General features: G+C 44.9%; 1 protein-coding gene across 1 annotated transcript; it reads right to left on the bottom strand.

The window, feature by feature from the left end:
• Window positions 1-28,948: 28,948 nt before the first annotated feature.
• On the bottom strand, window positions 28,949-129,151 carry LOC147624418 (uncharacterized). Its single transcript, XM_086819411.1, has 12 exons — window positions 127,422-129,151; window positions 126,423-126,593; window positions 125,121-125,418; window positions 91,195-91,310; window positions 90,831-91,114; window positions 67,595-67,661; window positions 42,621-42,854; window positions 42,389-42,529; window positions 31,625-31,750; window positions 30,515-30,703; window positions 30,305-30,424; window positions 28,949-29,446 (listed from the first exon to the last, which is right to left on the bottom strand). The coding sequence occupies exons 1-12, from the start codon at window positions 128,823-128,825 to the stop codon at window positions 29,228-29,230; spliced, it is 3,369 nt and encodes a 1,122-aa protein (XP_086675537.1). The 5' UTR covers window positions 128,826-129,151; the 3' UTR covers window positions 28,949-29,227.
• Window positions 129,152-144,179: the final 15,028 nt, after the last annotated feature.

The following is a 144,179-nucleotide window of genomic DNA, read 5'->3' as shown; positions in this document are numbered from 1 at the left end:
TTTCAGGTTCATGTGGTATCTTTGGTGGTTCTATCAAGTCCACCAAAATCTCTGGAGAAACTGTGTTCTCTAACCCGTGAACTGATTTCTTCAGTTTACTGACATGGAAGACAGGATGGACTTGAGAACTCTCCGGTAACTCAAGTTTATATGCTACGTCCCCAATCTTCTTAAGGATTTTAAAAGGACCACAATATCTCGGAGAAAGTTTATCACACTTTCCCGTTTTCATGGTTTCTGACTGCGCAGGAACCTTGAGGAATACAAAGTCACCTTCTGCAAAGGTCACCTTTCTTCGTCCTTTATCCGCATAAGTTTTAGCGCGATCCTGAGCGCTACGAATGCTCTCACGTGCGGCTCTGAGCATATCATTCATATCTTCAAGGAAATCCTTGATAGATTGAATCTTCTCCTTTTCTAGGCCTACAGCCATTGGAGATCTCGGCTGGAATCCATACATTAACATGAATGGTGTAAATCCAGTTGCTGAGTGTTTGGAGCTATTATAGGCAAACTCCAGTAAGGGTAAGTACTCTTCCCAATTAGATTGCTTCTTACTAACATAAGAACGCAACATATCCTCTAGAATTTGGTTAACTCTTTCAGTTTGACCATCAGACTCCAGATGATCTGCCGTACTCATACTCAGAGTAGTATCCAACTTTTTGAAGACTTCCCTCCAAAAATGACTGTTGAACTTTCTATCTCTATCCGACACTATATCTGCGGGCAGGCCATATAGCTTGTAGAGATGTTCAATAAAGAGTTTTGCCAACTCTGGCGTTTTAACAGTTTTCTTCGTGGCAATAAACTTTGCCATTTTAGTTAACCTGTCCACTACCACCCACACCGAGTCATTCCCTCGACTCGTCTTGGGTAAACCGGTAATGAAATCCATGGAAATGCTTTCCCATTTCCCTTGAGGAATCTCCAGCGGATGGAGTAGTCCTCCAACCTTAAGACGTTCATGTTTATTGACCTGGCACTTATTGCATTTCAGCACATAAGTCTGGACGTCCTTAAACAAACTAGGCCAATAAAACTGTCTTTTTACTAGTGCATAGGTCTTCTGAATCCCGGGATGACCCGCACTTGGACTATCATGACTTTCTTTAAGAATTTGGGCCCGAAAGTCACCAATAGTTGGTACACATATTCTACCCTTGTAGAGTAAGTACCCGTCGTCAATGGAGTAATTAGCATATTTCTCCCCCCGACGAAGTTTATCACTCCCCTTTGAAGCCGTGGCAGTCAAAGGTGATGAAGGGCCTACGTCAGAACTCTCCGGTTCCAAACTATACCCAGAAGACACGGCTAGTCTCTCCGGACTAACTCTCGCTTCCCTTCCCGTTGCACCTTCGGCCAGTCTCTCCGGACTAGCAATACGTGCCAACGAGGGAGGTGGTCGCGTCTGTGAAGAAATGCGTACGCGTACAGTGCGCCAGACCTCTGTAAAAGATGGATCATGCTCACATAAACCACGTAGGGACTCCAAGAAATCATTCTTGAAGACTGTGAAACTAAGTTCATTAATCTGTGGCATGCGACTAAGTGCATCTGCCACCACCACGTTATACTTACCTTTCTGGTAACGTATCTGAAGGTCAAACTCTTGTAGAATCTCCGCCCACCGAGCTTTTCTACCCTTCAGTTCATTTTGACTTGAAAGCCATTTCAGACTTTCATGGTCCGTCCGGACCTCAAAAGTGGCACCATATAAATAGTGTCTCCACTTTTTCAGTGCATGAACTATCGCTAGTAACTCTCGCTCGTAAGCCGAGTAGTTACGTTGTGCACGATCTAACTTTTTACTTTCAAATGCAATTGGGCGTCTCCTTTGCATAAGTACGGCCCCAATGGCCTCATTACTAGCGTCTATTTCCAAAACAAACGGCTCATTTGGATCGACAATTGTCAAAACAGGTGCAGCTGCTACGGTCACCTTGAGCTTATCAAAGCTTTTCTGTTGGGCGTCCCCCCAACTAATGTTCTTTGTTTTTGACCATAACTGGTCCGTCAACGGGACTGCGATCTTCGCGTAGTCCTTCACATACTGTCGGTAGAACCCCGACATGCCAAGAAAAATCTGCAGTTCCTCGAGATTCTTCGGCGCTGGCCATTTAAGAATAGCCTCTACTTTTTCTGGCTCCATCCGCGTACCATCGGCGGATATAATATGGCCAAGGTAATGAATTTCTGTTTCAAAAAATTCACATTTGCTTTTCTTTGCAAATAATTTGTGCTCTCGCAACAACTTGAACACTAGACGCAAATGCTCTATGTGTTCTTTCTGTGTCTTACTGTACACAAGAATATCATCTAGGAAAACTACTACGAATTTTCCCAGATATGGACGTAAAATACTGTCCATCAGCGTCATAAACGTCGCTGGAGCATTGGTTAGCCCAAATGGCATAACCAAAAACTCAAAATGCCCGAAACGGGTCCTAAATGCTGTCTTCGCAACATCTTCTTGTTTAATTCTAACCTGATGATACACAGATCTCAGGTCTATTTTTGTGAAGTATCTCGATCCATAGAGTTGATCAAACAACTCATCCATGCGTGGCATCGGATACTTGTTCTTAATCGTTATCTGATTAAGAGCCCTATAGTCTATGCACATCCGCATAGATTCGTCTTTCTTCTTTACCAGAAGAATAGGCGATCCCCACGGACTTGAACTAGGCCGAATAAAGCCTTTGTTCAAATATTTCGTTAATTGTTTTTCCACCTCCTGTGCCTCGGAGTGGCTTAATCTATAAGCAGGTTTGCTTATAGGTTTTGATCCTGGCATAACGTCGATGCCATGGTCTACTTCCCTAGATGGTGGTAAACCATCTGGTAAATCATCAGGAAAAACATCCTGAAATTCCTCTAATAAATTCGTTAAAGTATCTACGTACTTTTTCTTTAATGTCTCATTCACCTTGGATTTTTTCTTGTTTGAATCACATGCATGCCAAACAGGGTTTTCAAACAGTGGGTCTCATCCAAGGTTATTTTGTTTTTCTTGTTTGTCTACGCAAACATCATTTATCGTTTCATCTACGGAAACAGAATTCAAAAGAGGGTAACAAGCATATACCTCTGCTATCTGGTCTCTGCGGACCGCTGTACACAACTCCATGGAGGAAATAAGTAGTGTGGCAGGGACAGTACGGTCGCCCTGCAGGGTGATGACTCTACCTCCATGCTCAAAACATAGCGTGTTATGTAAGTAATTCCGAGCTAGACTAGGGCCCAAGCCATACAGCCACTCCCTGCCTAGATATACGTCTGCTCTGGCTAAGTGCATGACCTGAAAGTCAAGCGGAGCCTTGTAGTCCTGCATAGATAATGGGACCCCCAATACTACGGTATTCCATACCGTTTTGTCATATCCGTTGGCTAGGCCAACAGTATATTCATGATCACTCCGGGTCTTAGTCAATCCCAATTTCTTGACTAACGAGTAGTTCAAGAAGTTGTGACTAGCTCCATCATCAATAAAAACTGTGACTCTACGGCCACCTATGGTGCCATACATGCGCACCATGTCATGCGGACCTACAGTAGGCTGCCACATCGCTGGTGTCACTGAACAAACGTGATGCTCATCACAATGACACACTGTCACCTCTCTGAACTCTGCGGAACTGAGAGGGAGTCTCTGCACTGTATGCAACTGCCTAGAAGATTTACCATCTTTTTTGGGCTCGTTGCCACTCGTGCTGGCTTTAGGCTTTGGACACTCAGCCTTCGTGTGTCCTACTTCATTGCAATTAAAGCAGCGATTTTCCTTTCGCGCTTTAATATATTGCTCTTTCTTTTGGTTTTCGGTGTCTCTTTTTTTTCTGGATGGTCACGGTTTTTTAGACCAATGACCACCCTGTCCTTCCTGGTCCGTCCTATCCCCTTGTTTGTCATTGCGGAACCCTTCTCTTTTGAGGCCTGACCTCCTCTTTTCACTACCCTCGGCCCTGCTAGAACCACCACGCGCACTACGGCGCTTGATGTCATTGAATATCTGTGCATATTGAATTGCCTCTGCTAAGTCTTTAGGCTGTAGGGGTTCTACGTACTCAAGGTAATCATCTTTGAGGCCTCTCTTAAAGCCCCGCAATGTTTGGAATGCATCGATTCCTTTTAACTTGAGTACTATCTCCCTGTAGTTTGAGATGTATTGAGTTAGGGATTTGTTCTCCATCGAGCACTTGTCCCATAACTCCCAGCTTCTCTCTGCCTCATTAACAGGCAAAAATTCTTTTCGAAACATTGTTTCAAATTTCGTCCAAGTGGCAGGGCGAGTTGTCAGACTCATCCACCACTTGTACGCTTTGCCGGTTAAAGAGAGGCTAGCCTCTACGGGCTGTATACGGCTAGGCTGCTGTCGCAGCGCGTGCAAATCTGACCACTTCGCTAGAAACATATTGACTGAGTCCTTGTTTCTCTCCTTTTCCTCGCCACCAAAACTAGGCGGCTTTAAGTCTTTTAACAACGACGAAGCTGTCGCTATACGGACGACCCCGCAGGCGCATCGGCCTGTACTCCTGCAACCACTGGCGAGGCTACGCTCACCCGTGCTGTAGGAGCTCGGCTACCACGAGTAGTCGGAGTACTAGCCGAGGCGGCTGTCAGTGCATCTAACCGTGTGGAGATGCTCTGTAGCATCGTGACTAAATCAGCCTGGACTTTACCCATAGTGTTCGATTTGGCATTAAGATATTTAAACAGTCCACTAGAGAGCTCCGTCTCTGTCAGGACATCAGCAGGGTCCAGTAGGTCATAGTCATCGTCATCATAATCCAAGAGGTCCTCCTCGGTCCCCTCGGCGACATCAGTGTTCATGTCCTTTGGCTCATCGGCCAGAAAGGGGTCATCAGCCAATGCGGCCGCTCTGCGGGCTCGTTGGGTCCTAAGGCAGGGTCAATAGACGAGGAGGGCGCTGGCGGATCACGAGTGATCGATAAGCGCGCTCCGGACCGAACAACGGTCGGGCGTGTACGGCCTGACAATTCGGTCGGGGTCAAACCCGCGACCGAGGATAAGAGACTGGAAAAACCTAGAGAAGTAGAAGGCGGTGGAGACACACTACGCCTAGCAGACATTTTTAATTCTTGCAAAAAATAATGCGAGAACTCGAAAATTACTAAAAAAAAAACGCTAATAAAAATGAGCAATGGTGGAGAGAGAATAATAGTCACCCCCCTTTACGGTCGCCTGTCGATTTGTTGCGTTGCGAGCCTCTACAAGGACGCTTCCGGGATGCTCCGATCCACGAGAAAATGCCTGCAACTCATAACAAAAATTAACTCCGGAAACACTTATCCCTTGCCGAGATTATTTCTTGCGGGAATGATTCTCCTCCCCAGCCGAGAGAGAGGGTTCGTTGAATTTTTCATTTTTAATTTTTTCAAATTGAATAATGAAAAAAATATATATATATCAAAAAAGAAATTGTTTTTTCTTTTCTTTTTTTTTCTTTTCCTTTTTTTTTTTGGATTGTCTCTGGCCGCTGGTGGGCGTCTGGCGTGTGTTGGGCGTTGTGGCTTGGTGGCCGCCACCCCTGGCTGGCCGCCGCTTGGCTGGCCGACGCCGCCGCTGCCCATGGCTGGCCACCGCTGGCTGGCCGCCTGGCCTGGTTGGCCTGGGTGCTTGGGCTGGCCGCCTAAGCCACTGCGTGGAGGAGCTGCAGCCATTCGCTTCTGCGCCTCCCTTACGCATTATGCGACATTACAGCCTACGTGCTGTGGCGGCCTGCGCCTTACCCCCCTCTACACACGTCGTGGGGAATGCCCTCTAGATATGTGTTTCGCCGCTTCTACGCCTCCCTTACGCATTATGCGACATTACAGCCTACGTGCTATGGCGGCCTGCGCCTTACCCCCCTCTACACACGTCGTGGGGAAAGCTCTTTGTCCCACACACACAGTATTCCACTTCGACTAGCTATGTCTTTCGCCGTGGGTTTCGCCGCCTCACACACGCACACAGGGCTGGTCGTGGGGGTGGTCTGCGCCCCCCCGCCGCTTCAACAGGGACTGGTTGGGCTGGTTTTGCCACCATTTACCCACGCTTAGTCGTGGGGGGCCCCCCACCTTAACACAGGTGGTTTACCCAAGCTTAGTCGTGGGGGGTTGGTCTGCGCCCTCCCCACCTCAACACACAGGCGTTTTTTTTTAAAACCTTCAACGCAGAATATTGCGAAGCGATTCAACGCAGAAAAACACAAGAAAAATGAAAACAAAACAAATTTTGCTTACCTCGATGCTGTGTGTGACGGGGAGAGAGAATGAGAGAGAGAGAGAAAGAGTTCTTCCCTTCAAGAGTCTTAGCCCTCCTTCCTCCACACATTTCCTTGTGGAGATAAGGGTGAGGAGATTGTGGATGAAAACCATCGAGTGGGCTCCGGTCCCCCGTTCGTGCGCAGACTCTCACGATCCCTTCGAACCATGCTCTGATACCAGTGTTAGATATCCGTAACGCCGCTACGGGCGTTACCATGAGAGGGGACGGCCTCTGGCTCACCACCCAGCCATAGAGGAAGAATGAGGATTGCCCCTCATCCCCCAGGCTATATAGTGTGTGGCCTGCCGTCCACACTAGCCTGGCCGCCCATGACTCCGCATGGGCGTCCTCTCCCACTGAACCCCGGATATGGCCATCCGGTCTGCCGTCGGTCAAGGCATTACAGCCTACGTGACATCTTTGTTAGCTCTCAGCAACTCAGAGAACATCACATATGAAGCTTCAAAGAATGGATTGTCTAGGCTAGGCCACAGAGCTGCTGAGCTGTTGACTAATTGGTCTTTCAAGTGTTCATTTTCTTTGTGCAGGGCATGGTTGGTGTCATGCAACTTCCAGACCTCAACCAATAGCTCTGTGTGCTCCTTTCTGGGTACTCCGGGTGATAGCATTTTCGTTCTTTCTGTGGCTAGCTTAGCATCGGCCTTAACCTTTGCGAGTTCTGTTTGGATTTTGGCCATTTCTTCCTTTGCTTCCCTTAACTCTAACTTCCATTGTAACCTTGTCTTTTGGGTCTACTATACACTTTCTGTCACTTGCTTTTCCTCCTCTATCTGCATCTAGAGGGCGGCTTTGTAGTTTTCCCAGTCTCTTGGCCCTTCTTTTCTGAGGAGCTGATTTTCATTCTCCATGAAGTGCTGCATTTCCAACTCCAGTACGTTCAGCTCATTGATGGTGTTTATTTCAAATTTTGTGCTCCTTTTAAGCTTTTGTTTGTACTCCTTTACCTACTCTTTGGCCTTGTCTCTGTCTTGGAGAGCTTCTCTCAATATATTTGTGTATTCCTTGGAGGGTGTGGCATCCTACATCCTGTTGCAACGCCTTATTTCTTTCAGTTAACTTCTTCGCCTCCTTTTCCCAGTGTTCTACTTTCCAAGTAATGGCCTTCAGTGCTTATGCCAGATTTTGGTCTTCATTTTCTACTTGTTTTCCCTTTCCTAAAGCACTTGTTTTGGGGGACTCCTGGCCTACTGGCTATGGCTGTTGTTGCTGTTGTTGTGGCTGTTTTGTTGGCTGCTCTACAACTCCTTGTCTACATCATCATCTTCCTCTAGGTCATGAATAACCTGTTACGGTTTGCAAGACATTTGTTCTTAAATTTCTATCAGGGCTTGTTATGGTTTGCAAGACATCTGTTCTTGCAGCACCTGATCCCAGACCTTTGCTGTTTTTATCACTACTGCTTTGGCATCCAGTGGTAGGCACATAACTTCTTCTTCTTCTTCTTCTTGGTTTTTTAGAGCTTGGGCTTCTGACTGGGCGACCGCTAATGCCGTTGTGATGTCCAGCACTTCATCCTTCAGTCCTTGGATGGTGTCAGCCCAAACCTTTGCTGGCTTTTTTTCTTCTGCTAATTCTGCATGGAGCCCTTCCACCTGAGCTTGGAGCAGGTGCCTTTTGCTGGCTTTTTTTCTTCTGCTAATTCTGCATGGAGCCCTTCCACCTGAGCTTGGAGCAGGTGCCTTTTGCTGATGAGGGCTCTAATCTTCCCCTCACTCAGCTCTTCCACCTGAGCTTGGAGCAGGTGCCTTTTGCTGATGAGGGCTCTAATCTTCCCCTCACTCACTCAGCTCCTTTTGCATTAGGAATTTTTTGGACCCTTAACTTTTGATTAGGAATGGACCAATGGGTGCACATTTTTTACTTCTTTGATCCTAGGGGGCCTAGGCTTTGGTTTGCTAATGGGGCCTAATTACTACTCTTGTCCCCCTACCTCTTGGGCCCAAACTTAGAGGTCCCCCCCCACCTAGAATCACGTAAATTAAAAACCCTAAAAATTAAAATTTTTTAATTTTTTCCCAAAAGTGTGTTTTCCCTCTCAAACTTCCCCCCAACATACTCTAGGTTTGGAAAGCTCATTTTGAACCTCTTTCTTCCTCTTCTAAGCTCTTTCTTCCTCTTCTAAGCTCTCCATTGCTCTGCAGAAACTCCATACCTCTCAAGATCTCCCTCCTTGTCAAGCTCCCTCAGTCTCAAGCTCCCTCTCCCTCTTTCTTCCTTTTCTAAGCTCTCCATTGTTGCGAAAATTCCATCCCTCTCAAGCTCTCCCTCCTTCTCAAGTTCCATCCCCTCTCAATCTCCCTCTCCCTCTCTCTCTCTCTCAAGCTCCCTCCCTCTCCATTGCTGCAGAAACTCTATCCCTCTTTAGTCTACTCTAGGTTCAGGAAGCCTATTCTCAAACTCTAACCCTCTTTTAAGCTTTCCATTGCTGCACTGAAAACCTTGAACTTTCTCTCCTCTCCACTCCTCCGTTTGTAAAACAAGCTTTTCTTTTCCCTTCTTCTCTTTTCTTACCACCATGGCCTCTTCCAGTAATGTGAGAAGAACTAGGGAGAAGGTGGAAGAGCTTGTGCTGCATAACACAAGAGATGAGAATGGAGTTTGGGCTCCAACAAGATTCAGGGTTGGGGCTTGGGTCTACATGCAGCCAAGCTCTAAGGGACCACATCGAGTGCGTCAACTGGGGAATATGCTACATCATTGTTGGAAGAGGGGCGGCTACAATGCTTCAAGCATACTAAGAAGGAAGGGCTGGTTGCCATAGTGCAACATGTGTATACCCTTGAAGACATGTACATTCAAGGCCAACGACCAAGGTTTCCTTCAAATTGTCAGTGTGGCATAAACACAGCTTTAACAACATGCTAATATTGGATTTTTTGTTTTAAATTTTCTTATGATTCTCCATTTTCTTATGTCTCTGCAGATATTTTCCCCTCTAATTATGTTGAGGAACAACCACAACAAAGCCTCACTGGAGTTTTCTATACTATGCATGCATCCATTATTAGAGAGGCAATGTTTGTATCTCAAAGCCCAAGTGATCTTGTACAGAACAATATCTTTTTCTTTTCTCACTCATATTTTATAGATAAAAAACAACGTTTATCTGGCAAGCTAGAAGAGATCCCCAACCCCCCTCTTTACAATCCTGAATGGCCCAAACCTGATGCTTGGACCATCTTATGCTTAAAGTTTAAGATGGTAAGTGATATCAAGAAATCACTCAAGTTTTCAAAGGCATCTAGGTCAGTAGAGCTAAATTGGTTTTGTCCTTAACATGTTTTTGTGCACATGTTCAATTCCATGCCAATGCACCAAACAAAAACAATGTATATTTGTAAGGAGGTACGGTCTGACCTCATTCATGGATTACTAGGAGAGGGTTGGGAGGTTAATGAGGGGTCACATCAAGGTGATGTGTAAAAGTGCAATGTAGTAGATTCTACAGTGTCTTTCAGGTTCTTGAAGGCACGCTCTATTTTATACATGCGTCTGCACTACCAAAGATGGATGCAAAAGCACGGGACATGGATCCCAGTTCAAGCCTCAGAAGAAGAAATTATGCCTATTGAGGTAGCTGTGATGATGCAAAATGGATGGATTGAGTGAGTGGCACAGCAAGCAAGCATTGGAGCCTAGCAAACGTGTGTCAAAACTTTAGCATCATGGGCTTTGACAATGTGGAAGAGTTAAGTTTCAAGTTGATGAGAAGAAAGGTATATGTGATTCCACTACATGTCTAGAATTAACCCTTACACTTTCTGGTTATTGTGCCACTTTCTTTATTTTTACAGATTGGGAAGCATAAGGAGGGGACAACCATGGTCTCAGAATCATGGCAAATGGGGGACCTTGAATTTTCAGTAGCAAGGTGCATAGCCCTACCAACACATAGTAGGCATGTGGAAGAGCTTGAAGATGAATTGGGTATATGGGAAAATAGCTTCTGTTTTGATGCACGTGAGGGGCAAGAGTTTCAGGATCGAGGTGAAGGCAATGACAAGCTTTCAAGTCAACAAGGAGATGGAGATCAACATGAAGTAAATCTCACAAGAGGGGCAAAAAATGAAGACATTATAACAATTTTAGATTAGATGACATGCTTGTAATTTTGTAGCAGACTCTTTTTTAACCAATCTTTATTTAATTGAAATCTTAATATTTTTGCAAATTGTAATTTTTTTGTCTAGCGGTCTAGTGTGAAAAGGCCAAACTTTAAATTTTAACTATAAATAGCAAAAGGTGCCTTCTTTCTCATTTTCACACGATAGAAACCAAGCACGAGCTCACACTATCTCTTTGCATCCACATGGCTACCCACTTTGACAACTTCTGTGAGTTCCTCTCCACCACCCCGTGGGTAGGCAAGAGTGAGCTCTTTGTCATGCTCTCTCGTGAAGTCAACTTTGAAAAGTCACTCGCCCTTGCATCCCAACATTATGAGATGCAGATTGCATACATGGAGCAATACTTGGCTCCCCACTCCATCTCCTTTCCCCATTGCCCCAATGATTGATGGGTGCCTATTGAGCTGCTTAAGTACATTCAACAATATGCCCGCCCTTACATTCAGCGCCTTGAACGCTTCATCGACATCTACATCCCCGCAAGAGCTTACTGTACCTTCAATAAGTAGGAGGTGAAGAGGTTGGGGAAGGGCAATTTAGGAACTAGGTTCCTCTCGTGGCTTGCCACTTTTACGTTCCTCATCACAGTGATGATGAGGATTCGGATGAGGAGGTAGAGATGCCTGCATTGGAAGAGCAGCTTGCATCAGAGCACTTTCCAGAGGGTGCACAATCTGTAGTAGCTGAACAGCCCACTGTAGTAGAAGATGCAGGGCCATCTTCCCCACACGAGGAGAGCAAGGTGTTGCCAGAGCTTGAGATCAATCTCTTGAGCACCATTGTGGTGGAAGGTAAAGAATACTTATTTCTTCATGACCTTGAAAAGGCAGCTGGCTTAAGAATGGATGAACGCTTGGGCATTATATGCACGCGATGTGAGGTGGACCTTGATACGTCCAACCTCGGTCCTCACCTAGATAGTGTTATATTACCCCTTGGAGAATCTATCGCAGAGACAGTTGCTTTGGTCAAGGAAACTATGGTTGAGACCGTGGAGCAAGCCCTAGTTCCAGAGGAGGAATTCACAACCTTACAAGACAAGCTAGAGACTGAAAAGGATACCCTTGCTGCTGGAGTGATGGAGGAGACCAAAGCACCTAAAAAGGATGAGGCTAAGTCCTTGATTGACCTCTCCGCCCCCACCAGCACTTTGGCAAAAGAAGACATTAAGCAAGAGGTAATAATCGACCTTTTACAACTTAGAAACATTTGTAATTATGTATAGGAAAATATTTTGATTTTTCCTTTGATTGCAGAGGGTGGTTGAAATTGAAGCATTTGCTTCTGGAAGAGGCGGCGACAGCAGAGACCAGGCCAAGGTCCATGGACATGATGCTGCGTTGGCGCACTATCTTGGTCGGCTTCCTATGGTGGATGGCATCACCATTATCCACAGGGACTACACCTCTCAATCTGCCTTCACTTTCTTCTTTTTGAAAGCCCTCTCTAAGGTGCTCTGTGTAGCCTTTATGGCACAAAGCACCAAATGTATAGTTCTGATTAAAAAATCCCTTGCCTTCGATGTTTTTGGTTCTAGATTTAGGGGTAAGCTTCTTGCTCGTATAGGTATAGCCAAAAGCATAGGCATAGAAGATCCTCAAGAAATAGCCCAATCACTCCTTGAGCACACTCTGCCCAATAACAAGAGAAGGAAGCTCAATATTGTAAGAAAGCTTTTGTAGAGATGATGTATCACTTCTTATTTATGAATACAATACAGTTTTTATAAACTTATTTTTATCAAGTATATCATTGTTTTTTCTAGTTTATACCATCAATGTTTTTGTGAATGCATCAAAAATGACCCTAGGAGCGTGGGAGAGTAGTGCCAGAACAGTGCGAATTTTGAGCCCCCACCGCTGCTGTAGAGCCCAAATTCATACTGTTTTGGCATAGCTTCCCCAGCCCTTCAAGAGCAATTCTGATGCATTGGATAATAAATAATGTATTTTTACACATGATTAAAGGTATTTTTATCTTGTAAATTACCGTTTTTCATAATCAATGTACTCAACTTCATTATAAATGCATCAAAAATGATTCTGAGTGGCTGGGGGAGCAGTGCCAGAACAATGCGAATTTTGAGCCTGCACCGCTGCTATAGAGCCCAAATTTGCACTGTTCTGGCATAGCTTCCCTAGCCCTCTAGGAGCGATTCTGATGCATTGGATGACAAATAATGTATTTTTACACATGATTAAAAGTATTTTTATCTTGTAAATTACTATTTTTTATAATTAATATACTCAACTTCATAAATACATCAGAAATGATCCTGAGTGTCTGGGAGAGCAGTGCCAGAATAGTGCGAATTTTGAGCCTGCACCGCTGCTGTAGAGCCTAAATTCGCACTCTTCTGGCATAGCTTCCCCAGTCCTCCAGGAGCAATTCTAATGCATTGAATGACAAACAATGTAATTTTACACATGATTAAAGTTGTTTTTATCTTATAAACTATTGTTTCTCACAATTAGTGTGCTCAACTTCATTATAAATGCATCAGAAATGATCCTAAGTGGCTAGGGGAGAAGTGCCAGAATAGTGCAAATTTTGAGCTTGCATCGCCGTTTGCAGAGGCCAAATTCGCACTGTTCTGGCACAGCTTCCTCAGTCCTCTAGGAGCATTTCTGATGCCTTGGGTGACAAACTGACACATGATAGACACTCTATGTTAAACAAACATGATGACACCGAGACATTGTAAGAGAAACTTAAAATTTTAATTATCAGAAGGTTACAAATGAAAGCCAGATAGGCTTGTTACAAAGGGGGATTTGAAACAAAAGAGTTGCTTCAAAAAAAAAGGTTAACATCTAAGATCTCTAGATCGTGTCTCACTCGCCTCGAATGCGCCGAGCTAGTTGCATGTCCTTGGCAGATATGGTAATCCTCTTTGCATGTATGATTGGTGTCTTCAAAAAGCCCGACAAGGTAAGCCTCGGAGGCTTCTTGCAATGCTTCAAGGGCAATCCCCTACACACGGAACTCTATTCTATATCGTTGGAGAATCTCCTTCACTGTGCGAGTGAAAGGGGCTCTTCATCAGCAACTCAATGTTCCTTTGATAAAACTTGATTTCTTGTAGAGCCCTATGCCGTTGGCGCATCCTTCTCCTTGGAGCTCTCTGTGTTGTGTTGGTGCGTTGGCGAGGTTGGGACTTCCTTGCCTTGAAGAGCTTGGCCTTTCTACGCTTGCGCGCACTTGCAGGAACCTCCTCTTGGTCTCTCTCATAGTCTGAATCCTCCTCCTCCTGTTGCTGTGGTACTTGTATATCATGTTCCTCTCGGGTAGGTAGGGGACCCTGTCCTGGTAGTAGGGTCTTGCCACCTATGGTGCTGCGCAATGTAGGAATGTTTTCACCAACCCAGTTGAAGTGCTCATCATCGGCCTCTCTGTCTTGATCTCTGGGGTGACTGCATTGTGGGGTGGCTGTCTTGATCTCTGGGGTGGCTGCATTGTGGGGTCTTCTTCACACACTTGCTCCCACTAGAAGGGCATGCATGTGTGTGCGTTGGTGTTGCTGGCCTTGCACTGTGTTTTGTGAAGGCATGGTAACATGTGCAGTGTTCTTGATGCGTGCCATATCCATGTACGACTATGCTAACGTGGTGATGTGCTGTGTCCTTACGTGGGTGCCTACGTAGATCTTGAGCTCAAGCTCTCTAAAAAAGTGAAATGAAAATGAAGTGAGAAGGAACTATTAATAGTTCCTTTTAAGGGCAAAAAAAACCTAACTAAACTTATTTTCTTAGCCTTATTACATCTAGATTTATGCTGGTGCGTGCATAACCCAATGCCTCCCTTGTCTCCTCATTTGTGCATGCCAAGCACCATGCTTATGGGGAGCATTTGTCTGCAACCATTCAAGAGCCGAGCATGACTTTTTGCAGCCTTGCGTGCCTTTTGCGCAAGCTTAGATTGTTGGACCTGCTCCCTAACCAATACCCTTCCAAAGGTTGTGTGATAAAACCAATTGAACATCTCTTGTAGATAGTTTGTACGTGTTCCTCCTGCAGAAGCTCTACCTCCATGTCTTGTATTTTTGAAATAAACCCCTCTTGATTTATAATGTGATTTCTCCATCTCTTGGGTACTCCACATGTGGAGCGATCCATACTTGTTCATGAAATATGCACCACGCACATAAACTATGTGTTGTACACATTAATTAGAAAAAGTCAAACACCAGTTTATTTTTTTACTATACAACTTACCATATAGTGTGTTACTTTACTCTCTCCCCAAGCACCTAGCACACTTTTGGTGAATTCTATGATATGTTGTTGAAATGATGCTCGTTCTTGGGCAGTTGTGCTACTTTGATTCATAATGCGAACCATGTTATTGAAATTTATCAAAAACTGTTTGCACATATTTACAAGAGCTGGCATTGGACAATCTACATTTGTGGTGATTGCACACAGGTCTCTCCAGAGTCCCCAAGTCTTCTTTGAATTCTCTATGTTTGTTGGCTTTTCCAAAAATCTCCTTGCAGTCATGGAGACCTTTTGATGAGCAACCTCGTATGACATACCAAAGGCCTGCGTATTCACTTCAATTTTCACGTTTCTGCCATGGCAACCCAGAGAATTCAAAAGATGCTCTAATTTACCAAGGGCTGCAACTTTCCTCTCTTGTGTAGGCATTGTGAATGCATAATTGATATGGCACTTAAGCAATCGATCAAAGATTCTCGTGAATGCATGAAGTGTGCAAAAGTGAATATTCTTTAGTGGAAAATTATTTTATCTGATGATGTTTTAAGTCCTTCTTGACATTGTAAAAGGCTGGATTGTAATGCTTGCAATTGAGATTGGACAATATGGGTTTGCCAAGCTCCACTTGTAGTCAATCTTCTGCAGTATCCTAACAAGCCAAGCTCTCCTTCACCAACAAATTGCATAAAAGATGATAAATCGCAGAGGGTTTGCTCTTAATGGAGGGTCAATTGGATAGAGATGCCCATCAACCCAAAGATCTACATTTTTCTCCTTAGCTATCTCACGAGCTTGGACAGATTGTGCAAGCATCAGTAGGATGGGTTTTTTTAGAGCTGCCATACTCTTCAGGAATACGAATGTGTAAATCAACCTTCTGTTTTCTAGCTTCACAAGGGGCTACACACACAGCTTGCAAAGGCTCCATAGCTAAGCAAAGGAAGAAGCTAAAGCAGAGAGATCCTCAAAGGGGGGGGGGGGGAGAGAGAGAGAGAGAGAGAGAGAGAGAGAGAGAGAGAGAGAGAGTGAGAGAGACTGTTAAAACTTTGTTGTTGGAGGTTTAACACAAATCTATTTTTCTAAGTAAAAAATGATATTTTTGATATACAAATATACTATGGAGTTTTTCATCAATAAATTACATTTATGAGAAAATTTAAATAATAATAATTTTTGGGGTTCCCACACTTTGGGGATCTCATGGATGTAGTGGTTCTTGACAGTTAGTTATGTTTATGGGGCTGTGGGGACCTGACAGCTAGTTATGGATGTACTAGCTCCTGACAGGCTTCTGACGTGACCCTTGAATTATAAGCTTTTTGGAGGGAAAAAATTATTTTCATCATACATATTGGTTGGGTGGTGTTTTTTCCACCTCAAAATGTAAAAAACTAAAAAATAAAAAAATTTCACTTTTTGGGGTCCACCTAATTTGAGGATGACATAGATGATGAGGAAGAATGGCAGAAGATTTCCCAGAAAGCCAGCAAGAAGAGAAAATACATAATAGATGAAGGGATACTGCTTGAGGTCAAGAAACAGAAAGCAGACGAAGAAGAGAGCCAGAGGAGAGATAGAAGCAGGAAGCCGCTGTGGAAGCTAAAAGGAAGAAGAAGCTTGAAGAAGAGGAAAATAAAAAGGAGGAAGAAGAAAAGAGAAGGACGGAGGAAGAAGAGAAAAAGAGGAGAGAAGGAGGATAGCAGAAAAAGAGAGAAGTCGCAGCTCAAAAAGGGAAGCTGCCCACAAGAACAAAAGTGGTCATTCCAGCGAAATTACGGCCTTGGGTGGCGACTCTAGCATAGAAGGTGCAAGAAGGTCCAAACTACCCGGAGAGTTGGAGGTGGAACTCCCCAGCTAGCAACTGCATACAAACAAAGGGATGATGTCGGTGGCATAGAACATCCTCTCGTAGGCTCTCACTTTGATGGAGGAGTATGAGACGAAGGCCCGGATCACAATCAATCAAATGTGTGCCCGGAATCATAAACAGCATGGAATGCTAATGAATGCCACAACTAAAGCCAAAGAGTTAGAGAGCAAATCACGAGATGATGTCACAGCAAAACAAGGAGATGCAGAAAAAGATCGCCATGGCGGACAGGGCCTTGGTACAACCATTAGGAATTTTTTGGACCCGAAAAGGGCCTCCTAATAAGGATTCCTAATTTTAAGGGATTAGAGCTTTAAAAGCTGGGCTTAAGGGAGACAAAGGCTATGATGACCCCTATTTTTTGCCTTGCCATATCAGCCATACCCCCCTAGTTTCACTTTTTAAAGGGAATATTCTCATACTCTCTCTCTTACTTTTTGACTTTTCTCATACTTTTTGAATTTTTTATCTTCACTCTCTACAAATTGAATCTTTCTTGCCAGTTTGAAATCTCCTTTCTCATTAACTCCCACTATATCTCCCTTCCACATCAGCAAAACATTCTCGTATTTAGGTGGACCCCAAAAAGTGATTTTTTTTATTTTTTTACATTTTAAACACCACCCAACCAATATGTATGAATTTTTTATCTTCACTCTCTATACAAATTGAATCTTTCTTGTCAGTTTAAAATCTCCTTTCTCATTAACTCCCACCATATGTCCCTTCCACATCAGCAAAACATTCACCTTGGTAGCGTTTGAGGATCCTTTGGCTACCTTATGTTGCTGTTTGATATAGACATCTCCTGTTCGGCGATCCATCGACTTGGCAGCTTGAGCAATCGCCTTTAGGTGCGCATGTACTACTGTGGGCTATTTCTCCTTAGCCTAGGTGGCTACCATGTTTGCTAGTTTTTCTTTATAAATGGCAGCCCTGTTTATTTTTCTCTTGCTTCTATTACTTTGAGTAGTCTGTAGTTTTTATTGGACATATCCTCCGTTTTTTCCATGAACATGGCATTTTGCAAGAAAAAGATGAACTGTTCCCGCTGGATTTCATCTGCCACATCCTTCACATGGTGCATGTTTCCAGTCTTTGGAATTTCTTCCATCCTTGGCTTCTTCAAGTTTGTGTCCATTGCACCATCCATTAACAATCCTAGTGCATGATGTACTGTGAGCTCTGAAACTTTTATGGGCTCCTTCCCCTTTACGTGCACTGTGTTGGTCTCCAGAAATTGATTTATTAATTTCCCCCCATCCTCGGGGTCATGCAGCTCCTCCCACTGGTGTTAACCCAATTATAGGGTTAACAAGATCTACCGCCATTATCTTACATCAACGAGTCACGATAGATACACCAAAGGGTCATACATTCAAGATATGAAGCAATAGTATCCAAAGCTACAACTTGGATGGGCGCCCGTAATGGTGTGACGGAGTATTTATGACGATTCCTGCTTCAAGAGAATGTGGTAGCAAGTTAGGATGAAGTCCTAAGTGATGTACTTCATGGATATATTATGAGAGTAGTCATTGTAATAGCATTAGGCCTCTTATGAGCCTAAAGTGCCCAGCCGGCCACAGTTTAAGTGAGTGTGAACACTTATGGCCATGTATATAAGTGAATATCTCTCATAATACAATATATACATGGCCATAAGTGTGAACACTTATGGCCATGTATATAAGTGAGTGTGAACACTTATGGCCATGTATATAAGTGAATATCTCTCATAATACAATATACTCTCCCATTGTGCAATTGAGACTTGCTCTTGCTAATCTCTCTCCTTAATGCATGCTAGTGAGTGTGTGTGAGTGAAGTGAGGTGAGAGGAGGGACAAGTGCCCGTAGTGCAACGTGGGGGTGTGACAACTCGCGGGAGGAGGCTCAGTGGAATTGCTTCTCAAGGAGTTATAGAGCTTGGAGACCACAAGGGTTACGAGCTCGGCCATTGGAAAGATCCTCACGACAGTTGCGGTTCACCAGGTAATCTCTTATTGGATGTGTTTCAAGGAGGGTTAGGGTGAGCCATAACAACTGGTGCTCCAAGAATTTTTCAAACCCAAGCTTCTTTGCCCACTTTTGATGTTCTTTCTTCCTCATGTCAGGGATTACCATGGGCATGTAGAGGCTTTTCTCAGGCCTTTTGTCTAGCCTTAGAGACTTGTTGATCTTCGGCATGGCGCTGTCTTCTGAGAGAGTGCTCCAGATGGGTGAGAGAGCTATAAGCAAGAGGGCAAATTGTGAATGTGCATGTTTAGACTCCTTGTGTTCTTTTTTGTGATGTTTTCTTCTTTTCACTTCCTTTTTTGGGGTGTTATTGTCTTTGGCTTCCCAATTTTTGATGTGATGTGACCCTTGATTCATATCATGCCCGCCTTCTCAGTTTAATGGTATTAATGCTTTAATGGTATTAAAGCATTATTGCTGTCTTCCCATATTACTATTACAAGTGGGTTTTAATGATGTTGTGACACATGTCCTCCATGCAGTTTCTTATGATGTTGTGACACATGTCCTCCATGCAGTTTCTTATGCCAACATCATGGCCTTTTTGAGTTGTTGATGTGGATTGGGCTCGTGCACACTTGGTCACTTGATTTTTTATTGTCCTGGATTTGATTGGTTACGGAGATCTAAGCTTTGGCCACTCTTCCGCGACTTTGTGGTTTTTTGAATTTTCCACATCCACCTCCACTAGTGAGATCATGCCACGTCCACATCCCGAGGTCTAGCCACTTTCCAGTATTACTCAAACCTCCTCACATGGATCTGCATCTTCCCCTTTATCTCGTGAGAACATCGAGAAATTTCTGCCTAATGATGCCATGGCTCTCTTGACCCTTCTCCAAGGGTTTTGTTGTAGTTGTTCTTCTTGGTTTTGTTGGACCACCCTTTTTGGGCTTTCCGGACGGACCTAGACTCTGTGCCCAACTTCTCACCTAGAAGGGGGAGAAGGAGATAGAGGAGAGAAAGATAAGGGTGAGAAGGAGAAGACATAGGGGAGAGACAAAAAGATAAGGGGGAAAAGGAGAAAGATAAGAGGGAGAAGGAGAAGACATAGGGGGGGGGGAGAGAGAGAGAGAGAGAGAGAGAGAGAGAGAGAGAGAGATAGAGGAGAGAAAGCAAAAAGGAGCATACTTGGGTTCAAAATCTTTCTCTTGTTCAAAGTAAAGAAGAGAGAAGAAGCATGAATAAATATATATAATTATGAATTATAATTTATATTTTTTGAAATCCATAATTAAAATATAATTTATATTTTTTAACTTCCATATTTTAGATATATACATATATAAGAAATATAGGGCTATCTAATATGGATAGCGTGGACTATATTAGGGCTTAACCTCAAAATAAACATCTTTTAATTGTGTCTTTTTTAATGTATATATATTTATTTATATATTTAAAAACAATTAGCATTTTTATAATATAAGTTATATTTTGATTTCGTTATGAAGAATGTGAGAAGAGGACTTAATTGATCCATTTATTTTTAATGTTTTTATTTAAATATAATATCTATAAAAGTGTAAAATAGTTAGATGTAAAATTATTTATAATAGATTAATAATATAAAATTTAATGTTACATTAAATGTTACTTTAAAATTGAATTTGACATATTTATGATGATGATGTCAACACTGTTGATTAATATGACATTTAATTCTATTATAGTTATAGTCTAACCACTTGAAGATTCAAAATCTGTATATATTGTTCTTGTAATGGCATTCATTCTTCTAATTTACAAGCTATATTTTCACAATACTTGCTCCTCTATTTGCTTCACTTTTGTTGTCCTCGATTCATGCACTTCCTGCACTCTTCACACCATTTAACTAGAGAGCTCCATATTTTGCATCTATGTAGGTGGATTAGAAGGTAATCCTATTGTTAAAATCGATCAAGGTCCATTATACATTGCCAAACCTTATGATTTCAATTTTCACTCCACAAGAAATTTGAGAGTTTTTGCAATCAAGCGTGTTCCTGCCAAAATTTGTTCCTTTTTATGTGGACACCTTAAAAATTTTTCATCAAAACATGTGTGTGAACACTTTATAATTTGTCCACCCAAATTTAAGTGTATGTGAACACCTGCACTCAAAAACCTTAGTATAGTAAAACATAAGCTGTAAATTGAGTTGGGGTCACTTACCACTTGTAAAACACATAAGACCACCGCCTTAGTCCCAAACAGGTGTGCACACCTTCTCATTTACATATCAGCATGCATACAATAATAAACAAAAGCATCATAAAGATCTCTGTATACACAAGCTTTTAATCTTGTAGTAGAAGCAAGCTAGAGTTCCGTATGCTTTCATTGTTATAAATTGATATGTTTCAACATTAAATTGATAACATGTATATGCTTCCTTTGCATTGAATGGAGGATGTACTTATTCCAAGAAACCATATGGCTTATGTTTGATCCTAAAGACACATGCTTTCTAATAACAACATCCATGACTAATTGCTTTGTGACATCCATTAAAATTTTCCTTGGACCAGTTGTAGTGATTTCAAAAATTGCATTTTTTGCAAGTTGCCAAATATTTTGAAGCGCACTTATAGAGGTGCCTCTTTGCACATCATGGTGGAGATGAACACCCTGATGAATCATTATCCTTCTCATTTGCATATCATCATGCATACAATAATAAACAAAAGCATCACAAAGACCTCTATATACACAAGCTTTTAATCTTGCAGTAGAAGCAAGGTAGAGTTTCGTATCCTTTCATTGTTATACCAATGGAAGAAACCTTTTATGTGACCTTTCCTATGACAAATAAATGAAGTAAAATATCAAAATTTAGGAAGTAACCTAATGCATAAACAATGTTTAAATAGCTTAGATTAATGCATTAGGCCACTTACTAACTTGTCAATGAGGTGTCATTTGGTGTACCATTTATGGTCCTACCTTTCACACAAGGCAAATGTGCACTGAAAAGCATCTCCATAGGCACTCTTTCGTACAATTCTCGAAAACTTCACATGACTCAAGTGTGGCTTAATCTAGCAATGTCCATAAGGTAAAGGTGCATTAACTTCCGCATAAGGCAAAGGTGTACTCAAAAACACCTCCATAAGTGCTCTTTCTCGTAATATTCTTGAAAACTTCACATGACTCAAGCTTGGCTTGATCTAGTAGTATCCATCATGTGTTTATTCCATTTCTTGCACATTGGTGATGACGACGAGATCAAATAACCTTGGTAAGTCAAATGTGACATTATCACCATAGCCTCTAGAATTTCTTCAACTTCTTCAATAGATGTGCAAGCTAGCTGAAAGAAAGTAGCATCTAGATTAATCTGGATTTATCCTAATAATTAACCTTGGATTAGTCTAGATTAGGATGATTAACCTAGGTTTAGAGAAAGAAGAGAGAGTAAGTGACTTATGTATTGATAATAATCAAAAGGTACAATACTCCTAGAGCACATGCCTTTTATAGCCCCAAGGCCCATGTACCCTAATCCCACATGTAAATGATCCCAAGTCCATGTGCCTAGGCCCATCCCATGTGCATGTGCATCCTAAGAACACTTTGTTACAAATCTCTTCTTTCTCTAAACCTAAGCTAATCATCCTAATCTAGGCTAATCCAAGGCTAATTAGGCTAAATCTAGATGCACCTTTCTTTCATTGGTATCAGAACTCTTGGTTTAGATCTTTGCTTAAGAAGTGATTAGTGATAATCATTTTTAAATTATGCTTAATCTAATTTTCAAAATGCATTTTCTTGATCTTGATTAATGATAATCATTTTTGGATTACTATTAATCTAATTTTTTCGAATGCATTATCTTGATCATGATTAGTGTTAATAATTTTTATAATTAATTTTACACTTTTTGATCTGTTAATTTCTTGTTTTGACAAGATTAACAATGAAATTTGTATTGATCATTTTTTAATTTATATCAATCACTGTTTTCAGAATCCTAATCCACTTTACTGTTTGATTTCTTGAACTTCTTGATCTTAATTTTCTTGATATTTTCTTGATTTTTAAAATTAAGATTTACAAAGATTTTTAGTAACCAATACTGAGGGATTTCTTTGCATTATCTTGCTTAGAGAGCCTAGAGTTTCAAATACTAATCCTTTAAGATCTTATTTTCTCAAGCTCAAACCCTAGATTACCAAATCTTTGAATTCTTTGAGAAAGATTTGTAAGAAGAAGATTGTTGTGTAGAGAATCGGGGTTAGAGTGCAAAGTTGTGCAAAATTGCTACATATTTCAAGTATACGATTGGTGTAGTTTCAAGAAAGTGTGCAAGAATTTTATGCAATTCCAAGAAAGTGTGCAGAATTTGGTACAGCTTTCAAGATTTTATGTGCAATTGGTACTACAGATTGCCAAGTTTGGTAGAGATTTTCAAGAAAAGTGTAGAACATTCAAATCTCTTCAATTTAGTGCAAGAAATGGTACCACTGAGTTATTCTAAATCATAATCTTATTTCCTAAAGTTGATTTTCTTGAAATTTATACAAGATCTTTGCATTTTGTGCAAGAAAAATTCAATATCAAGTTTTATTTAATTATAAATTCACAAGAAGTGGAGGCAGAAGTGCTCTTGGTCTATTGGAGTTACATTGGATCATGGTAGATGAATGAAAAATTTACATATGAAAATATTCCAACCATAGATTGTTGGCTCTGTTTTTGGTGGCACGTAAGATATCCACACTAGAGAAAGCACCTTGTTGGAGTAAGTAGTATTGATTTTGCTCTCCTTGGTATATATTATGTCACTTAATTCTATGTTAATAAAAGAATTATTCCATTTTTTGTTAGGATGTAGATGACAACATATTTTCACACATGCCAACCATCAATCTTGTTGAAATAAAATATGCAAGGTGGTTGGCACACGAAGGATTCAAGGGTAACATATCTTTGTATGATGCTAAAGTTACTGACCTTGTAAATATAATATTGCAAAGCACTACGAAGCATGCATGCATGCATGCTTTGTAGTGCTTTCCAACCACTAATCTTGTTAAAATAGAACATGCAAGGTGGTTGGCAGCAGGAAAGGATTCAAGGGTACCATATCTTTGTCTGATGTTGTAGTTACTGACCTTGTAAATGTAATATTGCAAGGCACTAAGAAGCATGCATTCATGCAAGGAAAATATCATGAAGCAGGTCTTAGCAAGTCAAAGCTAATGAAGAAGGCTAGATCATCTATAGCCCCAACTCTAGCCACAACCTCTATATTAGTGGGAGAGGGAGTTGCAAGAACACCAATGCACGCATAAGCAATTTTTTTCGTTACATCACAAACACTTGCAAAAGAAGTTCATTCATTATCAACATTGAGGATGTCAATTCTTCACATCACCCCGAGTATGTCACAGAGAACCAACCTCGTAAGAAAAGGGGAAGGAAGTTAAACTTTCCACCACCTACTCTAACTCTTCCTAACCCTAATGCATCAAAACAAGAGCTTCAACAAGTTGTTGAAAGTGATATCCATGAATCAACGTGGACAATACAACATAATTGACTAACTAGTAAAGTCACTTACCAAGGATGATTAGGTAGCCAATAGGGCAAGTGCAAAAAGAGCATCAAAAATTGTGGCCATGTTGTACCTGCGCCTTCTTTCTATGGTATGAGAGTGGTCTGGAGGGAAACAGCGTCAATTCATGTGATTCTACAATGATAGCATTGATCACACTTGGGGAGTTTGCTCCACTGGGTGGTGTGGCCAGTGGAAAGGGGGACAAGACTAACATATAGAGAAATACATGCACTTGAATCATGTGGATTTGTATTGCAAATAATAATGCACAATGATCTATAAGGTATAGAAGTGGGATATCAGATATGGTTCAAAGAGGATAGATTCAACACTCTCATTGACAACCACTATCTTTGAGCATCTTGTAATTAGGACTAAATAGATGGAGGTGCTTGTCATAGAGACATAGGATTCTATGTTCTTGGGTTAGAAGTATAGGGTGACTTACAAAGAATCCATCATGCACATACCATGATTTTGAAATTAGTGTGGGTCTGGTTGCTCATATTGTGCATGCAAGCATATCTACTTTATATATTTACGTATATTTAGCTTAGATGCTAATCACAATATGAAGAGGCTAAGTAGAAGCTTTCTATAGAAAAGTAGAGGCTATATTTAAAAAAATAGAAGCTATCCATGCCCATCTCAACCGTGCGATTATCTTGATCGAATGTCCATATAGCCAATGGACCATGTGACTAGGGATGTTGATCCATAACCCGCAAAGCAAATATCCATAGAAAAGCTTTTGAAAAATAGTACATTTATATAATTCCACATAAGTGATGTCGAATTCACAATTCACAATTTGTACTACAATAATTTACCACATTCCACATAAGTGATGTCAAATTTATGATTCAAAAATTGTACTACACTAAAGATATCGATGTAATGTACTATTCTGGTGTATTGATATTTGTATTTTTAAAAACATTCATTATTAACTAGAAAATGTAAAGCATGAATTTTTTAATTATTTGAGCCTAATAATTATGAAATAAGTATTAGGCTCAAAAAAGATTACTAATTTTAAAAAAATAAACAAAAACAAAATTATTATATAAAATTTTCAAACAAATATGCTACTAACAAGCTGTTAAAAAAGAAAATTCAATCGAAACACTTAAAACCCAATTTAATTTAATTAGTCAAAAATGATAAAAACATTTAGATAATTTACACAAAAAAAACACAATGTTCAATTGTTACACCACTTGCACACTCACAAGCATGAAATTTCTAGTTTCTATAGCCTAATAATTATCCAAAAAGTGTATTTTTATAGAAAACGTTTATAACTTAAAAAAAACAAAACAAAAAAAATCTTATGTAAATTGTACAAAGAAATGATGTCGATATCAAAATGCGCTTTTTATGTTTAAAAAGAGAAATCAACCCAAAAATAATAATAATAATCAAATTTCAATTTAATCAGCTGAAAACGGTATAAAATGAAGTAATTTATACCAAAAAAACATAATGTTTCATGTATAAAGAGTACAATCTATTACATATCGATATCAAAATGTGCGAGGCGAAAAAATCTACAAAAAAATAGATATAAAGATTTCTTTGTACAAAGTAATAGATGTTGATAGTACATGCAATTTGTAATTACAGCTTGAAGAGGATGGAGAGAGAGAGAGAGAGAGAGAGAGAGAGAGAGAGAGAGAGAGAAGCAAGAGTCTTGTGGTGTGGGGTGTGGGGAATGGCGGGGAGAGCGAAAGGGATAATGAGAGGGGAGAAGGAAAAGAGGTGTGGAGAGAGAGCGAACAACAGGGAAGAGGTAAGAGACCATGGGGAGGGGGGCGATGGAAAGCAAAGTGGCACGAGGGGATTTGGTATGACACCAGTAGGGAACGGCGAAGAGGGAGAGAGAGGGAATGGGGTGGCATGAGGGAGGAAAAAGGAAATGGTTGGGGGGGAGGAGGAGGAGGGTGGTGCGATGGAGAGGGAGGATGAATAATGAGGAGGGAAGGGAGGAAAGGAAGGGGGGGGGGGGGGGGGGGGACAGTGTGAGATCGAGACAGGTTTCAGAATGAAAGGAGAGGGGAGAAAAGGATATAGGGAGGAAAGGAGAGAGGAGGAAAAGGGGGGGAGAGGGAGGGAGGGGGACATAGAGAGACTGAGAGAGGTATCAAGAGAAGCTTGGGGGGAAGAGGGAGAGGGCGAAGCGGGGGGGAGAGAGAGAGAGAGAGAGAGAGAGAGAGGGAGGGTGGAGAGAAGATTGGAGAGGGAGAGGGTGAGGGTGAAGAGAAGATGGGAGGGCAAAGCCAAACATTATGCATCAACAATATAATGATCTAGACTCCCCAAGAAAAGGGGTGCTAAGAAAAAAACATTAAAGAGTGTTGAAGAGAGCACTTGAGTTAGTGCAATTTTTCAAATTTAGAGGATTACACAGAGGGAGACACCTTCCGCCCATTGCCCATGCTTGCATATTTCACTACGGGCATCACTTTTTTTTTTCATACCTCCCATCTCATGGCACAGAGAACACATGCACCTGCAACTAACCTCACCAACGCCAACTATATCTCTCGATGGGGGGGAGCATGGCTATGGACCCAAGCCTGGCCCATCGTACGACCCATCACCTAGAGAACCCACGACCTTGCGAGCATCTCCAACAAAAATACATGAAAACTCTTACTTTGACTCCAATTTAACACCTCGCCATGGATGCAATATTCATCCCGAAGAAGCCTAAACTCTTGGCATCACACTATGAGCTTGGGGTATAATATTATGCCACTCTAAGAAGATCCAGGCTGCCATCCACCCATGCAAATCATGGTAGTCCAATCATAGGGTTCGGCCTGCTTCTACCAACTACCAAATTTTGAAGGATCCTAACCATTTCCACAACAGAAGGTGGTCTCGCATGAAGACCCTATATATCACCATCACTTTCAATGCCACCTTGACACACTACATATACTGTCGAGTCTACCAAAAGCTTCTCACCACTTTGCCCTGTATTTGGATGCAAATCGGTCTCGATACATACCATTTAACCTCACATGTCAACTTTATGGCATATCTTAGAACCATCCACACTTTTCCAACCGGATGGCAACTTCACCACAGACTTGAAAGACACAATCACTCCAGCCCTTAGTACCTCTCACCCATCAAGATGTTAAAATGCTCATCTATTCCGTAATTACCCCCAAAGACACAATCCTGTCAAGACTATTTTTTCCCAATGACAAAGAATGGCTACATTTAGAAGCCTAGTTACCTTATTTGCATCAAACGTCATCCAAATTACAATCAAGCAAATCCGAGTCTAATCACACAAATCGTGAGGAGTGGGAGAGCAAACAACATGCCAAGGAGTAGGCTTGCTCTATGGAGTTCAAAACTAGAGAGTACTATATCATAGATTTACATTGCACCGTGAGCCAAAAACGGATTTGGCCCAATCTCCAAGATTATTGAGTTCTTACTCCAAAGTTACCTAAGTCTGTTCAAAAGCAGATTTGGCTCAATCACCAAAGAGATTATTGATTTCTTACACCAAAGAGACTCCATTGCCTGTTCAAAAACGGATTTGTCTCATAGAGTTATGAGTAAGTTTGGATCGGGAATTCAGTGGTGCAATGTTAAGAGGATGTTCGACATGAAGACATCCGTAGCAATATGGGAGAGTCATCCAATGGTTCGCTTGAGTTCAATTCGCAATTGATATATCCCCAATCTCGTTCAAGCTTGTTACCTTTGCTAGAGTTGCAACAAAGACCCATTTTTCAAAGCCGCCAAAACTAGGACTTTACAATCGTCTAGCATATTTTCTTTCATGTGTGACACGTGGAGACATACGAGTGCTGACCACAGAGGGCACCCATGGACCTTATCAGAGGGACTAGGCGACACATTAAGCAAGACCAAAGCCACCGTGACTTCCAAGAGTTCCATTGGATGGAGCACTCCAACTACAACGCACCATGCGTATGAAATCGTCTAGCACTATTCCCTTCCATGTCACACGTGGAGACATACAAGTGCTAACCACAGAGGGCACCCAACTCCATAAACGTTATCGATGGACTAGGCAACACATTCAGCAAGACAAAAGCCACCATGACTTCCAAGGGTTCCATTGGATAGGGCACTCCAACTACAACACACCATGCGTTGGAATGTCATCAGATCCAAGCGGATCTCCACCCAAAAGCTCCTAAGCCAAAAGTTTCTACAAATGCAAATATCCCTACCACAAGCAATGATTATAGAAAGCATGTGTAAGGTCACAGATGCAACCCTGCACTTTGGTGTTGAGGTCCCATCCCTGCACTTTGGGTAGTATGAATCATATACTACTATTATTATTCCTCTTGCTGTTGCTGCTGCTGCCACCGCCACTGCCACCACTCTTTCCATACATGTTATATTACACATGAAAAAGGAAAGCATCATCACTCCTCCTGACAAGCAAATACAAATCATGCAGATATAATGAATTTTCTCTTCTGAGACGAATCATGCAAATACGTGCCTATACGAGGAGTGAATTTTTTTTAAAAAAAAACTAGCATCTAGCTATGTGCAGATGTCCAACCGAGTGCTTGGTGATCCAATGCTTCCTTGATGAAGCAACAAAGAGAATGAGAGAGAGAGCAAGCTCTGTGTTGTTACTGTTTACCTGCTACAAACACAACCTGGTCTACAAAGCCTTGCAATAAACTTTTTCTCTTTGAGCCATGTGCTCTCATCTCTATGAGCTCAACCCTTAACATGGGAGGCTCCATGCTAAAGATGCTTGCCTTCTGTACCGCCTTGAGCAACTCATACATGCGCATTGTTATAATTCTTTTCATGTCCATGAAGTATATACCTGTGAGTCACCACAAAAAGCTGGACGTGTTTCATTTGAGCAACATATTATCTTTCTCTTGACAAAATATATATCTAATGTTTCCACCCACTTTCTTTAAGAATGGGATTCTTTTCTTTGTGCAGGAAAATAGAGAGGGGCTACAATTAACTTGTAAACATTCATCTGAGACCAATATGTTATGCCTACTGTGATTGCGCACATAATACATGAATGGCCATCAACCTGTAGACATAAATATTTACAATTGTGCAACTCACAACACATGGGCTTGACCAACAATACGAATGCCTTCAACATTATTTGAAGGTCCCTACCTGACTTCTACTACAATGTCAGGCACATCCACATCGTTATCAGAGGCATCGGAACACGACACAGAAAAGACAACTCGGTTTTCCGTTGCCGGAATCGTCACCTTTGCGACCGCTGTGATAAGGTCCAACAGTGTCATTGGCATCCTTTCCTGCAGCTTCTTTTTGGGAACAAACTCAGCATATAGTAAACTTTTCCCATATGAAAGCATCGTGATCTGCAAGAGTTAACATTTGGTTAGCCAAGACATTCTGAATTATTGGCAGCATTAGTGCACTAATTTGTAAACAGCCTATGGAATCAACATTTGGGTGTTTCCAGAATAGAACTGCAAATAAAGCAGTATTTTGATAGCCACAAGTTTATAAAGGAGGAAAGTATCATTACAATACACCAAAATTCAGTATAAAAATACCCTTTGAATGTGTGGACTAGTTATCACAACCCACCATCAGGCTGACGGGAAAAGGTTCAATACCCACATGCATGTGCACGCGTTCATGTGCACATCCTAAACCACCACCCACAATCTAGAAAGAGCTCTCAATCTTTCAATCCTCCTAGGTCTGGAGTGAGTGAATGAGTGAGCACGTGCATGTGAGAATGCATACTTGCTATCCTGCATGCGAGCATGCTGCATATGTTTGTCTGCATGCATTCCTGTGTGCATGCTAGTGTGTATGCATATGTATGTCTGCATGCATTCCTGAGTGCATGCTAGTGTGTATGCAGGTGCACACATGCCCCCTGTGTGCATGTGGGTACAGGCATGCGGTTGTGTGTGTGTGTGTGTGTGCTTGTAGGTGTGTATGTTTGTATACATACACCTGTGGTTTGTGCCCAGGCGGTCCGGACCACCTGTGCAAACGTGGCAGGGCATGTAAGTGGGTGTGCAAGCATGCATGTGCATTCGTCTGGGTGTGCGTTTTCCACACACACCAAAAAATCCTTTGAATGCATGTGATACATTCCCCTAGAACCATTGTCAAACAGACAACTTAAGTGCCCCCCAATCCCCCCCCCCCCCCCGAAAAAATAAATAAATAAATAAAATCTGTAATCAACCAGTTCTTACCTCGAGCCCATGTTGTTCCTTGAACTCCTTGAGAAACGTCTCTAATGACATCCCTACACAGCTCATTTCAAATTTATCCCACAGAGTCCAGAATAGAGGAGGGCGGTCACTCCTCTCCACCTGTTACCATGTTTTTTTTTTAAATTCAGCATGGAATAAACACAATGCAGTATGCATCTTCAATGGTTAAGTAAAAGCCCTAAATCATACCCTGTTGATAATGGCCTTGATCGGCTCAGCTGTTGAGATTAGAGGTACAGCCAAATTAAAATAGGAATGCTTGAAGCAATCCAAAGGCTTTTGAAGAACAAGTTTGTAGAGCTCAAGACACATCAGCCCTCCAATGACAGAAGTTGTTGTAACAATCGAAGGGAGGGCTCTCCCTCCAACAAGCCTAGCCTGCAGTAAAATTAGCGTAAGTGTTGTTCAGATTTTGTAATCGGGCCATTATGAATCAAAAGAAAAAACTTGCGAGTCAAAAGTGTTTTCTGTAATCCTCTGCTAATTGCTGGAATCTACCGCCGTAGGACACTCCAAACTCATGCGTGTTTGATGCTGATGTTTGGGCATTTCTGAGGGATGGATTTTCTGCATCAAGGGTTAAGACTCTTCCTGGTCTTGCTGATCACATAGGTCGTATATAGTGAGAGGAGGAATTTATGAATTTATGTATGGACACAAAGTGGTATTTTATGCATGAGTTATTTTGAGAGCCACCTACTGCTGCAAGCCTTAGGTTGATCATGATCAGCTCACATTCAGGCAGTATGGAATATTGCCCTGGAAGTTGCTGAAACTTGCAACCGCTCCAAAGATCTGCTAAAACTAGGATGCTGCCCTCTCTGCCAGTCTTCATCGACTAGCTGTTTGCCTGCTGTTTCCAGCCCCACATTTTTAAGGCCAGTACTACTGCCTAGGGGTGGTACATCAGTCTACCACTGGGCATTGTCAACTCATTCTGATAGCCTCTTTCCTCTGAGTACTAAAAGTATTTTGTTCCCTTCTATATGGCCAGGCCCACAAGTTCTGTGAGAGGAAAGATGTACGCACAAAAGCCCCTCTGCATCAATGAGGCCTCACATGTCGTCACTCTGGGCCTTTGTCCCTTCATCAAATAAGGGCTCACATTTGGCCACTGACACTAGTGTTTCTTAGTAGTCATGACACACCACATGCGTCCATCTCTGGGTATGATGCACGTGACATACATATAAAAGGCACATCCTTTCACAAAGACTACAAATAACTTTCCATGAACATGAACCATCAAAGTAACACAAAACAAGGGATGGCTTAGATATTTGTTAAAAACTCCCGAACCTGCAGCAGATCTGATGGTGGTATTCCATAGTTCTGTGCACGCAGATTTGCAGCAGCAACCACAAACTCCACATGAAAATTCCGCTCATCATCCTTCTCGAATTCTATGGGCGTTAGCCTGTATCCCTGGATAAGAGGATTGCATCAAAACAAAAGCCCAGGAAAGAGAATGGAGTGCCAGGACCAAAAACCGAATACATAAATGCTACTCCACAGATTTCAAGTCCTGATTTTCCTTTCAAAAACTATGAAAGAACACCTAATGATGTCAAAACAAAAACTAGAAAACTTCTGACATGCAAAAAATACCAACTAAAATAAAACATTTTTCTCAAATACATTTTCTGCTTTTTCCATCTTGCTCTGATTTTCTTCCTCCTTTATTATTGTTTCTACACTTTCCAGCACAGGGTTGCAGAGGAGAATTCTGCACGTGGAATTGGCCTGTAAGGAAAAACACAGATTTACATCTCCTGCACTTACATGTCACCATCATCATTAACCCCTCTGTGTGGTGCAATGTGTAACTACCTTTGTCCACCTGTCAATGTCTGCACAGAGTGCTGATGTGTCTGTCGCCTGTTGTCTTGCCTAGTGCCATCAGAACTCTCTCCTCAAGACTCTGACACCCAGGAACGGCAGTTGGGTCTGCTGAATACTTAATCTACAGCATGTTGCAAACAGGGGAAACAGGGGCAACAGGGGTCAACACGCAACGGCCTCCTGGGGGCAAACTGAGGCAATATTAGACAGATGGAGAGGGGAACAGCTGGGCAGTGCACGCACATGCATGAACGCACATGAGTGTAAGAAGAATCAGGGAGCAAAGAGAGAAACACAAATGACTGGGCCAGAGATGCAAGTTGTGATATAAGGACGGCATATTGATACATCCCCAACTGAGCTGAGTCTAATATTAATCTCCGGTTGGATTAATCTTGGGTTGGCCGCCTCAGGTTAGTGGACCTAACATTAAGGGATGGTCTATCTCTCTCCCTCTTCTCTCTCTCTCACTCTGCACACACAGTAGCCATGATGGAGCATTTTCATTCCCCATAGTTTGCCTGTCTGACACTCGCATTAAGTTCCGGTCTAGTTAAGGGGTAAGGGCTAGGAAACTTATTGGATGCTATCGTGAACAATCACAATTGAAGGTTAAGTTTACAAGTTGCAATTGACTCTTACTTGGATTCCTTAGGAATCAACACGAACCTAATTGACAGGCAGACAATGTTTCCCCCTCCCTCCATTGTATGAGATAGCCTTCTCCTCCTACTTCCACATGCGGTCAGAGCCACCCTGAAGCCAGCAGCCTAGTTTTATTAATTTTGAACCTTAGTCCTTTGTTTCTGCCTGCTATCTCATAATCCTTGGGTCCCCTAAACCTGTTGGATAAGTCCCGCTAATTTGAGGATTAGCTCCAAGTACATAACAGTCTGCAGGATGGGGCTCATCACGATTGACATACCCTCACAGACCCTTGGCAACCAGCAAGTTCCTGACCATAAAACTCCGCAGGTAGTAATTGCTCCCATCAAGTTTGTCCTCCTCGGACAAAACACCAAATACGTCTCATGCATTCTTTGCCATTTTGCAAAATGCACAACTAACAAAAACTTTCAAGAGGCACAAATATCCTATATCCAACCCAAATATGCACTTATGTGCATTGCCAGGCACAATGAGCATTAATTGCCACCAAATGCGGTCACAAGTAATTGTCCTACGCAAACATGTTGCAAGAAACTTAAGGAAAGTGGGAAAAAGCCTAAATTTTGCACTTACAGATGTAGTTTGTCAACACCAGAATAGTGGTGTGTAGGGCTGCACCGATAGTGACAGAGGCTCTACTCCAAACAATGACATACTAGCACAGATTATGGGATCTTCCACAAGACAAATACCCCTGGCTCGCCCTAGAGTCCTCGAGACAGCTCGCACTAGATGGAGACACACTGCTGGTATGCATAGGTGGGCACTTAGTTCAGTTTACATGGCATGCAGATGGGAGCACTCCCCCCTTTTCAGTATAGCATAGAGGCACCTTTCTTTGGTCTCAGCAGCACAGAGCTGCACAGAACTGAACAGGGACATTAGGAGGACATTGTTAGACTGGATACTCAAAGGACCTGGGCAGAGATCACCTTCTTCACTTGATGAAGGATAGCTTTATCACACGCCCACGCTACATGGAGTGAGATGTGTGATTGGCCAAATCCGCACCTCATTACACGAGTTGAGAGTGGAGTCAATCAGGTATGGGCCGGACGGCTGCACCAGACGATAGGATGTGTCAGCTTTGCCATACGGAGACCGAGACAAAGGAGCACTACATATGCCAATGTTCGGTATACTATTGAGATCAGGGGGAGGTTCCACTGCCTCTTCCGAGAAAGGTTTGGACCACTCTCTAGGATCATGGACTTCCAGGATCAGAGATGCCTAGGGCTCTTCCATCTTCTGAGCTTCACAAAAACAGGGAGTCGCTATTGCGGCCCAGACCAGCAGCACCTACCCGATGGCTAGTGCAGAGAGCTCGCACTGATTTCTTCCAGACTTGAGCTTCAAGGCCAGACCCGCCCACCCTACCTGGACACATGCTGATGTAGGAGCCCGACCGAGACGAGTGACAATAGAGAGAGCCACCGAGCTATGCAGAGATTGATGACCTCGACCCAGAGGCCCCTGCCCACGCCCGCATCACCATAGGAGGATCAGGGCCATAATTTTACACCATCACAGGACTCCCTCACACGGGCTCAGCTTTACCACTCTAAGTGTGATGTTGCAACGCCCCATGCGGGATATCTTAGGATGATATGCGAGCCTATTCTCTTTGTACATGGATCAGCTCTAGCATTTTACCTTAGTCATTTTCTTACATTTTCATTTTAGTACCCATGATGATGTATTCTATGGACATGATGCAATCCTTTTGCTCTCATAGGTCATTTTGACCTTTTGTAGACGTTAATATAACTCTCTCTCTCTCTCTCTCTCTCTCTCTCTCTCACACACACACACACACCAACTAGAGATCGAGACTGGGAGAGCAGCACGCATCCCTCGAGCACAGCGCATTTGCAGATTATGCCAGACGGGGGTAGAGACAGAGGAGCATTTTGTTTGCCCGTGTGGTGCTTTGCAGGAGATCAGGGCATGCTATCCTGAGGTTTTTAGAGGGACCACATCACTTAGACAGATCTGGGAGAGATCGGACCAGAGACAGCTAGGCAGACTACTACTAGCACTACAGAGACACAAGGAGATCTTACTTCAGACACCCGCACATCATAGCAGAGGAAGACAGTCCCAGTTGACTGGCTTCTTCGAGAGATTGGCACCAGTAGCCCAGCCACACACATTGGGAGTGACATCTCAACGAGCGGAGGAGATTCGAGCTAGGCGACGACCCAAACTAGCCGGCTACCAGACACCACGGCTACACCACAAAGAGATCGCGGCCATCCGGTCTCGACACCAGCAGGAGGTCCAGGAGCAGCTGGCACATTTTCGCTCTGATCCAGGACGCATGTTCCAGACATTTAGGGCATCGGATGTATGATATATTGTACCCAGACTATGGGACTGGATGAAGTCGGGAGTAGATAACATATCATACTTGTATCACCCCTTCAGCATATAGAGATGCATTAGTAGCCCTAGTAGCCCTAGTACTCCATCCACACCCTCTCGTTTGTACACCACCATTGAGTCCCTTATGGTCGTGTTGTCATACTTGTACATTTTATTCTCACTCCACATTTTCCTCTTGATGACTGGAGGAACATCATTGTACTACTTGTTTGTCTCATAGGCCAATTTTGGCCTTTTGCAGACGTTAATATATCTTTCTTTTTTTCTTTCTTTCTCTCTCTCAGCCGGGTATGAGTGGGAGTCATCTTTTCGAGGCGAGACCCGCACATCAGTAGTAGTACGTGGCTCTGGGGGGGGGGGGGGGGGTAGCTGTCCTTTTTAGATCCCATCTCCAAACAGATTCTCACCATCGTCCGGAAGGACGAGGATACACGATATCTTTGGGTGCGGCTACAGCTTAGCAGTGACAGAGTCATCCACATTGCTGTGTGTTATTTTGCACCACGCCACTCCCCTTACGCTGCACAGCATGGCCAGTCACCATACTTACCATTATATGAGGATACCATGGAGTTCTCACAGCTGGGGAAAGTCCTCCTACTCCGGGATTTCAACGCCAAGACGGGAAGTCAGCAGGTCCCACTACTTGATCTAGACGACCCTATCAGACTACATGAGCTGGACATCACTGACACAGGGCTGCAGTGATCATCACAGGACCGTGACGTAGTCATAGTGTCCGAGAGATATTTCTTAGAGCTGGGAGCTGCACATGGTCTCGTTATCCATAACGGGATGTCCCGATGGCCTCACCTCCTTCCCTCGCTCAGGAGGTACTAGCACTGTGGACTACCTTATGGGATCTCCGGCTTTGGCACACCTTATCCCCGACTTCTCCATTCCGCCACCCCCTTTTGAAGCTGACCATGCCTACCTCTCTTTCACTCTTACTTGCACACCACCCGTCCCTCCACCACCTCCCCCCATCTCACATTACACTCAGGTCCTCTTTGATCACGAGCTTGAACTTGTTTACTCCAACCACATCTACCGCCAACTCCAAGATGTGGAACCTATTGTCCCCCTATCCACCCTCACAACACAACTCACCACCATACTCCACACATCCGCCACAGCTTCTTTCATATGCACGCGGCGGTCTACCGCCAAGTCACCTTGCGGTTCCATGCCCCAGAACTGTTGGTATGATGACGAATGTCGGGCCACACACTCCCGTCTTAAGCATGAGGTACCGATTCGGCAAATCACGAAACGCCAAGCGCAACGGATTTCTCAACGGCTCACCCGACGCAAGTAACGAGAGTTTTATGCTCGGAAAGAGGATGAGTTATACCGACTTTTCGCCGAACTGCAAAGAGGCATGGAGGAAACTCCGAGAACATCGCCCTCCCACACCCATCACCTACCCGGACACATGGTACTCCTATGCACGCTCCCTCTATCATATCCCCCATCAGCCACCCCTATCCCCACCACCAGATCCCCGCCCCACCACCTCCACCTTCTTCACAAAGGGCATGGTCCTCAAGGCCAGATTTATCCGATGAGGATTGGCAGCGAGTTGAGAGGCCCCAGGTCATGATGTTCTCCCATATGATTTGTAGCAAACCATCCGTCCCACACCAGATTATCCAGGCAAAGTTTGTTGCAGCCCCGATGGTAGTGGAGGCACTCTTCCAGACAATCACGTACCTTCATCGCATCAGTCACATGGATCCCCACAGGTACCCTAGGTTTGCCCTGGAGTCCTCCAGACAGCTAGCACTTGAGGGGCACTCTGGAGTATGGTATGGATTGGTTTCCACTTGGTTCTCAGTATACGGGCTCTGCATGGACCGCCTACCCCCCCCTTCGGTACAGTTTGGACTCCCCTTTTTTCCGGCTGTCTCAGGAGGATACCAACCGGGTTATCCGGTCATATCTTCTTAGCCTCAACACACATTGCACATGGATCACACCCCCGGAGCTCCCGACGAAGATGCACTTTTACAGAGACCACTTCCTCACACTCACTGAGGATGGATTCATCCAATAGCCGGGCTACTTGAGTGTTCACATGTCCCATGCCATGCGGATTGCGATTGGCCAGATACAGGTTTCTTCCCACTGCCTCAGAGTGGAGACAGGTAGAGCTGAGCGCATCTTTAGAGCCGAGAAGCTCGTACGGACACCCAGAGAGGAGAGGATCTGCCGACTATGCCACACACCGGTTGAGACGGAGGAGCATTACATATGCCGCTGCCCAGTATACTATGAGATCCGCGGGAGGTTTCACTATCTATTTCGTGAGGGATTCAGCCCACTCTCCTGGATCATTGACTTCCAGGACCAACGTTGCCTGGGCCTCGTCTTGCTTGAGCTCCGCAGACACAGGGACACCTTCTTGAGACACAAGCCCCTGGCCCCTCACTTGGCAGCCAACCATCACCAGTTTCTTGCGGACCCAAGAGGTGGAGGAAACCGACATAGTGGTTCTTGTGGACCCTCCAAGAGCTGCTCTAGACCTACCTCGCCCGAGAGGAGTTACCTCTGACCGAGCCTTTGCACTCCAGCATGCCCGACGCCCTCAACCCCCCGTCGGCCACGATCACCTCATCAGCTCTAGATCCAGGACATGCTCCACCGCCATCGAGCTACCTTTCCACGTGACATAGCTGAGGGAGACCTCTCGGCCATACTTGTCAACCCCATGCGTGACATTTTGGAGAGTGGTATACCATCTACTCGGAGCTGATGTTGCTCCCATGTTTTTATGTTCTTAGTTTTCCATGACGAGTTTCCATGGACAGTTTTGTATCACCCAAGTGAGATAGCTATATTTATGTTTTCATTCTGTTTTATTTTCCATTCCATGACGAAATATGCCATGGACATTATTGTACCACTTTGGTCTCAGAGGCCCATTGGGTCTTTAGTAGACGCTTAATATATCTTTCTTTCTTTCTTTCTCTCTCTCTAGAGAGAGAGAGAGAGAGAGAGAGTCCTGAGACTCATTTTTTATACAAAGACTCATCAGAGTCCTAAGAGGCGCTTACCATACATGGCCGGGTATGAGTGGGAGTCAGCTTTCCAAGGCGAGACCCGCACATGAGGAGTACGTGGCTCTGGAGGGGTGGCTGTCCTTTTTGGATCCCATCTCTGACAGATTCTCAGCATCGTCCGAAAGGACGAGGATGCACGGTATCTTTGGGTGCGGCTACAACTTAGCAGTGATAGAGTCATCCACATTGTTGTGTGTTATTTTGCACCACGCCACTCCCCTTACGCCGCACAACATGGCCAGTCACCGTACTTACCACTATATGGGGATATCATGGAGTTCTCACAGCTGGGGGAAGTCCTACTCAGGGATTTCAACGCCAGGATGGGAAGTCAGCAGGTCCCACTACTCGATCTAGATGACCCTATCAGACTACAGGAGCTGGACATCAGTGACACTAAGGCTGCAACGATCATCACAGGACCGCGAGGAGGTCACAGTGTATGGAAGATATTTCTTAGAGCTTAGAGGTGCACATGGTCTCGTTATCTATAACGGGATGTCCCGATGGCCCTCCTCCGGAGACCTCACCTCCTTCCCTCACTCAGCCTTGATGTATGGAGTAGCCTTCTGGGGGCCAAATTTATCCAATGAGGATTGGCAGCGAGTTGAGAGGCCCTAGGTCATGATGTTCTCCCCTATGATCCACAACAAACCATCAATCCCACACCAGATTATCCAGGCAAAGTTTGCTGCAGCCCCGATGTTAGTGGATGCACTCTTCCAGCCAGTCACGTACCTCCATCGCATCAGTCACATGGATCCCCACAGGTACCCGAGGCTTGCCCTGGAGTCCTCCAAACAGCTAGCACTTGAGGGGCACTCTGGAGTATGGTATGCACTAGTTTCCACTTGGTTCTCAGTATATGGGCTTCGCGAGGACCGCCTACCCCCCCTTCAGTACAGTTTGGACTCCCCTTTTCTCCGGCTCTCTCACCAGGATACCAGCCGGGTTATCCGGTTAGATCTTCTCAGCATCTACACCCATTGCACATGGATCACACCTCCAGAGCTCCCCACGAAGATGCACTTCTACAGAGATCACTTCCTCACACTCACTGAGGATGGATTCATCCAACAGCCGGGCTACTTGAGTGTTCACATGTCCCATGCCATGCGGATTGCGATTGGCCAGATACGGATTTCATCCCACCACCTCAGAGTGGAGAAAAGTAGAGCTAAGAGCATCTTCAGAGCCAGGAAGCTCATACGAAGACGTAGAGACGAGAGGATCTGCCGATTATGCCACACACAGGTTGAGACGGAGAAGCATTACATATGCCGCTACCCAATATACTATGAGATCTGTGGGAGGTTTCACTGTCTATTTCGTGAGGGATTTGGTCCACTCTCCAAGATCATTATACTTCCAGGACTACCGTTGCCTAGGCCTCTTCCTTCTTGAGCTCCGCAGACACAAGGACACCTTCTTGAGAGAGCTTCGGCCCCAGCCACCCCGCTCCCTCCCTCACCAGCCAACAACCATCACCAGTTTATTCTGGACCCAGGAGGTGGAGGACACTGACATAGTGGATCTTGTGGACCCTCCACGAGCTGCTCTAGACCTACCTCGCCTGAGAGGAGTTACCTCGGCCGAGCCTCTGCACTCCAGCGTGCCCGACGCCCTCGCCCTAGCCACCCCCCCCCCCTCCACCCCGTCGGCCACGATCACCTCATCAACTCCAGATCCAAGACATACTCCACTGCCATCGAGCTACCTTTCCACGTGACATAGCTGAGGGAGAACTCTCGGCCATACTCATTAGCCCCATGCTTGATATTTTGGAGAGTGGTATACCATCTACTCGGAGCTGATGTTGCTCTCATGTTTCTATGTTCTTAGTATTCCATGATGAGTTTCCATGGACAGATTTGTAACACCCCAGTGAGATAGCTATGTTTATGTTTTCTTTCTGTTTCATTTTCCATTCCATGATGAGATATGCCATGGACATTATTGTATCACTTTGGTCTCATAGGCCCATTGGGTCTTCTCTCTCTCTCTCTCTCTCTCTCTCTCTCTCTCTCTCTCTCTCTCTCATGTTTCTATGTTCTTAGTATTCCATGATGAGTTTCCATGGACAGTTTTGTATCACCCCAATGAGATAGTTATGTTAATGTTTTCCATTCCATGATGAGATATGCCATGGACATTATTGTATCACGCTGGTCTCATAGGCCCATTGGGTCTTTAGTAGACGCTTACTCTCTCTCTCTCTCTCTCTCTCTCTCTCACCGGAAGAACACAGTTGTATTATTTTTTTGTCTCATAGGCCGACTTTGGCCTCTCGTAGACGTTAATATATCTTTCTTTCTTTCTTTCTTTCTCTCTCTCTCTCCGAGAGGGATTCGGACCACTCACACAAGTGATACAGTTTGAGGATCAGAGGTGCTTGGGCATGTACTTGATGGAGCTCAGATGACACAGGGATGATGTGTTAAGGCAGCATGTTGAGAGACAGCCTTGGCTCCAACAAGACACCTCACAGAGATCCATCACAAATTTCTTTGTGGTACACACATCCACATCGGAATCCACTGCCCACAACAGTTCCTCCACTACAACATCAGAGCCCACCACCCGTACCCACGCTGCAGCTTCACACCCCAGAGGAGTTCTTAGTGAGAGAGCTCGATCCATTCTGCGAGCCAGACGTCCCAACCCAAAGCATCAAGACCCTCCACCACACAAAGGCGGATTCGTGAGGTTCTCCGCCGACGTGACACGCTCCCATCACAAAGGCCTAACATTCACTCAACATCAGATTGGTTTTGGCCGAGGCGGGTATCGTCATTAGATGATCACAGCATATCTCACTCTACACAAGATCATCTATTGATCACATGTCCTGTCAGATGTTTTCATTTTACTTTTTCTTTCAGTTGTCCATGGCTCAGTATATCCATGGTACCATTGTATTACTTTTGGTCTCATAGGCCCTTGGGGTCTTCCATAGATGCTAATATAACTTTCTCTCTCGCTCTGCAAGCTCTCTTGGTACCATGTCAACCTACATAGCCTACCCCAAATTTGAGTTAGGGCTTAGCCGCAATGACCCTAGGGCGGGAGGCTAGGGCTAGCAAGGATCAGGTCTAGATACCCTTGGGTCATACCAAAAGTAGATCCATGGCTAACAAAGGTAAAAGCCTGAGTGTAGGGCTTCATGCTGATAATAGCCAAGTCTAGGCTATAAAGACGTATGTCAGGAGCATGTATCCTCCCAGCAACGAGTAGCTCGGTGTGGGGTATGTCTTGGTGGTATGGGATGACAAGGCCTATTAATATGACAGGGCTAACTAGGGGCAATCTAAAACTCAATCTCTGGGGTGGTTCTAGACAGTAACCTACAGCTAGGAAGTGAGCCGCTAGCCAGATTCTATCGCAGTCATGATGATTCTGTACGAGAACCTACAGCTGGAAGGTGAGCTGATTCTATCACAATCCAAAGCAGGCTGTCTTTACTCAAGGTCCCACATATCTGTGGTATTTACACATATGACATCAAAGAAACAAGTTCACTATAGCATCTCATAACGTACTATTTAAATCAGTATGATGAGGCTTTTTATCAAGCAGGTAGAAAGTATCTCCTCTTAAAATGAGGAAAAAATGACTAAAAAAGAGATAAAGAAAGGAGGCCCTGAAGTTGTGTCAAGAACCAAGAACGCTTGGCAACAGGTGGAGAAGCTCAGCAGATGCGCATGAAATCCCATCCTAGGAAAATAGCATGATGGGGCTGCTCACCGGTCACAGGAGTAGTGCATTTGGCAGGAGTGGGTGTGTGTAAAGGGAGACCTGCAGAAGCCCAGTAGGAGACTTTGAGCCGTCTTAGCAGAGTATTGCCTTGCCATGAGACCACTCTGCAAGCAAGCATTCCACAACCCCAAGAACTTGGCCTGCAGCAGGAGTGTGCTCCATGCACAGGAAAAAAATCTACTGCAAGGGACACTCTGCTTAAGAGAATGATGCAACATGCAACCTCAGGGCAGAGAAAAGGAAGGTGAGATTTTTTTAATTTTAAATACAACCTCTTGCATAGTTGTGATTTAGTGTCTAAAAGCAAAAAATGCCATATCAGGAATTCACAGTTTTGCAGTTTACTTACCGCAAGAGTTGCAGGAGTGGGAAGCTCCCGCGTCAAGGCTTCACACTTTTCTGTAGCATCATTGTCTTCTGAGCTGAAAAGACTCTTTTGATGTCCACCACCCCTCAACTCAGTGTCGGAAATTGCTATCTTGATACCTTCCTGAAAATGCCATCATAGAGATTATGAGATGAGCACCTTTGTGGTTGTGTCAAGTGATTACACAAAACAACATCAAATTCTATCAAAATACCTTCGGCTGAAAAGCCGGAACTTCTATACTTTGTAAGACATCCAAAAACAAGGCTCGATCCTGGCAACCCTTCAACCCATAGACAGTTGCCTGGAGGTTGGCAGCTGCAATAATGAAGTCGTAATGTAAAGGTTCCATAGCATCAAATGTGATAGGGACCGGCGCTCGCTTAGTTCCACTCCAAAACGGTGCACCTGTTGTTGTCATCATGTCCTCTGGAAAATTGAAAGAAAGCTGCAGAAGGGAAGACATTGTTATGGGAATGCTTTTGAAGCTTAAAACCACCCATTTTCATCATCAAGTAGTTCTCTCCCACATGCACCCACACAATGTGCAACTTTTTTTTCCCCAAGAAAAAGATCCTACATTAGTCATGAACAAAAAAACCTCTACAAAAGTGGACTGCAAAGCAGCTCTCAAGTGGAGCGATATGTACATCCCTTGAACAAGGTGTAACTGAAAATGAGAGGGGAGACCCCTCTCTGACTGGCCACTCTCAGAGCGAGGGAGAAGGGGGACGATGAGCTCCCAACACTCACAGAATACACACCCAGATCTCTGGGGTCTGATGGGATTGCTGTTACGGCTGAGGCTGAGAAGGCCGTAATCCAGAAGTGTGAGCTGGATGGCAAGGCTAGCGCCATCCTCGTCATAGTGTAGCACCTCCCCTGCCTCACTCACCCAGGCCACTGTTAATAAGCAATGGCCATGATCACTCTTTCAGTCAAGCAATCCATTAATCCTCACATCCGATCCTGCGACTCCGCAAGGGCTGCGTCGGTGCCCCTCGAGACCATTTTCCAGTCCCGTAATGAAGCATGAGTCATGTTCCTAATGCTGGAGCTGGACAACCTGACCATGAATGAGAGCGATTCCATTGCAAATCACCTTACCAAGGTAACAGACCTAAAAGAACAACTGCTAAATGTAGATGAGATAGTTGATAACACAAAATTGATCACCACCATTCTTAATTCCTTACTTGAGTCCTATCAAAGTTTTCACATCTCTTTATGAGAGGAGGCAATCCTATATCCTTTGAGGAGCTGGTTGGATTACTTCTCCATGAGGAGTAGACAACGAAGAATAGATCCAAGGGTGACGCAAGCACAGGAGACCAAGCCTTCTTCTCTAGGGACAAAAGCAAAGTGGACTAGAGTCTCTTGGGGGTCACCAGCTCGATGCATGCCGTGGACCAGAGTTGGTTAATGCCATATGTGATCCTAAGGTCATGTAAAAGATGAGAGAAACCAATCGCCTAGTCACGCAAGGCGCAGTCTGTTGTGGGGCCATCCCACTCCGTCTCTAGGACTACACACAAGAAAAAAGAGAACACCTCACCTCCAACAACCATGGGTGTGAGGCCTAAGTGGTGGAGGACCACACAAACCCAAAGAGGCCAGAAGGTCTACTGGCACTAAGCTCCTCGAGCAAGGGGAGGAGCTCCCGATGCTATCCTCAAGTGGCTCACAGAGGAGGCTCCACCCCTCTACATCAGAGGCGGTAAAGTTGCCCAAGATTCCCCTTATCGACATATACAGCATTGTCTTGTTGGATATCAATGCTCCATCCTCATATTGTATTGTCCACGCACTGGCTAGCTCATGTTTGTACGGCCCCCATTATGAGGAGTAGCCATGGATGAGTAGACCAGGCACCACTTGCCATCCCCGTATTCACACAAGAAGGTGACCTAGGAGGACATACGGTTTAGGGATGGATTGGATTAGATTTGGCACACTACCAAATAGTCTATGAGCTACACTAGACCGTTAAGACTGTTATCTCATAGCAATCCATACATGGAGTAGGTAGTGTTTACTCTTGGAAACCCCATTCTGACATTGCAGGGCACGACAAGGCCCAAGATGAGTCCAAATGGCCATGAGAGGTGGGTAATTGTATAGCAATGGTCTAGTTCATCTTTAATTCTGCACCGTGGAAGATGGTACCAACTATGACCGCAAACATACGCGGTCATGTCATGGCTGCCCCGCATATACAAGCCTATATAGATGCATGGCTAGCCCCGCGTACAAATGCATGTATAGATACACGGCCAGCCCCTTCTCCATAGTTCATCACCCATCGACACTGCATCCTTTTGGGTTATAGCATGGAGTCGAAGGGTTATCGGTTCTCTGACTCTTACAAAAAGAAGATCATAGGGAGCCATGATGTGGTATTCCACGAACAACCACGTCGGATGGAGGAGGAACTTCTTTCTTCTTCATCATGAACAAGGAAATCACCAAGCAACATAACCTCCACATGCAACACGAGCTTCCTCACATTCTCATGGAAGGCAAGCCCATACCATTTCCTATGGAGATGGAGTTTGAAGATAAAGAACAAGAGCATAATGTACCACAAGACGGTAGGCAAGCCATTCCCTAAGTGGTATAGACAACTTTTGGATGGAGCAAAACCTCCGACCATAATCCACATTGTTCTTGCATTGGCACTGCAGGAAGTGTGGCATGTTCTCCAAATGCATGTGAAATTTGCTTTCCTCAATGGGAACCTCAAGGAGGAGGTATATGTGGAACAGCCACATGGGTTTGTGGTTCCCGATTCCGAAAACAACGTTTGTAGGTTACGAAAGCCACGCTACACGCCCCATGAGCATGGTGCCAAAAGATTAATGCTTGTTTTGTGTGTATTGGTCTCTTACGCAGCCCTTCAAATGTAAATTTGTATGTATTTTGTGAGCAGGGAAAGAATATATTCTAGTCATTGTTCCCTATGTAGATGACCTCATCTTTGTTTCTTACTCAACCAAGATATGAATGAGGTACCAAGAAAAAAAAGTTCCCACTAGTTAGTTGTCGGGTGTCACTCTAAGCATATAACTGCAAGCTTCCCCCCTGCGATAAAACAAGCCAAGATCCAAGGTGCCCTGAAGATGGTGGAAGATACACTTAACTGCTTGCCAACGCTTATTACACGGACTCTGCATAAATTTGTTGGCCTAGGAATCATGGTTTCAAAGTATAACCGCAGTTTGTAGAGCCATTGGTCTAAGATGCGCTTATTGCGCTGACCACCATAAGAGTCAGGGGCTTTAATTTCCAATTTCTTTGTTTTACTTGCTTGTAAAAGACGATGAAGAGTTTTAAGGTCGTCGCCTTCTACCTCGAAAGGAATGACATCTGCGTTTGCTGATACTGTTGCTGAAACATTTGCTGCTGGTACGGAACTCATGTAGGAGTGGCGATCCATGTGGAGCTGCTGGATCTGAGAAGCCAAGGATGCCATAGACTCCTGGAGTTGCAGTTGGAACAGCTGTTGAAGTTACTACAAAGCTGGCTGCCATTCCGAGGGGGCTGGTATGTCAACAAGTTCTGCCATGAGAGAAGATATTAATGTAGAGGCTCAGGGTGATGAGGCTCTGGGGGTTTTTGCTGTTGTTGACGCCGCTGGGCTCTAGTAAGAACCATCGGCTGGAGGGTGCGGCATCTGGAAATCTCGAGAGGAGAGGCTACGTACTGGTGAAGCGGCTATAGACCATCCAGTATAGTAAGGGTGATCCTCTGGGACTGGGCTCGCACGAGAGTCTGCTACTGGAGAAGAAGGTACAAGGGTAGGGGCAGCTACTGGTGTCAAAGGTGTATACTCCGGTGTAGAGGGGCGCACTGTGAATGAAGATGGATTAATGTCCTCAGAATAGGTGCAATATTCATGAAAAATGATGCTACACTCGGGGAGGATAGCGCCCAGATAGGGATGACGCCTGAGTATAAAACAATAATGATCCAGATCCTGTGCAGAAGTACGAACACGGATCACCCACACGTCGAATTCTCGGAGGTGAGAAGTCGGTGTGGCTATTTGAATGCGGTAATGAATGGGCTAGGAAAAGGGGGGCACACTCACTAGAACAGGGGCTGAGACTGGTGGAGAAACACGGGTAGGAGAGGGCACTATGGACTGAGAGGGTGTATCCTATAAATAACTGAAATCATAGGTTTCCTCTGCCATAAGCCGTCGGAGAAGAGGGTAAAGTGTGTCCACGTGATCTGAGAGGTGCTTTTAAACCCGTAGAAAGGGATATTGGCCCCGGAGGAGTGGAGAGCCCGCAAAAGAATGAAATGGCAGGTTTCTGATATGTTAATACTCCACATTATGTGAGATGTTTATACCCAAGAAAATGGAAAAATCACACCTGAAGGAGGTTGCCATAATAAATAGTGTTGCTGGAGAAGAAGCACCAAGGATAGTAGCCGTCAATTCAATAGAAAGCACGAACTACAAGTGGCCGGTCCAATCACAGGCATAGACAGCAGGATGCCAACAATGAGGAAAGGTACGGGTGCTGAATTCGTGGAGGAGAAGGATGGCTGCACGCTAGTGTGAGGAAAACCGTATGCAGGAAGGCGGCAGGTGCAGGCCGAAACTGCGCAAGCAAGGTGGCGCCGTTTCATAGGGCCCGTAAGGTAAGTTTGTGGTTTTTTTTTAATGTGTTTGTACACATGGCATTAAAGCCTTAGAGTCTTGACCTTTGGTTGAGGTTATGAGGGGTGTTCGTTAATTAAAAAGTAATCACTCAAGTATGTGCAATAGCATGGTGATTAACTCCACGCTTTCCTTTGTCAACAACTAGGGATTTCTCCTCAGAAGTGGAGGGCTCAGCATTAGAATTATGTCGATGGGTTGGTCTTTTGGGGCACTCAAACCAACGATGAGGTCCATTACAAATTGTGCACAATCCTGTCTTTTGTTGATCCCATCCAGAAGGAACAGTAGAAGGACGAGGATTGCGAGATTGGTCACGTCTATGGTCCCGTCCACGATCCGAACTGTGTGGTTGGAAGGATTGAGATCGCCGGAACCGAAAAGAGGACGATCCTTCTGATCGGCGAGGGTGTTGAGAATTATTCCATTGGGGATTAGGCCGGGAGGTAGAAGTGCCAGATAACTCTCTGCAACTATCTCGGCTCATACGAGATCCATTGGCTTTCTGAAAGTCATTAGCTCAACCGAAAGAGGCCGAATTTCGAGAATTAATGTCATCAACGCGCTCGGCGTATCGTATGGCATCGGCAAGATCAACAAGGTTATATTTTTGAACATCGGCACACAGTGTGGGATTCAACGAAGGCATGAAGTTCGTCCGCTGGGGACAAAGAGTCAATCTCCAGTATCAAGTTGGTGAACTGGGAGATATAAGAGGCCAAGGAACCAGTTTGGTCCATATGGCGTCAGCGAGTACGGGCTTGGAAATCCGCATTGGCAGGTATGAACTCCTTACGAAAAACCCGGTTGAATTTTCCCCACGTTGTAACCGTTTTTCTGGCGTGCTGTTGTAGTTGCCACCACAATAAAGCAGTGTCTTTGAGGAGGGATACCGCAAAAATCACCTTTTTGGAATCAGAAAGGGTCATGGTTTCAAAGTATAACCGCAATTTGTAGAGCCATTGGTTTAAGATGCGCTTATTGCGCTGACCACCATAAGAGTCAGGGGCTTTAATTTTCAATTTCAATGTTTTACTGGCTTGTAAGAGACAATGAAGAGTTTTAAGGTCGTCGCCTTCTACCTCGGAAGGAATGGCATCTACGTCTGCTGGTACTGTTGCTGAAACATCTGCTGCTGGTACGGAACTCGTGTAGGAGTGGCGATCCGTGTGGAGCTGCTGGATCTGAGAAGCCAAGGATGTCATAGACTCCTGGAGTTGCTATTGGAACAGCTGTTGAAGTTGCTGCAAAGATGGCTGCCATTCTGAGGGGACTGGTATGTCAACAGGTTCTGCCATGAGAAAAGATGTTGATGTAGAGGCTTCAAGGTGATGAGGCTCTAGGGATTTTTGCTGTTGTTGACGCTGTGTGGCTAAAAATAGAGGTTGATAATGTGTGCATACGTGTGCATGGCGTGTGTGAAGGTTTTACTTTTGAGGGCGTTGCCAGGTGTACAGGGTGGACGGTATTGGCTTTGAGCATGTACAGGCCTGTCCGGTGAGAGGTCCACTGAGGATGATATCAGCTGCTCGATGGCTTTGAATTGTGTACGCATCCCCAAAGAAATGAGTGGGCATTTACAGGTTTTATTTGAAGGTGTATGGAGTGGCACTCGTATGCTGCATCTTGAAGAGGTATGGAAGCATGGGCACTGCAAAGTTGGGTTTGAATGTGTGTGGAAACCGGGAAGCAATATGTGATGTGGCCAATGTTGCCTTTGTTGGTGTGAAAAGAAATATAATAGGTGGCTTTAAGTAAAAAATAAAAAATGAAAATGATAAAACAATGTGGCCAGCTGTTAAAGGTGAGCGTGGAGACTAACCGGGCTGCCAGCGCACCTTCTGGAGGTCGGCGAAGCTTGGCGAAGCACGTGAAGAGTGCGGGGCTGGTGATTGCGAGCGCTGCAGGGATCGTCACAAAACAGAAGGCTATGGACCAGTTGTGAGGTGGCCTTGGCTGTGGAGAAGTTGCAGAGACAGGCACAGATGAAGGGCTTTGATAAGGTAGGCCGCCATGTTGTGGATGGGGCTCTCTCGCATAGCTGCAGACAGAGCCAAAGAAAGGCTGCAGGCAGGCGCAGCTGAGGGCGCCGTCTTGTGAGAGGGGAGAGCTGTGCTGGAGGTCGCCAAAAGGCTGGAGACGCCCAGGTGATCGAACGAAGAGAGGAGCAGCTGCTGGCGAGGAGCCTTTTAGCACGCTAGCTGCTGGCGAGGACAAACAAAGGGACCCTCTTAGCACACCAGGCGCAGGGAAGGTAGCTGACAAGGGGCTGTTTAGCGTGGAGAGCTCAGTCGCAAGCGAGAGAAGCTGGCGGGTTCCTTTGGAAAGCGTGGATGACTGGTTGGAGTAGAGAGAGGGCCGTGTGGCTGCCTAGAGGTTAGGGACGGGGGGGCCCTGTTCATTCAGCAAAGGACAGTGGACAGAGTAGCGGGGCCATCGTGTAGTCGTGGGGGGCCTCCCTTGTGGAGAGCGAAGACGTGAAGGCCGCCTGGTGGGAGGCCTGCTGCAGGTAATCGCCCGGGCAGAGTGAAGAGAGGCTAGCAGAGGCACTGTGGTTCCAGAAGGAGTTGAGGCCTCATTGATGAGGGTGATTGCCTCGTCATGGTGAAGGAGCTCTGGTGAGCTGCAGACAGAAACAAAGAGAGTAGCTGCCTTGCAGTAGAGGTACTGGGACGACTCTGGTGATTCTGAAGACAGCTGGATGCAGACAAAGGCTGGTGATATACAGTGTGGCTGCTTGGTGATGGGCTGGTAGCATTGCAAAGCTTGGGTTTGAAGTGTGGCTGACAAAGGATCAGCACAGAGAGCCAGAGAGAGAGTGCGTGTGTGTGGTATTTTGTGGTTTTCTACCTCTTCTCGGGACTCAAGCCAGAGTTGTAAATTTCTCTTGATTAGCTGTGGCTAGTGTTTGGTGATGTCAGAGAGTTTTTTTGTTTCTTTGTCTGTTTGGGTACAAGTTGTGACAGCCAGATCTGAAATATAAGTCTTGTTCATGCTCTTTGGTCTGGTGTTCTGGTGTGTTTGCATGCGTGTGTGGAAGTGTGGCATCCTATAAGGGCGTAAACAGCTTTACCGCTTCCGTGCCATCACTTTTTGGTGCCTCCACAGAGGAGCAGATTTCCTCTGGTTTGTGAAAAAAGAAAAGGGCTGTGAGAAGAAAGATTTGGAAAATGGCTCAGGATTTTCCGGAGTATTGGGGATTGCCACAAGAGAATGCAACCAGATTTCTGGAGAAGATGGAGTTTACAGCCTTGATGAAAGACAGGGCAACCCCGGAGATCCTTTCTCGGATTTTGGCTTATTGCTTGCAGGGTGATGCAAAAGCATGGTTACAGATGTTTATGACTGCACACAGGAATGTTCATCAACAGGATCTTGAGTACCGTGTAGTCAGAGCTGCATTTTTGGCACAGTTTGTCCATGTGAAGAGTCCGAATGAAGTATGGAAGGAGTTGTGTAACATTCAGCAGAAAGAAGGTCAGGATGTGGATCAGTATCTGATAGAGTTTGGTAGACTGTGGAGTCTATGGTGTGAGGCTCTGATTCCTGAAGTACCCCCGCAGATGATAAAGAGAGAGTGGTTTGTGGCTGGTCTGGAGCCAACAATCCGACTGAAGGTGGAGCTGAAGAACTTGGATAGCTTTGAGGAGGCTGTCAGAGTTGCTCGTGAGAAGGAGTGGAAGGTGAAGCGTCTGAGGCAGATGGGAATGCAGGAAGAGCCAAAGAGGTTTGTGAAGGTGCCAGAGATTGGGAGTATGCATCCTGGAAGAAAAGCTGCTGTTGTTCCTAAACAGGAGGATTCTTTGAAGAGAGAAGTTCATGATGCTGTGGAGCTCATGAAGTCTTTAAGCGTGAATTGGATAGAGTCTGCAGGAAGAGGACGAGGCATGGGTGTTATGGGAAGGAAGACTGATGCATCATCTGGTTTTGAAAGAAATTCAACAGATATTGGAAGAGGGAGAGGGTATCCGTGTGATGTGCAATGCCGGAATTGTGGTGAGTGGGGTCATATCAGTCCGCAATGTGAGAAACCAGCCAAAGCTAATGGTGGCATATATCAATTGTCTATGGGAATGAGTGATAGGGTGATTGGCCCTAATATGTAGGTGAAAGATGCAATTCAGCCCAATGTTTGTGAAGCCCATAAGGTCACATTTGCAGAGCAGGGTATGGGACAGATTCATCTGTTGGAAATGGAAAAGGATGAAGTTTCTGGAATCAACCCTGAAGAGCTTTCAGGAGGTGAGGAAGAGAAGGATAGGAGTGTTGATGACGCTGTGGATTGTGAAGGTGATGCTGCTAATGCTGAAGAACTTGATGAGTTTGAGTATGGATATGACTTGGATGATCTCTTTGATTTAGAAAAGAGTAATGACTTGCAGGTGCCAGTACTTCAGCCAGTCAAGATAGAGAGTGATGATCAAGGTGTTACTAATGAAGGTACTGTGGATGGAGTATGTGTTGATGATCCAGGTGATGAGTTGGATATTGCAGCCTGTGGTGAGAGTGTGGATGGTGAGCTGGACAGTGTACTTGTTGATAGTGCACTGGATGATCTGTTGAAGTTGGCTTCCTTGGAGAAGATTACTTGCATGCCAGTTGTGCAGCAGGAAAGGAGTGATGGTGTGACTGATGGTGAGCTGGATGCTCCTTTGGTTGATGGTGTGATAAATTCTGGAGGTATGGATGCTGATCATAAGGTGTGTGTTCCTTATCATGCCCAAGAGAATGAGGTGGTTGTGAGTGGTGAGAATGCATGTGAGGCAATTGTTGTTGGTCAGGGGGACCAAGATGCTTTGCCTGGGAGTTTGGGGAGCTTAGACTTGGTAGGGATGCCTGTGCAAGATGTGGAGAATCTTGCAGGATCGCCAATGGTCTTGAAGCTGGAGAAACTGCAGGAAAGCGACAATGATGAGTCTACAGTGCATGAGGTTGCTATGTGTGATGTTGATGGGCTGAAGGGAAGTGAGTTTATGGTGAACACACCGCATGAGGATGCTCAGCATATGGACGAGTGGTTTGGTTATAGTTCGAGTCTGGCACTTAGTCCAGAGAAAGGGTTGGAAGCCAGTGATGTGGGTTGTAAATTGGATGACCGTGAGGTGGAAGTTGATCAGATGTTTGTTATTTCGGTATATGATTATGAATGGGAGACAGATGTGTCCGAGGGGAGTAGAGGTGAGGAATGGTTACTTCCCTCACAAGGTAATGTGAGCTGGTATGGAGGAGGAAGTGCAACAGTGGATGGTGGTGAGGCCATATACAAAGAGCCAAGGGGGTTGCTGAAAACGGAAGATCATGGCAGGGTGTATCAATGGCTGTTTGATGAAGGAAAATGCATGAAGGACTGGAAGGTAGATGCACCGAGGTTTTTGTTTGATCCAGGGGGATAAATGGCTTCTGTTTGTGCAACTGCTGGACATAAATGTCTCAGCAGAAATAAGGGGGTTGCTAAATATGTGTGGCTAAAAATAGAGGCTGATAATGTGTGCATACGTGTGCATGGCGTGTGTGAAGGTTTTACTTTTGAGGGCGTTGCCAGGTGTACAGGGTGGACGGTATTGGCTTTGAGCATGTACAGGCCTGTCCGGTGAGAGGTCCACTGAGGATGATATCAGCTGCTCGATGGCTTTGAATTGTGTACGCATCCCCAAAGAAATGAGTGGGCATTTACAGGTTTTATTTGAAGGTGTATGGAGTGGCACTCGTATGCTGCATCTTGAAAAAGTATGGAAGCATGGGCACTGCAAAGTTGGGTTTGGAAACCGGGAAGCAATATGTGATGTGGCCAATGTTGCCTTTGTTGGTGTGAAAAGAAATATAATAGGTGGCTTTAAGTAAAAAATAAAAAATGAAAATGATAAAACAATGTGGCTAGCTGTTAAAGGTGAGCGTGGAGACTAACCGGGCTGCCAGCGCACCTTCTGGAGGTTGGCGAAGCTTGGCGAAGCACGTGAAGAGTGCGGGGCTGGTGATTGCGGGCGCTGCAGGGATCGTCACAAAACAAAAGGCTATGGACCAGTTGTGAGGTGGCCTTGGCTGTGGAGAAGTTGCAGAGACAGGCACAGATGAAGGGCTTTGATAAGGTAGGCCGCCATGTTGTGGATGGGGCTCTCTCGCATAGCTGCAGACAGAGCCAAAGAAAGGCTGCAGGCAGGCGCAGCTGAGGGCGCCGTCTTGTGAGAGGGGAGAGCTGTGCTGGAGGTCGCCAAAAGGCTGGAGACGCCCAGGTGATCGAACGAAGAGAGGAGCAGCTGCTGGCGAGGAGCCTTTTAGCACGCTAGCTGCTGGCGAGGACAAACAAAGGGACCCTCTTAGCACACCAGGCGCAGGGAAGGTAGCTGACAAGGGGCTGTTTAGCGTGGAGAGCTCAGTCGCAAGCGAGAGAAGCTGGCGGGTTCCTTTGGAAAGCGTGGATGACTGGTTGGAGTAGAGAGAGGGCCGTGTGGCTGCCTAGAGGTTAGGGACGGGGGGGCCCTGTTCATTCAGCAAAGGACAGTGGACAGAGTAGCGGGGCCATCGTGTAGTCGTGGGGGGCCTCCCTTGTGGAGAGCGAAGACGTGAAGGCCGCCTGGTGGGAGGCCTGCTGCAGGTAATCGCCCGGGCAGAGTGAAGAGAGGCTAGCAGAGGCACTGTGGTTCCAGAAGGAGTTGAGGCCTCATTGATGAGGGTGATTGCCTCGTCATGGTGAAGGAGCTCTGGTGAGCTGCAGACAGAAACAAAGAGAGTAGCTGCCTTGCAGTAGAGGTACTGGGACGACTCTGGTGATTCTGAAGACAGCTGGATGCAGACAAAGGCTGGTGATATACAGTGTGGCTGCTTGGTGATGGGCTGGTAGCATTGCAAAGCTTGGGTTTGAAGTGTGGCTGACAAAGGATCAGCACAGAGAGCCAGAGAGAGAGTGCGTGTGTGTGGTATTTTGTGGTTTTCTACCTCTTCTCGGGACTCAAGCCAGAGTTGTAAATTTCTCTTGATTAGCTGTGGCTAGTGTTTGGTGATGTCAGAGAGTTTTTTTGTTTCTTTGTCTGTTTGGGTACAAGTTGTGACAGCCAGATCTGAAATATAAGTCTTGTTCATGCTCTTTGGTCTGGTGTTCTGGTGTGTTTGCATGCGTGTGTGGAAGTGTGGCATCCTATAAGGGCGTAAACAGCTTTACCGCTTCCGTGCCATCAACGCCGCTGGGCTCTAGTAAGAACCATCAGCTGGAGGGTGCGGCATCTGGAAATCCCGAGAGGAGAGGCTACGTACTGGTGAAGCGGTTATAGACCATCCAGTATAGTAAGGGCGATCCTCTAGGACTGGGCTCGCACGAGTCTGCTACTAGTGGAGAAAAAGGTACAGGGGTAGGGGCAGCTACTAGTGTCAAGGGTGTATACTCCGGTGTAGAGGGGCGCACCGTGAATGAAGATGGATTAACGTCCTCAGAATAGGTGCAATATTCATGAAAAATGATGCTACACTCGGAGAGGATAGCGCCCAGATAAGAATGACGCCCGAGTATAAAACAATAATGATCCAGATCCTGTGCAGAAGTACGAAAACGGATCACCCACACGTCGAATTCTCGGAGGTGAGAAGTCGGTGTGGCTATTTGAATTCGGTAATGAATGGGCTGGGAAAAGGGGGGCACACTCACTGGAACAGGGGCTGAGACTGATGGAGAAACACGGGTAGGAGAGGGCACTATGGACTGAGAGGGTGTATCCTATAAATAACTGAAATCATAGGTTTCCTCTGCCATAAGCCGTCGGAGAAGAGGACAATTTTAAGGTTTGGGCGGGCTAATTTTAGGGTTAGGGTTAGGACTGATTTTAGGGTTAGGGTTAGGACTGATTTTAGGGTTTGGACATAACACAGGGCGAAAAAAGTTTGCTCTGATACCACTGTAAAGCTTTTATATCTTTATTAACATGATTAAGACTTAATTAAGCATAAGACAAATACTACAGGAAAGACTGAGTTTTGCATTGAGACAACGGAGACGGGGCTCATCACCATTGACACCCTTGGCAACCAACAAGTTCCTGACCATAAAACTCCACAAGGAGTAATTGCTCCTATCAAGTTTGTCCTTTTGGGACAAAACACCAAATACAGTTGCTGCATTATGTGCCATTTTGCGAAATGCATAACTAACAAGAACTAACAAGAGGGACAAATATCATGTATACAACCCGGATATGCACTTATGTGCATTGCAAACCACAAACTCCCGCCAAATGCAGTCACCTCTACTTGTCTTATGCAAACTTATTGCAAGAACTCGAAGGAAAGAGTGAAAAAATCTTCAATTTTGCACTTAGATATATAATTTGTCGCCATGAGAATAGCGTTGTGTGCATATAGCCAATGTCAGGAACCTCAGGAACCCGAAAATCAAAAAAGTCCCAAATTCTATTAGCGTTTGCAGCTTCAATAGTGTGTGTGCACGTACAAAATGCCACATCAACACGTACGACCACCCAGGCTCTTTGATAAGAGCCTGGTGATATACGCACGCAGTATTTTAACGAGAATAGATATCCTTTTCCCATAAGGGAGGACTGACGTTTTTTTGTGGGAGTCAGTAAGATACTATTCTTGTGATTTCTTGGACATTAAACGCAAATTGTTCGTATGCGAGATAAGTGTGACGCTCACCTCGAAGGTTAGATCATGGTATCTAGGGCCATTCAGACTGACCCTCTCGCACCTGGACCACTTCTACGTGGATGAGTGGGGCTGCAAAAGATGAGACATGGTAGGCATCCTAGCTGGCACCACTCATCCACTTCTACATGGATGAGTGGGGCTGCAATAGAGGAGGCATGGTAGGCATCCTAGCTGGCACGACGTTCATTATCAATCCCCATCCCCTACCCCTCTCTCTCTCTCTCTCTCTCTCTCTCTCTCTCTCTCTCTGCCTGCTGCCCCCTCTCCCGCTGCCTGCCTGCGCCTCCCCTTCGCTGCCTTTGTACCTGCGCCCCCATTTCGCTCTCTCCCCCGCCCCCTCTCTCCTGCTGCCTGCCTGCGCCTCCCCTTCGCTGCCTGTCTACCTGCGCCTCCCCTTCGCTGCCTGTCCCCGCTGCCTGCCCTTCGCCCCCCCCCCCCCCCCCCCCCCCTCGCCCCCTCTCCCACTGCCTGCCTGCGCCTCCCCTTCGCTGCCTGCCCCCCCCCCCCCCCCCCCCCCCTCGCTGCCTGTCTACCTGCGCCCCCGTTCGCCCCCTCTCCAGCTGCCTGCCTGCGCCTCCCCTTCGCTGCCTTTGTACCTGCGCCCCCATTTCGCTCTCTCTCCCGCTGCCTGCCTCCGCCTCCCCTTCGCTGCCTTTGTACCTGCGCCCCCATTTCGCTCTCTCCCGCTGCCTGCCTGCGCCTCCCCTTCGCTCTCTGTCCCTTCGCTTCTGTCCCCGCTGCCTGCCCTTCCCCCCCCCCCCCCCCCTTTCGCTGCCTGTCTACCTGCGCCCCCCTTCGCCCCCTCTCCCGCTGCCTGCCTGCGCCTCCCCTTCGCTGCCTTTGTACCTGCGCCCCCATTTCGCTCTCTCTCCCGCCGCCCAGCCACCCACCCTTCCTCAGGCCCCCAAGGCAGCAACATAACTCTCTCTCTCTGCTGAATCTCCTCTCTTTCCCTTTCCCCTACATGACTTGACCCCCCCCCTCCCTCCTTGGTGTCATGGATTAATTTTCAGTCCATTGGCTGTGGGAAGTTCTGCAAAAAGTCATGGCCAAGACCGGGTTTAAAGAGGAGCTCGTGAAGGTGGAGGACAAGCTCGGCACAATTATCAAAGAAAACAAGAAGATGGTCGACTCTTCTGTTACCGCAATCATAAACCGCCTCTCCAAACTTGAGAAGGGATTTGACAAAATCCAAGAGCTCGAAGAGAGATCTTCCAAGCAAGAGGCTGAGATTTCAGCCTTAAAAGGAGGAACTAGTGGAGGCCAAATTGCATCAGGGCAGGCAGGGTTCAGGAGAGGTTTCTCCACTCTTGATCATATCTTGACACTCAGAGCTATTATTGAGGAGGGAAGATTATATGGCAGGAGGATTTATTGTTGCTTTGTGGATTTCCGCAAAGCTTTTGACACAGTACCGAGAGCCAGACTGATGCGCAGACTACACGAGATGGGAGTGCCCACAGAGCTGATTTGGGGAATCATGGCTTTATACAGGACAGTTGTGGGACAGGTACGTACTACTCAGGGTATATCTGAGATGGTTCACTCCACTATTGGGGTGAAACAGGGCTGCCCCCTTTCTCCCACCTTATTTGGGATGTATGTGGATGAGGTTTCGGACTATGTAGAGCGAGGAGCACAGCTAGTAGGGACATGGATTCCGTTGTTATTGTATGCTGATGATATTGTGCTAATCTCAGATTCTCCAAAGGGGATGCAGCGTCATTTGGATGCATTGCACACGTTTGCACAGGACAGTGGATTGTCTGTTAACCTTGGTAAAACCAAGGTGATGGTGTTTAACACCACAGCACAATGGGTTAGGAGGTCAGTACCCACCTTTACATATGGTCAAGAGACAGTGGAGTATAGGTGTGGTTTTTAGTGGCCCACTATTTTCCTTGAGGAGAGCAACGGAGACCAGATTGACCAGAGCTTATGCAGCATTGGGGAGACTAGAGAGGATGTGTTCGCAGGTTCAATTTCACGAACCTCGAACAAAGCTCTGGCTCTTTGACACTTTGGTCACTTAAGCCATGCTGTATGGAGTGGAGATATGGGGACCCTCAGTGGATCACCAGAGCCGAGCTGGTAGCACTGATGGATGGAGACGTATGGAGAGTCCCTTGGTTTCTATGATTTCCCGGATGATTAGGGCCAAGGCCTCCGTACCACATGATATTATCCGTGCAGAGATGGCTGCCCCCCCATTGGTAGTAGAGGCACTCACTCGATCAGTCTCCTTTATACATAGCACTTGGGCTCTCCCTAGAGACAGATATGCTCGCTTAGCCCTGGAGTCTTCACGACAGTTGGCATCACAGGGAGACGGATCATGTTGGTATGCACAGATGACAGCTTGGTTCCAACTGCATGGCTTTAGTATGGACAGGCTACCTCCATTTCAATACTCCCTGGATGCACCCTCCCTCTCTCTCACACGGGCAGAGATTACCAGACTTATCAGGCAGGACTTGATTCAGCTGGACACTAGGAGGACAGGGATACAGCCGACACACGAGTTTTGTACGAAGATGGCTTTCTATAGAGATCATCTTCTCCAGCTCACGCAGGATGGGTTTGTGATTAGACCCAGCTACATGGATACTCATCTTTCTCATGGGGTACGGTGTGCTATTGGTCAGATGCGCACATCCTCACACCAGCTAGAGATTGAGACTGGCAGATTCAGAGGAGTACCAACTGAGGCCAGGATTTGTCAGCTGTGCAAGATGGAGCCAGAGACAGAGTTACATTACATGTCACTGCCCAGTATATTATGAGATACGAGGCCGTTTTCACTGCCTGTTTAGAGAGGGTTTCGGACCACTTTCTAGAGTCATGAGATACCAGGATCAGAGATGCCTCGGATTATACTTGCTGGAGCTTCGTAGACATAGAGAGGGTCTCTTGAGAGGGAGGGGATCAGAGAGGGAGAGACACCTACAGAGGCAGATTACAGACTTCTTTCGACCAGAGATTGAGCAGTCAGGCCAGCAGGCATTGCAGATAGCCCCAAAGTATAGCCGCACCAGAGGTACACTGATTGACCGGGCTATAGAGCTGGGGCGGTCCAGGCGCCCCAAGATGAGAGGCCCATCTCGACATCAGCGGAGACTACAACAGAGGATCAGGACCATACTAGCACGGCATGGGAGACGTCCAGTCAGAGTACTCACCATGGAGGACATTGAGGATATCCGCCATCGACCGATGAGAGACATCTTTGGATAGTGATGTGTATGATGCTTACCTTTGTTGCTGGAGTTTTCCTCCCAGATGTTATCCATTAGGAGCTTCTAGTACCGTACTTTTCCTCATAGTTGTTTCAGTTTCAGTTAGTTGTTTAGTTGTTTTTAGCTTTTCTTACACAGACATTGTATCAGATCCACCAATTGTTGTAACCTTTTTGGTCTCATAGGTCATTTTGGCCTTCTGAAGACGTTAATATATCATTTCATTTCTCTCTCTCTCTCTCTCACACACAACACAACTCACCACCATACTCCACACATCCGTCATAGCTTCTTTCATCTGCACGCAGCGGTCTACCGCCAAGCCACCTTGCGGTTCCATGCCCCAGAACTGTTGGTATGATGACAAATGTCGGGCCACACGCTCCCGTCTTAAGCTAGGTACGGATTGGGCAAATCATGAAACGCCAAGCGCAACGGATTTCTCAACGGCTCACCCAACGCAAGAAACGGGAGTTCTATGCTCAGAAAGAGGATGAGTTATACCAACTTTTCTTAGGGCCGAACTGCAAAGAGGCATGGAGGAAACTCCGAGAACATCGCCCTCCCACACCTATCACCCACCCGGACACATGGCACTCCTATGCACGCTCCCTCTATCATATCCCCCATCAGCCACCCCTACCCCCACCACCAGATCCCCGCCCCACCACCTCCACCTTCTTCACAAAGGGCATGGTCCTCAAGGCCATTCATACACTACGCAATGGGCGAGCCCAAGATCATGAGGGACTCAGTGCCGAGTACATCTCGCATGCCCATGATACCCTAGCGCCCCTACTAGCCTACATGTTCAATAGAGCCCTTTGTGAAGGATTTCCACCCTCTTGGTCCACCAACACCATCACCCCCATCCTCAAAGCCGGAGATCCACTTGACCCTAATAACTACAGGACGATCATGATTGGCCACACATTGGCCAAACTCTATGCATTAGTGCTAGAGGCGGAGCTCAGTTCATTTGCAAAGACCCACGGATGCAGAGCCTCGGGACAGGTTGGCTTTCGGAGGAGCTACTCTACCGTTGACCACATCCTCACCCTCCGTGCCATCATCGAGGAGGGTGGAGCACGACACCAGAGGATTTACTACTGCTTTGTGGATTTCCGCAAAGCTTTTGATATTGTACCCCGAGCCCGCCTCTTACACCGTCTATAGGAGATCAGAGTCCCATCTGACATGGTTTGGAGCATCATCGCCCTCTATGAGTCCATCACCGGCGGACAAGTGAGAGCCCCAGGAGGTACATCACAGGAGATTTCCAGCACTATTGGGGTGAAACAGGGCTGCCCTCTATCACCCACTCTTTTCAGCCTCTACATTGATGAGATCTCAAGCTTCATTGATGGATTAGGCGGGGCTGGTCCCACACTGGCAGGCATATTGATCCCCATAGTACTTTATGCAGATGACATCGTCCTCCTCAGGGCTTCAGAGACAGTTGGATGCCTTAACATGACTTTTGCACTCAGCGGGACCTCTCTGTTAACCTTGGTAAAACCAAGGTAATGGTCTTCAATACCCCTCGCCCCATCACATCCAAATTGAGCTTCACATATAGAGGGGATCCTGTGGAGATTGTCTCATTCTATGTCTACCTTGGTGTCACTTTCAGTGGCCCACGCTTTACCATGCTTTCTGCAGCACATGCCAGAGTGACGCAGGGATACGCAACCTTGAGCTTAATTGAGCGGCAGTGCTTCCAGGCACATTTCCAAGAGCCTAGGACGAAGGGCTGGCTTTTTGACACCCTCGCCACACCAGCCTTGATGTATGGAATAGCTTTCTGGGGCCAGATTTATCCAATGAGGATTGGCAGTGATTTGAGAGGCCCCAGGTCATGATGTTCTCCCGTATGATCCGCAACAAACCATCAGTCCCACACCAGATTATCCGGGCAGAGTTTGTTGCAGCCCCGATGGTAGTGGAGGCGCTCTTCTAGACAGTCACATACCTCCATCGCATCAGTCACATGGATCCCCACAGGTACCCGAGGCTTGCCCTGGAGTCCTCCAGACAGCTAGCACTTGAGGGGCACTCTGGAGTATGGTATGCAGTAGTTTCCACTTGGTTCTCAGTATATGGGCTCTGCATGGACCGTCTACCCCCCCTTCGGTACAGTTTGGACTCCCCTTTTCTCTGGCTGTCTCACGAGGATACCAACCAGGTTATCCAGTCAGATCTTCTTAGCCTCTACACACATTGCACATGGATCACACCCCCGGAGCTCCCCACGAAGATGCACTTTAACAGAGACCATTTCCTCACACTCACTGAGGATGGATTCCCCGGGCTACTTGAGTGTTCACATGTCCCATGCCATGCGGTTGCGATTGGCCAGATACGGGTTTCTTCCCACCGCCTCAAAGTGGAGACAGGTAAGAGCTGAGCGCATCTTCAAAGCCGGGAAGCTCATACGGACACCCAGAGAGGAGAGGATCTACCGACTATGCCACACAAAGGATTGAGACGGAGGAGCATTACATATGCCGCTGCCCAGTATAGTATGAGATCCGCGGGAGATTTCACTGTCTATTTCATGAGGGATTTGGTCCCCTCTCCACGATCATTGACTTCCAAGACTAGTGTTGCCTGGGCCTCTTCCTGATTGAGCTCTGCAGACACAGGGACACCTTCTTGAGACACAGGCCCGAGCCACCCCGCCCGCTCCCTCGGTAGCCAACTATCCCCAGGTTCTTCTGAACCTAGGAGGTGGAGGACACCGACATTGTGGATCTTGTGGACCCTCCACGAGCTGCTCTAGACCTACCTCACCCGAGAGGGGTTACCTCGGACCGAGCCTCTGCACTCCAGCGTGCCCGACGCCCTTGGCCCCCCCGTCGGCTGCGATCTCATCAGCTCCAGATCCAGGACATGCTCCACCACCATCGAGCTACCTTTCCACGTGACATAGCTGAGGGAGACCTCTCGGCCATACTCGTCAGCCCATGCTTGACATTTTGGAGAGTGGTGTACCATCTACTCGGAGCTGACATTGCTCCCATGTTTTTATGTCCTTAGTATTCCATGATGAGTTTCCATGGACAGTTTTGTATCACCCCAGTGAGATAGCTATATTTATGTTTTCTTTCTGTTTTATTTTCCATTCCATGATGAGATATGCCATGGACATTATTGTATCACTTTGGTCTCATAGGCCCATTGGATCTTTAGTAGACACTTAATATATCATTCTTTCTTTCTCTCATTGAGGGACATAGATATGTTTTTACAGAGAGGGACATTATCTTCTTCACATAGACCCACCAGTGCCCAGAGAGAGGGATGCCACGCATCTCAGGCTATGAGTGGGCATCGGCCTACTGAGAGGAGACACGCACATGTGGTGGGGTACGTGGGTCTGGCGGAGTGGCAGTACTATTCAGGACACATCTACAGCCCATGATAACCAAGTCCACAAGGGCGCAGAGTCATGCTTTATGTGGGTGAGGTCGCAGGTCACACTGGAGAGATGTACACACATTGCAGTATGTTACTTCCCACCTAGGAAGTACCCATATGCTATTATGGAGGAGGAAGAGCAGTTTTATCCCCTCCATACAGCTCCATACAGACATCATTGAGTTCTCACGCTTGGGCGAAGTTCTCCTTCTAGGGGACTTCAATGCCAGGACTCAAAGCGAGCAGGCATCTGTATATGACCAGTAGGAGCCGACCCTGCAGGAGATAGACTCGGAGGAGATTGGCATTCAACGAGCATCAGAGGACAGAGAGACATTACAGCATCAGGGAGAGTTCCTCATGCTGGGGGTCCCACACATGGCTTAGCCATCTTCAACGGGATGTCCCGTTGGCCATCCTACGGAGCTCTCACATGCTTCCCGGTCGAGTACAGTGGATTACCTGATGGGATCTCCATCTTTAGCCACATCCATACATACCTTCACCATTCCCACCCGCCCCCTTGGAGCCAACCATGTCTATCTCTCCTTTAGCCTCCGCTTTACCCGACCATCCTCATCACCACCACCCATATCCAACTACGCCCGCACCCATATTCACTTCCACCATGATGGGGACTCCACTTACTCCGACCATCACTACTGACATCTAACATATGTAGACCCCAATCTCCCACTAGCACACCAGTTCACCACAATCTTACACACCTCTGCCATAGCCACATTTCCATCCACCAGCCGATCTACCGCCAGAACCCGCACCGGCACCATGCCCCAAAATGATTGGTATGACGAGGAATGCCACACAACACATGAGTGTCTCTTTACACGAGGTTGCAACTCAAAGGATTAACCAATACACAACCAGACGTAGGAAATAACCACATGTTAAAGGCCAATAAAGGACTTACACCAATCTCCCAAACGTGTGAACTATACTGAAGGCTGGAAGAAAATCCGGGAGAAACACCCACCCACACCCATCTTATCTCCATCCATATGGCACACATATGCACGATCCCTATACGAAGTACCAAATCAGCCCCCCATCACATCCATCCACCTTCTTCACATCCGACATGGTAGCCCGAGCCATCACGAGACTCAAACGGTACGGTAGATCACAGGACCACGGTGGCCTCTTGGCAGAGCACATCTCCCATGTGGGGGAGGCTATGGCACCCCTCCTAGCCCATATGTTCAACTCGTCTCTTTCGGAAGGCTTCCCACCAGCCTGGACAGCCCATATCATCACACCCATCCATAAAGCCGAAGATCCCATGGAACCTAGCAACTACAAGACTATTATGATTGGCCACACACTGGCCAACTTTTATGGGTCAGTACTTGAGCTTGAGCTCAACACAATAGCAGAGGGACATCCGACATGGACTTGTGCAGGTCATTCTCTACTTTGGATCACATCTTCACCCTCCGAGCCATCATAGAAGAGGCCAAAGCACGACACCAATGGGCTTACTATTGTTTTGTGGATTTCTGCAAAGCATTTGACATAGTGCCTCGAGCCAGACTACTGCAGAGACTCCACGATTTGGGGGTACCATCGAACATGATTTGGGGGATCATGGCATTATATGAGTCGGTCATAGGGCGGGTGAGATGCCCAAGAGGATTATCAGAGTACCACTGGAGTGAAGCAAGGATGCCCATTGTCCCCGACTCTCTTTGGCCTCTACATTGACGAGATTTCAGTCTTCATTGATAGAGGAGGGGGAGGAGGTGTATCACTCAGGCATCCTTGTTTCCATACTACTTTATGCTGATGACATTGTGCTTATGGGAGACTCTCCAGAGGCTCTCCAGAGGCATCTTGACATGTTACAGGACTTTTGTGCACAACAGGATCTCCCAGTAAACCTTGGGAAAACCAAGGTTATGGTCTTCAACACATCACATCTCGACTGAGTTTCACCTACATGGGCAGCCCAATGGAGATTGCATTCTCATGTGTACTCGAGAGTCACTTTTACAAGACCGGTCTTCTCGATGAGCCATGCTGCAGAGGCTAGACTGATACAAGGGTATGCTTCTCTTGCTCTCATGGAGAGACAGTGCTTCCAAGCCCACTTCCATGGGCCGAGGACCAAGATGTAGCTATTTGATACCTCGGTCACTCCGGCATTGATGAATGGAGCACCCTTTTGGGCACCTCATCTTACAGCAGCCAAATGGCCGATGATAGAGAGGCCTCAGGTCATGATGCTCTCCCGTATGATACGGAGCAAACCATCGGTCCCACATATATTATCCTGGCAGAGTTTGCTTCAGCACCCATGGTAGTAGAGGCACTCTTCCAAACAGTCAAATACATTCACATGATCAATGCCATGCCCCTTGGAGACTCCCAAGCTCGCACTTCAGTACTCCGAGCAGTTATCAGTAGCAGATGGGCACAAGTCATGGTATAGCCGGGTATGCACCGAGGCAGGGACTCAGGATGGATCGCCCCCCCCCCCCCCCCCAAACTCCAGTATGACCCGGACTCCCCATTCATCAGGTTCTCTCAGGATGACAGGAACCGGGTAATCAAATATGATTTATTGGGACTAAACATACAGGATACCTGGATCACAACACACGAGCCACTCTCACACAAACAGCAGTACTACATGGATACTTTCATGAGGCTTACACAGGATGGTTTCATACTGAGGGCCAGATATCTTGACATATACATGTCAGATGCCATGCACATTGCAGTGGGCCAGTTGCGGGTGTCATCGCACAGTCTCAGGATAGAGACAGGGAGAGCCATACGGATACCTCGTGAGGAGAGGATATGCCCTATGTGCCAGCAGGAGGTCGAGTCAAAGGAGCACTTCATATGCAGATGCACCGTATATTATGAGATTCGAGGGAGGTTCCACTGTCTCTTCAAAGAGGGGTTTGGACCCTCATCTAGGATCATGGATTACCCAGATCAGTCGTACCTGGGCCTCTTCCTACTAGAGCTTCATCGCCATAAAGACTCATTGATTAGGGAGTTGAGACCCCATGGGAGAAATCCACCCCGGCCCCCAGCAACCATCACTCAGTTCTTCCGACCACGACACCAGCCATGGATGACATACCCACAGCCTCATCGAGCCACACACATCAGCCCCAGCTTGAGGAGATCTTGGAGAGGCACAGAGCCACCTTCCCACGCCCGGTGGATCTGCAAAGCCTTCTACAAGCTAACCCCAAGCTCGATATCCTTGACAGCCCTCTCCCCCTACCAGGGGGTTAGCTCCATAGGTTGTGCGATGAGGATGGTCCCACTTTGTATCATATGGCTAGGATTTGACATTCCACGCTCATAGCTCTAGTCTTTGTTTTTTTTTGAGACATGATGAGATTACATGGACACTATTGTATCACTTCTGGTCTCAAAGGCCTACTAGGTCTTTTGAAGACGTTTAATATAACTTTCTTTCTCCCCACACACCCATCAGGCCCAGATCGATGTGATCCTTACACGTCACCGATGCACGATGGAGGCCTCTTCTTCTCAACCTCTCTTCACTATTTCAGATCTTGTGGCCATCCTCTCCTGCCCCATGATGGATCTCCTCCATGGACCCCTCCCCCCTCCATAGATTTGGGATAGAGTGCATTATAATCTTTCTTGTATACTTTATAGCATGCTCCCCCGTTTGTTTTGTGCATTTACCTAAGGCACGGCTTCAGTTACTAGGTTTTCAGTTTTCCATGAGGATGATATTCCATGCATACTTGTAATCATCTTTTGTCTCATAGGGCCATTTGGCCTTTTGTAAGACGTAAATATAACTTCTTTCTCTCTTTCTCTCTCTCGGTTAGAGACGTCAGAGGAGCTCGTCGCTCTCTTTGATTACTCTGCCTGACTGGGCAGACAGATTCTCTTGTAAGTTGTAGATGGGACCCAACAGCAGTGGCAGGCCCAGGGAGTTACAGCCCCATTCATCGAGGACTTTTCGGCAGAAACTGTGGAGTAGCTTCTGACGCTTGAAGGTATCCTTTTTCCTCTGGCTACTCGCCCACCAGAGTCTTGCTGTGGGCACATCGTTGGTGATTGTAGGAAAACCAGCAAGATGCTGTTGTTGTGGCAGCCCTGCGGAGGGCCAGAGACATTGCCTTTGGGACTACCCCAAGGCCCAGCAGGTTGGGCAGCGCTTCCTCGCGTATTCAGCACCAATCGGATAATCACATGGGAGGCGGTCGCGGGAGCCCCTTTTTTATGCGGACGACAGAAGTGGCCTAGCAATATGCCTATCCCACCTATCCCACTTGCACACTTCGTTGACTACTGTAGCAGCAGGCCCGATTCCGGCTTGGACACCAGAGTCACGCACCAGCTCGAGAAGGGAGATGATCAGCAGTTTAGCAGCATGGCACAACTGGCAGGCCACGTGCAACAAGGCCATTGATGGCCGGCTCAACCCTCCAGCACAAACCATCAGAGCTATTTGGATCAATCTCATCCACACCCTCAGAGTCCGCTACAAGCATCCAGTTGGTAATTCCGATGGCACATGGCAGCAGGGCGGGGCATTTCTCCACTCCTGGACCCCCGGGCCCATTCTTCCCAGGAAGGATGGCAGTATTGCATGGCACTAAAGCAGCCCCCTCCCCCCCTCCCGATGTAGCCTCCCTCTGATAGAGCAGCCAGCCATGGAGGGAGATCCCCCACCATTCGTTTCGCACTTTTGACTGCTTTTTAGCAGGGTTGTGTGCCTCTTGGCTGGTTTGTTCATTTAACTAATAGAAGGATCTTCTCTTGGAAAAGAAGTAAATGCTACACTCACATATAACTTGCGGGCACATTGAAGCCGGCCACACCACACCCAACACCCCACCCCCCCCCCCCCCCCCTTCGCCCTCTCCTTCCTTTTACATTAGAGAAGTAAGCATTAAAATGTGCTTTGAGCATGTAGGGACTACAAAGAAACAAAACCGTACATATGATCATCTTAGTTTTGAAACTCCATAAAGGTGATACATCTTAGTACAGACACCATATTGTATACTGCTGCAACCCTGCATGCCGTATATACATCTATGAAGTGTTTCTTTCATTTGTTTTGTAACCGTAGAGAGAAGTTGAAGGAGGTTCCAATTCCATCCATAAATCTTCCTTTGATGTCTAAAGCTCACTTAATCTTTTCACCCTTCGCAATTTTTCATTAGTTATAAAGTTTGAGTACAGTACCTGCTTAATATTATTTGAGAAGAGATCCTCAAACTGCAACCTAGCCCAGTGAATGCATGCTGCAAAACTAGAATTGGCAAAGCACATAGCAACACATCAGTGCCAGCATTTACCGAGACAAACTTGCAAAAACAGCTACGTAGTTGAGCTGTACATTGCCATCGCAAACGTTCTATAGTTGTAAGTACATAGGCTGCAATTCAACAAAGCCTGCTCATCACTAAACTCCATAAATTGATACACGGAATGCTAATTCTGCCATAGAATTTAAGTAGCCATGCCTTACAAATTGATGGCTTACTTCAGTCATTCATTAATACAGGCCTCAATCACTCGACAGTATGTACTGTAAGATAAAAGAACAAAATCATTGGACAAAAACCAAAGAGCTATAGACGAGAGAACATGAAAATTCCAAATTTCAGTCCGCTTTCCTCAGCAGGATATCTTAGAATCTCATACATGCAAATAAGTTGGCATTGGTCTCACCGACTCTTTATGGTACAGTGCTAATTCACAACTCAGGAGTCGAGACAACAAGCAACACTAGCACCCAAAAAAAAACAGCCAAAAGCTGACACGACATAACACATTTCCCTCATAGCAATGATGGTATCGTCCTTAAATTTTCAGACTAACGACTTGTAGAAGTTGTGGTATCGTCCTTAAATTTTCAGACTAACGACTTGTAGAAGTTGTGAGTTGACACCGAATAACAAACCTTTCCTATGGCAATGATGGTATCATCCTTAAAAGTTCAGCCTAACATCTTGCAGAAGCTGTAAGCTAGCTGTCAAATAGTGAGCACCTCAACTATTCACTTGTGAGGAATGAGGATAAGACCTGATGTCCTTAATCACAAAAAAAAGAGAATGGGAATGTAACTTTCTACAATTAGTAGCTTGTGGGGCTACACGTACATAGGGGGCTGGGGAACCATGAGATCTTGTGACACTCACCCTACGTAGGGGTAGCTGGCGTGTAGAAGTTGGCAGATCCAGGAGTAGTTGGGCAGCGCACGTCCCACATGGCAGGTGATGATGTATGGCTGCCACGTGGCAGCCCCCTTTACACATGGCAAGTGGGGCAAAGCAGGCCAGCAGTGCTAGTACAGGCCAACCAGTAGTACCATACACATATATATGTATATTGAAAAAACATCCTAATCATCTGCATTCCTCTCATCGATCAAAGCCTACAAAGCATTTCTCTGCAGAGGGGATCTCAGGCAGTGTGTAGGATGCGATTTGACTTGTCAATTTCTTAGTCATTTTTTGTCCTTGAGGTACAATTGGAACACCTCTTTCTTGAAAACCCTAATAGATAGGCACGCGTAATCTACAGCTGGTATCAGGTCCTACTGAGCCTGCAATTTTTTTCTTTTATGGTGCGCGTGTGTTGACTGCTTGGATAGGGTAGAGCCCCTAGGTTTCAAGGGTGCACAAGTACGAGTTTCACGAGTGCACAAGTACGTGTTTGGGAAAAGTGACTATTTGGGTACTTTCCGGTATATCGGTGCTCCCATATCCCAATTCTTTCTGGTATATTGGTGCTTCCTCAATGCCAAGGGCTGCAATTTTTGCCATCGTTTTTTATCCCTCGTTTCGGACGACTTGTTATAGATACAGCACATCTTGCAGATTCACTTCAGAGTTCAAGGTCTCAAAGCAAGAATGGAGGCCATGTCCCTCTAGACTGGAAAGAGTCGGCACCCTGAACGCCTGGTGTTCCAGTTTTGCAGTCTATCGAGGCTCATGCATCTCAGCACGGGCATGACAATTCTGAGAATGAAGTGGCCAATTTTTTGGAGGAGGATTTCCTTTGCATGCAGGTAAGGTTGTATTGAACACGCTTTGCTCTTGGTTCGAGAGTTATCATTCTACACCTAAGCGTAGTCGACAAGAAAAACATGCTCGCATCATTGATGATCTCCTTCACGGCATCCCTATCCGATTCTCCGGACAGTTCCCGCTCACCTTCACCGGCTCGACGTTGATAGACTACTAGTTTGCCGTGTTCTTCCTCCATGCCTCGTGAAAAACGAACGCAGTTACTCAATGCTTTTAAAGCCTAGTTCAATGGGAAGATGGACGAAGAAGTCGTCACCAACTTGACCCGCGAGATGGTTGCCGCGTTGATGGCAAAAAGTGGTTCAAATATTTTTCAGCTCCATTTGGTGCGTACAGCTTTGACACGTGTTGCCCTCTTGAGGTGGGAAGACCACCTTATGCACTACTATGTTCCTTGTTGGGATGATTGCCACAAGGCGGTCTTGAGGCAATTTGTTCACGTGGACTATTACCGTGTGCTAAAGCGGCAATGGGAGACCTTTTCCCAAAAGCAAGGTGGGCAAGTAACCGTTTCAGGAAACTTCTACTCATGCTCCCAAGAATCGTCTGACCATCAGACCAGGTTCAGCATTTTCGGGGATGGTTTGAAACCCCCCTTGCATGCAAATGTTCTTGCACATCCACCACATGATCTTTCGGACCCAGCTCGTCTTACTCCGAGCCTCAAGACGCGTGAGAGGCCCAAGTCTGGGATTCTGCAGAAAGTCCAACAGCAGAAGGGCTAAGAGATTCCTAGAGAAGGACCTATTGAGACCATGGAGGATAACAACAGTTCTAGTGGGGGAATGCTCTCAAGAGGAGTTCCGAGCCAAGCAATTGGCCGGTCAATGTTTCAAGTGTGAGTCCACCGAGCACATTGCGGAGGAGCAACACTCTGAGCAAAGGCTTCTTCAGAACAGGAGAAAGCTTCTTCAGAAACAGAGAATATGTGAAGGAGATGCACGTGCGCGTATCTTATCTTTTTTCATTTCTTGGGTTGAGCATACACCCGAGGTGCTTCATTGCATCATGCCACAAGCTCAAACAAAGGAACTTTTTCGCCAGGTCTTTGAGGGAGTGTCTTCACAATTACTGTCTACATTGTGTGTGGTCTACATACAAGTGCTCAACAATACTAATGCATATAGATTTGCTATAGGTCCTCTAAGGTGTCTTGTTCTTGGTTCCCCTTTCTTCCTTTTGGGTGCATTAGAGTGGGTGCAAGCAAGTATTATGATCCATCTGAGTCAACGCATTCGCGGTTGGAGTGTGGATAGTGGTATTTTGCCATGCCTTTCTCATATAGATTTGCTATAGGTCCTCTAAGGTGTCTTGTTCTTGGTTCCCCTTTCTTCCTTTTGGGTGCATTAGAGTGGGTGCAAGCAAGTATTATGATCCATCTGAGTCAATGCATTCGCGGTTGGAGTGGGATAGTGGTATTTTGCCATGCCTTTCTCTGGAGTGTGCTTTCCATGCACTATCGGAGGGTACTCAATAATTCTTAATGAACAGCTAGACAAACGTAAAGTGTTGGATCAGACAAGAGTTGGTCATCCGCGGGTTTATTAGCAAGTGTTTGTTGTGGTGACAAAGCAAGGCCAGAATGCGAGCCTTCTGTTGAGTGCACGAGAGAGTGCCCAGGAACAAGGGAATGCAGTGGGAAGAGATGCGTTGGGCTGTGTGTGGGGGCTGAGAGATGGAGAAGAGAATGCGCAGCGAGAGAGAGAGAGAAGGCTCGTTCAATTTTGGAGAAAAACCCACGCTACTTTCGGAATGTGGGGGAACGTTTCCCCTTGGCCATTCCTTGTGGGGGAATGTCTAGGATTGGGGAACGGTGTTCCCCAATAACTATGCAGTAGTCAAAGCATCTGCCATAGAGTCCTCCAAGGGGTAGAGCCAAGCGCAAGGTTGCAAATGAAGCATGAGAATCAAGAAACCTCTGGTGGAGGGCAAAGACGCAGGGGAAGGGGGGGGGGTGTGTGTTGGATGTGGGAGTGTTTGTTGGAGGGGATCGGGCGGGCATCCCGAGGTTGGCGGTTGTACAGGCTCACGTGGATCTCCCCCCTCCAAGAGCTACGGATGCCTTCAGATAAGAACTCTCGCTTGTCGCACCTTGTCAGCAGGGACACACGCTGTCATGTGCACAGTGTATATCTACCGTGTGCTACACGCACACAAGACTAGCTTCGAATTTGGGGAAGCTTGGAGCTAGGCAGGCTTATTGACAAGCTGAGTTAGGGATAGACTAACGGCGGGCACCCAAGTATGGACGGGCGGGCATCCAAGTGTCGACGCCCGATAACCGGCCAAGAGCTATGAAAGGGTGGCCAAGGTTAGTCATTAGTCATATAGAGTCTCGCGTGTCTTTGTGAGAGCTCTATCGTCAGGAGCCTGGATCTAGTGCAGACGTGCACCTGCTTCATGCAACCGAGGCCGACAGCAGTCTCGAGCCCCGCGAAGGTAGCTTCGTGGCGGTATGGGACGTCACGAGGTAGAGATTGGTCGGTACGTCCATCTAGTTAGCTCAGCTCGTGGCTCGGTGGGGACAGCCAAGTCTTGTGGGCTTGCCCACAGTTGTCAAGGTTGGGAGGTGAGTCAGGCCTGCACCCCCATCATGTTTCTATGGTTTGTTTGCAGGTTTCGAGTCTTGTACCAGGAGCATTCTAGGAGGAGATCCTATGGGGACTTGACAATGGTATCAGAGCAAGCCTCGTGAATGAGCAAGTCGGTAGGTAGAGAAGATGAGGTCGAAGAAAAGGTATGAGTTCGAGAAGCTTGCTGTTTTTTCTGTTCATACTGCTGTTTTTTAATTTCAGCATGTTGCTTTTTCATCGTAGGAGCCCGTGGTGATGGGGATTTTGGTCTTGTTATGGGTTGTTTTGTTTTGCAAGAAGGGCTAGATGTGTTTTCAACTGTGTAAACAGTTTGAAGAGAGAGAAAAGTAGAAAAACCAGTTGGTGTTTGTAAGAGAGAGATAGAGAGAAGTGACGCCTAGTGGTGGTAGCGCAGCCGTTTATGCCAAGAAGCTTGTATGCGCAGCCACGGCAGGTGGAACTGCAGTCGCTGGCCGTTGGTATACACAGGCAGGCGGGCCAGTGCTCGTAGGCAAGTACATGTACTCGCTGGCGGCCAAGTAGGTTTGCAGTCGCTGGCGGGCTGGTACTCGCAGCCAGGTGGTACACGCCTCCAGTCGGCCGACTGCGCACGCAGGCGACAGCCGATTGCAGGCGGGTACACATGCACAGGCGACAGGCAGGCAAGCGGCGCTAACATTGCCGTAGAGAAAACGCGAAAAAAGCACCCGATGGGTGGCGGGTTTTTTTGAGCTTTTATGAAAAAAAAAAGGGACCCCATGCCTTGCTTTCTGCGTTTTGAACCTGCACACAAGGTTTTTTATAAACCCACACCTTGGGGGGGGGGGGGGGGGGGGGGGTTAAACCACACTTTGGTAAAAAGGGTTTTTAAAAACCCAAGTCCTTCTTTATAAGTGTTTTTTTTTTCTTTTTTTTAAAGAAAACAGAATATATATATATATATATTATTTTTGCCAAAAAAAACACAAAAGCAAAAGCTAAAGTTAGCTTTTAGGGAAGCCTATATATTCCCCTTAAGCGGGCTTCTTGCCACACATCTCTAAGTCCTCAAGCTCTCAAGCTCTCTAGCACTCTCCTTGTGCAAGATCAACTTTTTCTCTCACCTTGCCCTCTTCAAGATGTCGACCCAACAATCCGAGTTGGAGCCCTTTCTCGAACATGAAGACCTGCCGGCTACGGAAGCCACCGATGCCGATCTTTTCGACAATCATGTGTCAAAATCAAATTTCCACGAGTTTAAAGTTGCTCTCGAAGCTTCTTCCTCGGAACGTCAAGCACAAATCACCGTGCAGATGCAGGCTTTACAGAACTCCATCTCTTTGTTGACCACTACCCTATCTACTCTTTCGGCTATGGATACCTTGGCATCTGCTTTAGGCCCCAATATTACTCCGGAACAGTTCAGGGGCGAGCAAAAGCAACGTACCAAGGAGATGGTAGACGCTTGGCTACATAAGTGGCAAGTCCATTTTCAGTTCCATCCATATGACGATGGGAAAAAGATCCAATTAGCAGCAGATTTTCTTTTAGGCAAAGCTTTGCTTTGGTGGAAGGAACTCAACCCTAAAACCAACGACTTGGGCACAGTTCAAAGACCTCTTCAAGAAAGAATTCCTCAAGAAAGAGGATGACTATGATGTTGTTGCCCGGTTTACTACTTTGACCATGACCTCCCAGAACCTCACTTATGAGGTCTATCTCCAAAAATTTAGGGACTTGCAAATGAAAGCTACGAAGATGGATCCCACAACTCTTTTGGGTTTCTTCGTAGCCGGTTTACCCGACTCATACCGTTTACAAGTTAAAAACAACAAATGCAAAACTTTGGACGAAGCCATTCATTCCGCTCGTAGAGGCTTTGAGGGTGTCTTTTATAACTTGATGACATCTTTCATGTTATGATCGCATGATACAATGGTCTCTTCCAAGTCTAAACCCGTTACTGAGCAGGGGAACAAGCACAAAAGAAAGTTCTCCGCACCAATGGCTAGCACGACTGAAGGAAAGTCTTCGGACCAATTTTCGAAGAATTCAACTTCGACACCAGCAAAGAAGAAACATCTCCTTAAGGCTTTGAAGCTCAAGAAGGAGGGACGTTGCTTGATCTGCGAAGAAAAAGGACACATGCGTAATGAGTGCCCGAAGCAAAAGGGTGCAAAGACCAATGCAAGACCCAAACCAAAGGTAGCTAAACAGTTGTCTTTGATAGGTACATCAGTTTCTGTACTTTCTCACCCTAGTACATGTTGTGATTGTCTGTTCAACTCTAAAGTTTTTGGCTTGCATGATCTTGTCCAAGTTTATGGAGAAGTGAATGGCCATAGAATCCACATTCTTCTAGACCTTGGCAGCTCACACAACTTTGTTAATTACAAACTTGTGCAGAAATTGGGTCTTGACACAACACCCAACGATCATACCTATGAGGTACGCCTACCTGCGGGTCGGCAAGTATTGGATCAAAAGGTGGAGACGCTACCGATCCGGATTCAGGACTACAAAGATAGTCTCGAATGCTATATTATGCACCTAGAACATGTAGACTTGTTATTAGGGATTGAGTGGTTTAAAACTCTTCAAGTCCAGATAGATTGGTCTAGTCATATTTTTTCTTTTGAACGTAGGAACACCTAGTATAGTATCTTAGGTGATTGTATACATCCCTCTCAAGGACCTCTTGTAAATACAGTTGATTTTGGTAATATAATGGATTCTTTTTTGTATACTACTTTCCATTGTGTATTGATTCCACTTTCTTCATTTCTCATACCTTTTTTTTTCCATGAAAAGATCCTTTCATTAGTTATAAAAAAGCCCAATGGACTACAAACCCTCTCCTGCTCATAAGAAGGCAGAGCAGAGACGAATCAAGGCAGCTAGGGAGACTCTCCCTAGGTGCAGAAAAGTACAAATAAACTGAGAGGCTATATCATACAATAGGAGGGGGGAAAATCCAAACAGGTGGCCTGTAGTGCCCCTAGGTGCAGAAAAGTATAAATAAACTGAGACAATAGGAGGGGGGAAAATCCAAACAGGTGGCCTATAGTGCCATCGGGGGGAACCCGCGTCTAGAGTATAGAAAGGGCCGCTGCGGCAAGTGGTGTGGAAAGCCTGGCGTCGCAAGATCGCTCGATCCGAGTCGCCCCGGATGCGGTCATACTGTCCTCGCAGGGTGTGAATCAACTCCTGCCAGATAGCCCGAACAGTCTCTACTGGTGGCTCCAATCTCCCCTCAAAAGCCCTGAAACAACGGGCTCTCCAGGTGAACCATATGGTGAGGCTGATGAGAAGCTCCCATCGTAAATCCCTCTCCTGTGTCCAGCCGGCTGTCCAGAAATCCGGTGAAGGAACAAGGCGAGACTGGCCCCCAATGAATCTGATGGCCTGGCTAGCCTGCTCCGTCTCGTATCCCATAGCTAGCCCTAACGAAGTCAACCAAGCAGCGGCTCCCCACGTATACATTCCCTCTGGAGAGAGGGGGGCCAAAATGCGCAAAATCCTCAGCCAAATCTGTTGCGCCTGTGGACAGTCCCATAGGCAATGTCACTGTGTCTCCAATGGGTGGCCGCATCGGACGCAAGCCGGCGGAAGGCCACTGTAGACAAGCCAGGTGCCAACTGCAGAGCCCCTGTGGGCAACCAGCCACTGGAAAGCCGAGATCCTGCGTGCCTGTCTGCTAGCCCAGAGCCTGGTCTAAAAATCCTCCAGAAACTCCTGTGAGAGTCCCTGTAGCCACCAATGCTCCGATGCAGTTGGAGAGACCATCCTCCTCGTAGTCAAAATATGCCTCCCCAACCGAGCAGTGTACTGGAAAAAGGTGATCTCTGGGGCCTCGGGGGACGCATAAGGATCATGCAAAGGCGACTCCGCCTCCACTCTCTGAAGTCTGCCCTCATCCTGTATCTCATAGTAGAGGCATCTACCATCCTCAGTGCAAGCTCTGACAGCAATCAGGATCTCCAACTGGGTAAAGGCTCCCATCCACCGTGGGGCCGCTGGCTCGAAAGGCGTGAACCACTCCTCAGTGAGTGCCTCCTGAATGTCATCCCTCATAATCAGCCCCCCTCTGAAGTGACTCAGCCTCTCCGCCTGGATCTCCTCCGGGAGACTGCAAAAGGCCTGCCAATCTCCAAAACTGCGTGCTCGGCTTGCCGCCAATGGTCCCCAGGCTAGACGAGGCCGAGAACCCAGCATATGACCCTGCTCTGTGCGTACCGCGGGGCTCCAGATGAGCGGCTGTCTGGCCCGCTCCTCATCACAAGTGGGAGGTCTCTGAGAAAGCCCCGGTCTCAGCAACTCCCAAGCTCGCAGGATGCTCAAGGCAAATCTGTCCTCCCATCCTCTACTGAGGCCTGTCCTCCTCATCTCTATGAAGACCCACCGTATCTGTGGTGCCCAAGTGCCCCCTGCTGGGGGAGCTCTAGCCTGCAGAGCGGCTGAAAAAGAAGCTCCTTCCAATGCTCAGCGCCTGGAAGCAGCCCCCGAACAATAAGCTTCCCAACAAGGCTCTACTCTGATCAGCTCGATCTATAATGCCCAAGCCCCCCTGGGCCAGCGGAAGAGTAATAACTGCCCAAGCAACCTTTGCTCGGGCCGGCTGACCATCCTGCCCTGACCAAAGAAAGTTCATGATCAGCCTCTGTACCTGGCTGATGCAAGAGCTCAAGAAAATCCAGCAAGACGTGATATACCACATAGTCGCTAAAAGCACCTGATTTGTCACCACCACCCTCCCAGCCAAGGAAAGCCGAGCTGTACTCCAATATAGAAGCTTCTTCCGAATGCTCAGAAGAAGCGGGGCGATCTGCTGCTCAGGTGAAAAATCAAGTCCAATCTGGCATCCCAGATACCGCACTGTTGTGCCAGGAGGAATCCATCTAAAACCCGGGTCTGGGCTCCATGCCGGAGCGGGAGCGCTACTGATCCAAAAAGCCACTGTCTTGCGCCAATTGATCAATGCTCCCGAAGCCACACCAAAAACCTGTAGAGACTGCTCTGCCCTCTGTAGATTGGCCTCCTTGCCATGCAAAAACAATCCCGTGTCATCAGCAAACTCAGAATCAAGCAAGTCCTCACCCCGGACTGGAAGCTGGAGTCCTCTCAAGCCAACCTCCTCTGCTGTCAGATACATGCTCATAGCCTCTGCAAAGAAAAGAAAAAGGAACAGAGCGAGAGGGCATCCCTGACGGACTGATCTGGTCAGCTCAAAACTCGGCCCCCGTCCTCCTGCCACCATCAACACCTGGCTACGAGCTGTGGAATATAGAGCCGCCACTCCCTCGAATCCAGTCTGGCTCAAAACCCAGGCGAGACATAGTGCCCTCCAGAAAACCCCAATCGACTCTATCATATGCCTTCTCAAAATCGAGAAGCATAACGACCAACTCCTCGCTGAGAAACCTAGCTCGGGTCGTCGCCTCCCAGAAGGTGAAGATGTTGTCAAGGATACTGCGCTCGTTGACAAAGCCTGTCTGGGTAGCATAAATCAAATCCCCAAGGAAGGGCTGGATCCTCAAACTCAAGGCCTTGGCTAGGACCTTGTAAACAATATTGAGGATCGTAATAGGCCTCCACTGCCAAATATCATCTGACACTTGGGGATAAGAAAGATCAAGCCTTCGCGTTGGAAGCTTTAGAAGTGTTGATATCTTCGATTTGCCGCAATCCTTCGCGACAAAAGTCTTCAAGAGGATGAAGGAACCCTGAAAAAGCTTCCCCTATGGTTCAACTTGAGAAAGGAAGGCTGAAATTAGGGTTTTCAGCAAAAAGACCAGAAATTACAGCAAAAATGAGAGCTGTTTTGCTGAATTTCAGTCATTGGGAATGAGTAGGAGAGTGATTAGCACTTGGAAACACTCTTGGAAGCTTGGAAAACACCCTAGCAAGTTGGGTATGGCTAAGGAGAGCTTGAAAATGGAGAAAAATGGTGGAAAAACAGAGTTTTCAGCCTCCAAAAATCCTCATGAAGAGAAAACACGAATTTTCTCTTAATAAGTAAGTGAATTGGGTCCAATCAAGTGAGAGGACATGGGAGATACCCATTTATGAGTAAAAAGGGAGGATCAGGTCGTGGACATTGAGTCTTGTCCAACTCGGGACTTCAGTGAGTGTGAACTTGGAAGCGGTCATAATTTATAAGTGACTTTTGGGCGCCCAAACTTTAATGAGGTGGGAACGCACTCACTTATAAATATTGGCTAAGTCCTAAAGGCTATTTGAGGTTAGATTGGGTAATACTTACCACCTGTTCACATGCCACACAACCATGTCAGCAGGCCTGATATTCCGGGCATGATAACGTCAAGTCCCACCGAAATATCATATCCAACTATACAGCATGACACGTGTCAATCACATGCATAGGGCCTAGGCACATTCCATAAGCCATGGACACCAATCCAATATGCACATAGTGTGAAAGCAAGAGTGAACCATTCGGGTGGCCAAATGGTGACATTCCTCCTTTGGGGAGCATTTTTTACGTTTGGCCAAGAAAAAAAAAAGAAAAAGTGTACCTGCTGTCGAGCCGCCTGTGGATATCCTTGAAAGACGTACCCTATTGTCGCCTACCTGCATACTTCTTAGGCCCGTGCGGCGTGCGTGCCTGACAACTCTGAGTTACGAGTGGGCTCCTCTCTTGAGTCTCTTTAGACTTCGACTCCTACTGTCCAAGGCAAGGCAGCAAGGCTACTTACTTTTCTCTCTCTCTTTCTCTCTCGTTCCCCCTTACCATTCCCCCTCGCTCCCGTTCCCCCTGTGGCCTGTTCCCATTCCCCTGATGGGGCTTTCATTCCGTTCCCGTTTTGTTGCTACTATGGTTGTGTAACCTGCTTGTGGAAGCGTGCTAGATTAATGCTAATTAAACACTGTTTAGATGCTAATTAATGCTGCAAATACATAAATAGACCATAAAGTTGACCTTATCTATTGTGTATATTGCAAAATATGAATAAGTACAATACTTGATTTGGATCCAGGCTCACATCCTCACCCTAGCGTTAAGCTACAATGCCTCATGATCCACTACCTTGAATACCACACCTGTCTTCGATATGCAACGGTCAGAAGGTAAGAGGCTTTGAAAGTGCCTAGCTAAGGGGACCCAATCTGCACAACGAGTCGAGGAAAGAAGATGCTTGAAGATGAAGGCTATTAAGTTGTCCTCTATAGATAATCCACAAACTCCTGATTGTTGGAACCATGTCCACCTGGCACTTGCATAGGTGACGCGCATGACATCCCCTCCTACTAGACTTGGAGCACACAAGAACATGATTCACCTTTGATGCACTTTCAATCTGGTCCAACTGTAGGCTCAACTTGCTCTCTTCCGGCTCTTCTTCCCTTGCCGACTCCACTAGAATTGCGGCCAAAGGAATCCCTGCAAAACTCGCTTCATTCCCCACTAAAATAGCCTTAGAGAGTTGCGGCCAAAGGAATCCCTGCAAAACTCGCTTCTTCCCTTGCCGACTCCACTAGAATTGCCGCCAAAGGAATGCCTACAAAACTTGCTTCATTCCCCACTAAAATAGCCTCAAAGAATGAAAATTAATGGACCTGGACAATTGTTGTTGCCACCAATTGTGGGTCTACTAGTCTAAGAAACTTGTTCCTGAACTTAAGTTGACTCTGCAGAAACCGACGAGAGCACTTGCTCTTGGTCTTCCACCAGTCTAAATTCCTGGACAAAGTTCAAGTCCTTGAAGCTCTCTATCTTGTAAAGAAACCCTTTGATGGACAACTTCTGGTCCAAATGCCGGGAAACTCTCTCTTGCTAAATTTCAACAACGACTCTATTGCATGCAACAAACTGTAATGCTTGTGACCTAAAGATACACACAACTACTAACGCACGTCTCAATGCACCATGCTCTAGGCCACCGAGCACTTTGACACCAATGTAACATGATTGTAAAAGCGTGTTAGATTAATGCTAATGAAACACTGTTTAGATTCTAACTAATGCTAATCACTTAATGATGCAAATACACAAATAGGCCAAAGAGTTAGCCTTATTTATTGTATATATTGCAAGATAATAAATATATACAATGTTGAACTTGGATCTAGACTCAAATCCTGACTCCTATCATGCTAGCGTTATGTAATGAATGAACAAAAGATTATTGTTGTCCCAATACTTGTGCATGGCTGAGATTTGCACATTAGAGACTGCCTTTTAGATGATCAAGGCACTTCCACTAATGCACACGATTTTGACTTCGCACATCTGGTACCAAATCCTTCAATATCCTCATCTACACCCCATCCCTCTATTTATATGCATCTTGTTGGAATAATCAAGCATTATCCGTCCATTGGGGAGCCATTTAAACCGAATGACGTAAAGCCAAAAACTTAGTGAATTTGGATGTTGTATAAGAAGTCGAAAGCCCTAAAATCTACCTAGAACAAGGCGCCTAGTTCAAGTGGGGTTAGGAGGATTCCAATCACCATAAAGTAGGAGAGGTGCTTAGAATCGTTGGATGAAGATTAGCAGTGATTAATCCATCATTAGGTGGTACTGCCTTGAGCTAAACACATGTACTAATGCCTATTTAAAGGAATCAATGGAGATCTAAGTATGTGTTATTATCATCATCGTGCTCTCATTATGTTAATTTTTTGATTCATTAGTGTTAATCGCTTCACATTAGTGTAGCTCACAATGTTTAGTGTGCTTGTCACATAAACATCATGTCTAAGCACCACTTCTATCCACCCTAAGCTATCCAAACATCATAATCAATAATTGGTACTTGAGGTACCTTTATCCTAAGCCTCATTCGTAAATAGCTAAACCCATCATTAGTGATTTATCACTCTTCTCTTAGCAAAAACACCCCTCTCTACAAATCGGCTGAGATCTCGCTCTTTGAGCCATTATACTTCAAACCAAGCATATAGACGTTTAGCTAAGCTCCGCTACTTTCAGCATATCTCGAAGAGCTTCAACTAATTTGGAGGACTTTAGGGGTCAACAAGTACACATCGAATCTCAGTGCAAGGTATCCACTGGTTGGTGAGAAACAAGCATTTTTTCAGTTTTCTATTTACAATCATTGACAGTGGATTAAGGGTAATTATGTGCACTAACCCTTTCCATTGAGGGTTCAAACCTAAAATTAGGGAGTTGTTATTTCATGCTATTTCATTATTTTGCAAAACCCCTTTGATTTGGGCACTCAATTGCATCCTCCAATCTACACTACATTATTGCCTATCTAATTAAGGGGGAGCATTGCACTAATGGTGATAAAGAATATCAATAAGCTGTTGTAAAGGGTTTAAGATGCCTTTGTCTTCTAGACGCATAGTCAAGAAAAGGCTAAGCACAAATCTATAGAAGAAAATCATTAAATCCAAGACTAAGCCCCATTATTACTCATATGCCAAAGCCTTAGGATTCTCTGAATTTATTAGCACTCACATGCATTTGTATGGTGAGGGAAACTAAGCATACTTGTACATGGGATTAGACACTGCCCTTGAGAGTCTCAAGTGGTAAGCCCATTCTCATTGCATCATCATGACATCATACGCAGTAGAGAAGTTCATAAGCGAGGGCTTCCACACATGGAAAATGAAGTCGAAATACATGCTTATGAGAGAGTTCTTATAGGGAATTGTTATAGTAGGAGAGATCCTTGTCCAGATGAGGGAGATAAAGGGAGAAGTGAAAGGGATGAAAAGGTACTTAGCATCATTGCATTAGGCATAGGTGACAACATAAGACATCATATAGAAGGCAAGAACATATCAAAGGATGCATGGCATAAGTGAGAGAAATTGTTTGGAGCCAAGTGTAAAAAATTCCAAAATTGCTTTAAAGATAAAATTCTTTGGTTTGAATATGTCACATAATCAAGATTTCTCTACTCACTTAAACTACATGACGAGCTTGAGGCAAAGTTGCATCAATTGGAGCACCCATTGATGAAGACGATTCCATTGTTGTTCTAGTCAAGGATGTACCTAATGAGCCATATGGAACTTTGGTTTCCACTCTCAAAAATATGCCTAACCCAACCTTTGAAGGTGTTGAATTTGCCCTCTTAGAAGAGGAAAGGAGGCTCAAGAAAAAGACAAGACATGTACCAAATCAAGCCTACTTCAACAAGGGTTCCTACAAGGGATCATCATCAAAAGCAAAGGATAAAATGAAGTGCAAATATTGCAGAAGGACCAATCACTTGGAGAATCACTACTTCAAAAAGAAAACACAAACTCAAATTAACTTTGTAGATGAAGAAGAGAAAGGTGAGTGAGAAGGCCTCTAGCTCAGCAAAAGAGACTAACATTATCCATGAAGAATGGGCTTCCTAAGCATCAAGGACCATATGGATATCCCTAATACCTACCGTGTGTAAAACATCACCGAAAGTTAAGTGATGAAAATCCAGTACTAGAGGGATGCGTAACACTTAAGTGGGAGTTTGTTGGAAATATCAAGCATTATCCATTGATTTGTGAAGCCATTTAAGCCTAATGATGTAAAGCCAAAACCTTACAGTGAATCTGGATGTTGTAATGAAGGAATGTAGGAAGTCAAAAGTCCTAAAAACTACCTAGAACAAGGTGCCTAGTTCAAGTAGGGTTAGGAGGATTCCAATCACCATAAAGTGAGCCCAAATTGTAAGAGAGGTGCCTAGAACCATGGGATGAAAATTAGGAATGATAAATCCATCATTAGGTGGTACACATGTATTCATGCCTATTTAACACTAGTTTGGTAGCTCAGCAAGACATAAAGTGAGCCCAAATTATAAGAGAGGTGCCTAAAACCATGGGATAAAAATTAGGGATGATAAATCCATCATTAGGTGGTACACATATACTCATGTCTATTTAACACTAGTTTGGTAGCTCAGCAGGACATAAATATGTCTTTTCAAGGGTTTGCTAAAAATTATATCTTCTTAATGGGAACGGTATTTTAACATTTCTCTTCTAATACATGTCTTCATGAATGTGGTAAATCTTAGAAAATTATTAAAATGATAAAAATAACCTTAAATATAATTAATAAATCACCATAAGTAGAGCTATATCCAGCACTATAATCTAAACAGATTACGAATTTACAAAGTAGGCTCTTACATGCAAGAAAAAAATGATCTCAACTCATTATAAATTTCTGATGGTTTACCTTACATAGTATTTAAGAGATAAGAGATAGATTTTCTATGACCAAAAAAATAATTTTATTAATAATTATTTAATTAAATTTACTTCTTAGAATTTATTTTTAGTTCTTAAGTCTTTGATACCCAAAATACGACAATAGTATGAGCTTATATGGTTATTTACTTTAATTATACTAATAGATCAATGTCTCTACTAAAGTAATCGGTCAAGAATACATATCTAAATATTTCAACTTAGTTAGAAGACAAGGTGATAGTCGTAACTTTCAAAACTGCATTGATAACAAGACAACGTATATGAACCCTTACTTATATTTGGATCATATAGTAAGAAACTTATGAAAATAGTGTTTATTATTATATAAAATGACTAGATATTCCACTTAAAACCTTATGATATGTTTAAAAATGCATGAGATAGTCTCTTATTCTATAGTAATAAATATAGTTCAAAATTTGTAAACTTTCCTAAAACAAAGTGCCTAAAAGGATAGGTGTATATGTAATTGACTCTCACAAAATGCACCAGCAAAGCATAACATTGTATAGAACATGTGTGCAAGATTTAGTCCTAGTCTATGATTGTTTGATTAGTTATAAAATTCCTCAAAGTTTATTTTTTTGAGACAGCTAAATACCTTAGAATTTTCATTAAGACCTAAATTTTAGAGTTCTAATTGATTTTTCAGCCTAAAATAGATTGTATTACACCATATTTATGTTTGTGAAGCAATGCATATCCAAAAACTTTGAGAAGCAATGAGAAATCGGCTAATTAAAGTGTTTGATCCAAATATAGTCAAAACAACTCCACATTACGGCTGTAATTTGGCTTATGAATTCTTATGAAATTGAGAAGCCTAGAGGTAACCAAAATATGTCCACATACACTTTTCTGTCCTGTTACCAAACTAGTGTTAAAGGCCTCTAATCAATGGAGATCTAAGTGTGTACCATTATCATCATCTTGCCTTCATTATGTTAATCTTTTGAATCATTAGTGTTAATCACCTCACACCATAGTTGTTCACGTACGGTTGTACGGTACGATACGGTATGATATCGTATGGAAATTTACTATACCGTATGAAATTTTGGAGTACGATACGGTAAAGTACGATTTTTTTTTAACACTTCTAAATATATGGATTATCAATTTAAGAGGATAGAGAGCTCAGAGGTTGTTACAGAGCTTGAGAGGCTAGAGCTATGAGAGCTTGAGCTTAAGAGCTTGAAACTTGTGATGGAGAGGAGAGCTTTTAAAAGGGAGGCCAGAGAGTTCGAGGCACCCACTGAAGGCCAAGGGCCAAGGTCCAAGGCCCAATTGTTGGAAGACAGTCTACATAGACACAGAGAGAGGGAGGTACTTGAGGAGAAGCCTTTGCTTCTTGTTACCATAACTAAGGAAGGTGCCTCACCTCAACCCTCCAAATAAGGAGCAGTGATCACAAGGATAAGAGAGAACATATCCTTTGCATCCGCACCAAAAGTCAACATCCATAAATCCTTGGCTACTGAGCTTAAAAAGACACAAAAAGTAAGTAAGCCCCATAACAGTCAAAAACAGCCCCATAACAGTCAAAAACAGTCAAAAACAGCCAAAAAAAAGGTCAAAACAATAACAGTCAAAAACAAAAGAGGGCCAAAATTTTTAATAAATAAATAAATAACAATTCGTACGGAACCGTACAGTATCGTACCGTACGTACCATACGATAGTGTCATATGAAGTACGAGAGCAACTATGCCTCAAATTAGTGTAGCTCACAATGTTTAGTGTGCTTGACATGCATAAACATCATGTCTAAGCACCACTTCTATCCACCCTAAGCTATCCAAACATTATAATCAATACATCTCTGGGGGCTGGTCAGCTGGTCTAGGCCTGATCGGTTGGTTATCCTATTGGTCAGCCAGCACACAATTCATTAAAGTGGAATTGGTTAGCTCGTGCCACACTTGGGTGCCTGCCGTGTGCCCCTCTCTAGCTGCCCAAAAGGTGCCTATTCTCCCTTTGAACTTGCCCTGCGACCATGTCCACATAGCACTTACATAGATGATGCATGTGACAGGTTGGTCAATTTTTTAGCCCATTGTGAACATGTTAGGTGACTTTTATGATACTTTAGTAGGGCTTGCAAAAGGCTGGTTTGTGTTAGTTGGACATGAGTGTGTGTGTGTGGGTGTGTGTGTGGGTGACAGAGGTGCGAAGAAGCTCTCAGCGGCGCCTGCTCGACCTGCCCGCCCGGCTCGCCTGCTCCCTCGACCTACTCGCCCCCTTCTGTGTGTGCTAGTGTGGTGAGGCGCGTGGTTCCTGAACTTTATCGGGCCTGCTTCCTGGATTGTGTCGCCCCTCCAGCCCTTATCGTCTATCAGCCCCTTTTCCTCTCTTCCACGTCCTGTGCGCGCCTGTACGAGTGTGTGTGTGTGCGCGGCTGTGTGTGTGTGTGTAGTGTGTGTGTTTATGCGCTTCTTCTTGTCAGTTCTTCGCACGCCATCCTCTCTCCCCGTGCAGCTTCGCTTTCCTTTTCAGGATTCAGTTCGCATCTGCAGATTTTCTACAGTTCAAAATCAGTTTCAGAATTCCAGTGTACAAAGCTTTTTTTGATTCGCATCAGCAGAAGTCAGTTTCAGCATTCCAGCAAATAGAGCTTCTTTTTGATTCGCATCAGCAGAAATTTTTTAGGCTACTGTATACAGCATACAGCTTTCATAAAAAAATAAAAAAAAATAAAGTTGTTTGGCAGTGTTGTACAGACTTTACTCTTGCAATTATGTCTGAGACTGTTGTGACCTATGCTCGCCGGGATAATGCTGCAGACAGTAACAAGAGGCAACATACTGCAATTGAATCTGTCACCATGATTAAGCAAGATTCGTCGGATGCACAGTTTGTATATGAGGCTTTATGTGAGGACTTTGTAGACAGTCGTGTCAAATGGAAGGACCCGCCTCCTTCTTTCAGTTATAAGATTAAATTGCCGACGATTGTCTCCTCTACGTAGATACTCAGAGAAAGGGATTATCCTCTTCTTTCCGAGCAAAATGCCTTCTGCGCAAGAAGTAGCTCAATGGATTCAGTCCATTCTAGGTGGACCCTTTGTAGATGGAGTTCACTTTGCAGCAAGGGGTTTTTATGATGTTTTACTGTCTGATGGTCAATATAAGCAGCAGATGCTTGAAACTTCTCCCCTTATGTTTGGTATACAGTTGGTACATGTGTTACCTTGGTCCCCGACCAAGGACTATCAGTCCTTGATTAGGCATCGTTGTCCTGTTTGGGTCGAGGTCGTGGATTTTCCGGAATATTTGAGGGAACATTTGCCATGCATAGCAGCCACTCTGGGCAAAGTGGTTTGTGCACCTCGTCCTACAGGAAACAAAAACAGATTTTGCATCTTGTGGGATACGGACCATGAGCAACCACCTGCAATTGCTGTTGAAGTAGAAAATGTGCGTGGCATGGGTGCACGTTATGCATATGGCTTCTGAATGTCCTTCTCTGCTGCATCCTCCGTCGTTATCTGCTGTACCTCCCATTTCAGCGAATGTGCAGCCTACTCAAGTTAAGGAGATACCAACAAATCAAGCCACTCGAAATACTCAAAAGGAGAAAGAGAAAGGAAAAGCTAAAGTTATTCCACAAGTTGTTTCTTCTTTGGCCGTGCCTAATCAATCCAAGGATAAAGGAAAAGATAAAATATCTTCGGCTGAATGGAAAACTCCGAAAAAAGCTACTATGGTTCGTCGTGCTCCTATTCCTTCACGTAATTGGACTACATCTGTCACTATTGCACAGTCTTCTACTTCTTCGACTATGCTTTCTAGAATATGGTCGGATGTAGTTCGAGGTGCTTCCTCCAGTATGGATGCCGATGTAAATGCTTTGGATATGTGTGTTGATACAAATATGCATGAGTCTCTCTTGATTCAGGGCGAGGGCTCTCTCCCTGATTCAGTTGTTGTTATGCAGCATTGATTTTTGCTGGCTGTTCACTGTATATACCTTTGTACAGATTTGATGTTTGATGCTCCAATAAAATGTCTTTCGTACAATATTAGAGGACTTTGTGATCCTGGTAAATTTAGGCTGTTTTGGCACTATGTACATAAAATGCAACCTCATCTGGTGTGTGTGCAAGAACACAATCAGCATACCTTAGTGGGTCAATCAGGTCACTTTGCTGGTTATGATATATTTTATGCGGGCACTCAGCATTACTCGGGAGTTTTTATGCTCGTTAAGCATGATCTGCAACCAATGTTGGCCTACAATGATTCTGCTGGCAGATGGATGGTCATTCAATGTTCATTGTATGGACAAATTTATGAATTTGCAGCAGTTTATGCACCACAAAGCTCAGCTGACAGGGCAAATATATGGTCGCAAATGTTGGCTTATCCCTGGCTCCATAATGCATTCCTTTGTGGAGATTTTAATAATGCTCCATCTCCTGAATTTAATTCCACTGGAAGAACTCATATGCTTGGAGCTGAACGCAGAACATGGAATGATTTGCTCTCTTCCTGCAATATTTTGGATCTATGGCAGCATGTATTCCCTCGTCTGCAAGGGTTTACCTTTAATCACAATGCTTTTCCACATATCTGGACACGTCTGGATCGCTGGTACTTGTTACATGCAGACCAATACGATGATTTTGTTTGCAAGCTATGGATTGATCGCTCCATGTTACTCTCTGATCATTCTCCTTTATGGTTAGGCCTTTATTTTGATATGCCACGGGATGTTTCTATTCTTCAGAAACATAGGCTGTTGCTTTTAAACAACAGTTATCTTGTGCATGCTGATTTCAAGGAAATGGTTTTGCAAGCCATTGAGCCTTTGCCCCTTCAAATGCACGAGGATATTGACATTGCTTGGTTTCAATTTGTTCAGCGCATGCAGGCTGTGATCTGTGATTATGGTCGTTATTACATGGCCGACTTGCGGAATCGGATCTTGCAGGCTAAAGAAACATGTCAATCTATGGCTGATCTTGCTCAGTTTCGGGTTTTAAATACCAATGAACAAGAATCTTTAATGCAAGCTAAGCACTTCCTCATGCTAAATGATCAGAGAAAATTGCAAAAATGGTTGACACGTTCGCGACATCGAGCTATCATAGATAAGGGTTGCTCTTCCAAAGATTTTTTCAAAAATCTACATGCTTCAAGACAAAAGGAATGCATCAGAAGGGTGAAAAAATCTGATGGTCAATGGACTCATTCTTTGTTGGAGCTCTCGTATATTGCTAGTCAGCATTTTGCAGCTCTTTTTGCTAAACCACCAACTACCTCACCTGACATACTTAATGCTCGTTATGCTTTATTGCATCATGTTCGGCCCATTATTTCTCCACAGGATGCTTTGGAATTAGAATCTCCATTCACTGATATTGAACTTAAAGATGCTTTACGTTCAATGGGTCGATGGAAATCTCCTGGATGGGATGGATTGACAGTGGAATTTTTCCATGCGTTTTGGCCTCAGCTGGAACAACCATTGCTGTATATGATCAATGAAGCTTGGGCAAATGATGCACTACCATCTTCTTGGAAAGAAGGATTGGTTAAGCTTTTCCCTAAACGGGATCTTTGTGAAGCTTTTTCTGATTGGAGGCCCATTACTCTTATGCCTGTCATCTATAAGCTTCTGACTAAGATGTTGGCAAATCGTATTAAAGGATTTTTACATGATGGTTTGCATCCTGCGCAATATGGTTTTGTGCCTCGCAGGCAAATCAATGATAATTTGGCTAATGCTTATATTGCCATTGAATACGCCAAATACACAAAGCAGGATGTACTCATTTTGCAGGTTGATATTGAGAAAGCTTTTGATTCTGTGCATTGGGACTATATAGCTATGACTATGAGTTATCTTGGTTTCGGTGCAAAGTGGCAAAATATTGTGTATTGGCTCTATAATGACAGTGATGCTTCTTTGATTTTGAGCTCTTCTCTATCAGATTCTTGGAAATTGGGACGTTCAGTTCGCCAGGGTTGTCCGCTTAGTTCCTTGTTGTTTGCTATTGCCACACATCCTTTTCTTTGCTACTTGGATTTTTTGCAAGCTACTGATGAATTGCATGGCTTACAGCTTCCTGCTGGGCATACTTTCCTCGCTTAGGCTTATGCTGATGATTCTTTTTTTATGCCCAAGAATACGCAACAAGATCTTCAGAGATTAATGGAGGCTTTGGAACTTTTTGGTCTGGCTGCTGGTTTGAAAGTAAACTTCCGTAAGTCTACCTTGCTTGCACTTAATGTACAGCAATGGCATCATGTATTGTGGCCCGGTGGAATACCTCCTGGTGGACATATCGTTCGTCATTTGGATTACCCTTTGGGTTGGCAGCTGTCATCTTCACAAATGATTCAATGGGTTATGCTAAAATTGAATCGCAAAATTGATTATTGGCAGCTTTCCACTTGGCCTCTTCATGTACGTCTCAGAATAGTGCAGGCTATTGTAATGGCTTACATACAATTCTTTCTTCCATTGATTATGTGGAGGAAAGCTGATATAGATCAGTTTATGTCTCTGGCAATGGCAATTGTGTGGAAAACGCAACATCGTAAAAAGGGTCTTCGTCTTTTGTCAATGCCAAAGATGTGTTCTCCAAAGATACATGGTGGCTTGAACATATTGAATATTCATTTTCATGTGCTTGCTCGTAAATCCACTTTGCTGTTGGAATTTGTACAACAGCGCCAACCATGGGCTATTATGTTGGGTCATATGTGTATGTCTATGTCTTCACCTGCTTTTGGAAAGTGGACTGTTACGTATTGGGATGCAATTTTCAGCCATGTCGATGGAAAGATTGTCGGCTGCCCTCTTTCATCTAAGTTAATTTTTGCCTGGAAACAGGTTACGCAATATCTTTTTTGGACCTTGTAAAAATAAATCAATATAAACTGGCTTTCTGACTAGAGAGTTTCAGGTGCACACAGAAAGAGGCTTACATAGAATTTGGGCATCACGCTTTTTAGCAGTGCAGACTTCTGAACCTACAAGCAAAGGATTTGGATGACAGCTCTCAAATCAGACAAAAATCTTCTGTTCATAATGTAGGCTCCTTTGGAAAAAACTCTGCAGGTGTACATACTTCTATGCAAGCATCCTTGCACTCCCACAAGGAGGATGCTTGCTAAGGTCTCTCTGCGGCTTAGTATCAATACACCACCCAAGCAAATAATTGTTTCTACAATTACCTAGATAGGAGGGAACCTGACTTTCGGTATAAAGGTGGCCTCCTAAATTATATAGCTTATAGCTTACACAAGTAAAGCGTACATATCAAAATCTTATTGCTAAATGTGAGGCAAGTTACTTAACATGTCTGAAGGGCATGCACATATCCATGCTGAATACTTACAAGCTCTCTCTTGTAGTTAGTATGGGTTGAAAGTGCATCATGGTGCAATAAGGCAACATACCAGCCACATGTAATACAAGTAGAGGGAATGCCCTACTGTTAAAGATCTTTGTCCACACTTAAGCTACAAATATACCATACACAAAAGAAGGCAGGAAAAAACAAGTCTAACAACCGAGATGATAAGTATCAAAATTTCAAATCCATAGATGCATTTAAAAATATTTCCATTAATCATACAGCATAAAAGTAAGTCATTGGGAACTGGCCAGTTATAGTACCTTAATGGTTTATGCCTTGAAAGAGCATCACAAAGAGTTTCAAGGATGGGAAGGCGTGCAGAGGGATTTGCCTTCCTTATTGACTCTTGAAAGTCCCGACTTGACAAGTACGCGTTGACATCCTCAGGCCTTTGCTTGAAAAGGGACTCAAAGGTCTCTACAGCCCACCGAAGAGTATGCTCTGTCGAATAGGGAAAATTTCTAAGAGTGCAGATGGGACTCTCCTTGAACTCAGGAGGATCACGTGAGGATGCATACATCTCTGACTGGAAAGGAAGGAAAACCTATGGCAAAGACACAAGCAAATGTGAAGTGGACCTCATATGATAAAATGCAGGAAATAGTATAGAAGAGCATTCTTCACCTGAACACTTCCCTTTGTACCATGCTTTCCACCATCAATCAGAGGCCTGCGGAATGTGACACAGCGCATATCGATGTAAAGTCGTGAGGATGCAGTATCAACTGCAGAAAACACACCTGCAACAGAAATGGAAACACAACCTCAAAAAAAAAAAAAAGTTCATCCTTAACTACAATGTTTTATTTCCAAGCTTTGGGAACATCCATGCAATATCAAACACCTGATTTTAAAAAATGAAATGCAACCTCAAAAAAACATCATCTTTAAATCAATTACATCTTTTCTTTATTCATCTCACTATATGCTATCCAAAAGACATGCACAGGATTGAATGTACACAAGGGATGTGCACCATATAAAAGTCTAAATGTACTATGTAATATGTATATATGTGCCATGGAAGTACCTCTGAAATGTACATACATACATGTATGCGAGTAATGTGCAGTGTGTAAGTATCTACATGTACTTGCATACTCATATGAAGCATGTAGAAATGTGCCCTTGGAATGACGTGCAAAAGATGGCATGAATATGCGTATGCATGTATGTAGGCATAACACAAGTAATGTGCACCGTATAGGTAACTACATGTACTCCCATCACCCAAATGGAACATATAGATATGTGCCCATAGAATGACATGTGAAAGACAAGATATGATTAAGACATGACCAACAAAAAAATATTAACACAAAAAAGTTCTTCTTTCAGTGGTGCCAAATAACCTAATTTAAAGAACTCTTCAATCAAAATTATTTCCTAGAAGAAAGGGAATCGATTGCCCTCATCAAAGGGTCTACGAGACCATGGTTCACTGTTAGTGCAACTAAACAAGCACAATGGCATGCAAATGGAAGCCCTAAGTGCAAATAGCAGGTTGAGCCTAAGCATATTACTGATACAAATACCCAATGTGCCACTAGCAATCCTAAAATGTATGACGACTGAGGATATGTAAAGGGTAACCTAGAAGAGTAAGGGTTTAGTAGACCTTTATGAGCCCTCAGGAAGGGATGTGGTCAATTGAGAGACTATGAAAGTAAGGGTTGCACACACTAGGCAGTTGCAGGTGCATGCAAACGTCAGGTTACAGCCACCTGGAGGCACATGGTCATATGGAAATGGACAAGCCAGGCAATCTACAAGACATTGTTAAGATTTATATTCTTTGTCACAATGACACGATGCATACAAACGCAAAGACTGAAGTGATTTGCAAGACAGATCATAAGAGTGGGTTACAATGACAATGCCTGACGGGCACAACCAGGCGGTGTGGGACATGCACAACACAATTGACTCACCCCTGGTGGTACACTAAAGGCTCGTCTTTGGACAAGTAGAAAAGTGCTGTAGCCACACGGTCACAGTCACCCCTTCGGCATATGCAAGAAAGAGAATGCAAACACTGTCATTCCAAGACCATGTGGCATGCACACACAGGTGCTCTCCTACTTGAACCTGGCACTCAGTCCGACGGCTAGCTAGCGTGTTGATTCTCCACAAACAGGCACCGATGGTCACCCCCAGGCACAGTGCTAAGTGGCAACGGAGTTGTTAAATTAGATGGAGTGCTTCAGCAGTAGTAGGTTCTTCAAGAGCGGCACCAATAGACACATATAGGCACCAAAGACCACCAAGATCAGCTCCAAACTAGAATTTGCAGCATTACAGGCAAAAGACCAACTCCTTGGACACCTCTAGTGCTATCCGCACGATCATACACTGGGCATCTGAGGACATGGCAACCAAATTAGGGTTTCAGCAGAACAGCAAGAAAACCAGGAATTGATAGCATGAATATAATGCTTAGGAGATGAGATCACATATATATGTGTTCAATTTTGCAAACAGGTGAATATTCAACCTGTACAGAGAAAAAAAGAATTTGACCCCCTGTGCAGGGTGACAGGTCAACCAATGAAATAGGCTAATAAGATAGTAGAAGATGATGATCATCACGATGGGGAACACAGATATGGTCTTGTAATTGTAAATGGATGCCTATAGCTCTTGGTATGAGAAAAAACGATGGGCAGAGTACCAAGAAAAGTCGCCTTGCTCTACAAGGAGAGAGAGAGAGAGAGAGAAAAACAGTGTGATCTTTCTAGGCCGAAAGCTGTCCCAAAGCCTCTTCCAGAAATCTGAAAGGAAGCCTTGTGATAGGCCCTGTGACAACCAATGTGCTGCTGTTGCTGCGAAACCTGCAAACAAACGAACAAACAAACAAGCAAGGGGGTGCAAGCCTGACTCACCTCCCAACCATGACCGTCATGGGCGAGCCCACAGTCTTGGCTGTCCCCACCAAGCCACGAGCTGAGCTAACTAGGATGACGTACCGACCAATCTCCTCCTCACGACGTCCCATACCGCCACGAAGCTGCCCTCGCGGGCCTCGAGACTGCTGCTGGCCTCGGCTGCGTAAAGCAAGTGCACGTCTGCACTAGATCCAGGCTCCAAGACCATAGAGCTCTCACAAACTCGCGAGACTCTCTATATCCCAATAACTAACCTTGGCCACCCTTTTATAGGCTCTTGGCTGGTCATCGGGCATCCACACTTGGCTGCCCGCCCGTCCATACTTGGGTGCCCGCCCGTTAGTATTTCCCTAACTCAGCCTGCCTAGTTCCAAGCTTCCCCAAGCCTCGAAACTCGTCTTGCATGCATATAGCACACGGTAGATACACACTGTGCACATGACATACTCCCCTTCCTCTAAGAGCTCACTCCTGAGCTCACTAAAAAGCCAGGGTAATCTCTCTGAAGAGTAGTCAATGTCTCCCATGTAGCGTCCTCCTCAACACAATCCTTACACTTGATCTTGTATTCCGTGATAAGCGTATTACGCAATCTTTGTTCACGAAATCCAAGAATCTTTTCAGGTTCGTGCGGAACAAATGTCATGTCCTCGACATCTATAATTTCTTGAGAAGTAACTAACTGATCTGCTCCACCCAGTACTTCCTTAAGTCTACTGACATGAAATACAGGATGAACTTTCACATGAGAAGGCAAATCCAATTCATATGCAACTGAACCAATCCGTCGTGTAACACGAAATGGTCCACAGTATCTAGGGGATAATTTCGGAGATCTACTTGTCCGTAAAGTCTCGGAATCTTTCGGAACTCGCAAATACACTATCGTTCCTTCAGAGAACTCTCTAGGTGAACGATGTCTATTAGAATAAAACCTGTCTCGGTCTTGAGCACTTCTAATAGATTCCTTCGCAACTTGTAACATTTCCTGCATATCTTGTAAAAAATTACGTACTGCATCATGCTGAAGTCCTAAGAATCCTACTATAACAGGTGATCTTGGTTGAAAACCATACATAAGCATGAAAGGACTAAACCCTGTACTCGTATGCTTAGTACTGTTATATGCAAATTCTAACATAGGAAGATAATCCTCCCATGAACTCTGTCTTTTGGATACATATGCCCGAAGCATATCCTCCAAAATCTGATTAATTTTTCAAACTGGCCATCAAATTGAGGATGATCAAAGGAACTCAAATTCAAAGTTGTTTCCAACTTCTCAAAAACAAGTTTCCAAAAATCACTCGTAAACAGAGTCCCTATCACTGACTATGTCTTGCGGTAACTCGTACAGTCTAAACAATTGCTCGATAAACTGCCGTGCTAATTGCGTAGCTGTAATAGTCTTCCGGGTCGGTAAAAATCTAGCCATTTTTGTCAAGCGATCTACCACAACCCAAATAGAATCGTGGCCTTGATGTGTTCTTGGCAATCCGGTAATAAAATCCATGGAAATACTTTCCCATTTATTACTTGGGATTTGCAAAGGATGCAACAACCCAGCCTGTCTAAAGCGTTCAGCTTTATTTGCCTGACAAATTTGACACTTGAGAACATAATCTTCTACATACCCTTTCATCTTCGGCCAATAAAAAGTGTGTTTCACTAACGATAACGTCCTGTGTACCCCAGGGTGTCCAGCAGAAGGGACGTCGTGACACTCCTTAAGAATCTTGGACCTAATGTCCGGATCTGTGGTACACAAATTTGCCATTACAGAATAGCAAACCATTCTGAATCATCCACTGGCCTCCTGCAGCCTGAATAGTAGACTGCTCAGTCACCGAGTCTTGGTCAATCAATGAGCTCCCGTCCTGGATCTTCTGCCAAAATGGACCAAAATAACTATCAGTCCTGCAAAGCCCTCTCAATGACTGAAATAAGTCAGTAGAAATCTCGGTGAACGACAAAGTATTCACCTCTCTAATCCGACTAAGCGCATCTGCAATACTATTCATGGACCCTTTCCGATAACGGATCTCAAAATCAAAATCTTGCATTAACTCTGCCCAACGAGCTTTCCTTCCTCTCAAATCATCCGCATCACACACATACTTGATTGACTGATGATCAGTCAATACCACAAACTTGGAGCCATATAAAAAATGTCTCCAAACCTTGAGAGCATGAATCACAGCATAAAGCTCCTTCTCAAGGGTTGGCCAACGAGATTGAGTGTCGTCTAGCTTTTTACTTTCAAAAGCAACCGGTCTACCATCTTGAAATAAAGCAGCCCCGATAGCATAGTCACTGGCATCAATTTCAAGAACATAAGGCCGACTAGGATCAGACAATGCTAAGATAGGTGCTTCCTTGACTTTATCTTTCAAAAGTCTGAAGGCCATATCCAAATCGTTATTCCAAGTGATAGGCTGATTTGACTTACGTCCATGACCTTTCAATAAGTCGGTCATCGGTAGTGTGAGCTGAGAGTACTCCCGTACAGATTTCCGAAGAAAAACAACAAAACCGAGAAAAGTACGAAGTTGTTTCACTGTTCGTGGTATAGGCCAGTCTAGAACCTTCGGAACTCGGTCATAGTCAATGCTCAATCCATCTCTAGTGATCTTGTGTCCCAAGTAAATGATGTCAGTCATAAAGAACTCACATTTACTTAATTTAGCATATAGTCGATTCTGTCTCAAAATAGATAAGACAATCGTGAGGTGTCGGACATGATCCTCAAGAGTACGACTATATATCAAAATATCATCCAGGAACACCACCACAAATTTTCCCAAATGTTCACGAAAAAGATCGTTCATCATTTGCTGGAAAGTGACTGGAGCATTGGTTAACCCAAAAGGTAATACGAGAAACTCGTAATGGCCATACCTAGTCCGAAAGGCGGTTCTTTCGACATGCCTTTCATGAATACGTATCTGGTGATAGCCAGTACGTAAATCTATCTTCGTGAAATATTTCACTCCTGCTAACCGGTCAATCAGGTTATCTGATCTAGGGAGAGGATAACGGTTCTTAATGGTCAGCTTGTTCAATCTCTTGTAATCTATACACATCCTCCAAGTATTGTCCTTCTTTCTCCTAAGCAACACAGATGCACCCCAAGGTGATTTACTTAGACGGATCTGGCCCATCCTCAAATAATCTTTGAGCTGTTTAGCCAACTCATCTTTCTCAGCTTGGCTCATCCTATAAGGTGGAATATTGACAGGATGAGCACCAGGGATCAAGTCAATACGATGATCTACTGCCCGTTCAGGTGGTAAACCCGATGGCAGTTCCTTAGGAAATACGTCTTGAAACGAATCAAGTATCTTCTGTAATTCTTTGCTTTCAAACACACTTAATTCATTTACATCCATGAAGGGATGAGAAAAGAAGAAAGTGGAATCAATACACAATGGAAAGCAGTATACAAAGAAGAATCCATTATATTTCCAAAATCAATTGTATTTACAAGAGGTCCCTGAGAGGGATCAATACAATCACCTAAAATACTATACTTGGTGTCCCTATGCTGAAAAGAAAAAATATGACTAGACCAATCTATCTGGACGTCAAGAGTTTTAAACCACTCAATCCCTAATAACAAGTCTACATTTTCCAGATGCATAACATAGCATTCCAGAGTATCTTTGTAGTCCTAAATCGGGATTGGAAGCATCTCCACCTTGCGATCCCAAACTTGCCTTCCCACAGGTAGACGTACCTCATAGGTATGGTCGCTGAGTGTCATATCAAGACTCAATTTCTGCACAAGTTTGTAGTTAACAAAGTTATGCGAACTGCCAAGGTCTAAAAGAATGTGAATTTTATGGCCATTCACTTCTCCATAAACTCGGAGAAGATCATGCAAGCCAAATACCTTAGAATTGAACAGACAATCAGAACAAGTACTAGGGCGAGAAAGTACAGTAATTGACTTACCTGTCAAAGACAACTGGTTAGCTGCCTTTGGCTTGGGTCCTGCGTTTGACTTGGTACCCTTTTGCTTCGGGCACTCATTACGCATGTGTCCTTTTTCTTCGCAGATAAAACAACGTCCTTCCTTCTTAAGCTATAAAGCCCTAGGGAGTCGTTTCTTCTTGGCTGGTGTCGAACTTGAATTCTTCGAAGGTTGGTCCAAAGACTTTCCCTCTGTCGTGTTAGCCATAGGTGCGGATAACTTTCGTTTATGCTTGTTCCCCTGCTCGGTAACGGGTTTCGACTTGGAAGAGACCATCGTATCATCATAGATACGAGCTGAATGAATGGCCTCGTCCAAAGTTTTACATTTGTTATTTTTAACCTGTGCTCGGTACGAGTCTGGTAAACCAGCTACGAAAAACCCCAAAAGCGTAGTGGGATCCATCTTTGTAGCTTTCATATGCAAGTCACGAAACTTCTGGAGGTAGACCTCATAAGTGAGGTGCTGCGAGGTCATGGTCAAAGCTGAAAACCGAGCAACAACATCGTAACTAAAAGCCCCCAAAAGCTAACTTTGACTTTTGTCTTTGCTTTTGTGTCTTTTTTTTTCTTGAATATATATATATATATATATATATTCTAACTCTTCTTTTTTTTTTAACACCTTTGAAACTTTGAGGGGGGGGGGGGGTTAACCTTAAAAAAATAAAAATAAAAACGAAAGAGCCCAAAACGAGTGCTTTCCTTGTTTTTTTTTTTTCTCTCATCCCCCCTGGATTAGCCACCGGCGCTGCTGTTGACATCCCCGTCGGCTGCCTGCGCGAGTCATCCTGTCGGCGCCACCCTGCCTGTCTCGTCGGCTGCTGCCAACAGCTGCGCTTCACGCCAGCCTGCGCCTGCCATCGCCCGAGTATGCCTGGCCACAAGGCGCCTGTCTTGCGTAGCCTGGGCGCCTACCTGGCCTGGCTTGGACGCCTGCGCTAGGCTACGTAGGCCTGGCTGCCTGGCAACGCAGGCCTGGCCGCCTGGCCATACAAGCCTTGGGCGCCTGCCCGCCTATAGCTGCCGGAAGCCCGACTCCAACACCTGCCAGCGTGCAACCCGCCAGCATGCCCACCTTCTCACAAACGCATGCGCTCTCTCTCAATCGCCAAAAGCAACGAAAAGCAAACATGCTTTTTTTTTTCTCTGTTTCTCTCCCTGCAGTTCATGCGACTCCACAAACAAGACTTCTCTTCCTTGCAAAGCAACGACCCTACTAAACTACCATCTCCCATCAACATGGGTCTCTTTGATGAAGAAAAAACACATACTATTCTGAAAACTGCAGTATGCACAGAAAAAACAGCAAGCTTTTTAACACATACCTTTCTTCGACCTCTTCTTCTCTACCTACCGACTTGCTCGTTCACGAGGTATGCTCTGATACCACTGTCAAATCCCCACGGATCTCCTCGTGATCGATCTTGGTTCGAAACTCGAAACCTACAAACAAACGAACAAACAAACAAACAAGCAAGGGGGCGCAGGCCTGACTCACCTCCCAACCATGACAGCCGTGGGCGAGCCCACAGTCTTGGCTGTCCCCACCGAGCCACAAGCTGAGCTAACTAGGATGACGTACCGACCAATCTCCTCCTCGCGACGTCCCATACCGCCACGAAGCTGCCCTCGCGGGCCTCGAGACTGCTGCCGGCCTCGGCTGCGTAAAGCAGGTGCATGTCTACACTAGATCCAAGCTCCAAGACCATAGAGCTCTCACAAACTCGCGAGACTCTCTATATCCCAATAACTAACCTTGGCCACCCTTTTATAGGCTCTTGGCCGGTCATCGGGCGTCCACACTTGGCCACCCGCCCGTCCATACTTGGGTGCCCGCCCGTTAGTATTTCCCTAACTCAGCTCGTCAATCAGCCTGCCTGGTTCCAAGCTTCCCCAAGCCTCGAAACTAGTCTTGCATGCGTATAGCACACGGTAGATACACACTATGCACATGACAGCCACCTTGGCCGGTGCTGGATCTATGCGCCAAGCTCTGATCTCTCTAGTCTGCCTTGGGATCCAATAGAAAAAGTCAGCAAACTACTGTCCTCATCTGCTCCGTGGACTGCCACGAGGATATCGTGTTTGGTAAACACTTCCGGGGGAGGGGGGGTGGGGGGGGGGGGTGTCTAGAATAGGCATCAACCACTCCTAATAGTTGAGTCAATGTCGATGCTGAGCCTATCTCGACCCCGGATCCTTGTCAAGACTCGCTCCCGCTCCTCCAGGGGTAACTGCCTGTGTGCAATCCAATCTCCAAGAGACCTGGCTGGTTCCCTACTCAAGGCTCCCCAAGATACATGCGGCTATGCCCATTCATTGTTGATGCTCTATGCTAGCATCTTATCTTTCCACCATCGATGAGGCCAAGCCCCCCTCTGCTACGTGGCTAAATGACCACTCGCCATGGCACCTTGGCTCTGGCTAGCCTCCCATCACTTCTGGCCCATAAGAAGTTCTGGATCAATCGTCGTACCTGGCCAATGCATGCCCGAGAACAGGCCCAACACAAAGTTATGTACCATATGGTGGCTAGAAGCACATGGTTCGCCACCACCACTCTACTTGCTAGGGAGAGCCTCGCCGAGCTCCAATATACCCTGGAAAGCCTCAATTGGTTGCCAAGTCAAGGTGGGTGTTGAGCCTACCCAAAACCACACGACTTGTGTCAGTTGATTTGCGCTCCTGATGCATGGCAGAAAATCTCATACGCCTCCGCGAATCTCTAGAGATTCCCAACATCTCCTGAAAGGAAGGCTACCTGTGTCATCTGCGAACTCTGAATCAAGCAACTTCTCCTGCATACGGAGGGGAAGACACAATCCCTGGAGCCCAGTCTCCTGGGCAGAGAGAAAACTCCTCATGGCCTTGGCAACGAAAAAGAAGAGGTAAGGTGCCAATAGACATCCTTGCCGAACCGAGCGGGAAAGGGGAAATCTATCACCTCGGGCTTCTTGAATGAGGACCTCACTATGCGAGGCTAAGTAGAGTCCTAAAACCCCATGAATCCACTCCACGGGGCATCCCATCCGGCTCGTCGTACCCTCCAAAAAGCTCCAATCCACCCTATCATATGCTTTCTCGAAATCTAGAAGAAGCACAATGAGGTCCTGTTGCCGCATCCTAGCCGAAGCTGTCACCTCCCAGAAGATAAATATGTTGTCCAGGATGCTCCTGTCCTGAACAAAGCCAGTCTAAGTGTCATGGATCAAGTCTGGGAGAAAAGGCTGAAGACTCCTGCTGATGGCCTTGGCCGATATCTTATAGGTTGTGTCTCAAGAAGAGCAATGGGTCTCCACTGCTGGATCTCCAATCTGTCCCCACCCTCCTTAGGAATCAAGTGAATCAAGCTCTCTCAGAGCCTCTCTAGCATGGCACCTGTAATCATAATCTCATTGAAGGTAGCAGCTCAAAGGCCACCTTCCATGAGGTCCCAATGGCGAAGAAAGAAGGAGACTAGAAGCCCATCCGCCCTCGGGCATTTTCCCCTAGGAAGTGCAGTCAACTCCTCAGCAGTAAATGGTGTCAATAAAAATGACCGAAGAGAAGGGGGAACCACCTCCCTTGTATGCCACCAGACCCTCTCGCATGCGTCCACCACCTCTGAAGATGCTGGAGCACCATTGAGGAGGGATCGAAAAAAGTCTGTGGCAATGGCTCTCACCTGGGGGGGGGGGGGGGGGGTCTGAAACAATAGCTCCATCCTTGCCACACAACTTGCGAAGACCATCTCTCCTCCTGTGGGGTCCAGCTATCTCAAAGAAATCCCATGTGCCTCTGTCGCCTGCCTGTGTCCAGAAAGAGGCCCTAGCATGATACCTGTACTCCACCCTCCTCTCCTATATGGATCTAATCTCTGTGTGAGCGGCAGCGAGTTGACTCTCGATCCACTGGCTATCCGGGGACCTCTCCTGAAGCCGCTGTAAAGAGGCTAGACTACTCCTCATACTCCTCTCCTGCTCTCGGAAACCCTCTAATCTGCTATGGGCTGCCTCTTTCAAGAAACTGCTGATCTCCCCTAAGCCATCATCCAATGTGCACGCAGCAGAGCCTGAAAGAAAATCCAATATCGCCTATATCTGCTCTATCCTTCTGCATATCTCTGGGCCAGAATGAGGGCGGAATCCTCGAGCTCACATGCCTGTCATGCCTCTAGGGGTCCTCTAAGGACAAAATAACTGGGGCATGATTAGAAGAGGAAGTACTTGCCAAAATACCAATCATACCCCCTCGGCTACAAGCCCACTCATCAACATAAAACTTGTCAAGTCTAGAGAGGTTGGGACTGATGCTCCTCCTATCCGATCTCAAGAAGCGAAGACTCCCAGGGCTACACCCAAACTCTAGAAAATGCCAAGGGTCTTGTCCCCTAATTGCAAGAATCATCTCCTCCCACGCTGAGTACTCTGCTCCTGAAACTGTGGCCGTGCCACCTCCAAGCCTATCCTCTGCTACCTCAATCACATTAAAGTCACCACCCAAGCACCAAAAGTCAGCCTAAGCGATGGCCTGTCATACTGAGCTCCAGAAGAGGGCTCTACCTGCAGCAGCGTTCGAAGCATAAATGTAGGAAGCCAACGCTATCCTCCCCAATAGTAATGGTAATCCACTGTGCCCACCCCAGGACAATGACTCCTTAGCTAGTCACTGCTGGCAACAGGTTCTCACTGACAGAAATACACACCCCTCCCTATGTCCTTGAGGAGCCGAAGGATGGGGACCAGAAAGTATGACTCTTGCCTGCCTGGAAGAATCTTCCTGCATCTACGGGTGCGCCCCTCTAAGAGATGATGCTCTTGGAAGAAAAGAATGTCTATGGGTCCCCCCACTATGGCCCTCTAAAGCTCGCCTCATAGGATGCCTCGTCTTTGAAAGCGTTGAGGCCCCCCCTAAACCGTGAATATTCCATGAAACAATCCACATATCAATCTCGGTGTGATGCGGCACTAGCAGAACTTCCCTCCACTCAAAGAGTCTTGAACAAGGGTTTAGACGGAGAATAATCACAATCCGTGTGGGGGCGAGGGCGCGCCAGGTGGACAGTAATCTTGTCCTCCATGTGACACCACTCTATACGAGCACACGCATATGCATGCTCCGGACTCCATCGATCACAGTAAAGGTATCTGTAAGAGGGGGGAAGAGGTACCGCAACAAAGGTAAGCATGAAAACAAAGAGCAGCACCTCCAGACTGGAGACTACCATCTCTCTGTCCTAGCCTCAATGTGCTGAGCCTCCAAGCTCCATCCTAGCTAGAGGCCAAAAATGGGTGAGGATGTCAGTGATGCGAAGATCGTGGAGATGGTGGGAGAGCTCAAGTGCCTGAACCTAAATGGCAGCTGCCACTAACTCAAGATCCCACTCTGTCCCAAGGGCTGCACCGAAGGGCAAAGAGAAGATTATCGTGTCATTATCTAGCGTAGAGGGCTTGGAGTGGTGAAAAACCACAGATACCCGAACAGGGGCTAGTGTCTCCTCAAAAATGCCAGTCCCTTCCATTGGCAGACACCATTGGCAGACACCGGAAGAGACTGTTATGTAGTCCACAAACTATCCCAGGATCCTGGGGGGCCCCGGGCCCACCTCGGGACTCTGGCAGGAGAGCCCTCACCGGGGACGCAACGATGGTCATCTCTACTGGATCGGAGAATCGGTGAATCAAGCGACAGACTTATCCGGCCAGCTGCCTCCGCACCAAGTCAAGGGCTATAGGGGGGTGACGAGAGTGCTCTAGAGAGGCAAATGGGGGAGGCAGGGGGGCTCGAATGATAAAGGAGGGGCGGAGTGTGCTGCGGCGGGTAAAGTCGGTGACAAGACTAGGGGAGGAGGGGGGGGGAGGAGGTGGGGGAGGCGGCGGCGAGAGGGCGGAGGGGCGGAGAGGCTAAGGAGGGGTGTTGCTAAGGGGGATCCATCGGAGAGGAAAGCTAGGGGGAGGGGCCCGCCGGGGGCTAGAGAGGCTAGCCGGCCTCTCAGAACACTAAGGGGGGGGGGGGGGGGAGATCTTGAAGAGGGATCGGCCGCCATACTAGCAAGGTCGGAGGGGGCCGCTCCGGGACTGGAGAGAGCGCGTAACACCCAGGAAAGTGCTAGGACTGTCGCGCATAGCGGCAGAGCTCTGGTGCTCGTCTAGTAGCCCGGGCGCAGTCCAACCATCCGCCACTCACACCGTCCGTTGGGTCACCCAGAGTCGGGGCCTGGTGCTCTGATGTCCCTCTCTCTATTTTTTGCACATCTACTTCAGTTTTGTGCGTTATATTCGTCGTGAGAGATTGCTGAATTCTAAGCATTGAAGTTACCGATTTGACCACGAAGCTTCCGCATGTTACATTGGTATCAGAGTCTTCTTCAAGTGTGAAGATTTAGACAAAAAAACCCAAAAAAAAAAGAAAGAAAGAAAGAAAAATTCTCGCTTGTGTGCTTGGTTTCTAGACCACACACAATGGATGGTCAAATTGCGCTCTAGAAAGGAAGTGCATTTTCCTACTATGACAAGCTACGACGAAGAGAGAGAACGACAACCTTGGGATCAAAGTGCATCAGCAATCCATCTAGGGCATCAGGCATGAGTGTACCGGAGATGTTCCAACTGATGATGCGAGCAATCGCAGAACAGGGTACCAAATTGGAAGAGCATAAGGCGCAAATCTTGTCCCTGGAAGAGCGCACCCATTTTCTAGCTCCTCTTTTTCCATCTCTTCCTCCCTCTCCTTCTGTTTCCCAGATTCCATATCCTCTACAAAATGACTCTCTTTAAGGGTCACAACTGCAACCGAGTTCTATGCTCGAGTTACAGATGCGTGCATTGGAGATTTGACAAATGGAAGACCGTGCGGCAGTAGCCCGTGCTACTGCACAAGACGACGCCAAGCGACGCATGGAACATGAAAGATACCTTGCGGCTTTGGACACAAGAATGACACCAGCGGCTTCCTCAAGTCATTTTCTCAAGAAAATGAACTACAGTAAGTATAATGGTAAACTCGATCCCACAACTCTTTATTCCTGGTTGCATCATTGTGTATATATACACACACACACACATATGTGTGTGTGTGTGTATATATATATATATACATATATGTATATATATATATGTATACATATATATATATATATATATATGTATATACATATATGTATATATATATATATACATATATGTATATACATATATGTATATGTATATACATACATATATGTATATACATATATGTATATGTATATACATTTATGTATATGTATATACATTTATGTATATGTATATACATATATGTATATACATATATGTATATACATATATGCCAGCCTCCACGGCTTCAGTGTGAGCCCAGCTCCCACACAAACCCCAACGGCTGTCCCTGGTTCTTTCGATCCCAATGCCTCAGTTGGTGCAATCGTTAGTCGGGAGCTCGAAGATAAGTAGTAGGACACCTATAACTAGAAGTATGAGCGCAATGAATTGCTCAAGACCTTTGGCTACATAGGTGGCCAAAGAGTCGTCGTCTTGTTTGACAGCACCAGCGTGGAGGATGTGGTCAAGGAACAGGCCGCTCGGCGAGCCCGTTTAGTCTTGACTTCAGTGAACAAGAAAGTTGAGGGATTTAACATAGGCATGACGACGAGCATCAAGTTTGAAGCTCAAAGTGCTAAGTTAGTCATTCAGGGCGTAGAGTTTGTGCGTGATTTTATGGTTGCCCCTCTCGTAGGAGCGACAGACATAATTTTCGGCATTCAGTGGTTTCACAAGTTCTAGCCATATATCAAGTGGGACAAGCACACTTTCGTGATTAATCGGAATGTGTCTGAAGCCCCAGTGACCATTAAGTGTGAGCTAGGAATCCCAAACATTCCTCTCATAAGCCATTTATAGGCTAAAAGAGAAATAAGGAAAGGCACAGAGTGTGTGATGATTTACATCCAAACTACCCAGACGATGGCCAGGGCTTCACAGAAGTACCAGGTTCTCCATGACAAGTTCCAGAAGATTTTTCTTCAAGAAAATCTCCTTCCCCACCTCCCCCCGTCCAAACTGGAGGACCACAGAATAGACCTCCTCCCAGGCTCGTGGGATAAGTACCAGGTTCTCCATGACAAGTTCCATAAGATTTTTCTTCAGGACAATCTCTCTCCCCAGCTCCCCCCCTCCAAAACCGAGGACCATAGAATAGACCTCTTCCCAGGCTCGGATCCCCCGAGCAAGTTTCCATACCCCCTTTCCAAGACAATGGAAACGGAGTTGGATTGGCAACTCCAAGAATTGTTGCAATCTGGCTTCATACGTCCCAGTGTATCACCATTTGCAGCTCCGATCCTATTTGTCAAGAAGAAGGATGGGTCTTCTCGATTGTGTGTCAATTATCATACACTCAATAAGCTGACTATCAAGAGTAAGTTCCCGATATCTCGAATAGATTACATTCCTGAGAGGTTGAATGGAGCCAAGGTGTTCTCGAAACTAGACTTGAAGAGTGGCACCACCAGGTGAGGATTGTTGAGAGGGACATTCCCAAGACAGCCTTCCGTACGGAACAAGCCCACTATGAATTTGTAGTCATGCCTTTTGGCTTGACGAATGTCCCAACCACATTCAACCGCATGATGATGCGTGTGTTCAGGGACTTAATAGGAAAGTGTGTGCTCATTTTTTTGGACAACATACTAGTATTTTCAGCTACCATTGAGCAACATGACGTTGATGTGGAGAAAGTCCTAAATTTGCTGGAAAGCAATGAGCTCTACGTCAATGAGAAGTCGTCGGAATTCTATTTGTTCGTGGTTCACTACCTTGGATACATTATCAATGCCGAGGGCATCCAACTTGATCCCGCCAAGGTGGCCGAGATTGTTAATTGGGAAGTACCACAGACTGCATTTGACATCACATCCTTTGTGGGTATATGGCAGGCATACTCCACCATATAGACAAGTTTTCTAGCCTCTCGACGGATCTCACCGATCTGCTAAAAGGTGTCAAGACTAGAAGACAGCGGATTCAAACGACTCCACGAGCGTTAGAGGCATTCAAGAACCTTAAGGTGGCTTTGTTAGAAGCGCCTTGTCTAGAGCTTGCCTCGTGGGACGAGCCGTTCCACGTGATCACCGATGCGAGTAACATCGCAATTGGCGGTGTTTTACAACAGAATGGCCATCTAGTAGCTTACATGTCTCATAAGTTACCGCCGGCACAAAACAATTACTCGATCTACGATCGGGAACTCCTAACAGTCATTCAAGCCTTGAAACACTAGAAACATTTTCTTTATGTCTCGTAAGTTATTGCCTGCACAAAAGAATTACTCGGTCTACGATCGGGAACTCCTAACAATCATTCAGGCCTTCAAACATCAGAAACATTTTCTTTATGGCCGTGAATTTGAGGTTCGCACTGACCATTAGGCATTACGCTGGATTCAGACAATGCAAAGTGCACAGTGGAGTGACCGACAGCACCGCTGGAGCCAGATCTTCCAGCAATTTGGTGGTATGATCGAGTACCTTCTAGGAAAGGCCATACCAATGGCCGATAATTTAAGCAAGAAGGGACGAGTGACTTTGATTCAAACCACTAGACTCGACCTCACTGGTACGGGACTAGATGGCATGAAGCACACGTACGCGGATTCCGAGGAATTTGGTACACAGTGGGAACAGACATTGGATGCCACAGGACCATGCCACTTTTGGATGCGCGATGGTTAGCTTTTCTACAAAGGCCAACTTTGTGTCATGAAGTCGTTCAGGGCACCTCTTCTCCATGACGCCCATGACGCCATCACTGTTGGTCACCAGGGCATGAATTCGACTCTAGAGAAGTTAGAACCGCAATATTATTGGCCAAGAATGAGGCAAGATGTGTTTGCACATGTGCAACAATGACATTTGTCGCAAAGTGAAAGCTCCTCATGGGAAGAAGATAGGGTTCTTACAGCCTTTACAGATTTCCGAAAGGACCTTTCCAAGATATATCCATGGATTTTGTCATGAAACTGTCTCCCAATCCGGGTAAGCGTAATACTCATTGCTTGACTATTGTTGATAGATTTAGCAAATTTGTTATGCTTATCCCTTGCAAGGCCAATGTGACCGCCGAGGATGTTGCCCATTTGTTCATTTGGCATTGATACCCGATTGGCGGATCCCTAGGACCATAGTGTCAGACCGAGATGCCAAGTTTACCAATCATTTTTGGAGGGCAGTGTTTGATAACTTTGGTACTAAATTGAATTTTTCCAGTGCATTTCACCCACAGACTTATGGCCAGACAAAATCTACAACCAGTTGGCCTTTGATGTGCTGAAGTGTTATGTCCACGATCAGCAACGTGAGAATCGTATTTGCCTTTAGTTCAAGTTGTTTTGAATGATTCCTTTTCTTCAGCTATTGGCAGGACTCAGTGTTTGGAAGACCATTCTAGTCACTAGTGACCAGAACCTCGTCTTCAGTACCTGAAGCGAGCAGAATGACAAAGTCTTACCAAGAGATTTTGGAGTCAGTGAAAGACAAGTTGGCTAAAGCACAAGAGGCCTACACTCGACAGGCCAACAAAGACCAAAGGGATATGAAGTTCTCGGAAGGAGATTGGGTTTATCTTCGGATCATGAAGCAACGATTGAAACAGGTGGGTAAGCAATGCCCAAAGCTATCATCAGGAGCTTCGGAACTTTTCCCATCCAGAGAAAGATTAACGAGGTTTCAATGAAGTTGAAGCTACCTCTGAGCTAGACTATGCATGATGTGTTCCATGTCAATTGGCTAAAACCATATGCAGGTCCAATCCCTTCAGAAGTGAAAGATGAAGAGGAACCAGATATAGTTGATGAAGCTGAAGTGATGGTTCCATAATAGATCCGTTTGCACCGCTTCAAGCATGGCTCAGACCAAAGACAAAGACAGTTCCTCACAAAGTTTCAGGACCGAGGGACCCACGAAGCGATATGGTTTGACAAAGAGTTCTTCGACGACTATCCATATTTATTGACGGACTATTTGGAGGCTATGCAACTTCCGTCAAGTTAAGCAGAAGGGGATGTCACATGCATCCCGCACTTGGATGCCACGTGGACATATCTAAACAAGAAGGTGTAGGACCTAGAGTGGAAACTGGTCCCATGTGAGCCCAGTCCGGGACGAGTTAGCCACGGTTCCACTCTATGCGTCCAAGGTCAGGTGTGCATTGTCCTACACATGAAGCAATGCCACTCCGTGCTGTGAGTCTCCCTCTAGAATGATGTCAGCTAATATGAGTATCTGGTCTGCGAGACCAGGTGCCGGACATTTGTGTAGGCATGTAGGTTGCATGTACAAAAGGGGCCAGCCCATAGGGGCTACCCCAAATCAGATGTGTAGAGCTGTAGAGTGGGCAACGGGCAGCTTAGAGCCACCCCAAGGGGCTAGGAAGGCCCCACGCTGTGCCCACCAGCCCTTGCTTGGGCTGGGCAGGCTGTCGGCCAGCTCTGTGGGCCCTGGCCAGGCAGCCAACAGGGCTATATGCCTTACCCAACATGTCGGCCAGGTGTGGGGGGCAGTCCCACACTCGTGCTGTGCAGCCCAGCAGCCTGGGCAATGTCCCAGCCATGTGCAGATTTGGCCAGCCACTTATGTGGTGTGAAACCATTCAATTGCATAGTTTGGCTATTTTCCCTCCTCGTGAGCATATTTGCTGCTGGCCGGCTCCAGTAATCTGGCTGACCAGGGCTAGAGAAAAGGTATAAAAGCCCAGCCAAGAAAAACGATTCAATCATCTCATTGTTCACAAAGTGCTGAAGGTACTCAAGGGACCCAGACAGCCAAGGAGGAGTTAACACAGTGAATTCTGAAGGTCAAGGGCAGAGGTTTACCTCAGCCAAGAAGGTCAAGATTCAGTCTTTATTTTCTGATTTGCATCATTCTAATAAAGCAAACACACCATTCCTGGAGAGGGCCCTACAGAGGGTATTTGGGACCCAATATTGTGTCCTCTTCTCCCTCCTGCACATCTACTTAGTTTTGTGCGTTATATTCGTCTCGCGAAAGATTGCTGAATTCTGAGCATTGAAGTTACCGATTCGACCACGAAGCTTCTGCATGTTACAATACCAAGGTGGAGGCCTCCAAAGAAGCGACTATCGTAACGAGGATCTGGAGATCTTCTGAAAAGGAGAGGGAAGGGACGCCGGCCTCGGTCGGGGATGGCGGAGCAGCTTCCATGGAGTCCTCCTGAGGGTTCAAGACCGAAAGATGCCGAAACTTGCCACATATTTTTTTAAAAAAACCCAGGGCAATAAGCACCTGACCAAGATGACAGAAGAGAGGATGAGGAGAAGGGGGGGGGTGCGCAGGCGGAAGCACTGAAGGAAGGAGGGGACGGCACGCAGCCAGGTGAGCTGCCCGAGGAGGCTAGGGGCTGAGGCTGGGAAGGAACCAGGCGCAGGGGCGGGGGCATGCGCAGGAGGGCAGCTAAACGGGAGAGGGAGGCAGAGGCGAATGAGAAGAGGGGGGGGGACGCTGGCAGGAAGCGAATGGAGGGGGTTGGTGGCCAGGAGGAGAGGTGAAAAAGGGGGGCTGGTGGGAAAAGGGAAGGGGGGGGGGGGGGGGGGGGGAAGGGGAAGAACAGAACAGGTTACTCACGCTAATGGAGCAGAACGGGTTACTCACGCTACAAGTACAACAAGCAAAAGAAGCAGAAGAAAAGAAAGAGCAACCTAAAGAGCAATTTACAGAGCAAGGTTCCCAAACTTTTCAGCACATGCTTCTTGTCATTGAGCAACAAAGAAGACGGAAACTTGATGAGGCACTATAGATAGAGGAAGCCAAACGCATGGAGGCTGAAGACGGACACCACGCAGAACACGCAATGTTGGAGTATCAACACAAGCTCAATCGAAAAGCCATGCAACTCCAGCATCAGCAATTGCTAGAAACCCTACAAGCCAGTCTTATCAAGAAAAAGTCCGTATGGCTACTCCACACCACCTCACTAGGGAAGCCGTTACCTGGTGGCAGCATTGGTCAGGTCTCCATATAGATCTAACCACAGACAAAAAACCGTTGTTTTTTGTCATCAAGTAGGCCATGGTAAGAAGGATTGCACTAAGTGGCACGCTGAGAAAGCCACCAAAGCATCATCCTCTACAATGGCTGCCCACTGAAGCTACACCCACCCCTCCACCTTCAAACACAAATGCTGTACAGCTATTACCCTCTTTGAATCTAGTACCCCCCAGTGGTATTTGATGATACGCAAGAGGGCAAGGTTGAAGGGCAGACAAAAGCTCTCATCCGTGCTTACGGCACAGCAAAAGGACAACACTTCATTGTCCTATTCGACATGGGCAGCTCCAAGGACGTCGTTCCTCTATAGTTCGCTACGAAGATGAGTTGTACATTAGTGTCTCATAATTAAGTCATGGACGGGTTCACACCTAGTCTCTGCACACACATCACTCATAAAGCTCAACAATTTGAGTTCAATGTTCAAAAGGCCACATTCAAGCGAGATTTCCTTATTCCACCACTTCTAAGGTGTGACATGATTCTCAGCATCCACTCGTTCCAAAAGCATGCGCCCATTCCTAATTGGTAGCAAGACACCTTCACAATTGTTGACAGTTTACCTGAGCCCCTTATAATTCGCAAGGATAGGAACATCCAATGAATCCCTCTCATTTCACATATCCAAGCCCAGAGAGCTCTTAGAAAAGGAGCTACGTGTGCGTTGATTTATGGCCGCACCCAACACTCTGATGTTCAACTAGCAACACCCTTAGAAAAGAAGCCGGCAAGTCCCCCTCCAAAGCTCCAAGACATCATGCTGAGGGACAATCTCCCACTCATTCGTCTTAAGGATCATCGCATTGAGTTAGTCCCCACGACAGAGCCACCCGGCAATGTTCAGTCTGTTTCAAATGACTCTTCTGTAGAGAGTATCTCTTCCTCTTGAAAGGGAAAACGGTACTCTTCTAGGCTTTGTATCTTGGTTGCTCTTTTAGGATTGGCATTATGAGGCTCAATCACAATCGGTGACCCTGTAAGACATTCAACCGAGATAAGCATGCTCTCGTGAGCTTGCATTTTGCGTTCGACATATGTCATGTGATTATCATTATCCATTTGGGGTGGTTGGGTGGGTTCTAGTTTCTCGATTGGTCTATGTGGTGCACTGAGCAAAGAGTAAGAACTTGTTTCATATGTACTAGAACTTGTTTCATTCTCTGAATTTCTTTGGTTTGTTAGTTTTTCATTATGTTTACCCATGCGACGAGATCGAATTTTCTTTTGGGTTTTTGTATCGTGTGTTGCACGTATGGATGTTGTGGTTTGTGTTGTGTCTTTTGAGGTGGATGCTTCTGCATCATGTATAGCTTTTGGCTCTTTTGTGTTTATGTCCCCTTTTGGGTTTATGGCCTCTACAGACTCCTTTTCCTTGTCTTTTAACTCGACCTTAGTTTCGATAGTTTTTTGTCCCTTGTCTCTCTTGGTTTCAGAAGGTTTTGCTTCTTCTTTTGGGTTCTAACAGTTACTCTGCGTGGATAAATCCAACCCAGAGTAACTGTTGTTCCAGTTTGGCCTCCAATGTCTTAGAAAGGCGAAGGGACTACAAACTCATAATGGCCACGATCAGTCTCGAAAGCCGTCTTTTGAATGTCAATTGTAAAGATGCGGACCTAGTGATAGCCACTCTTGAGGTCTATTTTAGAAAAATATTTAGCACCATTAAGACGCTCTAGAATGTATACACTCTATTTTGGGCATTGGGAACTTATTCTTGATTGTGAGCTTATTGAGTGCCCTGTAGTCCACACATAAACGTAGTTTTATCTTTCTTTTGCAAGAACGACGAGTGAGAAAAAGAGCGCATTTGGCCTCTTAGAGGTCCATTATCTGGGAAACGTTTTCAGTAAGTCTAGTATTCGCTTGGACCCCAACAAGGTACATGCTATATTGGATTGGGATGTACCCAAGGCTACTCAAGAAATGAGAACCTTTGTGGATCTTTGCCAAGCCTACACCACCCACATGGACAAATTTTCCAACCTTGCAGCACCTCTTACGAATTTACTCAAGGGCACAAAGACATGTCGCCAGAAAGTGTCCATTAGCATAGCTTTTGAGGCCTTCCATGCATTACAAAAATTGGCCTCAAAAACACCACTCCAAAAGCTGGCATCATGGAATGACCCATTTGAGGTTATCAGTGCCACTAGCAACCTTGCCATCAATGTGTTTTACAACAAGAAGGCACATCAGTGGCTTATTAAAGCCGCAAGCTAAATGATGCCGAGAAGAATTATTCAGTGTATGACAAGAGCTTTTAGGGGAGACCAGGCTTCAGGGACTGCGTCTTCCCCTCCGCATGTAGGAGGAGTTGCTGGACTCAGAGTTTGCAAATGACACAGCAGCTTTCCTTGCAGGAGATGTGGGAAATCTCCGGAGATTTGCAGGGAGGTGATCGAGATTTTCTGCAACGCATCAGGAGCACAGATCATCTGGCACAAGTAGTGTGGTTTTTGGGTAGGCTCAGCACCCGCCCCAACTTGGCGGCCAGTTGAGGCTTTCCAGTGGATCCCGAGAGCCACTCGGGTTCAATTGCCAAGTTGGCATTGATCTCTCTCCCAAGCAGTAGCTTGCCCCACTTCTTCTAAGTATTCAGAAGAAGCTTTTATATTGGAGCTCAACGAGGCTCTCCCTAGCAGGCAGGGTGGTGGTAGCGAACCACGTACCATGTGGTACATCACTTCGTGCTGGGCCTTTTCTCGGGCATGTATTGGCTAGGTATAGCGATTGATCCGGAACTTCTTATGGGTCGGCAATGATGGGAGACCAACCAGGGCCAAGGTGGCAAGGAGAGTGATCATTCAACCACGTCGCAGAGGGGGGCTAGGCCTCATCAACCCTACTATCGAGGGCCACGCCCTGCTAGGCTACGGGGTAGTGAGCCTTGGAAGGATTTCCTATTGGCCCGGATTTCAACCCGCACTCGAAGTCTTGGGGGCCCTTGGCCGCAGAGTACCAGATGGATTTCACAGAGATGCGAGCTCGTGGTTTTAGCCTAGCTTTTGAGGACAAATTTGCAACCAGTTTACTTCGTGCTTGGGATCATCTTAGGCCAACCCTCAAACAGATAGCTCCAGTTGCCTCACAAGAGGGGCTTCAGCAACCTTTGGTCTAGAACCCCTAATCCATTTACCTAGTGGCCACATGTTAGAGACCCGACCGCATGTATCTTGGGGTGCCTTGAGCATGGGACCAGCTAAGTTTCTTGGAGATTGGATCGCCCACAGGCAGTTACCCCTGGAGGTGCAAGAGAGAGGCCTGACAGGGATCCACGGTAGAGGTAGGCTCAACATTGACATCGACTTAGCTATCCCTCAGGAGTGGCCGACTCCTCCAAACCCGACCACCCCGTGTGGCTAGGCGTGTTTACAACTTGAGGCTTTGGAGGCCTAGCCCTTTCCTCACAGATAGAGGCAGTGACCCCATTTGGCATTACAGAGCACCTGTGTGGTTCCTCCCCCCCCCCCTCCTCCCCTTGTATGAGAGAGCCTTCTCCTCACTTAGCGGCCAGCCGGAGGAGAAGTATCTCTTCCCCTTATGATCATTTGTTTCTTGCCCTTAAATGAGGCGAGTTTGTATTTAGCCCCTCGTGGTTATATCTAGCCCTTTGTGGTTGTTTTTTCTTTAAATAATAGAAGGATCTTTTTCTCTGGAAAAAAAAAACGAAGAGCTTTTAGGGGTGATCACAGCTCTCAAGGATTGAAAACCTTTCCTTAATGGGAGGAAATTCACAATGAAGACCAAATATTAGGCACTTACATAGTTGCAAACCATGCCTAGTGCCCAATGGAGCGACATACAAGCCAGGTGGAGTCAAATCTTCCAACAATTTGGAGATATGATTGAATACATCACTGGCAAGAACAACCCTGTTTACTGACACTCTTAGTTGTCAGTCAACCATTTAGACATTAATGAAGTCCATTGTGCTAGAAATTCAAGAAAAAGATTTGGATAGAATGAAGGCACGATATCCAGATTCGGTTGAATTTGGAACTCCATACTGTTTGGCCCTCAGTTCAGAACCAGGTCCTTACTATGTACAAGATGGCTGGTTATTCTACAAAAACCAGCTATACATACTAAGGGAGAAAAGACAAGCACTTCTTCATGATGCCCATGACTCTCTTGTTCAGGAGTCATCGAGGTATACTGCTCATGACGCTCTTGTTGGGGGATCATCAAGGTACCAACAGCACCTCAGGGAAGTTAGAGCGATTATTTATTGGTCAAAGATGCAAAAAGATGTCTACCAGTATGTCCAAGCATGTTAGAGTTGCCAAAAAGTAAAGGTTCCACACTCGAAGTAGACCGGGTTGCTACAACCTTTGGCTATCCCCGAGGGATCTTTTCAAGACATTAGCATGGACTTCTTGTCACGTGCATCCCGCACTTGGATGCCACGTAGACATATCTGTACAGAAGGTGTAGGACCTGGGATGGTGAACTGGTCCCATGTGAGCCCAATCCGGGACGAGTCAGCCAGGGATCCATCTCAGTCGTCCGAGGTCAGGTGTGCATTCTCCTGCACAGGAGTCCAAGGTCAGGTGTGCATTGTCCTGCAGATGAAACAGTGCCAGTCCGCGCTGTGAGTCTCCCTCTGGAATGATGTCAGTGATTCTGTGTATCTGGTATGGTACCAGATGCCAGATCACTGAGTAGTTAGTTAGGGTTTGCTTTTAGAACAAGGGGCCAGTCCATAGGGCTACCCCAAGTCTTAGTGTGGGCATGGGGAGGGTGTGAAACCACTCCCATGAGGGCCAAGAAGGCCCTGGCTGAACCCACCAGCCATAGAGGGGCTGTAGGACAGCCCCAAGGCATGCCATGGGCAGCCAACAGTCCATGAAGCAACTATTGGGCTGTAGGGCAGGTATGGGGCAGTCCATACAGGCTGCCCAGCCTCAGGGTACTTGCAAAAACAGTGCCCAGCCCATCCTGAATAAGGCAAATGATGCCCAGCCATATAGGGAACAATGCGCAGCATTTTATGGGATTTTCCTAGCATTTAATGCTATTATCCAGTCGTGGGACAGAAGTAATGCTGGCCGCCTGGTTTAGAACTGGCCGACTCCTCATTAGAAGACGTATAAATAGGTGAGCCCACAATCCCATTAGTTCATCTCATTTCTCACCAAGAGCTCAAGCATAAAAGGGCTAGACAAGCCAAGAAGGTGCTAAGCAAAGGGGTGAAGGACTACAGCTCAAGGGCAGGGATTTTCTCAGCCAAGAAAGGTCAAGGATTTCTGTATTTTCTTTCAAAATTCACATCATTCTAATAAAGCAAATACACCATCCATAGTGAGGGCCCTACAGAGGGTATTTGGGACCCAATACTGTGTCCCAGCTCACAGATTTCTTCCAGAGAGCTATGCCAGTGCCAACTAATGTACCACATGGGGTGACCGCAAAGAGAGCAGAGGAATTGAGAGCCAGGAGGAGACCTAGACAGACTAGACATAGAGCACCCCGACTCCGTCACCGAGAGAGAGCAGCTATCCGAATGAGACACCAGATGGAGACACAGGAGAGCCTAGCTCGCTTTCATTCAGACTCAGGGTACATGTTCACGCCATTCACAGCCTCAGCATCGGTGATGTATGATATCTTATATCCCTCTTATGGCACTGGATGGAGTTAGCCATAGATCTGCATAGCATGCTTGTACTACTCCTTCAGCATATAGAGATGCATCTTGCCTTAGCACTCCATCCACATCCCCACCCCCCCTTATATTGTTTGTATATGGGCTCCACCGATCCATGATGATTCACAGTTGTATCCAAACACATGCACACCTGTTCTTTTCTTTCTTTTCTTCCGATGACCGGAAGAACACAGTTGTATTATTTTTTGTCTCATAGGCTGACTTTGGCCTCTCGTAGACGTTAATATATCTTTCTTTCTTCTTTCTTTCTCTCTCTCTATTTTTTGCACATCTTCATTCAGTTTGTGCGTTAATTCCGTCGCGAAAAGAGTGCTGATTTCTGAGCATTGAAGTAACCGATCTTCTCCGAAGCTTCCGCATGTTACAGTGGTATCAGAGCCTACTTCAAGTGCAAAGATTCAGCAAAAAAACCAAAATTTTTTCTCGCTCGTGTGGTTGGTTTTTAGAAGCCAATGGACTACCCCTTTCGGAGTGACTCTTGTCACTCGAAGTACGGTTGGTTTTCAGCCTCCGGACGTCTCCCACACAAATAGTGTATGGTCAGATTGCGTTCCGGAAAGGAAGTGCATTTTTTTGCTATGGCGAGCTTCGACGACCAGAGAGACCAAGAACCATGGGACCAGAGTGCACCAGGCAGCCCAGCTAGGCACCAGGCTTGAGTGTTATATATATGTTCCAGCAGATGATGCGAGCAATCGCAGACCATACAACCAAGTTGGACGAGCAGAAGGCGCAGATCTTGGCTCTGGAAGAGTGTACCCATTCTCCAGCGTCGCGTTTTCCATCTCCTCCTCCCTCTCCTTCCGTATCCCAGATTCCAGATCCTCGACACAGGGACTCTTTTGCGGGGTCACGACCGCAGCCGAGCTCTTTGCTTGAGTTGCAGATGCGTGCATTGGAGATCCGACAACGTGAAGACGAAGCCATACGACGCATGGAGCACAAGCGTTACCTAGCAGCTTTGGACGCCAGATTGACACCGACGGTGCCCTCGAATCATTTTCCCGAGAAAATGAACTTCAGCAAGTATAATGGCAAACTCGATCCCACAACTCTCTATTCATGGTTGCATCAGTTTGAAGCTTACTTTGCCGCAGTTAGGAAAACAGATACTGACAGAGTAATCTTAGCCAATTGGTACTTGGAAGGTGAGGCCATTCCTTGGTGGACTCAGTGGTCTCATTTCCACACTAGATTAGGTATGGCAGCTGTCACATGCACTCTACACTCAGTGCATGGTGACAAGATGGCTCATCATCAGAAGTGCAGCGGTTGTACAGTTTTAGAACCCAATAGGATGATATTTGTCGTACGCCGTGACCCCATTGTACATCCTCAATCCAGGATAAGTCAGGCACGAGCTACGTAGGTCATTCCTCAGCCTTAGTGGGTCAGTCAGTCAGTCAAGTCCCTTAACCCACTTGGAGAGAATCATTCATGCATGTAGAGTCAGTAGAAACCTCCAGTTAGTATAAATAGGCTTGCCTAGAGCCTCTTTTGCTCATTCAGTCTTCATTGTGCTAAGAGCTCTCCTCTCTCTTGCTTTCAGCCCAAGACTAATCCAGCCCTAGTGCCCATAAGCTTTCTTCTCCAGCCCCTTGAGATCCATAGCTTCAGCCCAGCCCTAGGTGCCTGCCTTCAGCCTCTTTCAGCCCTGAATTCAGCATCAGTTCATGCCCATAGTTCAGCCCACAGTTTAGCAGAGTTCTACGCCAGCAATCAGCAGTACAGTAGGCTGCGTTTCTGATCCAGCAGTGCAGCAGGCTGCGTTTCTGTCCCAGCCGTACAGCAGCAGCTCCTGCAGTCCCTGATTCACATGCGTTTCAGTCCACAGCATTCTCTACACCTCAGCGTTTCTGTCCACAGCAGATTCCAGCCCTGAAGCAACAGTCTACAGCAGTTTCCAGCCCTGAAACTGTTGTTTGCATCAGTGTCCAGCATTCTGTGCATCATCCACACATTCAGCAGTCATCTGGTGAAGGTAACACAGCATTCATATGTGTTTTCAGCATTCTAACAGTGTGTAGAACAGTCCACCTTCTTCTTCTTTGAGCCTCAGGTGTGCAGCCCTTCCTCATGCCCTTGGGAAGAGTGCATAGGCTCGAGATCAAGTCATTGAGGTGTTTCTACAGCAGTGTACAGATCAGCCGCTCTCCGATCCTCCGAGATCTTGCGTTCGGCTTATCTACAGTCCAAAGTCATTCTCTCTAAAGTAATAAAGCAAATACTATCTCGTTATCGGGATAGGGGACCCTTCAGTGGGTAATTTGGGACCCAATCTGGTGTACAGTTCTCATATATCTCTCTCTCATCTCTTTAAAGTTTGAAGTAATGAAATGGATTGCTAAACTCACGAAACTCAGGATACAGAAGACGGTGTGAGCATATTGTGTGACAGGATCAACCAATACAAAGACTTCCGCTGCATATCACAGCAGCTTATGGGTGGGACGAGTTTGTCCGCGACCTTAAGCGGCGGTTTCTACCGCCCCACTACCTTGAGCGACTCGAAGACGAGTTCAGGGGAGCGCGTAGGAACGCGCAACCAGTCCTTCGGTTTGCCAATAGAATTTCGACCTTATGTTTGCAATTAGGCTTATCTGATTCGGACAAGAAAGGGTAGTTTATGTATGGCCTTGACACGCAAATCCAATGGGAGGTGCATATGTTTAGGCCAACCACCTTTGAAGACGCACTCTCGCTTGCGCGAAGTGCAGAAATGAAACATAATGGTGGCAAGCCTAAGACTTCCCAACCGGCTTCTCCCATGGCTACCGCCTCGGGGGGAAAGGCCAGAACCAGACAGGGTCTTCCCCAGGACAGAGCCCACGAGCCGCTGGCTCCAAGAACTCGAACAATGCGTCTAAGCTTACTCCAAACCAAAAAACGGAGGCAGGCAAGAGAGGTGGCAAGTTGAGTGCTGAGGAGCTTTCTCAGTACAACAAGGAGGGTAGATGTTTCTTTTGTCATACAAAAGGACATACTTCTCGAGATTGTCCAAAGAAGCCTCCAGAGCCCGCCGCCGCTGCCTCCACAGCTTCCATGGTGAGCTCAGCTCCCACACAGACCCCAGCGGCTACCCCTAGTTCTTCAAACCCCGGTGCTTCAATTGGAGCAATTATTAACCGGGAGCTCGAAGATAAGCAGAAGGGCGCCCATGACTAGGAGTATGAGCGCAACGAATTGCTCAAGTCCTTTGGCTACATAGGTGGCCAGAGAGTCGTCGTCTTGTTTGGCAGCGGCAGCACGGAGGATGTGGTCACGGAACAGGCCACTAGGCGTGCCCGTTTCGACCTGACTTCGGTGGACAAACAGGTTGAGGGTTTAAGCATAGGCATGACAACGAGCGTCAAGTATGAAGCTCTAGGTGCTAAGTTAGTAATTCAGGGCATCGAATTTGTGCGTGATTTTATGGTTACCCCTCTTGTGGGAACAGACGTAATTTTGGGTATTCAGTGGTTTCACAAGTTTCTTCCAGATGTCAAGTGGAACAAGCACACGTTCTAGATCAATCGGAATGTGTCAAATGCCCCAATGACCATTAAGTGTGAGCCAAGAATTTTGAACTTTCCGCTTATAAGCCACTTTGCAGGCTAAGCGAGCAGTAAGGAAAGGCGCACAATGTGCAATGATATACATCCAAACAGCCCAGACGGTGGCCAGTGCTTCCGAGAAGTACTCGGCTCTCCATGAAAAGTTCCATAAGATTTTTCTTGGGGACAACCTCCCTCCCCAGCTCCCCCCGTCCAGACCGGAGGACCACAAGATTGACCTCCTCCCAGGCTCGGAACCCCCGAGCAAGTTTCCTTATCGCCTTTCCAAGGCAATGGAATCGGAGTTGGACCGCCAACTCTAGGAATTGTTGCAATCTGGCTTCATCCGCCCCAGCATGTCGCCATTTGCAGCACCGATCTTATTTGTCAAGAAGAAAGATGGGTCTTCCCGTTTGTGTGTCGATTATCGTGCACTCAATAAGCTAACTATCAAGAGTAGATTTCCGATGCCTCGAATAGATTATATTCTCGAGAGGCTGAATGGAGCAAAGGTGTTCTCAAAACTTGATTTAAAGAGTGGGTACCACCAAGTGCGGATTGTGGAGGGGGACATCCCCAAGAAAGCCTTCCGTACGGAACAAGCCCACTATGAATTTATGGTCATGCCATTTGGCTTGACGAACGCCCCAGCTACATTTAACCGCATGATGATGCGTGTTTTCCGGGATTTGATTGGAAAGTGTGTGTTCATATTTCTAGACGACATACTGGTATTTTCAGCTACGGTTGAGCAGCATGACATTGATGTGGAGAAAGTCCTTAAGTTGCTAGAAAGCAACGAGCTCTACGTCAATGAAAAGAAGTCAAAATTTTATCTGTTCCAAGTGCATTACTTGGGATACATAATTAGTGCCGAAGGCATTCGACTTGATCCGGCTAAAGTGGCCGAGATTGTCAACTGGGAAGTACCTCAGACAGCCTACGACATCAGATCCTTTGTGGTATATGCCAGGCATACTCCACCCACATCGACAAGTTTTTTGATCTCTCGGCGGATCTCACCGATCTGCTAAAGGGTGTAAAGACAAGAAAGCAAAAGATTCGAATGACTCCACGAGCGTTGGAGGCATTCAAGAACCTCAAGGTGGCTTTATCAGAAGCGCCTTGTTTAGCACTTGCCTCGTGGGACGAGCCATTTCTAGTGATCACCAATGCGAGTAACATCGCAATTGGAGGTGTATTGCAACAGAATGGTCATCCACTAGCTTACATGTCTCGTAAGTTACTCCTCGCAGAGACAAACTACTCAATCTATGATCGTGAACTCCTAGCAGTTACACAGGCCTTGAAACATTGGAAACATTTTCTGTATGGCCGTGACTTTGAGGTTCGCCTCTCGATCTCTCATTGGTGGATTTGGATGAGTCCTTCACTATATTCTGCGACGCCAAAGGAAGTGGTATTCTGCGACGCCAGAGGAAGTGGGCTTGGAACAATGTTCCAACAACATGGTAACCCAATTACAAATGTGAGCCAAAAGCTTCATGGAACCAAGATACAATATTCCAAATATGACAAGGAGCTGCTCCCAATGATGCATGCCTAGAAATGGCAGTACTACTTGATCGGCTCAGAGCTCCAGATCCACACAAACCAACAGTCACTCAGTTACTTCCTCACTCAGTCCACGATAAGATCTATCTCTAGACCAACTTTGCTAGTGGCACTCTCTCCACGTTTAACCAAGTCCTAAGTAAGGAGAATGTGGTAGTCAGCACGCTTAGTCGACTACCACATTCTTGAGTAAGGAGAATGTGGTAGTCAACGCACTTAGTCGATGGAGACATTAGTGTAGATAGTGAAAGGATGTAAGAATGAGTATTTTGTGCTTGTGCCAATGAAAAGCTTGTGTGCTAAGACCCAAACTTAGTGCAAGGCATTTCTTCAAAGTATACCATTCGAGATGGATGGTTGTACAACAAGAACCAGCTATGGATAGCCAAAAGTGGTGATATCCATTGCGTGCTTCTACAAGAACCCACAATATTCCCGTCTCACGACACCAAAGTGAGGATCCCATGTTGGAGAAGTTGACTAATCTCTTCTTTAGGCCCTACATGAAGCAAGATGTGCATTAGTAGGTAGAATACTAATAGGTATGTCGAAAGGCAAAACCAAACACCAAGAAGCGGTCGGCAAGCTTTACCCATTTAGTTGCCATGACAGAACATTTCTATCCACTTTGTTGCTAGGTTGCCAAAGAGTCAAAGGTTCCAGAATGCTTGTATTCTTACAGTTCCCAATCGGTTAAGTAAGCAAGCACACTTCATTCCATGCAAGTCAGATCCAAATGCCCTAGAGGTAGCCAAGCTTTGTCATCCCAGAGCATGGAATTCCAAAGAGAATTGTCTCGAACAAGGATCCAAAGTTCCCAATAGCATCTCGGAGGGTTGTTCTACTGGTCTGGAGACAAAATTACAGTCAGTACCACGTTCGCCCTCAAATAGAGAGTCAAACAGAGAGCATGAACAAGACAAGGCTCACCATGCTTTAGTATATTACTATCATGAGCATCACACTCTTTTTTGGGAGGAGTTCTTGCCATTGGTGGAGCATGCCATTGATGACACAGAACAAACATAAACCAAGAGGGTTGTTTATAGTCGTCCGGTCATCAATCCAACGTACAAAGCTCTCAAGGACACTACCATGTGGATTAAGTGGTCCTCGTCCAGGCAGACCACAAGCATCTGCGTGGCCATTATGTGCAACCCATGGGCCATCCGAGTAGCTGATCAGGCAAGCTTGCCACAATTGGGCAGCCTTGTAGTTGTTTGGGCTATGTGTCAGCCCGAAATGGACGACCACTTGTAAAATAAGGCTTATAAAAATGTGAAGTCGTGGCCTAAGGTATTTTGCGAAGGCTCGATTATTGATTCAACCTTTATAAACAAAGTCATGGGCTGGCCAGCTATAACATGCGGAAGCTTTGGGTAGTCTTCTTTCAACCCCAAGCACTGCATAGGAACTACTTGATGCAAGAACAATCAGCATGGACAGAGAATAGAGAGAGAGATGGCTGTATATTCAGAATATTCATAGAGTACAAAAAGGCACATCATCTGTGGCCTTTGGCCTACCCAAAAAGGATAACAAAAAGCCTAATCTATGACCAATCTCCACTTGGAGAGAGATGAATGGACTAAAACTTGGCCTTGCCTTTTTACAAGCCTTGGAACACATAATGACCTGGCCGACTGTTAATCAGCCGGGTCCTTCGGACAAATAAATGCTAAAAGCTGCCAACCACCGGTATACCACTCCTCACACCTGGCCGACATGATACTTGGATTTGTTCCGGTGCCTGCCAAGACCCTAATCATGTCCACAATCTATATTTATCTGATGTCCATCAAGGATTAGCCTAGGATTAAGCTTGTCCATGTGCATGCACACGACATCCCCTTCTGCTAAAATTGGTGACGGAATTCCAACCTTTGACCTTGGATGATTGTCATCATCCCCCGTCTCCACATATGGTCTCCCATGCCTTTTATCCTTCCCTTCCTGCCAACCTTTTCACTGAAATCCTTGCCTCAGGTCTCTGAATCAACTCCAAATCTGATGTAGAGATCTGTGCATCTGGTCCACTTTGTCCCCTTGCCTTGTTACCCTGTCCCTAAAAACAAACATGAATCCTTCTTCTTGAAAACTGATCCTAGCACCCTTGGCTCCACCCCTTGGATGAACTTCATCCCTTGGAGTGCTCCATAAAAGCCTCTGGGGCAGCCCCAACTGGCTACCAACTCTCATGAAACCCTCCCCTGGGTTTGCCTTACACCAACAAGCTTCTGGGGGTCTTGACACATGCTGCATTTCTCTCCTTAGACCTGTGCAATTCCTCTGGGACACCAACAGCACTTAGCATAGCTGAGCTTAATTCTGATACAATGTTGCATGGTCACTTCACTATCTTAAGATCAAGACACGAGTGATGGTTTCATCCATGCACGATGCAGTAAGGGTGGGTGAGACATGGGCAACAACACTATCTCAGAGTCGGCCTGAAGCTTTGATACCAATGTAACATGCGGAAGCTATGGGTAGTCTTCTTTCAGCCCTACGCACTCCATAGGAACACTTGATGTAAGAACAATCAGCATAGACACACACACACACACACACACACAGCGAATCTCGGGACTGAAGGGCTGGATCTGATCTGCAATATCAAATTTTGGGTGAGTACTTGATCATAACAAGAGAGATCAAGGGAGATCTTTTAAGTACCATTTTTTTACTTAAACAATTCACTTGTAATTCATTCCTGTATGTTAGCCCTAGGTTGCACCCATAGGCATTAAGCATATGCACGAGCATCAAAGTGTGAACACATACTTTTGTAAGGCACATAGCATAGTTACATTTTCACATACTATTTGGTTACTCACGACTCTTCACCTTCACCTTCTTTGCACGTAAGGAAGATCTGCAGCAATGTAAGTTCAAGCATGAATAAGCAAGATGATCAATGCAATGCAGTTTATCTCTGCGTGTGGGTAACGGTTAACCCCTAACACTTCGGTGATCCTACTTTCATCTCGCCCACAATCTTTGTCTATTCTGTTCTCAAAAGCGGCCTTCCCAATGTAGCTAGCTACCAATGCCCAGTCTCTGCTCCTTCTTGGCACACAGGCAGGCACTGCACGATTGCAAATGTCATCTTTCCGACCAGCGCACCATATCTGGATCCGATTGTCCACCTAGCACTCCAGATCCTGGTTCCGTTTTTGTGATGACACATCGTAGTAAGGTTCATCGTGAATATGGGCATCATTCCAAGTATTGTCTATTGCAATTGGATTGGCATTTTTCCATCTATTTCATCAGATGTCATATCCTCTCTACACAATGACTTGCTGGAGGAATTATATAAAGAGATATTTCGATCTTTTGAGTGGCATCATCAAAAAGAGCATTGCTCATTTATACACAAGTTGCATCGCTTGGCTGATTTGAAGTCCAAAGTGGATTGTTTGCATCAATGGAAAAAAGGCAGTGAGGAACCCATAAGGCCTTTATTCGTATGCCCACCAATAAGGCCTGTGTCCAGTGTCGATGTCTTAGTTCCAGGTTTGAGACATCTCGTCTCAGTAAGCAAAGGTCCATAATCATCAAAGTGATGATGCAAGCCCTCTATCCTCTGCAATATCACCTGATGGAGATTACTATCCCTGCTAGACTAGATCCCTCCCTCCTGAGGGATCTTGGAAGAGTACAAGATCATCAATAAAGAGTCCAAAGAGTCTGGGTGAAAGCACCCCCCGTCTTTGGATTCATCACAAAACATAACATTGCATAACTTTTCACCCATATACAAAAGGTCCCCCACTAAACAACACACAGAAAGTAAAGCCCTCTTCTCACAAACAAGACTTAAGATTACTTTAAAAGTGGATGAAAGAAGGAAGGGGAGAAGACTCAAAAGAAAAACAGACCAGAGATTGATTGAAAAAACGATGAATCGAATATATTCTCCGTCTCCACATCAAACTTTTCTTGAAGGGCATGGATTTGAGCCTCGGGGTTTATTTTGCGTAGAGCTCGTCCTGCTGTGGGTGTCTTCTGCTTTCCTAGATCATCTATATGATATAATAACTGATCAGTATAATTAGGCTTTGAAATGCGATCCATGTCAGTGACTGTGATGCTACCACTTGAGCTGCAACCTATTCCCATCAGAACAAGATTCTTTAAGACCTCACAGCCAATCCCACCTGCACCAACGACCAGCCACTGGCCCCAAAGAAATAACAGTCAAACATGTGCAAGAGTGCTGCAGAACATGTTCAAAGAGAATCACCAAAAAAGAGCATTAACATTGAAGTACCAAAAGTTCATGGCTCCAATGTAAAAAACCTTGTTAGATATTCCATAGAGCAATAAGACCATGAAATATGGCGGAGGTTACTGACTGCCCAGTAAAGACCAACATATCTGGACATGGTAGTACTCTTGATCAAAACAATCCTTCACAACCGAAAAAGCCGAAAATTTCAAGCCATGAACCATTCAAAAATTAGAAGCACTGCCATTAGCTCTTCCTTGATCCATAGGTATATCTGAGTAGTGATTGTCAATAAACCGTGAACATATGTTGGGACTACAACAAAAGACACCAGTGTCACGCTTGTGTTGGCTGAACAGCAAAAGCTGAAATGGTCAAGAGCACTAAAAATACTAGCCCAGCAAGAGCACCAGACCTCCGCACCCAAGCTCAACTCCCTGACCAGAATTATTTGTGGTAATCTCTGATGCAAATGGCAGCCGTGTTGGGGTAGTACTTTAACTATCACCAGTCTCTAACGTGTATCCTTACTTATTCTTCGCAAGATTTGTCTTCAAAAAACACGCAAAAACTAGCAAATAGAAACGTAGTTCTGTTTTTGCTCTTTCAAGTGATCAGCCAAAGCTCTCGTACTGGAATCAGCCCGCCATCTCTAAAGTCATATCATATGACAACACAGGCTTGAGCTAGGTGCTCTGCGGGCACAGAGACAAAGTACACCATTTGAAATGGATGGTTGAGGCTGTCTGTAAGTTAATGCACAAAATATTAAGATAGACAATACGCTTTCAATTCTGAGTAAAAGCTAGCACAAGCTTACTTTGCCCTCCAAAAAACATCACTGCATTGAAGAAAGCCATCACACTCAAAGCTTCAAGAGGAGATACCCCAAAATTGATGAGCTGTATTCTTTCACATTCCAAAACTTTGATTCAGAAATGAAATGCAGTACCTGCAGGCTGCCCAGCTTTTGTTGAAACTCCCGACCAAATAACGCTATCTGCAGGTCATTGCGTGACTGCAATGGGGCATTTTCTGCTGCATTCACGAGTTGTGGTGGGGCACAGTCGATTACATCGTAGTAGATCCATTGATGTAAAGGCATAAACACCTTCCCTAGGACCTGTTACAAGCAATTACATACTCAAAACACCAACCCAAGCTATGGCAAATTAGACTACACCTCAAGAACCTGCACAAAGTTTGTTTAAGACATACCAAAGGTTTTTATTAAAATTTAGTATTCCTCTATTTCATAAAATTTGAAAGAAAATTATGTGCAAATGAACTATATGTACTTTTCACAAGCATAAACAGATGTATGCAACTAATGGCCCTCTCTTAAGATGTCAGTTACAAATATACTCTGCCTTACGACAGCCAGAAGCAGCCCTGGCCAGAAGTGTTACGGCCACTGCACCCAGTGCCCATGTCAAGTGTGAATGAGTGTTCAATTGCATGCTGTCTAATCGATTCCAGAAGAGTCCCTAACAAATAATGAATTCCATTCTTCCATGCAATGCTTTTGAGTAGCTAAAACATGTCATGACAGTCCTAAATCCCCCAAGAAGCTGCAATCTTTTAGCTCAGCTTTTTCTGGGAAAAAAGTTGTACAAATGTGAGATCTGCACATAATACAGCAAGGATGTGATGATCGGGGGAAACAGCATGTTGGAGAGCATACAGAGAAGCAGTCGATGCATGGAAGTGATTGGCTCCAAAAGCACATGTGCAACATTTTGAGCTCTAAGAACATTGTGGTCTATTTTTAAAACCCAAAAAAGCTGTGGTTTTTCTAGCAAAATGTTTTCTGTGATTTCATATCAAGTGTAATGCGTTTTGATGCAACAATAGTACAGGTGATCACAAGTAGCAAAGAGAAGCATAGGGAGAACTGTGCATGTTGTATGGCACAGAGGGAACAAATAACTACAAATGTTTTAAAATGCACCTTAATGACTTCTTGTGCAGCTAAACCTCCAGTTAGTGCAACCAAAGGGCACAGCTCAACGTTTGTTGCTTGAGCCAGTACCCTCACGAGCTGCTCATCAAAATCACTTAAATTGCCTGAAACTTTGGGCTTGAATCCATTGTGTTCTTCTGTTGCATGAAGATCCACCGCTTTGTCAGTGCAGCTCCCTGCATTATTGCATCCAACACCTGCCACAGAAAGCCCTGATTGGTCCATGCAGTTCTCCCAGGAAGACTTTTCTGCCCTTTCCTCCTTTTCTGAAAATTCTGGCTCCAATGCAGATGTTCTTCTCTCTGACGCGTGTGCCGTGCTATCATTAATGCATCCTTTGCTCTTTGAAGAAAAGCTAGAAACCTGCCAGATTTCTTTCCCCCTTGCTACAATGTTATCTATGTCGGCCTCTCCGAACCAGCACCCACTCGATCCCAGAGCATCTGTCTTACTCAACCTCCCATACTCATCAATGGCCTGCAAAGCCACATGGATGTGAGGCTCGTGGGAGACCTCCGGATTATCCATAACTGAAAATATTGGATTTCGCAGGGCTGCTTCAAGAGGAACATAATGCATGCTTTTCACAGGGATGATCTTTTGGAAATACCCACCTGAGGTGTACCTGCCAAACCTGCGCGTGTCTACTGGTATACTAAAAGTATGGGTGCCAGTCACAGTTACTCGGTGACTCCCTGGTTGGTTCAGCTCTTGCATCCCTTTGATGCCACTGAACATAACCTCATCACCATCTTCCAGACCGTGCCTCTGCTCTTCTACTACTGTGACTGTGGCGGGTTTATCCTGTGTAACATTTGCTACCAAGAGCAAGCCAGAAGACTCACCAGACTCATCCTTGAACAAGTAAGAGTCCCCGAGGTCACCAAAAACATAGGAGAAAAGCCCCCGGGTCTGCGAAGCAATGAAGGGTACGTTGACAGTACGGCAGAGCCAGTTGAGGCGAATAAGGTCAGGCAGAGTACCTGAGGTAGCTGCAACAAGATGGTAATGAGCAAGGGATGCTTCAACGGATGGCTCTGTGATGACATCCACATCAGCAGATGGGTTCAACTCTCTCAAACTATCGGCTACAGAGACGGCACGGTTGCGGCCCACATCGGATTCACGTAAGCAGAAGTTGCAGCCGAGGTCACCAATGGAGACAACCTCCTCATCGACGAGGCCAATGCCGGAAATTCCGCTGAGGAGGAGGTTTTTGGCAATCTCTGCGCCAAGGCCTTTACAGCCTACAATGAGGACTCTGCTTCTGTGCAGGGCATGCACTACCTCCTTGCCTAGAGTGTACATGAGGCGAGAGTACTGAAGCTCGTCCATGGCTGAACATGAAGAAACTTGAAGCCCATTGTCGCGATCCACCTCCATGGTCACCATTCTGTCCCACTTCTCGCATCACTTCAGCAACAGCCCACAAATGGCCCCATATGCACGAAGCGCTCACCTGCCCTTTTGGGCACTAAAAGCCCACCAATTGTCACAGTTGCAAAGTTGCGCAAAAGATTTTTTAGAGAGCTCTTACCTGCTTTCATCTCCAACCCTTTCTCCTTGAGGTGAAAAACAGATGAAGGGTCCTTTTTCCTTGAGATGAAAACAGAAGACGACGACGAAAATCGTGCTGCTTGCAATCTTTCAAGCCCCACTGCCCAAAAGAGAAGCCCAATTCATTGAGAGAGAGAGGAAGGGGGCTGTGAGACTTGAATGGGCACAAAATACTCTAGAGGTGTTTTCACACTCCCCGCCCCTACGTGGCACCCGTGACCGGCGCCCATAGGGCACCGAAAACATTTTCGGTCGTGTATTATATTACATTCAAGCTTTGTCTTTCCTTTGGCTAGTTCGTTTTTTTGTAAGGGTTATTTGTAGTAATAAACATTTGGAGATCTTTTTTTGGAAACAAAAAATATTTATATTTATAAGATAAAAGCTACCATTTATATAGAGGATCTCTTTTTACCCCTTCCTCAAACCATCCTACTCCAAATCCCTGTTAAGTAGATTACAGATTTGGTCCCACCCCTCCTCCTCCCAAACAAAAGATGAATGCTCCCAGGAAACATGATAACCCAACTGCATACAAGAGAATCAGAGGTACATCCCTTAAGAATCTTTTTTTCCAAATAATCTCCCTTGTCCAAATTTTCACATCTGGTCTCATGCCCAAAGGATTTTCAATCAAAGCCATAAATGTATACACCGATTGCTTCTCCTTTTGGTACCATCTCCTGGTTTTGGGTCCAAATTTAAGGAACTTTGTCTTCAGATCTTTCCCTGTGTAAGCCTACCATGTATAAAAGACTATTAGGTTGCCCTATTATGTGCTAATATCCCAGCAGTTTAGACCTAACTCAGCCTATCCCGACTTGTAAGGCCTGAACTAACTTAGCAAAAAGGTTATCATTCAAGTTTTTTACATAATATACATACCAACATTGATGCACAAGTAGAGAATCAGAGGTACATCCCTTAAGAATCTTTTTTTCCAAATAATCTCCCTTTGTCCAAATTTTCACATGGTCTCCTGCCCAAAGGATTTTCAATCAAAGCCATAAATGTATACACCTATTGCTTCTCCTTTTGGTACCATCTCCTGGTTTTGGGTCCAAATTTAAGGAACTTTGTCTTCAGATCTTTCCCTGTGTAAGCCTACCATGTATAAAAGACTATTAGGTTGCCCTATTATGTGCTAATATCCCAACAGTTTAGACCTAACTCAGCCTATCCGACCTTGTAAGGCCTGAACTAACTTAGCAAAAAGGTTATCATTCAAGTTATTTACATAATATACATACCAACATTGATGCACACACTTATACATCACCTCTGACACATCTAGACCCTGACTAGACCCTTTTTGAAATATCAACAAATTCCTAGAAGTTCCTAATCCCCAACAGACAATAATAGCCCCTCCCTCTTCAATCAATCTCCCCAGTAGAGCCAGTCCCCCCAAATTCCCTTAACCCCCATGCACCCTACCACCCATTTGTCAATCCTTCCCTAGAACCCCAGAGATCTTACTCAAACGGTAAGTTTGTGACAAATGTGCTTTTGCCATTCGGTCCTTCCACTTCTCCCACTTACATTGCTTATAGAGTCTCTCTCAGTGTGTGTTGTTTTCTCTCTCTCTTGTCAGATAGTATGGTATAGTAGCCTCTCCCTCTCTCTCATAAGTGTAGAAGCATTCTCTCTTTCTCTTTTTCACTTTTGCTTGTTGCATGGCTGGGGGAGGAGTTTGGAGGAGACTCATATCTAGGCACGATGGAGGATTTGGAGGAGGAGGAGGAGAAGGATACAAATAGGCAAGCACGGTGCTGAGGTTGGAAGCAAGGGGTGATGGCACACATTGGAGGTGAGAGCAAGGTGGCAACATTTGCATAGGTAGGGAGGGGGGTGTAGGAGTTGGGGTAGCTTTCTCTTTTTAGGATTACTTTTCTAAAAGGTTACAAAGACTGGCATGTCTATATGCCCTAAGGTTGAGGCCTTAATGGGTACATATTTACCTAACCAACCTTAGGTATATTTGCTAATGCTTGTGTTACACCCAAGATAGCAAAGTGGGTTAATATCTACCCAAGGCAGCAAACCTTGGGCTAAATGGTAACATCTTTGCACACCACCTTGCCTATGCCACTAGTGTGCTAGTCTTTCCTCCAAGCTTTCTCCTCGTTGTCACTCCTTCAAGCAAGGTAGACAACATTTGCAAATGTAGGTGAGAGCAAGGTGGCGACATTTGCGTAGGTAGGGAAGGGGGTGTTAATGCTTGTGTTACGCAAGATAGCACACCTTGGGCTAAATGGTAACATCTTTGCACACCACCTTGCCTATCTCGCTAGTGTGCTAGTCCTTCCTCCAAGCTCTCTCCTCATTGTCACTCCTCATCTTTGCACACCACCTTGCCTATGTCCCTAGTGTGCTAGTCCTTCCTCCAAGCTCTCTCCTCATTGTCACATCAAGAAGCTCAACCTACCTTGATGGAGACAACAAAGGTTCACCTAACCCAATGCTAACCACACACACTCCTAAATACAAGCTTTTATTTGAGCAAATCATTCCATGTACTGAAACATGCAAGAGAACAAGAGAGAGTAGGATAGCGTAAAGTACATAATAGAGATAAGGAGAGTAGAATAGAGTAGAGCTAAGAAAATGAGAGTATAATAGAGTAGAGTACATAGTAGAGATAAGGAGAGAGATCACAGCTTGATTTAATGGAGGAGAATATGAGATTATGAGCAAAAAGCTTTACAAAGTGACTTATATACAAGGAGTATTTTTCACACTATGTTCAACCAAGACTTAAAATAGTCCAAAATCCTCTAACTAGCTCCATCTATGATGTAATTAAAGTCACGAGGCTTCCTCATTTGGCATCAAGCTCACAGTAAGGTAAGGTTGCTTTATTTATCACTACACTGTCACTTACAAAAGTGGGCATGATCACCTTACAAAATAATCTAAGAGTGTGTGGTCCTTCGCACTCAGATAGTAGGATCCTTTAGATGGGGAGGGGATGTGCCATTTAGGTTGGACACCCATATCAACCTCTACAATGATTATGAGGTGGGGGGTGGTTCAATCAAATCCCATGTGGGGGATGACATATTCTCTACCTTCCACTTCATGTACAACCGCTTTATTGTGTTATTGACTTACATTATCTCTGCAAGGTCAAAGGTGAACTTTATCATGCAACATGTAGTTTTTGGACTTGCAGCTCCCATGGATGTTGAAGGTATAAGAGTTATCAACAGGTATGATGGGCAACACATGTGATAAATTGACTTCTTTTTCTTCGTGGATGGCTGACTCTAGGTGTACTTATGGCTCATCAATCAATTATGAGACCTTTTCAGGCAAATCTTAGAATGAAAGATGTTGCTTCCTAATGCTTAGAATGAAAGATGAGGTTGATTTCATAATGCTTTATATATGTAGGAGTTTCACTTTGGTGGAACGTTCTCTAGTGCTTCCGGAACCAGGTCTGATACTAATTTCGAACACGTGTTTTGGTCAAGCTATAGAAAAAAAATTTTGTAACACAAAAATATGTTTTTTTCCCTAAGTTTTGAGTTTTATGGGTTTTTGAATCATTTTTTTTTCCTGGGCTTATGTCTCTAGGTTCACACTGTTAGACTCACATGTCTAGGCTCATGTATCCAAGCTCATACCTACAGGCTCATGCCTATAGGCTCACGCCTTTTAACTGATGCATGCTGACTCACACCTTTATTAAATTAATAAAATAAGCTCACGTGCTTTATTTTTATGGAATAGGCCTATTTGGGGCACATAATTTTATGCACTAAGCCTATAGCATGGTTGATGTGCATGCAATTATTGGACGATAATTGTATATAATGCCCCAATTATTGGGCAATGATTGAACTTTAATACCTTAATAATTACAAAAAGGATAAATAATTTCCCTCAAAATTATAGCTGAAATAGATTGTATGACATAAAAATCCTTAAAAGATATGAGTAGGTAATATTAGGTATGGTTACCTCTGGACTCACATCTCCAGAATCACGGTGCATGTGTCTAGGCTTACAGCTCATATCTCCACGTCTCAGTCTCCAAGCTCACATCTCCATGCTTACGTGTTTGACTCATCTTTTTTTTGCAAGATTACGGGCTTGTGTCTCCCAGCTTGAGAGCTCGTTTAGCCTAGTTTTTTGAGTTTTTAAAGGTTTTTTGAACTTGATGGGAGATGAATAAGGAGCTTAAACCTAGTTAATAGTGGTTATACAAGTAGTTAAGTGAATTTTTATTGTTTTTTGTTGAATTTGCATGCTTCTAAGCTACCAGTTCAAACAATGCATGAACAAAAATCAACTATCCCATGGTAACCCACACGTAATGGAGCTTAATGCTTATGTTTTTAAAATGGACTCCACTCCTAATCACAATTTCTAAGCTATTCCTTGGCTTAATGCAAGAAGATAAAAGCCCTCTAGGGTCCAAAATCATGCAAATCACTAAGAAACCATGGCTTTCTCCTTCCAAGATATGAAAATAGAATGCTAAAATGTAAATAAACACAATAAACTTCAAATCAAAATTAAAAGAAACAAATTTAACACTTCCAAGGTTTTAAAAACATATGTTTTTCAAAGTGTGACCTTCTAATCAACATCGGGCAATATTGAGTGATCACAATTACTTGGAATGGACGGATGAAACCATAGTAATCTACGAAATGGTGAACACCCCTCGTCAACCTTCCTTGGGCTACCAGGTGCATGGTAAAAAGATTACATGAGCAATTGTAATTACTCACTCTACATAGGATTTGACAAAAATTAGACTATCATACATATGTACAGTGATCCTTGGAGACTGCATGTGATGCATTAAATATCATAACCTTGGTCTCACTAAGTTCGTTTATAAGGTCATGTTACTCACAAAAAAAACTTGCTATGAAATTAAGTTTCTTTGCAATCTCTCTGGTGAATATGAAATAAGAATAAATCATCTACATAGAGTAAGAAGCTTTGTTTGCTAATGGAGAGCTTTGTGCTATCAAGTTTGTTGATAAAATAAATCAAATTTCTCATCTATGAAAAGGACATTCTTATCTCACTCGGATCGTGTAATACTAAGTTGGTAGATCAATGTGGTGTCATCTGTAACAAGATATTAATCGGGCTCTTGGTCCGATTCTAGGCTCATTTGGGTCATCTCTTCCCAAGACTCCTTACTTAAGGTGGTCTCAATGGAAACCTGCCTTCCCAATTGGTATGCACTCTTTTGGAGTATTGGTGGATTGATGTAACCTAAGACTAGCTGGATAGGAAGAGGTGTAATGGAAGAAACTATAGTCTGGTGGATTGCTATCACCAATAGTTTTCCTTGACTAGAGGTGCATCAATAAATTTCTCTAGAAGATTGACCTTTTTTAGCTATACTGCTAGGGATCAAGCTTAAACTAGAACATATGGATTTTATCTTGGGATTACACATATTAATTTAGTTTTCTCATAGCATGAGAAAATGTTTCCTTACAGTGATGTGAAACTTTACTCGTACATAGGTTCTGGTTTTACAAGTTCTAAGGATGATGGGTTTAAACTTTAAATCTAGTGTATTCTTATCGTACATGGCAAAAAAAATTTGATTGTATAATAATTCAATATAGATAGTTCTATTTATACTATCTATTTGTGTCTATTTATACTATCTATTTGTGTATATTTGTACAACAATGTGAAAGTATGTCATAAAAGGGGTGTTAAGAATATCGTGTGAATGGATAGATTTGTCAATTTTATGTTGTACAAACAATTTCTAAGGTTGGTCATGGATAGATTTGTCAATTTTATGTTGTACAAACAATTTCTAAGGTTGGTCATACACATAGGGCTTTTTTTAAATCATACAATGGTTTCTAAGTTTGGTCGTACACCACATTTTAAGGGAGATAATGTAAAAGTTCAAAACCAGAGTTGTCAAACAAGCAGTTGTCAAACAAGCAGTGTTTGTTTGAAACTCGGGGTGTCAAACAAGCAATGTTTGGTCGTACACACATTCTAAGGAGATAAAGAAAGTTTAAAAGTGGGGTGTCAAACAAGCAGTGTTTATGTTCGTACTATGGTGTAAAAATTTTGGTTATACACAATCGGATGATGTGAAAGGCATGGTGTCAAACTTTTAAGGTAAGCAAAGTTTGAGTCTGGCACTTCTAAGTGCTAAACCTTTGTTTTAAACTCGGTTAAAAGTTTGGACATGAGATTCTTTTTTGGTTTCGGGTAGCCACCAGAGTGTGAAGGCATATTGTTAGAGGATATAACATCCAATGTATACAAGAGAACACCCATAAACAGTAGGATATTTCACACAACACAAAACTTTAAAACTCAAATTGCACAATAAGAGAGATAGAGAAGAATAATGTATTACTAAACTAATATGGTTACAATAGATAGAGATAGAGAAGAATAATGTATTACTAAACTAATATTGTTACAATAAGAGAGATAGAGAAGAATAATGTATTACTAAACTAATATTGTTACAATAGATAGAGATAGAGAAGAATAATGTATTACTAAACTAATATTGTTACAATAGATGGCAAAGCCCCACACCCATGTGCTCCTATGAAGGGAATTTCAATGGTTGGCTAATCTAGAAGTGCTAAGACAAAGGTTGTATGTTAGTAGAAGCTAGGGTGTAAACTCATAGTGATGATTGATAAGCTATGTGGAGACGGGGATGCCCATATAGATAGGCCTTCATATGTGGGGTGGCCATGACATGACCACGTACGTCCACGGTTATAGTTAGTGCCACCATTTGTGGTGTGTATATATGGGAGTGAGAATTTTCAGAATATTTTATCATGGGAATGAATCCAATTAATTATGTGTGATGCATGGTTCATGTGTGAAGCATGGTAGTGAATGATTTCCATTTGTTAGAATTATTTTTGTGAGTGATTTCAAAGTAATTGTGATCTAACATTGTGGACTATGTTGAGTATAGATCATGAGTTCGGAACAACCAAGGAGAACATTGGACGAGATTATCTAGCTGAGCACATGTGCGTTAAATATTTGATTTTGTATGATTTGGCCCATTGTACATATGTTGGGCAATGTTTATTTTTAATGAGTTGCTTTAAATGCATTGGACTAAGGTTAAATTTTCTAAAAGCCCAATTTTGGACAAGCTATGTTATTTATGGCTCCAAGGGCTAAATTTATGAATATGATTAAAATATCGCGTGTGGGAGTGGAGCCACACACTCGGGAGGGACATTGCACCCAATCTTGCATTCTTGGATTTTTCATGCTTTTGTTTTATACTATGGTGATGATGGTTTATTTATTCTATTATTCAATTTGTGAAATATTCTAATCTCCATGTACCATGGTCCTATAACAGCAGTGGTATCAGAGCACGACAAATTCAAGTATTAAGTTTGGGTCATGGAGACTTGAAGAAAAAAATTAAGAAATTGATTCTACTCAAAGGTTATTGTCATGGGGAAAATTTGAAGGCTTTTCTTCTATTGTTAAATTTTTGCACGGGAAAAAGGAAGCCTACAGCTTAAGGAGTACATGTACTTGAGGGATGTATTACCCTTTGGTTTGAGAAGACAAAAGGCTTTATCCTTTGGTTTGAGGAGACAAAAGACTTTATCCTTTGGTCAAAGGTTTAAAAAGCTTTAAGCCTTGGTAACTGCAGAACAATGAACATCAAACAACTTCCTGCAAAACGGTGCCACACTCAAGGATAACGGAAATTGGTATGGGGCACCAAAGCTAGATTTGACCTTACAGATGCAATCAGTGTGGAACCAAGCTTCATGTTCTAATTTTGGTTTTGTTAGTTCATGAAAGGCATGTAAATCTATAACAGACGGACGACGGTGGCTCTCTCTCTTTTCGCTACATGGCACCTTTATAGCCACGGGAAATTAAAAGCTAAAATTAATGTTTCTTATTGTCATTTTTCCTCTCCACCCTCTGGGCGGATGGCGGAAGGTGATGGGGAAATTCCCTTTTTCGCTTCTTTCAGTCGTGCTACGCGCAGGTGGCTAAATTCTATTATTTTTCTTGAATCTTGGCTGGCCTGCGAGCATGCTGTTCGGTTGTTGCTTTAATAAGCTTAGTCAAGCTTAATCTAATTTAAGCTTTATAAATTATTATTATTATTTCCATCTCTCCAAATCGCATTATGCGTGGGTCATCTACTGGGCTACACAGGCCATCCATTTGTGCGTCGTCTTCTTACAGGCCATCGGCAGCCTTCATTTAGTTTGGTGAAGCTTTTTTTTCAATTTACAAAGCTTATAGAATTGAAATTAGTAACCTTTATTTCAAAGTTTGGTAAAATTTTGATTAAAACTTAGCATAAAAAGCTTAAGCTTTTGTCTTTAAAAAAAAAGAAGAAGAGCTTAATACAAAAGCTTATAAAAGCTTTAAAATAAAGCTTTTACATATCATCAAAGAGGGGTCACAACTGCAATTTGTGGGCATCAAAATTTTTGCAGTGGTCAAAACTTGGGCATTATTTCCTAGCAAAATTTTTGAGAAAATTCGAAGCAGTTTTGAACACGCTTCTTTTCGAATTATCGACAACAAGGCATTACTGGATTATTATTCTTATTGTTCGTTGGACGCCATCGACTTTGAGCGCTTTATCAAGCCTTCTTTCGAAACACACAACAGTCAGATAAGTTTGCTATCTTTTCTATTTTATTTATGCATTTTCATATTATTTTACTTGCTTCTTCTGCAATGGCAATCTATCCACAACCACCTACTCTCTAAGATCAAGTAAACGTACTTCAAGCTTAATTGTTGAGTGAGATGAGGCAAAGCGAAGATCTTGAGCGAAAATTTATTCGCCAAGAAGACGTGCATATTTCGAATCTAATTCTTTGGATTTTGATGAGGACCCTATCCAAAGGACAGTGCGAACTACTCTCAAAGCTCAAGAGTCTCGAAAGGGGCACAAAATTAGCAGAAAGTCTTTTACTTTTCGAGATTATGATGGCAAAAAGGATGCACACGTCATACTCACACGGTTGAGCCAACTTGATGATTATTTTTCTGGAGAGAAATTTTCAGAGAAGGATAAGGTTTAATGTGCTACTAATCATTTGGTAGCAGTGTAGCTCTTTGGTGGAATGTTATTAGATAGGGCGAACGTAAACCAAAGTCATGGAAAGAATTCTAGAAGTCGATCAAAAAGAATTTCTTACCTTCGTCATATAAGAGTAAAGCCAGACAACAGTGGGATATTTTTAGATAGCTCCAAAAGGAGAACATATCAACCTATGTTGACAGATTTAATGTGTTTCATCACTCGTGTGTGCTGATAGTTACAACTGAGGACAATTGTCTTCTCAAATGGGAGGACTATCACGGGAGTGAGAATTTTATAAATATTTTATTATGGGAGTGAATCCAATTAATTATATGTGATGCATGGTTCATGTGTGAAGCATGGTAGTGAATGATTTCCATTTGTTAGAATTATTTATGTGAGTGATTCCAAAGTAATTATGATCTAACATTGTGGACTATGTTGAGTATAGATCATGAGTTCGGAACAACCAAGGTGGACATTGGACGAGATTATCTAGCCGAGCACATGTGTGCTAAATATTTGATTTTGTATGATTTGGCCCATTGTACATATGTTGGGCAGTGTTTATTTTTTATGAGATGCTTTAAAAGCATTGGACAAGGTTCAATTTTCTAAAAGCCCAATTTTTGAAAAGCTATGCTATTTATGGCTCCAAGGGCTAAATTTATGAATATGATTTAAATATCGTGTGTGGGAATGGAGCCACATATGTCGGGGGAAGATTGTACCCAATCTTGTGTTATTCGATTTTTTCATGCTTTTGTTTTATGCTATGGTAATGATGGTTTATTTCTTCTATTATTCAATTTGTGAAATATTATAATCTCCATTGACCATGATCACAGTGGTATCATAGCACGGCAAATTCAAGTATTAAATTTGGGTCATGGAGACTTGAAGAAAAAAATCAAGAAATTAATTTTTACTTAAAGGTTATTGTCTTGGGACAAATTTGAAGGCTTTTCTTGTATTGATAAATTTTTGCATGGGAAAAAGGAAGCCTGCAACAGCTTAAGGAGTACATGTACTTGAGAGGGATGTTGTACCGTTTGATTTGAGAAGACAAAAGGCTTATCCTTTGGTTTGAGGAGACAAAAGGCTTTATCCATTGGGCAAAGGTTAAAAAAGCTATAAGCCTTGGTAATTGCAGAATGGTGTGAACGATGAACAACTTCCTGCAAAACGGCACCACACTCAAGGATAATGGAAATTACCAAAGCTAGATCTGACCGTACGGATACCATCAACGTGGAACCAGGCTTCATGTTCTAATTTTGGTTTTGTTAGTCCATGAAAGGCATGTAAATCTATAACAGATGGACAACGGTGGCGCTCTCTCTCTCTCTCTCTTTTCGCTACACAGCGCCTTTACAACCATGAGGAATTAAAAGCCAAAATTAATGTTTCTTATTGGAAATTTTCCTTCTAGTTTTTCCTCTCCACCCTGGCGGATGGCAGAAGAAGGCGATGGGGGAATTCCCTTTTTCACTTCTTTCAGTCGCGTTACGTGCAGGTGGCTAAATTCTTTTTTTTTTAAAATTAAGTCTTGGCAAGCCGTTGCGTTGTTCAGCTGTTGCTTTAATAAGCTTACTCAACGTTAATCTAATTTAAGCTTTATAAATTATTATTATTATTATTATTTCCTTCTCTCCAAATCGTGCTATTCGCGGGGTGGTCTAGTGGGCTGTGCATGCCATCGCCATCTTACAGACCGTTGACAGCCTTCGTTTGGTTTAGTGAAGCTTTTTTTTAAATAACAAAGCTTATTGAAATTAGTAAGCTTTATTTCAAAGCTTGGTAAAAATTTGATTAAAACTTAGCATTAAAAGCTTAAGGTTTTGTCTGTTAAATAAATAAAATAAAAAAAGAGCCTAACACAAAAGCTTATAAAAACTTTAAAATAAAGCTTTTACATATCATCAAAGACGGGTCACAACTACAATTTGTGGGTATCAAAATTCTAAATTGTTGACACATTAAGGTGTTATTGGATTATTATTCATATTGTTCGTTGGACGCCATTGACTTCAAGCGCTTCATCAAGCCTTCTTTTGAAATACACGGCAATCAAATAAGTTTGCTACCTTTCTATTTTATTTTTGCATTTCCATATTATTTTACTTGCTTCTTCTACAATGCCAGTCTATCCACAACCACCCACTATCCAAGATCAAGTAAACGTACTTCAAGATGAATTGCTGAGTGAGAAGAGGCAAAGCGAAGATCCTGAGTGGAAATTTACTCGCAAGAAGCGAAGGTGTGCATATTCCGAATCTAATTCTTTGGATTCTGATGAGGGCCTTATCCAAAGATCTATGCAATCTACTCTCAAAGCTCAAGAGTCTCGTAAGGGACACAAAGTCAACAGAAAGGCTTTTACTTTTTAGGATTATGATGGCAAAAAGGATGCACACATCATACTCGCATGGTTAAGCCAGCTTAATGATTATTTTTCTAGAGAGAAATTTTCTGAGAAGGATAAGGTTAAATGTGCTACTGACCATTTGGTAAGCAATGCAGCTCTTTGGTGGAATGTTATTAGACAGGGCAAATGTAAACCAAAGTCATCAAAAGAATTTCAGAAGTTGATCAAAAAGGATTTCTTACCTCTGTCATATAAGAGGAAATCTAGACAGTAATGAGATATTTTTAGACAGCTCCAAAAGGAGAACATATCAACCTATGTTGACAGATTTTGGCAAACCTTATTGCAACTTCAAGCTATAGAGAAAGCTTGTGAAAAAGAGCAAAGGAGGAAGTTTATAGCAGGTTTGAAGCCAATTATTAGATTAGAAGTGAACATGTTTTATCCTGGTTCTCTTAGCAATGCCATCTCTTGATCAACAAATTGCGAGAAGAAAAATGGGTTTTCGAGGGACACTATAGTGATAGATTCTCATATTCCTCAATCTTCTCGATCTACACATTTTGAGAAGTTTTAGCATAAAGATAAAGCAGAGAAACATAATGGTCCACAAGTGAATGGGAAGAAAACTAGAGATACAAAGAAGACCAACAATGGAGATCAAAAATCTCCTGTGATTACATGTTACATGTGTGACAAGAGAAGGACATTATGCATATGAGTGCCTAGAAAAGACAAAGGATCGAATTGCGTGGTTGAAGACAAAGACAAAGGCAACCAATCTAAACAAGAGGGTACTCCCAATCATGATTTCTACTAGTAGAGAGGTAAGCCTAAAACTCATACTTATGCATTGTTCAATATATATATATATAAATAGTCCTTAAAGATGTGTTCGAATCCACATTTGTAACATGTGCCTTTGTATGGAATGACATTGGTGTTCAATATATATATATATATAAATAGTCCTTAAAGATGTGTTCAAATCCACATTTGTAACATGTGCCTTTGTATGGAATGACATTGGTGTTTGGCATTAAATTCACAAATGGAGTTGGGGCACTAGGTGTGATGGCTCTATGAGGACACTCGGCAACATGGTGTAGGCCCTTGCAATGGAAACATTGCATTGGTAGCCTACATGCCATATTGTTGAGGTCTCTTGTTCTTTGTTACACCATGGCTTTGAACAAGGAAGCACAGTCAATGGTTGGGCATTGCTCTGGAATCATATTACTTAGATGAGTCATAATCCTCATGTTCTAGACTCTCTGAGTTCATTGGCAATGCCACTAAGTATTGCTGCTTGAGAAACTGGTTGGGACTGTTGGCCTTGGGGTTACCCTTGGGTTGGCCTCAGGCTCGGGGGGTTTACCTCAAAAAATGTTAGTGTACCACGTGAGTTCAATAGGAGGAGTTTTTTAATTTGATACATTGAGAAAAATTAACAGGATTACATTAACAGGAGGGGTTTTTTAATTCAACTTTAGGAAAAAAATCCGTTAGTTCATAAGTAAAGAGGGGTTGTTTTATTGGGGAAAAAATTTTAGTTAAGGGGTTTTTCAAATACCTCTTGAACGCACGTGATATACCTAGGGTTTTCTAGTAGTGCACCCCTCGAGGCCTCAGGGTCATGCTTGGGGATGGCCCTGCCACTGTTGGCCTAAATATTTTATCCCAACGCTAAGCCTCTAGGTGCTATTTTGGTGGTTGTAACCCCCCTTCCGATTTTAAAACACAATACTTAGCATCTCTTCTATTTATTCACGTGGCGGTGGAATGTAAGGAGGTGGTTTAGTGAAATCCTCTATTTTAGGATACGAGATCTCTTTCCTTATGGGGTTGGGCTATGCAATTTCTAATGACATTTGTCCTTAATTGGTATGGATTTAAGGTTACAGGCTTTCTGTGCCTTAAGGACATGTTTTATGAATGTCCTTATGGATCCCTTTGGTTTGAGATAGCCTTAGACATTGGTTCTTTACCCTTCCCCGTGTTCCTTATTTCTTATCCAAATGGAGAAGAATTGGAACTTGGTTTTGTTGGTAAAGATGCTTCTAAAAATATCTAATGTGGAGAGCGAGACTCTTGTTTGCACTATGTGTGTGCTTACTATTGGGTGTAATAAGGAATAGTTGTCCTTAGTGATACAACAAAAGAGACATGTCCCAATTACCGTGGTTGCAGTTGTTGGGTTGCTTGTTGGTCATGGTTAGCTTAGGATTGACACCAAATGTTTGAAACATTGTAGCGTCGGACATGGTTTGACTGCTTCCTGTGGGAGAAAACCTTGAGGTTCCTGGTCTTGATATCTTTCCTTCACTACGCCCAAACATAGGATAGTTGAATGTCTTCTTCATTAAATTTAGGACATTATTTACAGAGCCAGTTGGTGAATCTGAAGCTCGGAGGACTGTGGCAGCTCATGTTTCCAAGGTTTTTGTTATTCCTCCACTCACATATGTGTCTCATTGGTTCATTTCTTCTAAAGCTCCTCGCTTGAGGGGAGTCTAACCTTTTTAATAGTGGAGCACTCTTATTGAGTGTTGATCCTTTGTTGGGATCACATGCTTAGTGGGTTTGAGGCACTTTGTTTTGATACGCTATAGTCGACTGTATTGTTGTTTCCACAATTCATCTAGTTTAGGTTCACATCATCAAAGATCCTCTATTGCAGGTCTGAAAATGGTTTCATGTGTAAGTTCACATCTCTATACTCACATTTGTAGGCTTATATATGCAGGTTCACGTCTCTATGCTCACGTATCCAGGTTTATACCTCTAGACTCTCATCCTTAGTAGGCTCATGTATCTAGGTTCACGTCTCTAGACTCATGTCGCTAGGCTCATGTGTGCAGGTTCATGCCTCTAGAATCACATCTCTAGGCTCACGCCTCTAGACTCATGTCTCTAGGCTCATGTTTGTAGGTTTATGCCTCTAGACTCACGTCTCTAGGCTCACGTATGTAGGCTCATATGCCCACATCTCTAGGCTCATGTATGTAGACTCACATGTGCAGGTCAATGCCTCTAGACTCACGTCTCTAGGCTAACGTATGTAGGCTCACACCTCTAGACTCACATGTGTAGGTTCATGTCTCTAGATTCACGTCTTAAGGCTCACAGATGTAGGCTCAGCATGTATCCACGTTCATGCCTCTAGACCCATGTCTCTAGGCTCATGTGTGTAGGGTCACATTTTTTTTGTATAAATTCGGTTCACATGCTTCCCTTTTATGAAATAATACTATCTAGGGCACAAAAACCTAGGTACTAGGCTTGTGACAGAGTTGGTGCAATAATTGTACTCTAATTTTTCAATAATGACTTCCTTGGAATTTGTAGTTGGTATAGATTAGATGAGAGGAAAATCTTCAAATGAGTAGGAGTGTCTATATAATTCTTTATGGCAGTAATAATTGGTCCGTATGTTAGGTATACCTACCTCTAGACTCACGTGTCCAAGCTCACGTCTCATGTGTCCATGTCTTTAGACTCACGTTTTTAGGCTCACATGTCCAGACTCAAGTCCTTTTATGTGGGACTATGGGCTCATGTCCCCTACCCGGGGAGGTGATGAGACCATGCTAACTAGAGTGATTAACAATAATAAAAGTGGAAGAAAATGTTCACCCAAGTTCTATGGAGACAAATCTTGTCTACTTTGCTCTCCTCCTCCCTTAACCCACAATAACCATGACTCCTTTTTCTCATTCATATTCCAAGAAACACAAGGGAAGATGTAATGGAATATTTC

This window comes from Cibotium barometz, chromosome 25 (assembly GCF_041138505.1).
Source record: "Cibotium barometz isolate CiBa-2024 chromosome 25, ASM4113850v1, whole genome shotgun sequence".
NCBI classification, from domain to species: domain Eukaryota; kingdom Viridiplantae; phylum Streptophyta; class Polypodiopsida; order Cyatheales; family Cibotiaceae; genus Cibotium; species Cibotium barometz.
This window is presented reverse-complemented; position numbering and strand designations above follow the sequence as displayed.

Excerpts from the sequence above, each read along its gene's own strand:
- LOC147624418 (XM_086819411.1), bottom strand. The coding sequence starts at position 128,825 with ATGGTGACCATGGAGGTGGATCGCGACAATGGGCTTCAAGTTTCTTCA. Across the intron at positions 42,855-67,594 it reads TCTCAAATAATATTAAGCAG|CTTTCTTTCAATTTTCCAGA; the intron begins GTACTGTACTCA and ends TCCCTTCTGCAG. Across the intron at positions 42,530-42,620 it reads TTCCGGCTTTTCAGCCGAAG|GAAGGTATCAAGATAGCAAT; the intron begins GTATTTTGATAG and ends TGGCATTTTCAG.